Source organism: Mauremys mutica, chromosome 1, assembly GCF_020497125.1.
Source record: "Mauremys mutica isolate MM-2020 ecotype Southern chromosome 1, ASM2049712v1, whole genome shotgun sequence".
Classification (NCBI taxonomy): domain Eukaryota; kingdom Metazoa; phylum Chordata; order Testudines; family Geoemydidae; genus Mauremys; species Mauremys mutica.
In genome coordinates this window covers 265,285,421-265,402,357 of record NC_059072.1, presented here as the reverse complement: position 1 = coordinate 265,402,357, position 116,937 = coordinate 265,285,421, and the positions used below count along the sequence as shown (strand labels likewise).

The 116,937-nt window shown below is 42.7% G+C and overlaps 1 protein-coding gene across 1 annotated transcript; it reads left to right on the top strand.

Annotated features, from left to right (window-relative positions):
• The first annotated feature begins 42,813 nt into the window (after window positions 1-42,813).
• On the top strand, window positions 42,814-107,739 carry TM9SF2 (transmembrane 9 superfamily member 2). The gene is made up of 17 exons (XM_045009051.1): window positions 42,814-43,092; window positions 50,308-50,375; window positions 51,388-51,481; window positions 52,470-52,597; window positions 61,467-61,596; window positions 66,875-66,999; window positions 68,137-68,248; window positions 74,728-74,807; window positions 74,922-75,030; window positions 85,270-85,402; window positions 85,681-85,800; window positions 88,422-88,479; window positions 89,119-89,278; window positions 90,830-90,981; window positions 92,296-92,407; window positions 92,986-93,157; window positions 106,351-107,739. Exons 1-17 carry the CDS (start codon window positions 42,877-42,879, stop codon window positions 106,416-106,418), a joined length of 2,037 nt encoding a protein of 678 aa, XP_044864986.1. The 5' UTR covers window positions 42,814-42,876; the 3' UTR covers window positions 106,419-107,739.
• Window positions 107,740-116,937: the final 9,198 nt, after the last annotated feature.

Genomic DNA, 116,937 nt, shown 5'->3' with positions numbered 1-116,937 from the left:
AGAGCTGGTGGGGAGTGGTGAGGGTGGAGAGCGCTGGAGAGCAGAAACTGAAAATTGGGAGTCATCGTGGCTTGGGGTGGAGGGAGGGGAAGGTAGCAGGTATCTGTCAGGGCTGGAAGTTGCAAGCAAGGAGGTCTTGTTGCTATGGGAGAGAGAGGATGGAATTTAGGTTGCAGGCACCTTCCTGGGCTGGGTCAGTGAGATGGAAGAGAGAGGAGAGAAACAGGAGTGCTTGGGAGCTGGAGGGAAGAAACCACATAGCCAGTACCAGCTGGGGCTGGAGTGCAGCAAGAGGACTAGGGGGAGAAGGAACTCAAGGGAGCCATGAGTAGGGTGAGCTGGAGGCAGGGAAGGAGGCAGGAAGCAGCTACCCCCTGGGAGCAGGGAGGAGGAGGAGAGCAGGTAGCTTCTGTAAACAGGCAGAGGGGAATCAGGTGGTTGCTGGAAGTGGATGAGAGGAGCATGCAGTTACCTCCTCCCAAATCATGTGAGTGCAGGTACTCTTCCTGACATCAAGAGAGCTGCTAAAGTAGGGGGCAAAAATCACATGCTTTGAGAGAGGTGGCAATACTGTGCCATCCTTGTGGCACCCGGCCTTCTTGTGCATATTGCACCTGAGTACCTACCAGACAATGAAAAGTTGGCTCCTTCATCAATGGCTATTACAACTTTGTGCAGTTAGTATGATAACTAACAGCTTCAAGCCCTGATCCAGCGAAAAGCTTACACACCTGCTTAACTCTGAGCATGTGAGTGGTCGCATTAAAGTCAATGAGACTACTGACATGCTCAAAGTTAAGCATGTGCTTAAGTAGTTTGCTGAAACAAATCCATGTTTCTTATGACCGTTACTTTTGCTCGACTTGTTTTTGTTTGGGTGTTATGACAAGCTGCTGTCAACATTCCATTTTGCAGATTCATGTTGACAGTGGGGAGAGGAAGTGGTTTCTTTGATCTGTCTATGATCCTCTGCAGGTCAATTGTGTAATTCTGTAGTGAAGTAGCACAAGATGGGCACTTTATAAATGTAGGGGGAGGGGAAGCCAATGGACCAAAATTAAATGAGCCAAACCAATTTTGTGGAAAAGAATTATTCCATGTTAGCTGAGGATTTGAACCAGGTGTAAATGATTCTGGTGGCTTTTTACTGGGTATTGTGTTACACATCTTCCTCCCGCGGACACACACCCGTGCAAAACCCAGCCATCAGAGAGTTCTGTAATCTCTCTCCAGCATAAGAAAGGGAAGTACTGCCAGAGGTGAGGGGAACCCCTCTCAAGAGGGAGCTCGAGGCTGCTGGTACTATCTGTAGTACTGGGACAGGTGGTCTAGGCCTCCCATAACTAAAGACCCTGCCCCCTCAGCTGGGGGGGAGGAACCACAAAGCCCAGATTACAATTAAGTTCTTGGGACAGCACATGAAAAAACAGGGGCTGGAGTGAGGTCAGAGGTTCAAAATGAGGGAGCCAGAGAGGGGCACCAAGCAGAGAACCCCAGACAGCACCCACTGTTCCTCAAAGCCATCTAAGGAGTCAGTGGATAATGCCCAGAGGAATGGTGCCTGGAGATGTGACTGAACCAGGGAATGGGAATAGACCCCATAGTCGCAGAACACCCCACCCCCTCATCCAGCTTCCTCCTCCTGGTAAGATGGATGGCCTCTCTTGGCCAGAGCTGGAGGAGGTTGATGAGGAGGCCCCTGGACTTTGTGGGGCCATGACTGGGGTGTGCTAGGATCAGGAGGTGTGGGGAAAAGCACAGACGCTCAGTGAGAGGTTCTGGAGGAGCTGGAAGAGTGGATGCAACTTGATACACCCTACGTAGGTAGACGTGTGCCAGGGTCTCCTTGCTGCAAAAGGGACAGCCGTTGGGGGAATTCATGAACCGTGCCAGGTACACACCTGTGCTCACGGCTGCATGGAGGAGCTGCCAACTAACATCCCTTGTGGGCTGTGGAACCAGAGAGGAATACAGGCTGGCCTACTGGGGGTCCTTGCCCTCCTGAGGTGGTAGCTGGTCCCAGCACTTGGTGTCAGGACAGGACACGAGGGTGAGGAAATGGCTGGTATGCAGAACAAGCACGTACAGATGTTGTCTGGGTGTGGTTCAGAGGCGGACCCACTGGATGTCATGCAGCCAGCTCACGTGGTGTGTCAAGGGTAGCCGGGGAAGTTTGTGAGGCAGGGGCCTGCTGACAAGCCCTAGAGGGCCAGGGTTAGGGGTGGGCAGGGAGTACCCTCCCTCAGTACCTGCTTGAGGAAAGCAAGAGAAGCAGGCGGCAGGGCTGCCCTCACCTCCTGAAGCACATAACTGGAGACATGCAGGGTAGGCTGCTGGTGAGCAGGAGCAACAGGTCAGAGATAGCAGCCTGGGAGTTGACTGGAGGGAAAAAAGGCTGAGCAGTTTAGGAGCGTGGACTGAAGAGCTGAGAGATGGGAAGCAGCCTGTTGCTTGCAAGGGAGCCACTGGCAGCCATGGCTGATGGACTGTCAGGAGTAGCCTGCAAACAGGGGGGCTGAATGAGACTACAGGTGCCAGACATGGGACTTGACTCTGGCTGGGGATCTGCAGGGCGGTGCATGATTGCCTGTGGGAGAGGGGTGGCTTGGAGTGTGTGTCACTGGTACTAGGCCTGAGGAGCGCTGTCTTCATACTCCTGTTCTGAAGTAGCCCTACGGGTTGAGTTAGGAACTGTTGGTTCATCATTTAAAGTCATCTTGCCTGGGGTATCTGCAATGTTTCTTTCTGGCAGGGCTAGTAAAGCAATCCTTGTTATTCCGCTGCAATGAGTATTTATGGAAACCCACCAAGGGCTACAGCCTTCAAGGCCTAGTGCTTGAAGCACCTATGCTGCTTGCTGCTGAGTGTGTGGTGCATCCCAAGTGGTACCAGACAGCGAGGGGACTGGTGTAGCACAGCACTCGCAGCGCTGCCTTCCAGTGGAGTCATTTACACAGGCTTGAGACCATCCACCCCCACACACCCCCACCCACACACAAAGGCTTCATAGTATATTAACAATCTTAGCTATTGTGGTACATCCAGTGCTGTTATAAAAATCTGTGGCAGTCACGGGTGCAGGAACTAGGGGTTCTGCCACACCCACTGGCTTGATGTGGTTTCCATTATATACAGGGTTTACAGTTTGGTTCAATGGCTCTCAGCACCCCCACTATAAAAATTGTTCCAGCACCATTTGTGGCAACTGATAAAGACAACTAACAAGTATTAATTACACACTAGATGTTACTTTTAAATTCACATTTTAAATATATAAAATCCCTAACAGTAGATGACATGTTTATTGTACATGTTTTTGAAAAAAAAAATTATTTTTCCATAAACATGTAATCAAAGGAATCTGACCCTTGGACTCTTTGGATTGCATATGTCTGAATGTTGTTAGCCTCCAGCTACTGGAAGTGTCATATTTGATTCATGAGTAAACCATCCAGGGGCCTGATTCACCTGCCACAGAATACCAGTAACTTCCATTACTGTACAGGTACTTACATCCTGAGCCAGGAGACTAGAGATCCAGATCTTGGTCAACTGAGCCCGCTACAACATGTTTTCTTTACTGTAACAGATAACAAAAACATTCACTTCTCATCTGTATTTTATCATTATCTGACATTGTTTTGTGTCTATAAATACAACAAATTGTTTAGTAAGTTGTGTGACCATTTCAGCATAATATTTCATCTCTCAACTTTTGGGCAGCAAAAGTAAAGGTAAAGCTCTTCCCTGATGCCACCAGAGCTCAGCATTTAAACCAATTATTGTGAGTGAAATTATGCAATTGGTTCCACCCTTTTTACAGGACTAAAGCTACAGAAATATAAGTCAAAAACATCTATAACAGCAGGAAAGAAATAAAATCTGTAAAATATGGAATCTCTTCTATGTTTAAATGCAGGATTTTTAACAAGTAGGGGCATATCCCCAATCTTTACAAATACTTACTCTGTGACTGGGCTATTTAATTAAACATGGGGAATAAGTTATTGCTCCGTATGATTAAGGGAGGAAGAACTGAGCCTTTATATTGTAAATTATTTGAGACGGGGGTGGGGGGGCTTATCTCCTCATTGTTCTTTACAGAGCCTAGTATGATTGGTGCTCAACAATTAACAGTCATTAATAGAGCTGTGCAAACAAACAAAACCTAATTCCACTCCCCTGGTTGGAGATTTTGTTACAGATTCAAAACACAAACCAGATTCTCTGAACTTCTCAAGCCTGGGCCAATTTATGAATGAAGCTAGGCTATTTTGTGGTTTGTGGAGGAAAGCCAATAAAACTCTTCTTCTGCCACAGCACCTAGCATCATCAGCTTTTCAAAAAGGCTGAGCACTAAACAGCCTAAGCACATAATGGAGTTACCAGTGTTTCAAAATTGCTTAGTGTTCATCAGTTCTAATTGACAACAATGGGCACTGAGCACTTAACGGAAATCTGGCCACTTCCCTTAAGCCACTTACTATACAAGGAATGAGTTAAAATAAATGAAAGCAATACAGTCATTAAGATATGCACCCGCTTAAAGGGGGTAAGTGTGTGATCATGTTAGTTTTGTTTTACCTTATCACTTCCCCTCCTTACTTTTGTGCCTAAAATTTAGGCTGTAATCTCTTTGGGGCAGGGACCTGATATTTCCTTATTCTGTAAAATGCCTCACATTTTTTGAGTAGTGTACAAATTAAAAAAAAAATAAAGTGACCTTAATAGGTTCAGGCAAGTTTCCACTTTGAATTTCAGGGTTAGGTCAAATGAACTCAAAGCGAAACTGAGAAAAAAATGTGGACTAACCCCCATGAACTTAAACCTCGGACTTTCACACAGCTCTGCTCATTACTAGAACAAAATTATTCATAATACTGCTGTCAGTGTAAAGCTGGAGTAACTCCATTAACTTCAGTGGTAGAACTGAGATCAAAATATGTTTGCAGTGGACTTACTCCACATTTACTGTGGTGGAAATGTGAACAAAATTTGATCTTCACACTTAAACCACATACTCATTTTCTATATATTCATTCTCTTTCTCTCTGGTAATAGTGCAGGAGCTGGTTTTCTGCTTGGTAATATCGAGCAGTCTCTTTCATAGAATCATAGAATCATAGAATGTCAGGGTTGGAAGGGACCTCAGGAGGTCATCTAGTCCAACCCCCTGCTCAAAGCAGGACCAAACCCAACTAAATCATCCCAGCCAGGGCTTTGTCAAGCCTGACCTTAAAAACCTCTAAGGAAGGAGATTCCACCACCTCCCTAGGTAACCCATTCCAGTTCTTCACCACCCTACTAGTGAAAAAGTTTTTCCTAATGTCCATCCTAAACCTCCCCCTCTGCAATTTGAGACCATTACTCCTTGTTCTGTCATCTTCTACCACTGAGAACAGTCTAGATCCATCCTCTTTGGAACCCCCTTTCAGGTAGTTGAAAGCAGCTATCAAATCCCCCCTCATTCTTCTCTTCTGAAGGCTAAACAATCTCAGTTCCCGCAGCCTCTCCTCATAAGTCATGTGCTCCAGCCCCCTAATCATTTTTGTTGCCCTCCGCTGGACTCTCTCCAATTTATCCACATCCTTCTTGTAGCGTGGGGCCCAAAACTGGACACAGTACTCCAAATGAGGCCTCACCAGTGCTGAATAGAGGGGAATGATCACGTCCCTCGATCTGCTGGAAATGCCCCTACTTATACAACCCAAAATGCCATTAGCCTTCTTGGCAACAAGGGCACACTGTTGACTCATATTCAGCTTTTCGTCCACCGTAACCTCTAGGTCCTTTTCTGCAGAACTGCTGCCCAGCCATTCGGTCCCTAGTCTGTAGCAGTGCATGGGATTCTTCCATCCTAAGTACAGGACTCTGCACTTGTCCTTGTTGAACCTCATCATATTTCTTTTGGCCCAATCCTCTAATTTGTCTAGGTCCCTCTGTATCCTATCCCTACCCTCCAGCATATCAACCACTCCTCCCAGTTTAGTGTCATCTGCAAACTTGCTAAGGGTGCAGTCCACACCATCCTCCAGATCGTTAATGAAGATATTGAACAAAACCGGCCCCAGCACCGATCCTTGGGGCACTCCACTTGATACCGGCTGCCAACTAGACATGGAACCATTGATCACTACCCGTTGAGCCCAACCATCTAGCCAGTTTTCTATCCACCTTACCGTCCATTCATCCAGCCCATACTACTTTAACTTGCTGGCAAGAATACTGTGGGAGACTGTATCAAAAGCTTTGCTAAAGTCCAGAAATAGCACATCCACTGCTTTCCCCTCATCCACAGAGCCGGTTATCTCATCATAGAAGGCAATTAGGTTAGTCAGGCATGACTTGCCCTTGGTGAATCCATGCTGACTGTTCCTGATCACTTTCCCCTCCTTTAAGTGGTTCAGAATTGATTCCTTGAGGACCTGTTCCATGATTTTTCCAGGGACTGAGGTGAGACTGACTGGCCTGAGGTTCCCTGGATCTTCCTTCTTCCCTTTTTTAAAGATGGGCACTACATTAGCTTTTTTCCAGTCATCCGGGACCTTCCCCGATTGCCATGATTTTTCAAAGATAATGGCCAATGGCTCTGCAATCTCATCGGCCAATTCCTTTAGCACCCTCAGATGCAGCGCATCCGGCCCCATGGACTTGTGCTCGTCCAGCTTTCCTAAATAGCCCCGAACTACTTCTTTCTCCACAGAGAGCTGGTCACCTCCTCCCCATACCGTGTTGCAGAGTGCAGCTGTCTGGGAGCTGACCTTGTCTGTGAAGACAGAGGCAAAAAAAGCATTGAGTACACTAGCTTTCTCCACATCCTCTGTCACTAGGTTCCCTCCCTCATTCAGCAAGGGGCCCACACTTTCCTTGACTTTCTTCTTGTTGCTAACATACCTGAAAAAACCCTTCTTGTTACTCCTAACATCTCCGGCTAGCTGCAACTCCAAGTGTGATTTAGTCTTCCTAATTTCACTCCTGCATGCCTGAGCAATACTTTTATACTCCTCCCTGGTTATTTGTCCAATCTTCCACTTCTTGTAAGCTGTTTTTTTGTGTTTAAGACGAGCAAGGATTTCGCTGTTAAGCCAAGCTGGTCGCCTGCCATATTTACTTTTCTTCTTACACATCAAGATGGTTTGTTCCTGCAACCTCAATAAGGATTCTTTAAAATACAGCCAGCTTTCCTCGACTCCTTTCCCCGTCATGTTATTCTCCCAGGGGACCTTGCCCATCAGTTCCCTGAGGGAGTCGAAGTCTGCTTTTCTGAAGTCCAGGGTCTCTGTTCTACTGCTCTCCTTTCTTCCTTGTGTCAGGATCCTGAACTCGACCATCTCATGGTCACTGCCTCCCAGGTTCCCATCCACTATTGCTTCCTCTACTATTTCTTCCCTGTTTGTGAGCAGCAGGTCAAGAAGAGCTTTTCCACAAGAACTTCTCTATGAAAGTGTAGAATTAAAGATCATCTCCAAGAAATGTCTGGGAGGCTGGGGGGTGCTTGAAGAGCAATGGGAACAGAAAAGAGTGGACTGGTTTGGGCAGTGTCTGAGAGAGCTGAGGGAATAAGCAGGGCTGCTGAGAAACCAGGGAGCACTCCAGAAAGCCAAAGAACAAGGAGGGTTGGGACAAATGAGCAAGAACTAGTCCATATGATATGAACAGTGGGACGCTGGCAGTGAATCAGTGTGCAGTTAAGGAGTTCTCTACCTGTAAGAAGTCTCTCATGAGGGTCCTTTCCTAATCCTGCATACAAAATTACTACAGAAACTTGGCTGGGTTCTGTAAGTAAATGCTAATATCTGCAGAGCTGGCAAGCAAGACCATAGGTTTGGGATGCATAAATCATTTTCCCTATTATGTGGCCCATTAAGAAGTTGCACTGCTTGCATCACAGCAGAGCATTTAAAGGGCGCGAGTTCTTTTATTTAGCAAATATTTTTTTATCCAGATGCAGTGTTCGGTTGATATTGATATCTTTGTTTTTCATCTAGTTTCTCAGCTCAGTTGACTTGATCAGAGTAGGATAAGGCCAACTGACTGGCCAAGGGCATACAGTTCCCATACTGGGGGAGTGGGTCAGCCTGGATTAGAAGAGCCCAGGGTATGGTAGTCCTCATTCCCTTGTCACTAACTGTTGGGACTGAAATTCACTGCTCAGCAGTTTGCTCTAACAAATCTTTATTAAGGCACAATGCTCAGCAAGTAGTGATCAGTTACTCAAAAGTAAGACACTCATCAGGATGGTCACCACACAGTCACCTCCATCAGCGGACAACACACTGCTTCAGCTTCCCTTAGTTTAGGCTGATCTATTTATAACTTTGTTATCTTTTCTCATTCATATGGATTAGTTTCTCATTTTCATATCACTTCTCCATCTGTCAATAGGTACGTTTTGTGCTCGTTCAAAACAAGTTTAGCTTTATGATTACTTGATCTTTTTGTTTTCCCCACAAACATGATTATTCTGCAATTTCTTACATATGCACAGTTCTATTTAAGTTTAAGCTGATAAACGTTATCAGAACAGATGCTTAAAAAATCACAGCTGGCTTTTATCCAGCCTAAAATATGCCTTGGATCTGAACTCTAACTACGAAACAACACTGCGTCCTCTGGACTCTGCAAATGCTTCCAGCATTAATTTGCAAAAGTATTTGCACATATATTCGTGAGCCTTTTGCTTTCTGAACACATTCTAGCAAACAAACAATCGGTCCGGGAAACCAAAAAATGGGTTGCGAATATCTCTGAAATGAATTCATGTTTTTTATTCATACTTTACTTTTTTGCAGTATTTGCCCAGATATTATCTTGGTTGTTATCGTGGGAAGGTTTTATTTGCTACTTCCGGGTAAACAAAAAAGCTGTTGATGTTTTCAGAAGTGATGCACTTTCTATTAAGTAGTATAAGATGTTGTCAGTCTTGCAAAGATGAAAGCAGTAGCATAGGCTGTAAGTCGAAAGAAATATAGTCCTATTGACAAGCCAGATGCTTTCAGTACATCAGCGTGTTACGTGAATACTCATCCATTTTCAGAATTCACGTGATCTTAAAAATAAAAGTTTACAATTACAATAGATACAATACAATTTCATTCTAGGCTCTCAAGATATTTTGCAATCCTCATGAAGTATTAATTATGTCCATTTTACAGATTTAATGCATGAAGAGATTAAAGCCTAGAATCTTCCTTTCTGACGTGTTGAATAATATTTTATTCAGCAATTAGGTCCCAATTCAGAAGTCCATCTGTATTCATCCCAGTACTTAAATATGTGTTTAAATGCTTTGCTGAACTGGGCCTTTAGTCCTGTTGGTTTCAATAGGACTGCTCATGGAGTGGGTGCTACCTAAAGTGAATAATGGTGGCAGAATCTGGCTGTAAGTGACTTGGTTAAGGTCACGCAGATTCAGTGTCAGAAGTGTGAATAGAACTCAGAAGTCTTGATCTCCAGCCGCCTGTTGTGAGCAGCAGACCACATTTTATCCTGCCTTCCGTGCTTAAAAGTAAGTCTCCCACGGAGACTCAATAAGCAAACCTTGATAATAAACACTGAGTTTGATAGGAATAAACAATTTAGTGCAGCTTTATTGCATTTTATGTCAATTTAATAAGATCTGTTTTTAATCTCCTTCTAAAGACATGTGACTACGTAGATGAAAAGCAGGCTAGAAGAACTAGGAATGAAAAACTTAGCACAACTGGGGGACATACTCCAGTATGGTAAAGGTAGGTGTTTATTAGAGACTGTAAACACCTGAAAATAAACAAGAGGACAAAACAACATGTGGAAAATGTATTTCACATAAAAATAGTATGAGAGGATGAATTGTTACTGACATAAGATTTCTTCTGGCACAAAATGGATACATCAGGCCTCTTTCACACACTGGTTGAAGTATAACAAGGCATGATTTGGGGGAGTATTTTTTCAGCAAGTGTTCATGTAGAGACTGGCTCTGCATGCTTCTCACTTTCAGCTTTGTTTCACTCCTGGCCATGACACTGACAAGCAGTGTGGCAAGATTAAAGAAAGGAGAGGCGAGGGAGAGCGTTTGTATGTTTTCTACCTTTCAAGACTTTAAAGTGAAACCCGGAAACCTTTAGTCTAGGTGTAATGAGAAATATTTTCAAAAAACGCTGAAATTACAAACTGGTCAAAGAAAATGTATGTAATAAAAATGCTAGAAATACCATCATCATATAGAAAGAGCAATGTGCTGGGAACATATCACTAATGAGGTGAGGCAGCTGGCAGGAGAAGTTCCTTCCTTGCAAGACCCATGCTAAGAGAAACAAACAATTCAGGGTGAGCCATTGTTCTCAACCTTTCGGATGATGAGCCCAGTGCAGGTCAGAAGACTTTTTTAGGGATCACCAATGTCTCTATAAAATCTAAACGTCCATTTATTACAGAAAGAAAGAAAGAGGCATTCCACCCCTTTTGCTTGCACAGATACCTTTACAAATGAAAAGTGCTTCAGTCATTAGGGTTTTTTAATATATTGTGCCAGCGAATGTGCAGTCCATGACCTTTTCAATAAGAATGTATGAATGTAAATTTCTCCTTTGGCAATCTATGTTGAAATGAACTTTTAAAAATTGATAATTTTAAATGTATTTATATTTTAATTTTTTTTGACTGAAACAATGCAAGAGATTCTGGGATAGAGACATCCAAGAATCTGGCATATTGGGTTGCAGAAGAAAATATAGGGTGGTTTGTGTCACGAAAGAAAAAAGTGGGTTATCTGGGGGTTGTGGGTAGGGGAAAAACATAGAGAAACCATGAATTAGAGAAACCTTATTAGTAAAACCTGATTCTCTAGTCACCAAATTAAAAAAGAACATTGATAAATTCACTTTTATTTCATGCGTTTTCTCTCATTTATGCCAATGGAAGTTTTGCCATTGACTTCAATGGGAACAGAATCAGGCCCTTTGTCTACTCCAGACCTGTTTGTTTTATGTTTTATATGGAAATATAACTTTTTAAAACACACACTTTTCTCATAAAATGTTAAGAAGTAGAACAGGTAATTACATTCGACTATATTCTAAGCTCCAGAGAAGTAATACAAAGGCTGCTTGGCTGTAGCCAACTCTTATTATTACGTTTTTACTAGTACCATATGCAGCACGACTTCACCTACTTGTTTCATTTAGTGAGCTAGCTTGCTTTTTTTTATTTTTTAAAGGAACATTTAATATATACCTAAAAGACAAAGCTTCAGAGAGTGAGAACCAACCTTGTGGCCCACATGGTCATTGAATCATAGAGGTTAGAGATGGAAAAGATCTATTAGTTCACAGCCTATCCCTTGCAATATAGGATTGCTGCAGTTTTTCACGCTTTGTTCAGTGGTTAGTGCTGCTTAGTGTCATGTGAGAAAGGCATTAAATCAGATTTCCTGTGTTATTCTGAGCAATTCTTATGACCCAACATGGAGTGATTTTGAAGAGGTCAAAAGGCCTCACCCAGCGAACCTTGGCCAAGGGAAATTGGGGGTGAATTTGCTGAGGCCACACGGGCAAAAGCTGAGGAAAGAGGTTTTTCTGACAAAGGTGAAGCTTGGATCTACATGAAGAGAAATTTCATCACCTGAAAAGATATAAATACATATTTGGCACCATCTAGAGATTAAACTAACAAATGCTTCACATAAAGATCAATCCCAATAATTATAACATATGTGTTTGCCTTTCCATTGTCTTCCACAGTGTTTGTAAGCATTCCATGTAATTGATTGAGCGTCTAAGTTACACAGAACTACAAGTGACCCCCAAATTACCTGTATTTGAGTAAACTCAAATAAAGCTGAATATTCTTGCATTTGTGTCTGCATTTTTCATAGGCTTATTGATGGTTTGATGGGCAAATTACAAAGTTAAAATAACCTTAGATGTGGACTTTCTAAGGAATTTTTACTCCAGAAATTTAAATATTGTGGTAAGACTAGATCTTGTATTATTTCAGTTCCATAACTGACCACTTGAAGCATTAAAAGTCCATGAAACAATGTGAATACAAATATTTGAAATAAAACTCCTAGATTTCATGCCTGCTCCTAGGGGAAATGCTACTGCCATAAGGGCCACATTTTTCAAAACAATCTCTAAATGTGTGTTCTCAGTGTTGTGTACATCCATACTGCTGCATTTCACTGAACTTCACTGTAACTTTTAATACCTCTGATTTCCCCAAATGCTCCTGTGCTGTCACCAAGAAGCTGCAGTGGTGAACAGAAACACTCTGAAATAGATTAGATCTTTCCTCTAGGAATCTGAATATATATATATTGGGAAGAGTTAATGGCAGAGTGAAACCCTGTGTTCTCTTGCTTCTTTGATTCATGTTAGAGGCTCAGCTTAACTGAAACACATAGTTTTATGTGCTAATTTCCTTTATAGTGCAACTCTTACTGTATGTGGCTCATTGATGTCGAGGTGTACATGTTACAATAGGCTGATTTGTTTTTCATAGTACAGGTTATATAAGTTTAACAATTACAAAATACTTGCACAATTTAGGTTGTAAACATTTTTATAATGAGTCTGGAGGGTACTTTACATAAAAATAGTGACTTTATCTGGAAAGTTCTTTCCATGTTTATTAGAAATGTGGTTTACTTTACCCAGAGGGGAAAAAACCAAGGAAACATTTGGCCTTAAAGTCTAGGGAAGTAGTTTCTCATGCAGTCAGAGTCCATAAATTTTAAATACATTTAATTTATAAATTGAAAACATAGTACACACCAGATTTTTAAAGATTATTCTTCACAATAGGGAACCCAGCATAGGTGCTCGGATATGTTCTCGCCTGGTTTTTCTATGAGCATAAATCGGATCTCCATAACTTGCTCATGTTCATTCCATGTTCTTGTCTAGATGAAAAAAGAAAAAGAACTATTTAAAAACTTTAAAATCTTTGTTTAGTCTGATGTTTCTTAACTATCAAACCAAATAAGATTTGTTTTTAATCTAGAATTTTGATCTAGAATTTCTAATGGTGAGAAACTTGTCCTTTCTGGGAATATCTGTTCTGGGCTTAAATGCTGAGGTTCTTTCTCTGCAGCACTATTAAGAGCCTGATTCTAATCTCACACCACTATCAACTCAGGACCAGCTGTGTAGAATCCATCTGAGCTCAAGGGAGGTGGGAGGAGAGAAAGCTGTCCTCTTTCCCCTTTGATTCCACCCTCCCCCTCCCCCCCTCCCCCCCGCTGCTGATCCAGTCCTCATGAGCAACTTTGATGGACTAGGGCAGGGATCGGCCACCTTTGGCACATGGCCCACCAGGATAAGCACTCTGGCGGGCTGGGCCGGTTTGTTTACCTGCCGCGTCCGCAAGTTCACCGATTGCAGCTCCCACTGGCCACGGTTTGCCACTCCAAGCCAATGGGAGCAGCGGAAAGTGGCGACCAGCACATCCCTCAGCCCAAGCCGCTTCCTGCTGCCCTCACTGGCCTGGTGCGGCGAACTGTGGCCAGTGGGAGCCACAATTGGCCGAACCTGTGGACAACGCGGCAGGTAAACAAACCGGCCCGGCCTGCCAAAGTGCTTACCCTGGCAAGCCACATGCTAAAGGTTGCTGATCCCTGGGCTAGGGGCTGTACAAGTTTATGAGCTACCAGTGTTCCCAAGGACAACTCCTACAGCTAGGATAGCTGGAGCTCAAAGATGCTCTGTCTGTGTCCCCCTACACCAGGGAGAGCAGGGAGGGGTAACACAGGAGCTGCTAGTCCTATACCACCCGGGGATTCCCCTATGCATGCTAAGACTGCCTTGTGCCAGTACCTTAATGGAGCCAATGCACAGGCCCATTGACTTCTGCAGAGTTACTACTGATTTACGCTGGTATGAGATGAGGGTAATGAATCTGACACCTGAATATTATTTTTCAGAGATGTTTAAAATAGGAATAAGTTTGCACTAAAATAAAGCATCAAGACCTCAAAACAAACACCTGTAATGATGCCTTTGATATTTTACCACTGAGTTTTCAAGTTTCTATGGACCAATCCTCCTGGCTTCTTTTAAAAATAAGGACTCATTACTGAAGTCCTTATTCACGTGAGTCACACAAATAGCTCCTCTGACTTCAGTAGGAGGGATTTCCAAGAACAGGCCCAAAATTAACTCTATAAATGTCATGGTTTTTTTCCCCCGTTATTTTTAAAATTAACAATTTTTACATTTAAAAAATGACGTAAGTGGCACACTAGCTGGTTCAGATGCCCTATCTCACTGACAAATCCCTTTCAAGTCTGAGAAGCAGCACATTCTAAGGAACTGAGCTCAGACCTAGAGCCAGGTAAGCCCAAACCCAGGCTTTCTCACTGCTTGCTGTGTGGCCTTAGGCAAGTGTAAACAAAGACACCAATGCCTGCTAGCCTATGGGGTGTTGTGAAGTTTCGTTAATGTGTGTAAAGAGCTGTCCTGTATTACTTTTATTGATTAAGTAACTGGTTTAAACGTGACCCAGACTGTTGGTGTCTGAGGCCGTGTCTACACTACACGTGCTATAGTGGCTTAGCTATGGTGCTGCTGTTATGCTGCTGTAAACTGACAGCATAGTCACAGCCTACAGTGCTGAAAGGGTTTTTTTTTTTACCTCAAGTGACGCAAGCTAGGTCGACAGAAGCATTCCACACCAAAGGTTAGGTCAACATAGCTACGGTACTCGGGAATGTCACACACCGCTGAGAACCATAGCTATGTCGATCTATGTTTTAAGCATAGACCAGACTTGAGGTTAAGTCTACACTATGGAGATGATGCCGTAGCTATGCTAGCATAACCCCATGGTGTAGATGCCACCTACACTGACAGAAAGGGTTTTCCCATCGTTGTAGGTATATCACCTAACCAAACAACACTAGTTAAGTCTGCGGGAGCATTATTCCATCAACATAGCTATGCCAACCTGTAGCGAGGCGGTGGGATACTCCCACAGCCCCGCTGAGGGACGGACCTCCCCTAACACCAACATGGGCGGAGCCACTGGGTCCTGCACCCGCCCCTCAGAGGTCACGGCGCAGACCCAGAAGTATAAAAGCTCACCCGCAGAGCTCAGTGGAGAACCAGCCGCCGGAGAGACCAGACGTCTGCGACCGAGCTCCCTCTTGGGAGACAGCAGCAGGCCGCAGCCGGCCTGAGCTCGCACCCGGCCAGCCAAGCCTGCCTCGTGCCCGCTGCCCCGAGGAGGACTGGCCGAGCCGCCCCCGTGCCTGCTACCCCGAGGAGGACTGGTCGAGCCTGCCCCGTGCCAGCTACCCCGAGGAGGAGCCGAGCCTGTCCTTCGCCGCGTACCCAGAGGAACCAATGGTGTTCGAGACAGCCGAGGACGCTAGCACGACCCAGGTACCCTGCGAGGGGGAGTGTGGAAGTAGCCAGGGGAGGCAGGTTATATGGGCTCGAGGTGCCTGAGCACCAGGAATATTCAAGGCTGGGGGCTGTGCTCCATCAATATTTGGAGCTGGGTTTCTCCCCTGGCCCTGCCTGGAGCGTGCCCTGCCCCCTGTCCCGGAGCCTCCACCCCCGCTTCCTCCGCCTCGGAGCTTCCCTGCCTGAAAAAAAACAGTCCGTGTCTCTCTCCCTTGCTTGTGCTGCCAGCTGCCTACTGCTGCTTCTGCCTAAGGCTATAGAGAGCAGCGGCCGGCAGACTGTTGGAGCACCTCTGGAGGGGGAGGGGGAGAAGGAGAGAGGAGTGGGGAGGAGGCACGCACGTGCTTGGGAGCCCTCTTGCCCGCCCCCCAGCACCCACCTGGAGGAGACGCCAAGGGGACTTCCGGCCAGGAGATGGACATCTGGAGTGGACCTCACTCACCTGAGCAGCTGCTGGGGATTCGGTGAGGTTTGACTCTGTGATCCACCCCCTCCCCGCCGCAGCCCCCACTCCTGCCCAATGCTGGGCAAGGGGCAGCCCCATCCCCGGTGAGGCTAGGGTGAAGGGCAGCAGGCTGCAGCAGGGGAGGAAGGAAGCCACATGTGATGGCAGTTCCCCCCTCCCACCCATCCACCACAGGGGAGATGGGGGAGGAGGCCTTCCTAGACCTGAGCAGCTGGGGCTTGGGTGAATTTTGTGACAACCTTTCCCCCCTCCCCCCAGCCACCACCCTGCAGTCCCCACTCCTGCCCCACGCTGGGCAAGAGGCAGCCCCATCCCCCATCCCCAGTGATGCTATGGTGAGGGGCAGCAGCAGAGGAGGCCACACATGACGGCAACCCGCCCCCCCCGCACCCCGGTATCCACCATAGGGGAGGCGAGTGGGCTTTCTGGACCTGAGACTGGTCCTAGGAGCATGTGCAGTGACCGTGGTGCAGAATGAGTGTGCTGCTGGGGGGGCTGGGGGAGAGGAGGGGCCCCTCCCCTGGAGCTTGCTGCTGCCAGTGGTGGGGGGAGTCCTTTCTGGCCCTAGCCCTGGGGCAGCCTGTCTGCACCCCAAGTTCCTTATCCCCAGCCATGCCCCACCCCAGAGCCTGCACCCCCAGCACCCCAACCCTGAGCACCCTCCTGCACTGTGAACCTCTCATCCCCAGCCCCATCCCAGAGCCCTCACCTGAGGGGAAAAACATGCAACTTAAATTTGGTGGTCAGTTTGGAGTATCATTGTGTTTAGCACAATACTTGATTATTTTACACCCTTTAAAGTATATAACTAGTCGTATGGGTGTTACAAAGTGGGAATGTTCTTAATGTTTTCTCTGAATACTGTGTGGGTGCCTCCGTTTCCCCTATGCATTTCTCAAGGATCTAGATGGTGGGATAAGGGGGTGTGATTGTTGTAGAGCCCTAAAGGGCCAGTGTGATGCCGTCTGCACAGACAATGGCCGAAACCCTGTATCCAGGCAACTGATGGCCTGGGCCACTCTCCTGCAAGGTGCCAGCTGAAGGTGTTGGAGAACAAAGAGATCATGTGGCCTCCTAATGCCTGGAAAAGAGACAAAGGCCAGAGGAGGGAGTGTCAGTGCCTGTGCAGACTTCCGGGAAGTGTACAGTGTGGAAGGAGATGCTGAGATGCTTTGGAACTACTCATTCAGAGACAGTCAGGACTCTGGGGGAGCCTCCTTTCTCTGAGCATACTGTCTCCAGGGCAAGAAGCTAACACCATCCTGGGTCTGACCTCGGAGCATTCTGCATGCCCTTCCACACTGTGCGCTTTCCGCAGCGAGTCTGCCCAGGCAGGTCCTGGGGCAACCAGAGGTCTCTGCACCCCAACTCTGCAGTCAGTCGTGACTCTCAGCCAGCCAGTAAAACAGAAGGTTTATTAGACAACAGGAACACAGTCTAAAACAGAGCTTGTAGGTACAGAAAACAGGACCTCTCAGTCAGGTCCATCTTAGGGGGTGGGGAGCCCAAACCCAAGTTCTGGGCCTCTCCCCATTTCTCCAGCCAGCTCCAAAGTGACACTCCCTCCTCTGGCCTTTGTGTCTCTTCTGGACAAGGAGGCCACCTGTTCTCTTTGTCCCTAACACCTTCAGTTGGCACGTTGCAGGGGAAACTGAGGCACCCATGCATATTCAGAGAAAACATTAAGAACATTCCCACTTTGTCACAACAGGTGCAACAAAATATAATACCGTATATTGAAGCAGGCAAGTGCTGCTTCTGACTTTCCACTTTTAATTGACCCTTGTAATCTTATGGTGCCAACGCGTTGTAGCTTCATTTTATATCGGCTTACAGGGTGAGAGCGGGGTGCACCACCATTTGGGGCACCACCAAAAATTATACAAACCTGCCGCCTATGGAAGTAGCCCGGGGGCAGCCGACCCCAGTCTGGCTGCAGCACTGCCTGAACCTATGTCAGTGTGTTGCGGCCAGGATCCCCACTGACAGCAGCGAGTCTTTGCCGCTGCTAGGGCCCCAGGCTGGGACGCAGTGGAGAGGGAGGGCCTGCGTCCCCCCCCCCGCCACCCACTCCTTGGGTGACAGGCTCCCCCTTGTCCTTTTCCTGGCCTGGAGAGGCTAAGACAATTAGGCTATAGAACTATTGACTCAGCCCCTGCTTAAGGGCCTGAGTCCCTGACTGTTTGCTTGCTGCCCCGCACTGAGCTAGGGCCTGGGCTGCTTTTGAACTATTGACTCAGCCCCTGCTTAAGATCCTGAGTCCTTGACTGTTTGGTAGCTGCCCCGCCCTGAAGTAGGGCCTGGGCTGCTATTGAACTGCTGATTTAGCCCCTGCCTAAGGGCCTGAGTCTCTGACTGCTGGCTGCCCCGCCCTGACCTAGGGCCTGGGCCGCCATTTGCCTGTTGACTCAGCCCCCGCACCAAGTGCCTGAGCCCCTAACTGAGTGTGCGTTATTCCCCCTGACCGCAGAGCCGACAGACGGCGAGGTAGAGCGAGGCGGTGGGATACCCCACAGACCCGCTGAGGGACGAACCGCGGCAAAGCCGCACTACACAACCTAACCCCCAGCGTAGACACATCTATGTCGGTCAGGGATTCGGATTTTTCACACCCTGACCAACAAAGAGGGGCCTGAAAGTCACTATTATTTACTGGCAGTGTGGCACTCTGAGAAATGAGTTAGGAGTCTAGGACTTGGTCTACACTTAAAATTGAGGTCAACATAGCTATGGCAGTCAGGTGTGAAAAATCCACTGCCATAGCTATGCCATCCTAACTCAGTGTAGATGTAGTTTCCATCAAACTAGCTGCTGCCACTTAGGGAGGTGGTGTTTCTACACTAACAGAAAAACCCCTTCTACCACAGTGTTCTGCATTTATGCAATGGGGTTATGCCAGCATAGCTATGATGCTGTAACTATGCCCCTATAATCCTCGTAGTGTAGAAGCAGCAAAGAATCCTGTGGCACCTTATAGACTAACAGACATCTGTTAGTCTATAAGGTGCCACAGGATTCTTTGCTGCTTCTACAGAACCAGACTAACACGGATACCCCTCTGATATGTAGTGTAGACATGACCTATTTCTTTGAGTTGTGTCCATAAGGTGAAAAGTGGTAGTTTTAAATGACAATGCAGATGAGAGACCAAGTTGAGTGACCATGGAAATCAACCCAAGCTCTTTTTTCAGCTCCTCTTACATATGTGCATATCTACACTTGCAGCTGGGAATCTCCCAGCTCAAGGAGACAGATTGAGCTAGCTCTCATCTTGCTAGTGTGCTAAAAATAAAGTTAGCCATGACAACACAAGTGGTGGGATGAGTTAGCCACTCTGAGTACCTACCCAGTACCTACAGAGACCCCAGGCATGTACTTGGGGTGGCTAGCCTTTCATGCTGCTGTGGCTACACTCTACTTTTAGTATTCAGAATTGTCAGTCCATCCCTTTCATCAGCAGTAATTATACTTCACAGTTTTTTAAATACCAGACAAAAATGGAGCAAAAATACAAAAATGTTTTGCACATTACAAAGTTATACCCGGAAGAGGCTGTCTAGCCTGAGAAATGTTGCTAACTTGCAAAAATTCTGGAACAGATAGCCTTCAGTTTGTTCTTTCCTTATCTCATTGTACCAAATGACATTTCTGTTCATGTGACAGTAAAAGTGGCAAACACGGTTTTCTCTTTCTGGTCTGTTCAGGATAACTTTTACAGATCTAAACCTTATATGAGAGAGTTTTTAAACCACAGGATTATCCTTTTACACATCTTGAGATTTGTCGGACTAGTAGTATTCAATCAAATTAAAGGATCATGTGAGATTTTTTTAAACTACAGCCTCTATTTTCTGCTTCTTCTACCCATCATCATGCATCATACGTAAGCAGAATCCCCAAATTTACTTTATTTTTCAGAATCAGAGTTATCTCCGTTATAAGGGCCATTATCATGTTGCAATATCCCCTCACCACAACTTTCCCAAAGGTTTTCCATAGGGTTTGCAGCATTTTGTGGTGTGTGCCTCCCTTCCCTGTCTTATTTAAATACCCCACCCTCATTCTCCCCCTTTCCAATCACCCTCCCCCGGGCCAATCTTCTCCAAAGGGTCAAATTCTGTTTATTTATAACCTGTACTAGCTGACTTTGTGGGGTTACACCTGGCGTAAATCAGCACACAGTTTAGTCCTATATTTTAAAAGTCTGCAAAGGTTTCCAAGATCACTTTGGTTTGTAATGAATTTCTTTAGTTAAATGAATAATAATTGCTCTAGTTTTCTAATTACTATTTTATATAAAATCATGACATTCAAATTCTATGGGCAGTTTGGAATTCTCAAAAGTGTTTGACCTAACTCTCCCATTTAATTCAATTTACCATTGACATGGCATACATTGAATTCAATGGAAGCAGAATTAGGCCAACACTGAGTGTGTTTGAAAATTCCACCCTATATCACTCTGATTTCAGGAAGAGAAATTTGTTCTTACAGTTTGCATTATGCTTGGTAATGCACTGCACACTGACCAATATATGAAAATACCCATTACTGATGGGCTAAAACCAGTTATTAAATCCAGTTATTTATACAATCTGTTCCCCTAACTTTGAAACTTTGAAGGTTTAGATAAAATGGAACCCACCTTTGAACCATCCTTGCTGTTGATTTTGCTAACTAAAAGTAAACCAATCAAATTTTGCAAAACGCACACCACCCCAATTTTGATTGTCTCTGTTCCTTCAGTAGGGACACATAGGTGTAACTCACCCTTCACTTGGCATTCACTAGACAGTTACTTAAGTAACATGGAGTCAAATATGCAGATGTATCTAATTTTGGTTGGTTTAGTTTCTGGATGCCAAACTTTGGGTGGCTATCACTGAAGTCGATGGGAACTGCGGATCCTTGACATCTCGGAAAATCACACCCACATTTTTTGCAAGTTTGGCACCAAGAAACTGAGGATTTCAAAATTAGTGAATGCTTCTGAAAATGTTGGCTGTAGGAAACTAGTAAAAAGGAATTTCTTATCTGGCAAGTCCATCAGAGGCAAAGACATTGTTATTCCTACTTGGCTGAAAGTGGAGGAAACTGTACTCCCTCTTCTAATTATGACCAGGTATTCATATCTTAATTTTAACATGAAATGCATTTTGGTAGTCCACTGAAACTTAATTTTAGGTGTACAATTCCACGAAAGAAAGGGGGATATATGTTTTGGATTAGACACATAACAGGTATTGTACGGGCACTGGCCGAGCAACCTTCCTGTTTACTGTCCTAACAATGTGCCTCAACAGTAATTTTGGGGCCAATCCCTAGAGTTTATAGAATATGTTAGTTTCCAGGTCACTTTAGTATGGTGCATTGAAATCTGGATTAAAATGATAAACTATTACTTTAAATGCTCAGGGAGTTTTCCTGGTCTTGCTTGCAGGCTAGGGCACTCTGCAGTGAAACATTTAATCTGGGCCTAGCAGAGTGAGTCTGCAGACAGCCAGTTTAGAGTAAGGTGGGGTGCATTGTGTGTTTTAGGGTGTAGCCTGCTTTATCTCTCTCTGTTTGGGGAGCCTTATGGATTATCATTCTGAATTCTAAGAAACAATGTAGTATTACATTGCAACCTTCCAGCAAGAGTATTTTATATATTTTTTTTAATCTAACTTCCCTATTTGTATGCCATGAAACATAACCATTAGTCTCTTAGATAACAAAAGTGCTCACAAATGCTAATTATGATAGTAGGGTTTTGGACACTTGTACACTGGGAAATGACCTGAGACTATTCCATTCATTTTACATAGACTACTAAAGAGTTAACAAATGGCAGATAATTTTGGATTGTTTTAGGGCCTGGAGAAAAGAAACCTTTGCCCTTTGTCTCAGCAAAAAAAAGTCTCCACTTCCCCTGTAAAAAAGGTTTCTTTATTTCAGTCTCATACTGCTGCTATTAATGCTAATAAAAATATAATTATAATATAATATAATTGACATGCCTTGTGCTAAACTATCTCCAGGGTATGGGGAGAGTCAAGCAGGACAAGCAACATTACAGCCATCTTCCCTCCTTCTTGTTCTATGGTGGCGATGGCAGGTTTAAAATTCCCCAGAGACTCCACAGAAATCCTTCAAGTAGAAGCTGCTTAGATGATGCATTAATTCAGCACATCTTGTGGAGATGACTGCTCTCCAGCCAGAGTCACTATTTTTTGGTCTGAACTAAGTTGTATAGCTTGCCTCCTCCACCCTGTAGGAGCAGTTGCTGTAGCTTTTTCACATCATTTCAATTTCCCCTTTGACATATGACTTTGTGCTTTGGGGGCTCTGAACCATCATCTCCACGACAGGAAGCCAGCATGGGCTCTGGGGTGAATTTAGCCCTAAATATACAGCAATGGCAGCTTAATCTCTTTATCTACTTTTTCATCTTCTTGGATGTAATTTAGCAGCAGGCTTCACCCAACACAGCAGCACATAGTTTGCTCTGTCTGTTTTATTTAGAGAGTCATTTCTGTTTTCTTCTCTTCTGCATTTGGCATGTCAGATGCTCAGATGTATTACAGAATTCTAGAGCTGCATGAAGTAATATACAATAGGAAATAGCCCTCTGCTTTAGTCTACTCACATCCAAAACTAAACATAAGTAACTAGGTTAAATATTAATTTGAAGTCAGTCATAGACTTACAGAGATTCTGAATCATCCAACTGAACAAGGATTCATACACCAATAGTGAATGCCATAAAACTACGCTAAGAAGAGTGACATTACCAGTTTGGTATCTGTATGCTGCCTGATTCATCCAACTGGGCACAACTAATATGTATCTATTGAGTGAATGCAAAGTGCTCCTATTCAAAAGGACATGCTTCCCCTAAGCAGGTTTGAATACTATAGCAATGACAACACTTAAAAGCAAAAAAAGACATGTAGCCTTTCAGCTACCACTTCTTTACTTTGTAATCATTGCTTTCAACTGCTTGGGGATTCTCTTTTGAGCCTTTGGAACCTTATCCTGCGAGGTGCTATGCAACCTCAACTCCAAATGAAGTTCTTGTAGACTACATGGGAAACTGGAGTTTCATGTTTGTGGAATGTATGAATTGTTGCTTTAATTTTCAGTGTTAAAATTTTCCTGCAAAATAAATGCAACATATTCCTGCACTCTGACAGTGTTAAATTCCAGTCCCCCATTAAGGTATAATACTGCATCAGAGACTGATGCCTGACATCAGTTAGAGCAATATATAAGGAGAAGGAATACTTACCCTCTATCAAAACCAGCAGAGAGGATGTGGAGTTGTAATGTGGCGGCCGCAATAGCCTAACACTTGTCCCTTTGCCTGTTGTGTGTGTGGGACAAGGACAATAGGATCTGTGTAGCAGCAGATTCTGACACTGCTGCTATCTGATGTGCAGAAAGCCACCACCCAGCTGAGCTCCCCACAAGTTCTATATGCAGCAGAACTACATCAGTTCCACTGCCAAGAGAACTTCAGTGAAACTGAGAAAAGATGTCTCTAAGTGCCTGATTTTGAGTATCATTAATGTGCCCTGCCTCAGTACCTTTGCAGAAAGGCCAGTGGGTCCAGTGTATGGGATGATTTGTACAGATTTGTAATTAGAATACATCCAGCTTACTTCTGCTGTTTGCCAACAGTATCGTATTTCCAGAAAACTGATAACTGATACTTTTCACCACAAGCCACTTCATTCTGTAGTTACCAAATGCCACCATGCAATAAGCTGTGAGGGTTTGATTCCACAGCCTATTGGCAACTATCCTCACGGACTCTTCTGAGCAGCTGTTGAACATGCCAAGGGGAATGTAGGCTCATAACCTCATTTTCTGACCTCAGCCATTCAACGTTCATTATCTGAACTGATCAATGTTCAGGGGTCTCAATCTGATTTTTGTCATGAGTTCATTTCTCATTTAACCACAAAACCATCTAACTTGACAACTCAAAATAAAACCAGACAACTGTAGATTTTTACACAGATGTTTGACTCCTGAAATAATAACCAAAGGGGATAACCCTGTTATGGGCCCTTCTGAAACTGCTGAGATGAAGAGGTATTCAGAAGATGACCCAGTGCATAGAATTTGGGTAATCCCCATCTGTGGTAGATGGGCATTCTGAATTATTTAAAGGAAAAACAAGAACTGAATAGGAAGATGAAGCCAATGCTCTGTCTAGAAGATCTCAAAAACCTCTCAAGCTTGCAAGATGTTGTAGCCAGATGCTCTGCAGTATGTTGTCAGTTGTTCAACGAGCTACTAATGGAACAGAAGGTTTGGCTGTGCTCCTTTTTTAGGGAATGGTGAATTTGCTTGATAGAATGCATACATTTGGCAGGAATTCTCTTCTAAAACTATCAGGACAGTCAAAGATTTCAAGCTATTATGCAGCAAAATGGTAGCACCACCCGAGAACTAAACGGAAGAAATGAGGAAATTTTATAGTTTGTAAAAGTACTTTGACTTTGAGCTTTATTTTGCATTGTTTTCTTTATTGTTCTCAATATACTTATATAAACTTCTTTCTTAGAAACTGAACCTGTAGTGTTTTTACTGCAGCTAGACAGCTGACATCTTTTGTAAGCAGCAAATAAAACCAGTAGGTCATAAAAAAAATCATATGACTTGCCCATTACTAATGGGGTACAACTTCTAATATTGTTGAGGTTTTTTAGTTCTTTATATGTCTTTTATTGCCATATTAACTAAATTAAAATTTGTTTCCCCATGGAGAGACTGGGGTCAGTGACTCCCAAGGTACATGTAAACCAATAAATCAGGAGGCAATTGAAATGGCTTAGCAAAAAAGGAATAGTAATAGTAAATGTCGATCAGAAGAGTTTATAATAATAAAAGGATAAATACTAAAACATTTTCAATTAGCTTAATTCTTTTTTCAGTTTTTTTGGCCGTTGTATTTTTTTAGATATTTTATTACAAGGACGTCTCGAGAATAAATCTCAGGTTGTTCTTTTACATTAGCGTCTGCTGATTTCCTCCATTTTGAAACAGTAAAATTTTCTGTGTTTTTATTTCATGCTGTTTTGTATAACCTCAAAGTCTCTCCTGGTAAAGCCTGTGAGGCTTGTTCTGTTTGTTCTATAAAAACTCCTACAGACTTTGGACTACATCATAACCTCTGTTGTGAAACCTACAACTGGGACTCTGAAGGAAAAATCATCAAGAGAATTCCCTGTGCAAATCCGCACTAATTATTCCATGCGGGAAGACCGCTTTGACCCTTAACAGAATAAGCTGTGGACAGAGCCACCCAGGCAACCTGAGGATTCTGAGGGCCATGGTTATCTATTGGAGTTGCACTACTAGGGATTCCCATGGTGTGGCTGCCCAGGGGAGAGTGGCTGTATTGAAAAATATAATATAACCCATGAATTCTGCCTCAACTTCACAGAACCAGAGGAGGCGGGTTATGATGTTCAGCATAATGTTCATGGAAAACACGACACTTTTTCACTGGGTCTCCAAATCCTGACCCTTCTTTCACAGCAGAAATTTACAGGTTCTTCTCGGGTCAGTTGTAAAGGAAGTGATAGGATTTGGCCCTAATTAAATCACAAAACACACCACAGTAGCCATTAATAGACACACCTGTTGGCAGTATCAGTGGAGAGGCCAAGGACTAAAGGGGCATAGAGTCTGAAATATCCTTTCATACAGAGAAATAGTGGGATTCATTAGTGGGATAATGTGTGGAGGCTTGCATGGCTGTTGTTGGTACAATTATTTGATGGAAAAAGAAGCCTTTAATCACCACGGCTGTCAAGCCAGTTCCTTTCAAAAGCACTATATTCACATAAAGAAAGTTTCTGTGAAAATATCATACAAGTATGATCTTTTCTGTAAATTTTTCTTGGAATATTTTTCTGTGGGTACTCATAAGACTTGTGTATGAGACTGTGTCATAGCATCTCAGGCTTTAGGACCTTCTGTGGCGGCACAAAGTTATCTTGCTATTTACATCACATTGCAGCCATTTCACTGAGATTAAAGGCTGATTGGCTTTATGAAGTAGGAGAAAGAGCTTGAGGAAGGGAACAGAAGAGGTTCTGGGAGTAAACCAGCCAGAAAAAAAAAATTGGGCAATGACCTGGGTTCCCTGTTTGTACATATGGTTCTCCCTTAGAGTTGTTACTTTTTTTATTTCTAAAGCTACAAGGAAATATAAGGAAAGCCCAGAAAATAGAAGAGTTTTCAATACAATCTTTCTGGATGTACTGTGTGGGAACCACACCCATTCAGAAAGACACATTATATAGAACAGGAAGTCAATAAAATCCTCTCTCCTCCTTTACAGCATCCTGTTGTAAAGTAATCTTTATCAAAACACAGTGATTATTTTGTGAAATTGTAAACTTTATTCCTTGCAGTAATATCCTTGGGATTCCAGGTCTTTGACCAGATAATGTATAATACAGAAAACATTCTTTTACCATAGAGTAATATACAGTAACTAGAAATGAGTCGTCCTGGTTGCTCTGAATATTAAGTATTAAATAGATGTCCACTGCAAGACTGGGTATTTCACTACCTAGCCTACTATTGGCTTAATTTAATTTGTGACCATCACAAATGACTCTTGACTGGAATTCAGTTTCTAAACAACCCTAACTGTTGTCCTTAGCAAAAACCTTAGAGGGGAGAAATCAAAGAGAGAGTAATTATTAAGCAGAGGCAGCCTTATCTGCTTAGAGACAGGAAGTCAGGAAACCTGGATTCTACTCCCAACTCTGCAACTAGTTTGCATGTAACTTTCAGTAAATGCTGTACATCTGTCTTTGAAAGGCAAAGCAGCTGAAGCATGTAGGTGAATCTGGATGTAAAGAGCTCCATTCACCACGGGTGTGCCTTCTTGTGGTGAGGTCTGGGAACTAACTTTCATTCCATATGGTACTCTTCTTGTTGGTTGCTCACTCTGTGGTCCCTTTCTCTCTTCACAAGTCTAAGTGCTCCCTGTTGGTGACTCAGCTGTCCAGCCAGGTCACTATACAGTCCCCTCATCCAGAGTATCAAAGTTCCACCAGAGAAGCTGAGGCCCTGGGTTCATTCCCCAGCATCTCTCCTACAGGGGGAGGGATAGCTCAGTGGTTTGAGCATTGGCCTGCTAAACCCAGGGTTGTGAGCTCAATCCTTGAGGGGGCCATTTAGGGAACTGGGGTAAAAATCTGTCTGGGGATTGGTCCTGCTTTGAGCAGGGCACTGGACTAGATGATCTCCTGAGGTCCCTTCCAACCCTGATATTCTATGATTCTAAGCTGTCCAGATGCTACCTCAGAAGATCTTGCTTTCTGCCTCTAGCTCCTGTGCCACTTCCCAGTGGCTGGTGGGGAAACCCAGGCCCACTCACAATTCCAGGTTCCAGCCCAAGGACCCTATGACTAGCAATCCAGCTGAACTCACTCTCTGTTGCAGTTTCCCTGGACTCCTTCCTTCTCTATCTCTCCATTTGCCCCTGGAGCTTCCTCTGCCCTCCATGCCTATTTTAGCCTGTCTCAGTCTCTTGCCAGATCCCAGGGTTTACTCTTCCCCTGAACTTCCTTCTTGTCCCTGACCACCTCCCTTTTTCGCTAGAGAGTGATTGCAGACCCCTTCCCTGTAGCCTCCTCTTTTTTCTTTGTTTTTTTCGCACAGCAGCCACATCATATAAGGCTATGACCAGCACTTTCTTCATTCATTTTAGCCAAGATTATGATGATTATTTATGTAAGCAGAATCAGAATGAGCTCTACCCTGACATCTGGTGGTGAGCTGTGGAAAAGGACTTCAGAGGCTGATCTCATTTGCATGGGCACACCCACTCTGCCTAGCATGATGGACTGCTTGCCCAAATGGTCACTTTGGCTGCTGTGGGATCCCCAGTCTCTTTGTTATTGGGGCAGGAGTAATAAAGTGTTGTTATCCTGGTTATGTGAATCAAGGACAGTAGAACTGTACCTGGCATTTTATGATGGAGGGACTCGCCCTCAACTAAGTAGCACTCGCTAGGCATGGGACATGGGTTCCAAAGCACAATGAATTGAGAAAAGCTAGGGGATATGTATGTATAGTTGCTAGTATAGGCCCTAAACATCACTTTGAGTTCTCTATGATGTGATAATAGCTAATTTTGATTCTATTAGGAGTCTTATTATCTGCTGTAGAGCTGAAATCATTGATTCCTAGGTCTAAGTATTAGACTTACTTTGGACTTATGGTTCTGAGTGTGCCAGCACTGAGGCTCCCCTATTAACAGCTGAAATCACTCAAGAGCTGAGAGCTGTGTTAAGGGAGGGGCCTGAAAACATGTTGGTGAGCAGCTAGCAGGATGGCTGGAGGAGATGAGCGGCTAGCAGGACAGTTGCCGGAGAGGTGTGGCTAGTAGGATGGCTTGCAGAGAGGAGTGGCTGGTGGTGAAGAATGCAGCAAAACCCTCCGGAGAGATGTAGCAATCATCCATTGACCCGAGCAGCGGAGCATATAGTGTGCCCCCATACCTCCCCCCGAATTCCACTTGGACTGGGAGGTAAACTGCAGATGAACTTCTGAATTCTGGGGCTGCACTGACCAAGGACAGAAACTGTGGGAGGGGTGACTGTTGGGTTGCTAGACTTAAGACCCTGAGGGGAAAAGGACACTACCAAATTTACTTGGGGGTGGGTCTTTTGCTCATGGTTTGTGTTATGAATCCTGTTTGTGGTGTTTCCCCACATAATGCTGCATTGTTTTCCTCCTTTATTAAAAGGCTTTTGCTACACTCAGACTCTGTGCTTGCGAGAGGAGAAGTATTGTCTCTTAGAGGTGCCTGGGGGGGTGGTATTTAATTATCCCAGGTCATTGGGTGGGGGATCAAGCCGGTTTTGCATTGTGTTATTGGAAAGGAACTCCTAGATACTGAACCCAGCCCTTGTTGCTGCTAACTCTGATGGGCAGAAGAGTTACATTTATTATTATTATTATTTATTATTAAATATCCTTTCATGTAGTCTAGTATTCTTAAGGAAATGTAGCAAGGATCTTTTTGCACTATTCCATTTTCCTGACATTCTCACAAGTCCTTTTAGGGAAAAATCTTTGATTCCAAGCCAACTCAATTTTTCAAATATAAACGTTCTTTTCCATAGAATATTGCCCACAATGCCATGGAACATGATCAACAGTTTCTTTGTTGGAGGACAATGGAGAAGTTAAGAAACCCAGAGGGAACTAGCAGAAAGACAACAAGAGGCCCAGCTGAGTTCCCAACAACAGCAGGAGGTTCTTTCGCTGCAACAACTCCAGAAACACCCATCTCAAGCCTGGCTGGGAGCCCAGTAACCATGACAGCACCCAACTAAGCATGACCGTCCTAGACATCAAAAAGGAAAGGGTGGGATGGGCCTGCCAAGGGGTGGCAGCTTGTGGGTGAGCCTAGAACTGCAACAGTGGCTTGCCAGGCTAAAGGAACAGCAGCAGTGCCTGTTACAGATCCTGCAGGAAAGAAGCAGCAGCAATGGTTACAGGTACTGGATAGATAAGAGGGTTTCATTGGGCTGAAGGACTGAGGCCTGGCCAAGGAGATGTTATGATTGTGGACAGATGGGACATTAAGTAGGGCTTGCCTCCTGGGTGAACCAGGGGGAAAAGACAGAGTTGCTAGGGCAAACTACAGGAAGAGCCACAGAAACTCCTCCAGGGCCTAAGAGGTAGGAGGCCCAGTTGATGATATGCTATGCTTGTGGGCAATTTGGACATATTAGAAGGACTTGTCCCTATGTAAACCATGGTGGCAAGAGTGACACAGGGCACAAGAGATATTGCATGGGCCCTGAGGGATACTCTCTCCATTGTCAAAGCAAGGGCAGCACTGTTATGTTTTGCTTGTGGGGTGACAGGGCATTTAAAACAACATTGAAATGAGTGGCAATAAGAGGGAGATCCCAGGATCAGGCAAGTCTGGGATAGACAAAGGAGGGACAGTGGAGATGTGCAAGGCCAGAGAGCATGACTACATGTTGGGGTGGTCAAGGGCCTGCTTTGGCCCATAGTTCTGAGGAGAGAGTTTCTCAATCCTCATGCAGGAGGGACTAAGACAGCGACCCAGGACCAGTGGGGACCAGGTCCAACTGGGAAGGATGTAAGGATGCCGGAGTAAGGATGGAAAAGAGGGACCAAGAGAGAGAACATGATTTTCCCCAAGGCTTGAGGGACCAGCTTAGGAAATGCCAACAGGAGTTGGACGATGTAAACACCTCACTGCGGAAAATCATCAGCCAACTTGTCCAGGTGGAACAAGAGTTGGCCTAGGAAGAATTGGCCAAGGCCCAGAGAGGGAAAACTCAGTGGACTACAGCAGGGACCCAGACAGAGTCCCAGGTGCAGCAGGGTATTGTGGGAACCCAGGCTGGACTACCTATTGAACAAGGTAGAAGACAAGACCTCTCCAACAGAGAGAGGCCCAAGAAGGGAGCTTGGGTAGGCAACAGGACCCCAGTATGGGGAAAGAGGTAGTGTGGGCCTATTTTATGGCCCCCTTCCTATGGGTTGACGAGCTGAGGAGAGTCACTAGAGTCAGCAGAAAGCGAATTGAAGTTCCAGAAAAGATAACTGGCCACAGATCTCCAGTTCACTGAGAAGGAAAACAACACTTACTCCTCATAGTTTATGAACTTGAGACTGAAGCAGAGGCTCTGTATGCAGGGACGGACAAGCCTAGGCATTCAGAGACCCCAAAGTCCAGGAGACTGAGATGAGGTGAAGAGATTGTTAAAAGCTCTCCAGGCAAGAGAGGCCTGAGCGAGAAGACCCTGATCAAAGCAGGACAGAAACTGGAAAAGCTCTCCAGGTAAGAGAGGCCCGGGAGAGAAACCTTGACAGAGACTGAATAGCTCACCAGGCAGAGAGGCCTGGGGGAGAAGACCCTAACTAAGAAGGGCAAAAGACTAGATAGGAGGGGACATAACTGTCAATAGAACCCCCACCCCCAATCCTTTCTGTGGGGGGAGGTATTGTGATGGGGTGTACCAGGCCCCCCTGCTGAAGGCCTCATGGTCCTACCACATTCCACCCCAGGAAAAGAAGCTGCTTTCCCTGCCTAGAAAGGCTGCAGGGAAGCAGCCAATTGGAGGACAGCAAGCTCAGATAAAAGAAACTGCAGGGCCTGAGCAGATCAGTTGCTAGCTAACACCAGAAGGGTGAGAAAGGACTGGATGTCTGTGAGACTCTCCAGGTGAGGAGATCTGGAAGAGACCCTGCTCATGCAGGGAACAGACAGAGAATCCTGAGGTAAGGGTGAAGAGGAAGTGGCCCAGGGAATAGTAGAAGCAGCAGCAACTACTGCAGGAAGCAGCCTGTGGCTCCTATTTATAGGGACCCTAGGTCAGGACCCAAAGTAGTGGGCGGGTCCAGGTCTTCCCCGGCCACTAGCAGGGTGTCCTAAGGCCCGAGAAGGAGATTAGACTTGCTTTAGAGGCCTAAGTGAAGGGCAGGACTTAGTCTCAAGAGAGAAAACCCTGGGAGGCACTGCTCTCTACCAGGAAAGACATGGACTTGAAGTTAGCCCAGAAGGGTCTGAGGACTGAGCCCAGATGCAGGACTAAAGACTTTTAAAAGGGCACAGGGAAAGGACCTGTTGGACTTTTTACCCCGGAAGGGATTTGCTCATTCACGTTTTAACTGTGTGTGACTTGGCTGGAGGGCTGAGCCACCGAACACCCATGATGAGGGCAACAGCCGATGGGGCACTACAAAGAGAGAGAGAGAGAGAGAGTGTGCAGGGTCACATCCACCTGACAGGAGGAGCTCACAAGAGGTAAGTGTCCCCCATCACAGGGACCATTCAAAGCAGAGTGGCCCATTAACACCTCTGCAGTCATCAGACAAAAAGAGGGTATTAGTGGGTATAGATTGTTGTAATAAGCCATAAATCCAGTGTCTCTGTTCAGTTCATGATTTTTAGTGTCTAGAAGAGTTATGAATTTAAGCTCCCAGGCTCATCTTTTGAAAGTGTTGTGCAGGTTTCCTTTGAAGATGAGGACTGATAGGTCAGACATAGAGTGATTACTTTGAAAAGCGTTCACCCACAGATGATGATATGATTTTCTCTTATCATTTTCCTGTGACGGTTCATTTGAGAGCATAGTGATTATCTGGTTTCACTCACATAGCTGTTGTTAGGGGCATTTCGTGCCTTGGATGAGGTACACCACATGTGATTGGCATGTGTAAGATCCATGGATCTTGAAAGGATGCATCTTTAAAGGTGTGCTGTGGGGGGTATTGATCATTGTACCAGTGAAGATATGTCTGCAGGTTTTGCATCTGTTCTGGTAGGGTCTGATGTCATTTTGAGGTGGTATGTACTTGTCTATGGGGAACTTGCTTCTGATAATGAGCTTGTAGAGGTAGGGGGGATGTTTGAAGGCCAGAAATGAGGGTTCGGGAAAGATTTCTTTCAGGATGGGTTCCCCATCAGGTATGAGTTGTAGTTGTTTGATGATATCCTGTGTGGGTTCCAGTGCAGGGTGGTAAGTGACAAGGAGGGTGCGTGGCCACAGAGCAGTCTACTTCCTTATTGAAGCACGTTCTCTTGGGGTATTTGGGTGGCCCATTCCACGATGTGATCTACTTCTCTGGTGATCCAGATATTGGTTCAATAAAACGTATTACCTCACCCACCTTGGATTTCTAGTCCATATAGCACAGTCATCTGTGAAAAGGGAAATACCTATTCCCATCTGCACACTTTCTGGGAGGTCAGTTACAAGGCCGGCTCTAGGTTTTTGCCACCCGAAGCAAAAAATTTGCCACCCCAAGCTCCGAGAGCACAACTGCCCAAGTAAAAAAAACCAACCAACCAACCAAAACAACGGGTGGCTGGAATGCTGCCCAAGCAAAAAAAAAAAGAAGAATGGCCGGAATGCCACACATGGAATTGTGCCGCCCCAAGCATGTGCTTGCTTTGCTGGTGCCTAGAGCCGGTCCTGGTCAGTTCAGTAGTGTAGCTGGCGGGATTCAGCGGAAGCAGCCACTTCCCCTCAGGCCGGCAGGTGCGGAAGGGCCGGCGCTGCCAGCCATACAGCCAGAGGAGCCGTGGGGCAGCAGGCCAGCGCGGAAACTGCGCCTGCTGGCTGGTGCAGGCACAGCTGAGCGCTGGGACAGGAGCCGGGGACAGGTGGCAGCGCAGGAGGGAAGGTGAGCGGGGATGGGGGGGGTCCGGTCTGGGGGCGTGGCCAGAGGGGGAGCCAAAGGGGCGTGGCCAGAGGGGGAGACAAGGATGGGGCACCTTTTTAATGTTTTTTGCTCCCCCTACACTGAAAACCTGGCTACGCCACTGGGTCAGTTAGCATAATGGAAAACAAAGTAGGGCTGATAATACTCCCTTGTGGAGTTCATCTGTAAGCTTATAGGCTTTTGGACAAAGCTATTCCCACTTTGACTTGTATATTTCTGTCACTTCAAAAGTCCATTGTCCACAGAAACATTCTGCCATTTTATTCCAATTTTGGCTAGTTTTTATAGGAGGCCTTCCATCCATAGTATGTTGTGATTTTTTTCAATGTACAGGAAGGTTATCATAAAGTTCTTAGTCCTTATGCTTTTTTGTACCTCCATTTCTAGTCTCACTATATGATCAACTCTTATCTTCTTTCTCTGAAAACTCTTTGTACCTCAAAATATAATTTTTCTCTAAGTATTCCACTATTCCTATATTTTTTAAATTTTTTTTCCCCATGATTTTCTCCACACATGATGTGAGGGCTACAGCCCTATCAGCATTAGGCCTTTTATGTATCAATTAGGAAACCAGGCAAGGAATCACCAATGCTTGCTTCCATTCTATTGGCAATAGTCAACAGAACCTTTAGACTCCCTCCTGACAAGAGTTGAAGCATTTCATTAATTATATTATCTTTATCTGGAGATGTATTTTTCCTCTTTCTAATGGCTGCAGTAAGCTCCTGCATATGAAACTTTTTGTTTAACATATCATCATATTCTCTCTAGCCATTTAATAGTTTTTTTCTCAATAAACCTTTTGGGTTTTTTTCCCTCACAAAACTCATTGCTTTGATTCATATCACTACTGACCTTTTGGAATTCTTTTGCTAAAATGTCTGCCTTTTCTAAGTTGGAGAGCTCAATTCATTGTTTACAATAAGACTCAGTATACATTTACTTTTACTATGAATTCCATTCATTCTTTGAATTTGCTTATATTTTTCTGAAAACTTTGAATTTTTGGAGAAATTTCAGTGGGAAATTGAACAACTTTCTTTTTTGTCTTTTTGATAATTCTTTGTGCCACCACCTTATGTCCTTTGTAATTCATTAAGTTTGTACAATTCATTAGTGTGTTTTGATGGCTTGTATGTCTTATTTCTTTCCTTGATTACTAGGTTGCAATCCTCATTCCACCAGGAAACCTGATATCTAAGTTGGGGGCAACTTGATGTTTTGTAGCTGACCAGAGTGGCTGCTCCTGTAATTCCTTTTACTATGTTGTTATAGAATGCTCCTAGATTGTTACTTGTACAATTACTACATAAATATTCATAACATTTAATTCTGAAAAGGCCCCGTAATATGGTCCTTGGTGGGCTGGGTGGTCTAGTGGTTAGCGCACACCCATAGTGGGGGGGGTTGGGGGAGGGGGCAGTAGTAGGGAAGCCCAAGCCTGCCCACTCCACTGGGCTTTGATCCAGAGCCCTAGGAAGGTCAATAGCATTTGGTGTCTGAGGGAAGTGCGGAGGGGGAGGGGGGCTGAGTTACTCTCTAGGTCACTTCCTACTGTTTCTTTCCTCCCTTAGCTTCTGGCCCCAGATAAGGTAAAAAGAAACCAAACTGTCAGACCCAACCGGGCTCAGTAATTAGTTTGTTCCCTCAGGGAGACTTCTCCAGTGCCTTTGTCAAGAGCCTTCCAGATAGGTCTGTCTTCCATCCCAGCTTTCCCCCTTCTGAGCTGGGTTGCTCCCTTTTTAACCTTGTCTCCAGCTGGAGCATTCTCTACAGGGCTGGAGAGGCAGGGCTACCTCGACCCAGTACTGTCCTTTAACCCCTTCTGGCCCAGTGTGAGGTTTGTATACCCCATCAAACCCTGAGCTGTGGTGTCCTGGGGTTAGTTGGTGTCCCCAGCATCCTGTGGAAAGAAGTTCTTATTTTCCGTACCTGCAGATGCACCACCCGGAAGCTATATGGCTGTAGCTGTGACCATGAAAGCTTATGCCCAAATAAATGTGTTTGTCTCTAAGGTGCCACAACGATTCCTCATTGTTTTTGCTGATACAGGCTATCCCTCTGAAATCTGTATCTCAAAGTAGCACCCTGGAACCACTGATATGATTATGATATGTTTTGTACGAAGTATGCCTTATGAGGTATCATTTGAGAAGTCATGATCTATTATAATTCAACAGGCTAGTAATGTTTATGTTACCATTGTATGTAAAGTTATGAAGTTTTGCTCTGTGTGTGTTACTGAAATACATTGTGAATCTGGGAGATGCCCATAGCTGGCCTTTTGGTGGCACCAAAGGAGCAACTAACACCCCCAAGACAATTTTACATTAGGACTAGCCAGACATGGGTTGATGGTCCATTATGGAGAATCGATTCTCCTGGTGGGCCCCTCCTAAAGCACTTAGACAATGGAGGCCCAGTGTCTCAGCAGGTCACATAGAACGAGTGACCCATAACTCAATGTTTGAGACAGTACTTTCCATGCACATGGATTGGGTGGGGGAGGAGGGTATAAACTAGAGTCTGACCATCAGCCCAGGGCCTCTCTCCTCCCACATCTACTCTGAAGGTGACAAGAGCGTGGGGAAGACGCAGACTTTGAACTGGGGAGATTGGTCCCAGGCCGAGCAGAGAATTCAGCCTGTGTATAAGAATTCTGAGCTGCTTTTATAATGCCTAGTGGGATGAGAAACTGCTTGAGTCAAATCTTGCTTTGACTGAAAGCTTAGAATTTAGACCTCAGTTTTATTTTTTATTTCTCATGTAGGTCTCATGTCCTTTATGCCTACACTTATAGGTAATAATTGGAGATTTACCAATCTCCTAGAACTGGAAGGGACCTTGAAAGGTCATTGAGTCCAGCCCCCTGCCTTTACTAGCAGGACCAATTTTTGCCCCAGATCCCTATAAGTGGCCTCCTCAAGGATTGAACTCACAACCCTGGGTTTAGCAGGCCAATGCTCAAACCACTGAGCTATCTCTCCCCCCTTATAATCACTTAAACTCTATATTTCTATAGTTAATAAACTCGTTTTAATGTTTTATCCTTAGCAGTGAGTTTGTCTAAAGTGCTTGGGAAATGTGCTCAGATTACAAGGCTGGTGCATGTCCACTAGCCTTTGAAGTGGCAAATTAATTAATGAGCTTGCATTGTTCAAGAGAAGATTTTGAGCAGTGTACGATGGTGTACATCAGGGGTTTAAGGCTGGGGGGATTTGCTGGTGTCTCCCTCCGTATAGTTCATGAGGGGCTTAGAGAGCACTCATGCAATTTAGTTGTGTGTTGTTGGTAGAGTGACCACAGCACCTGGAGGGATTTACTGCTTGTCACTAGCATGGCATTGTAAGACACAGCTCAGGGAGGAGTGTTAAGGGGGCACAGGAGTCCCACAGTTCCATGCTGTACCCCAGGGATCCGTCACAATCACCTGGAAGCTAATGACTGTAGTGAGAGATACCACTGCATAATGTGTGGGCTATGGTCCTTCATTGAGTTCAGCCAGGAGAGTGGTGCCTGGTCAGTTATTAGGCGGAAGAGCTGCCCACACAAGTAATATTGTAAGTTATCAACAGCCCATTTTACCCTTCTCAATGACCAAGTAGGCTACCTCTTGTGGGAACAACTTTCTGCTAAGATGGAGAGCAGCATATTCTTCTCCTCTGAATTCCTGAGATAACACTGCCGTGAGTCTGACATCAGAGGCATCTGTTTGGAGAATAAAGCACTTCAAGAAGTCTGGCTAGGATAGAGCTGGTTCCTGGGTCAACTGGTCTTGAAGTGCCCTAAATGCCTCATCACAGCTATTGGTCCACCACACTCTTTTGGGGCTGTCAAATGGGCAGTGATGGTGGCAAAGTTTGGGATGAATCACTGATAGTACCCCACTAATTCCCAACACTGCCAGACTTGCCTCTTGTTGGAAGGGATCAGGGCCGCCCAGAGGGGGGGGGCAATTTGCCCCAGGCCCTGCAGGGGCCCCCACGAGAGTTTTTTGGGGCCCCTGGAGCGGGGTCCTTCACTCACTCCGGGGGCCCAGGAAAACTCTCGCGGGCCCCGGACCCCCGGAGCTTCTTCCACTCCCGGTCTTTGCCGGCGGGGGGTTCTTACCGCCGAAGCGGGACCCGCTGCCGAAGTGCAGCCGGGTCTTCGGCGGTAATTCAGCGGCGGGGGGCCCTTCCGTTCCGGGACCCGCCGCCGAAGTGCCCTGAAGACCCCGCCGCCAAATTATCACCCAAGACCCGGCTGTACTTCGGTGGCGGGTCCCGCTTCAGCGGTAATTCAGCAGCGGGAGGCCCCCACCACGGGTCTTCGGGGCACTTCGGCGGCAGGTCCCGGAGTGGAAGGACCCCCCGCCGCTGAATTACTGCCGAAGTGGGGGCCCCCTACTGCCAAAGACCCCAGGCTCCCGGAATCCTCTGGGTGGCCCTGGAAGGGATGGGGCAGCCCACTAGGGCATGGACTTTGTCCACCAAAGGTTGTAACTGTCCCCATCCCCCAGCATGCCCTACACAGATGATGTGACATTATCTGATTAAAATTTGACTATATAGATCATTGTTGCAACCACTGTTATATATTTGCAGCAAATCTTGTACAAAGGTTGTCAAGTGAGATGTCTATGGAAAGGGCATGGTTTCAAACTGGTATAACCCCCACAGTGTGGGGAAGGCAGTTTTTTCTTTAAATTAGGTGCCCAGGGGATTTGCCAGTATCCCTTCATCAAATCGAGGATGGATATATACTTAGCATCCCCCAGTTTTTCCAGTAGTTTGTCAACCCTAGACATGGTGTAAAAGTTGAATTTTTAAATGGTATTCATTTTCCAGAAGTCAATACAGAACTGTATTGACGCCTCCATGGATGTGCAGAACTTAAATCCTTCTCTTATAAACATACAGACCCCCACCCATTCTCGATGCCTCCGGAGTACATTATAGCCTGGTAGACTGAAAACAGTTCACTTATGCCATGCTTCTTGCACACATTACATCAGGCTTTTTCGCCATTTCAAAGATGGCTTTCTTAAATTCCTGTCCATGCATTATTAAACTATGCGCATTCCAGTAAAGGATCATTAAGACCATGTTATTTAAGGGGTATTATTGCTTTCATTTAAAATTGCGTGAATGTGGTCTATCTTTAGATATATTTCTGCTGCTTTTGCTACAATTTTAATCATTTCATTTTTTCCCCGTCTGCAAGGTGCAGTTACTTTTGTAATGAACGCTATGAGTTTCTTTTCAAGTAATACAGCATTTCCCATTCTTCTCAGTCTCCTTCTTGACCACAAATGTGTTCTGCTGGCCTGAACATCATTTCTTTTACTTGAGTATTTTTCTTTTTCCTGCAGTGGATATCTTATGGTAGCTTCCACATATGATACATTTTGAATAATGTTAATTTTTTTAATTTAATTTCTGTAGCTTGTTCTGCTACTGCACATTCTTTATGAGCTGCAATGTGCTTTCCCCCGCAATTTCTGTATTTAGGTTCTGTTCCTTCTCTACACAGTTCTCGATTTTTTTTCCCTCCACATTTTCTGCCCCTCACTGTTCCTTTACGAATGACTACCGCATGTCCAAACCTTTGACAAGTATAGCACTTCACAGGAGGAGAATATATGGTTTCTACCAGAAAGACTGGTACCTCATTTGGAACCTATCCAGTAGTGTCCCACCTTTAAGTATTATGCATACAGCCATAGATTGCTGGTTTTCTCCTCCTCACCTACTAAGTAGATGTTTAACAAACAATACTTTATTTTCCCTTGTATTCTTTTTTGATCTCCTCCTCAGACAATTCTAGTAGCACTCCCTACATAGCCCTTTTTGCTTCTGTCTGGAATTTAGACAGTTGACAAGCAAGTTTCATTTTCCTGAAGGATACAATTTTAGCACGTATTTTTCAGCTTGTTCCTTATGTGTACATTCAATGAATAGATCTCCATCTTGCATTCTTTTAACTCTTTGTATGTCACCAATCTTGCTTTAATCCAGTCTGCCATTTTTAGGGCGTTAACATCTCCTATTTTCACATCTTCTGTCACTGATTTGACAATTTATAAAATGCTGACTTTTTTTTTTAATTTTCTTTGTATTCCTTCTTCAAATCATCACATATCAAGTCTTTTTTTTTCTTTTTCCTGATCTGAGGCCATTCCTCAGCCCCTGCTTCTTCTCCTTGATAGTCCAAGCCAACTTTCTCTTTCCCCCAGTATCTCCACTGGCATTTTGCATTCAGTCTTGTTTCTACTGGGGGCTAGTTGCAGCCAGCCCAGCCACCAACAGCTATGTCCAGGCTCCACCTGCCAGCCGCAACACCAACATCTCTGACCAGCCACCACAATGGCTTCCAGCTCAGTCCAGTCAATTCAGCCAGTCCCCTCAGTCCAAACAACCCAAGTGCCAGTCAGTATTCTTTTCAGCCAACCTCAGACCAGTTTTGCCTCCTACCGTTCTCACTTCCTAGCTTTATAATCCGTGTCAAGCTGTCTGGATTGGCTCAGGAGCATGAGGACCAACCTCAGGGCAGACTGTTAAAAAAGCAGGGCACACCTCAGATTGGTTGTGCATCTATACTTAGATTTCACCAACCAGTAATCAAGTGTGAACTTCTCACACACTACAACAGCCTAAACATGAAGTCAAAGACAGTCCCTTTGGGTAAACTTGCCTTTGTGATAGATGGTCCCTTACCCCAAAGATCACAATGTTCAAGTCACTCCCAATCTCAAAGGACCGGTCATTTACCCTGTGTTAATTGCACCTTAGATCTTACACCAAGGACAATGCTTGTAGCCAATTGGATAATATTTTAGTTAGCTTATTTCTTAATGAACTATATATTTACTAGGTTATAGCAGGTAAACATACATGCACAAATGAATTACAGCCTGAGGCTTCAAAAGGTGATAGTAGCTCCTGTGACATGCAAGTTGTGTGGGTCCTTTAGGGCTAACGGATGCTATGCATCTGGGGAATCCCTTGCTTATGCTTAGAAATCATTACCACTCAGACTCCAAGCAACATAAAGAGATACAGTTCCTTTGTGCCAAGGATTTTTATTCTCTTTCCTCAGAGTTCAAGCTGATGGGACAAGTCCACCTGTACATCTCCCCTTCATGGCGGTGGAGGAAGCAATCAACAAAGTCTTTTATCCTGTGATACTCCACAATGTCTTGTCTGGTGTCTATGGGCCTTCTTTGTCTGGGCAGATGACACCTCTTATGGAAAACCAGTATTTCACTCTTGGTAATGCTTCTCTCCTGGCTATAGAGCTTTACAGTTTCAGAGAAAACACTTATAATATCTATATCCCATGGTAAGAAGTAATATTTAAGTGAGATTAATTCATTCAGCAATTTACAAGCATTTCATAAAGTCTAAACACATTTTTATAAATCCAATACCTATTTTAACAATACTAATGCAAAGGTAAACCAGACTGGTTTCCAGCTATACATTTGTCAGTATTCAGTGAGCTGGTACCTAATCTTCCAGTGTCACAATTCTATCCTAGCTCCTCTAGCCACCTGGGATTCTTCTAATATTGGGCCTCATCAATTCCTGGCTCCCCTCCAGGTGCAGCATATAAGGTTAGTTGCCCCTTTTGGTCCACATTAATCTGCTCAGGGCTTGTGGAGGGTGAACACTGCATAACACTATGGCAATATGTTATGGTAGTTTCCTGCAAAATCTTTGGAAGATCTGACTTAAATTTATGTATGATTGTAGGCCAGGGATTGTGTGTAATTCCCATGGGGGAGTGACCACAGTTCCTCCTGGAACACCTTCAGAGAAGTACCACCACCTGCAGAAACTCTGATTCAAACTAGGTTCCCCAGAGACCAACAGATAAAGAAAGGACTTTTAGATTAAAAAAAAATCTGAGTTTAAACTGGGTCAGGGTCTTCTTTCTAATCCAGCAAATGCACAGGACCTTCTGTCCAAGGGGACAATCCTTATGGAAGGCCTAGAAGGATTGATACCTGCCAGAGCTCAAGGTTGGAGTTGGGGTGATCTCAGGTAAGATTTTTTGGATGTGTAGGTTCTTTCACTTTAAGAATAAATGTATTGCTCAGAAAGGGCTGTGTGGTAACTTACAACTGCACAATTATGTTTATAGCCTCTGAGGAGAAAGCAAAGTACAGTTACAGGTGTGTTTAGGGTTGCTGGAGAACTACAGTGTAGGCAGAGAACTGTGCAGCCTGGAAAAACCCTGGGTAGGAGGAAAAGAAAAACAGGTCTCAATCCTCAACCAAGAAAGGTGATGGTTGAGGAGCTGACAGCCTAAATATGTGCCTAGCTGGACCACAAAGGTGAAACACAGGTGCAGTTGCTCTGAACTGTGATGCTGTGTTCCTATGATGTATTACCTCACTATAAAGTTAATAAACTCTCATCTTCTCTTATTTTTCAATTCATTTGTTAAAGTACTGTTAGGAGCAGCAAATTAGAAGTCCAAGTTGGATGCCATAGGTAGCCATTTTAAAAATGATGCAGAGCTTTACTGACTCATTGCTAGACAAAAGCCATGATTGTTAAAATTGTTTGTTATTACCATGTTTGTTTTTGTGAAAAAAAATTGAGCTACAGTCTCACTTTTAAAGCAGGAAATTATATATATATATATATATATATATATATATATATATAAAACCCTGGACTTGTACTCTTGCATGAGAAATCCTGGGCCTAAAAGACAATGACCTATTTTTGTGAGGGATCCAAGCTAATCATTTGGTCAAATGTTTATCAGGACCAGCACTGCAGAACCAAACAGCAGGACTTACTACTTGCTCACATGCTGAAGAAGCTTAATTAAAATATCTAACTATTGCCAATGAAGATGAGATATTTCAATAGCTCAGACAAAATTACTCTTCAAAAGACAGGTTTTGTGATTTAAAATCTCAAACTGGCCTGGAAGAATAAAATTAAAATGGGCTCAGTGAAAGTGCCCAGTAGGGGCAGTTTGTGTTAAACTGGCTTTAGGGATATGCTGTCTCATGACATCCCAATATTAGGGGCTTATCTATGCAGCTGCACCCCTCCCCCTGAAAAGTGTCCTGACTGTTCACACTTGCTATCTGGCCACCCCAGTCGCTGCCTGTTGTTAATGCGCCACCAGCAGAATGCAGAGCAGGGGCTGGCAACCTTTCAGAAGTGGTGTGCTGAGTCTTCATTTATTCACTCTGATTTAAGGGTTCATGTGCCAGTAATGCATTTTAATGTTTTTAGAAGGTCTCTTTCTAGAAGTCTGTAATGTATAACTAAACTAGTGTTGTATGTAAAGTAAACACGATTTTAAAAACATTTAAGAAGCTTCATTTAACATTGAATTAAAATGCAGAGCTCCCCCCCCCCCGGGACCGGTGGCCAGGACCCGGGCAGCGTGAGGGCCACCACGCCTGCGGCACGCGAGCCATAGGTTGCCTACCCCTGAGGTACAGCCAGGAACATACAATTTCCCTACTCCAGCCTCTCACAGGGAAACAGCTGCAAGCTCGGGCAGCCGAACCACTAACAAGCCGGGCAGGGCTACAACAAGCAACGCCGAGCCGCCCGGCCTCCCCCGCCCTTCCAGGGTGTGATCCGCGCTCGCCCTCCCCCCAGGGCCGGCTAATCTTGTTTCTATAGTAACTGGGCCAGGAGGGGGTGTGACCCGGAAGTGGTCCCTCGGGCCCCCACCCTACCCTCGCGGAGGGAGGTGCCGTGAGGTCAGCGCAGGGTGACGTGTCTGAGCCGGAGAACCGGAAGTCGCGGCTGCGGAGGGAGCGGAGCTGCGATGCCGTTGAGAGACCCGGTACAGGCCGCCAGGCGCCCCCTCCCCGCCCGGGCGCCGCGGCGTGTCCCCGCGGCCATGGGCCTCCCGCGGCGGCGGCTGCTGCTGCTGCCTGTGGCGCTGCTGGCGGCCTGCGCGCCCCGCGGCGGAGCCTTCTACCTGCCGGGCCTGGCGCCCGTCAACTTCTGCGAGGAGGGGCGGGCGTCGGACGAGTGCAAGGTGAGCCCGGGCCTGGGTCGCGCCTCCGCCTGAGGGCAGGTCCGGCCTGTCTGCGCCCCACGTTGGGCAGCGGGGGTCGCTCCCCTGGCCTTGCCCCCCTGCCTAGCGGGGCGAGGATCCTGCGGGAAACCTGCCCGGGCCCCGTCCGTGTTTGGGGTGGGGCTAGGGTTGCCACCCCTCCAGGCTTGTCCGGGAGTCTCCAGGATTAGAGATCAGGTACTTCTCCTCCTTAAGAGGGACCTTGATGAAGTGTCAGGCTGGTGCCTGGATATGTGCTGAGGGGGCTACTGCCAGGCCCTTGGTGCCTCAGTGTCAGCCACATATGGGGTGGCAGCGCAGGTGGCATCTAACTTAGAGCTGGACTCCTTGGTAATGGCCCCTTCTTGGAAAGTGTTAATTATTACCTTGCAGTTAAACTAAACAGTACAGTCTTTGAGATCTCCCCTCATTTCACTGCAGCTCCAGTGCTAGTGGACTGGCTGTGTACTATGAGCTTTCTGAATGATTGATCCTGGCTACCCTGATGCTCCTGTTGTCAAAGCTCTGCTGGGGTGCGAGATTTCCCCAAAAAAGTTCCTGTGCTCCATGTCTTCTGTAGAATGTTTTTCTCCCTTTAATGTGCTGTCTCTGTTTCACTATTATTTCTTAGACACTAATGTTGTGCTTGGCGCTCCGCAACATTGCCTTTAGGGTTGCTCTGGAGTTTGCACGAATACATCCAACCAAAACAAGCGACCCTACCTAAGTATCAGGGGGGTAGCCGTGTTAGTCTGGATCTGTAAAAGCAGCAAAGAGTCTTGTGGCACCTTATAGACTAACAGACGTTTTGGAGCATGAGCTTTCGTGGGTCATCTGACGAAGTGGGTATTCACCCACGAAAGCTCATGCTCCAAAACGTCTGTTAGTCTATAAGGTGCCACAAGACTCTTCGCTGCTTTTACAGACCCTACCTAAGAAGCTTACAGTCAGGTGCAATGGGAGACAGCATTTTTACTGGCATGGATTAGTGGTTGGGCGTTGCAGTATTTGTGAAATAATAAGCATACATATGCAGTGATGCAGTGCAAAAGATGTACCTGTCAACACCTTGATCACTTTGATTGCATTGAATGAGCTGCAGAATTTAATTTTTTAACTGAAACCATTTTATAGCTGCTATGAGTTCAGTGAAGGATGATTTTGATGGGGGAGTATGTGAACAACTTATTTTTCCCTTTTAGCTGTATAAAGGTTGATGTATTTCATATATATATAAAATGTGTGTGTATATGTATTTAAAGATTTTTAACTGTCAAATATTAACACCACAATGGGGCTGTGATGGAAATGGTAGTACCATGATAAGAGTGAACAGATGGACTACTACTTTAGTGCGTTATTCAGGAATATATTTTCAGTTCTGCCTGGTAGTTACTAATTTATAAGGGAGTTATGGAACACTTTTTTTTTTAAAACCATTTTGTTTTTCTTGATTTATTTTCTCCAGCTGTCCTACAGACTTGCAACAAAAATTAATGGCATGCTGTATTATTATTCATTGAGTTCTTTTATGCATTCCCTTCTAAACTAAACCTTAACAGAAGTTAGTAAATTAAAGTGATTTTTTTTTTTACTGGAACTTTCTAAAATACATATACCTGCTTTGTCTCTTCAGCTCCAGCTTCATACTAACATATGTTATCAGTGATCCCCTTTTTGTAAAATTTTTGTTTAATCTATGTTCAACTGTAGTGGGGAGATCTATCTTTATTACAAATTTATGCTGATATCATGAGTTGAAATTACACTGGTCTGTGTTTTGAGATTATAATAAGCAGACTGAGGAACAAGTATAGGCCTAACATAGTTTTAAAGTCCTGTATCTTACAAAATTTCAGAGTTGGAAACTACTGTTTCTTACTAGCTGGGGTCTTGGCTTTCTTATGGTATAAAGCACTAGTCCATGGCCTACAAAGTAGTAAGACTGTTATTTACAACTGCAATTCTGATGAGCATCTTTTACATCAAAAATGTACATTTATTTGATCCAGTAGCTGCTGAGAGTCAGTGGGTCAGGGCGCAAACACATCCTAGCTGAAGTATCCTTGACATACCAAAATCGAATATAAAATTAAATTCAAATGGACTGAATAATTATCACAGAGGTGTAGTAATTTTATATTGTTGATATGCTGTAAAATACAAGCCATTAATAACCAGTTCATAAGGTCTAACAGGTACTTCAGTATGTATCTTTTGTAGCATATCTGTAGTTGTCAAAATATGGTAGGTCCTCTAAATATGTTGTAAAGCAGGACTGTGCCATGAAGAGTTTACCATCTAAGACCCCAAGCCTCTAAATAACTCTAGGCGGACCCCTTTGTCGTAATGTGGAGCCCTTTCCAGGAGGCTCCATGCAATTCAGGGGTCTGAGCACATAGAGTGATTTAGAAGATTGGGGTCAAAATCACTATTAAATATTACCAGTCCAAACATAACCGACTTACCTATCAGAAAGATGAAATATTGCATAGTTGATCTAAATAACCAACATGCACCCTAAGGATTTGGGGAGAGAATTCATGGCCCCAAAAGATTTCTTTGCTTCCCCGCAGAAAAATGACTTTCTGACAGGGAAGCAAAGGGAAGCTGCAAGAGCAGTCATGTACCACTCCCTTGCAGTGCAGGTACATCATAAATGGCACTGGGAGCAGCTGGCGGAGAGGTAAATCACCGCGGGGCTGGAGGCACACCAGCCAGTGGCTCCGACCCTGAGCTGGGATCAGCTGCTCGTCCTGTCCGGGCTGGAAGTAGGAGAGAATGGGATTTCCTCTTCCCCTGCAAGGAGTGGCTGAGGCTGTGTCAGACCCACCCTCAGACACCTTCCCCAGCTGCAGGAAGCTCAACATCCTCCCCTACTTCCTGCCCCCATTGAGCCTCAGTTGTGGGGGGAGGGGTCACTTTATGGGGAGCTGCTTCCCCATCACCCAACCCCAAGGCATCTGGACCTCCCATACCCAGACACTTCTGCCAAGCCTCACTGAGTACATCCAGCATCCCCCGGCCCTCCTTACCTGAACCTCAACCCCTGCCTCTGGACCCCCACCCCTGCACCAAGACCACCCTCCATTGAGCTCCCTGCACTCAAACCACCACCCCCTGCCCCATCCTGAGCCCATTCACCTAGACCTCCATGCCACTGACCCCCAACTAGCTTCCTCCATACCTCCACCCCACCAAGCCCCACATCCAGACCCCTCCGCTGTGCCCCAACCACCTTCACCTGGAAGCCCCTGCAGATCCCATTGGCCCTGCACCTGGAACCCCACAATGAGCCTCTGTGCATCCAGCTCCCTCCACACCAAGATCCCCAACTGAGCTGCCTGCACCCAGATTGTCCCACACAGAATCCTCTCATCTCACATTGCACACTGAGCCCCTCCTCACTTGGATCCTGCATGGTTGAACCTGCCTGCCCCACACCTGGTGCAGAGGGGCAGGGCCACAGGGTGTTTCTGGGGCAAGCCCAGGCCTTGTGCTGTGTCAAGGTCAGGTGCAGCCTCCCAGCTGAGTCCGTGTCCAGGGGGTGACAGGGCTGCAGGATGATCTCCCACCTTAGTGAAGCTAGTGGCCTGTGCTCACCACTGCCATTCTGGAGCCTCTGCATTTATTTATTGACAAATAAAAACTTGCAGAATTTTAAAATATTGTTCGCAGAAGTTTTCATATTTTTTTGGTGCAGAATGCCCTCAGAAGTAATTCTCCAGATGTGCTGCATTTGCAACACTATACTTGAAATTGCTAATAATTTTACTATAGATCTCTGTTAATACCCTACAGTAAAATTATAACATCTTTCATTTAGTTTTATATCTGTTTACCACACATTTTCCATTTGTTTATTCCCTTCATTCCATATTTATAAAAAAATTACACTGAAAACAGGTTACGGTTGCAAAGTTAGCGACTAGCAAGTGCCAGAATTAAGGCCGTCTCTAACTTCAATTCTGCACCATGTATGTTTACTTTATGATGCAGTCTTCAGTTACAGAATTGTTGCTGTTTTTTTTCCCTCACAGGGCTCCTGCTTCATTTAGTGAATTGATAGCTATTCAATATTTCTTTATTTTCCTCATTCAATGCCTGGTTCTAGGCCTAGTTTAATGCAAACCCTGCACTGAATACAAAATTATGAGTTTCCTCTAGAATGTTGATCTGGTGCTCTCACCACACTCTGCTTCACAAACAGTAATACATTTATCTTCCTGTGAGATTTGATTGGAGTAGTCCCATCGTCAAAAGTGTCTACTAATTTTGGGTGCCCAGCATGAGACACCTAGGGCATGGTTTTTCAGAGTACTTAGCATTTTTATAGCACTGCATATATTCAAGGCATAGCTCCAGTCGATTTCAGTTGCAGTTATGAGTGCTCAGCACTTGTGCATATCTAATGCTTGGTATCTCAAGGTGGGTATGCAGAAAATGAAGACCACGGAATTTTGGTTTGTGAGTTGTTCAACATCACACAGGACCTCTGCTTGTTGCAGGAATAGAATCCAGTTCTTCCTTAACCAGGAGGCCATCCTTTCACTTACTGTATTCCCCTGCCTCATTCACTACACATCTTCCAACTTCTGCAGCAAGTGAGGCTGACGTCCTACAAACAGCCTAATTGACTATCCAACTGTTCATTCCCAGAGTGTCATCTAATCTGTACACTGAATGAGGCAGGGATACAGGCTGGATGGGTATGTGATTATGTAATAAGAATGTATCATAATTCATGCAAGGAAGTGGCATTAAGGATGCACAGACAACCTTAATTTTGGCACTTCCTAACTTTTTTGAGTTCTTGACTTTGCAACCTCAATATTCTTTTAACATAGTCTGTCTACATTGCCCGTCAATTCAGATTACAGGGTGTGAATAGCAGCGTGCCAAGTGCTGTGCTGTAATTCTCCTGAGCGGACGCTGCTAGTGCAAACATAAAGGTCCCTTGTTCACACTAATGTAATTGTATTTGAAGAGGCAAAGTTTACATGGAGGATTTACATCTCAGCACTTTGGTATGTGCCCCTGTAATCTGAACTGTAGAACAGTGTAGGCATACCTATAGTTTCTTGTTTATGTGAATTTCCTAATTTAAAAAACAAAACAAAACTCAAAAAAAGAAATTCTGTCTTGTGAATACGCCACTTGGGTCATCGGCAGGTTTCAGGTGTTCAGATCCACAGCATAGATCTCTAACTTCTAGCATTAGTAGGCTGCTATCATCTATGTGGATGAGCACTAGAGAGATGTGACCCACTTTGCCTGTAAACCTCACAGCTATTTGCTGACAGCAAAGAAATATTGAGACTCAAGTCTCCTGGGTTCAATTCTAGATTCTGTAGGGGGGAGTTTGATCTAGTGGCCACCCACCTTTCTGCTTCTACTCCTGTCTCCCCTCCCAGCTTCTGCCCATGCTCTCCCTCTATCTTTCTTCCCAGGCTTAAATTCTTGCCCCTTTGCATTCCAGTGTGGCTGCTTTCTCCTCATCTTCAATGCCTGGGTGCCAGCTGGGAGAGCATTCAGAGCATAGGGTAGAGCACGGATGGACAAACTATGGCCCGTGGGCCGGCTCCAGCCTGCCAGCCATCTTAATCCGGCCCTCGAGCTCTCGCTGGGGAGTGGGGTCTGGGGCTTGACCCGCTCCAACACTCGGATTGGGGGCTGCTCCGTGCAGCTCCCAGAAGCAGCGGCATGTTCCCAGTCTGGCTCCTACATGTAGGGGCAGCCAGGGGGCTCTGCACGCTGCCGCCCCCTCCCCCAAGCACCTCTCCTGCATCTCCCATTGGCCAGGAACCACGGCAATGGGAGCTGCAGGGGCGGCGCCTGTGGATGGGGCAGTTTGCAGCAGAGGTGCCTTGCTGCGCCTCCATGTAGGACTCAAAAGGGGGACATGCAGCTGCTTCCAGGACCCGCTTGAGGTAAGCACTGCCTGGAGCCTGCAGCCCTTAGGCTCCCCCCAGCCCTGATCCCCCTTCTGCCTTTGGTCCCAGCCTGGAGCACCCTCCTGCACCCCAAATCCCTCACCCCCAGCTGGAGCCCTCACCCCCCTCTCGCACTCCACCCTCCTCTGCCGGAGCCCCCTCCTGCACCCTGAACTCCTCATTTCGGGCCCCACCCTAGAGTCCATACCTCCAACCAGAACCCTCACCCCCTCCCACACCCCAACTCCAATTTCATGAGCATTCATGGCCCGCCATACAATTTCTATACCCAGATGTGGCCCTCGGGCCAAAAAGTTTGCCCACCCCTGGGGTAGAGTCTCTTTGGCATATGTGAAGTCTGCTCTGTGTGTAGGAGCTGTGAGGGGATAGAGCATACTCAATACAAATGGAATCTTCAGAGAATTTAGCTGCTACGTTCTAATAAATCTTTACTGAGTGTGTGTGTGATCTGTGATTCTCACTCGCCATCCCTCAGCGGCTTCTAGCTTGGCCAAACTTGGGGGAGTTTTTATGGGAATGGCAAAAGGTGCAACCCTCCTACCAAATTTGATGTTCCTGCTGCAAGCAGCTTTTCAGTGAAACTTTTATAAGAATTTCTTTAACATGGGCAAAACAATGTACTACTTTTGTGCCACATTCTTGGAAATGTCCGGTGTTAAGTTGAAACTTTAAACAAACAGGAAAAACAAAGCCCCAATCTCTGCTTCTTGTAGACACCTGGAATGGAAAATTTTAGCTCAAATGGTTAGTTTAGCAAAGTTTTATAAGTACGTGAAAACAGGGTCTTATAATGGAAAGTGTTGGGCAGCCTTAGCTATGGGTAGTGCTTCAAGTTCAGTCTATAATCATGCATGTTCTTTTAAGGGTTTATTCAGCAAAAGTTGTCTTTATGTTCGCTAATTTTACTTCTTCCTGTATGTTGAATGTAATTTGTTATTGAGATTGGCTTAACTAAGCAGTTAAATCAACGTGTACTTGTCATTCTAATTCAGAGGTACCATTCTTGATCATGATTTTCTGCTCCTTTGAACTTTGTGTAGTCACAGCTGTGCAGAGTGGATATGAAATGCTGTCTTTCTGTGATATTGGAGTGTTTTACATCCACTTTGGGCAGGTGTAATTAAATGCAAGGTGCAAGGCAACTTTTTTTGTAACTTTGATAGTGGTCATTAAACTCAACCCCAAGTCATACCCAGTGACATAATTTAGTGTAACTTTGCTAATTGTCTCTTAACTTTTTCAGTCTGTGATAGAGCTGTTTGTGAACAGGCTTGACTCTGTGGAATCTGTTCTTCCCTATGAATATACTGCGTAAGTGTACTAAACTTTGTTATGTGTAACTTCATTTGCCAGCTCTTGCAAAAGGCAGTCTCTGAATGGTTTTCTGAAAACGCTGTGAATAGAGATGTAATTTCTAGCATTTCTCCAGTGCATAGAAACCATTTATTCTGTTGGACAGGTTCCATTTGACTATTTTGTAACCTAAACTATATTTGTGAATACCATTTAGAAAAGAATTTTTACTTTCTAGTGCTAGTAGTCATTCTGTAGATCAAAGCACTGCTGCTGTCTTGATTAGCCTGCAGCCAGATGAGTTTAAATTGTAGTTACAAATGATATGGGATGGGGATAGCCACAATTATTTTAACAAAGTATTAACTTTAAACACTTCCCTGCTATGTATCTTACTAGTACAGGATGGAAAATGTGTGCAAAATGTGTTAATGCCATCACTTCAAAGAATGCAGCAGAGATTATTATCGAAGGGGTTAAGTGTTAGTTATCTTTGTATTTTAATGGATGCAAGTATGGTGCATTGTGATTCAGCCATGGCAATTCTGGGAATTTCCTAGCTAAATCTAGTGGTCAATAAAAGCATAATAACTTCAATTTTAATTGGTTACCATGTGACAAAGAGTCCTCCATATATATTTTCAAGTAGCAGTGCAGTGTTGTCCTTTCTTAAAGCAGTTATAGATTTCTAAATGTGTAGATTTCATTAATTCCTGGCTAAAATCCTAACGTGTACACTGACCTTCCAGTGCATTTAAGGAAATGTATTATTAAAGTATCTGTGTTTTAATTGAAATTGAATTCTGAAATATTTGAAAAAGGCATTTTTAAAATCGCAGGTGTTGATTTTACTCCTAGAGTCACTCAGATTTTGGTAAGAAATCACTGAATTCTGACCCCCCCGCCCAATATTAAATAAAAAAATTTGCAGGTGTTTGCCTTAGATTTGGCTGGCTGGGAAAATTAGTCTTTTTTTGTACTATGTTTACATTTCAATCCTTGATTAAAGCTTACGTGTTTTCTAATTTAGGTTCGATTTTTGCCAAGCAGCAGGTGAAAAACGTCCATCTGAAAATCTTGGTCAAGTATTGTTTGGAGAGAGAATAGAACCATCACCATATAAGGTTTGTGCTCTGCTAAAGGGTTTTCTGCAAGATAAAACAGAAATGTGAAAGAAGGTATAACATGTCTAGGGGTGTAGATAAAATTGTATATGTGGGGATCTGTGTGTGACACAACTCCGTAGCTGTGGTATTCATTCCTTGTGCTCCTGAATCTGTATAATGAAATTTTTTAGCCCTTATGGTTGTAGAGAGAATCTTGAAAACTTGAATCAAGTGTAAACTGAAGAGATGCTCTCTTCCTGTATTTTCAGAGAGCCTGAAACAATAGCTCTGAGGGATGTGACGATTCTGTTAATCTCTGGCAGGATCTTGTGGATGCCACTTTTGTTGAGCTGCAGAATTTGCCAAATATCTGAGAAATCCCGAGTTCAGGCTTTTTTAAGAATTTGTCATTTTATTGAAAGGTCTCCTTTTCCTGCTGGGACCTGCCTGCATCTGACTCTTGCTCTCCAGCTTTCCTCAAAGGAGGCATTGCTCCATGGAGCTAGGCATTTGGGGGTCAGGAACCCAGAGCAGGAGTCCTGCTTGCAGCTGTAGAGTGGATAAACTATCTGTGTAGGTTCTGACCTACCTGATCCAACATTGCCCCTGCTCAGATCCATGGAACATTAAATAAAAAGTCTACAATCATTGATGAAAACAGTCAACGAATCATACATCAATGTATATTTTTCAGTATTGAGGGTGTGTGTCTGTCTCTGCAAGGAAGGTAGGAATAGAAAATATTATTGCAAGGAAGTCCAGGGATTCTTACGTAGAGTACACAAAACCCTGATTATATTATATTATATTTTTAAAATAGTATGTGACGAACACATAGACATACAAAATACCAGGATGTTAGGGTTGTCTGCTTGTGGGTTAACCACATAATTTATAATACATTAAGGTTTTTATGGGATACATATTGTTTAGTATACTTTTAGTATAGAATGATACAGATTCTTTTAAAAGACTATTCAACTCAAATCCTGTCTTTTTTTCTTAGTTTACATTTAAGAAGGAAGAGAAATGTAAATCTGTTTGCACAAAAGTATATGACACAAAAAACCCAGAGGATAAGCAAAAACTGGACTTTTTGAAAAAAAGCATGTTGTTGAACTATCAACATCATTGGTAAGTTAATTTTTTTTAAGATACTAAATTAACCAATTTAATATTTGTATTAATGACTATTATAAAATGATGGTACAAATTCAGCACTTCATGTTAACTGGTGGAAATCGTAATTCTTCTGGTCTGTTCTCATGCGGGGGTGGAGTGGGGAATTAATGTCATGTTACTTCTACATACTGCTACTTCTACTTTTATTGAAACATGCCACACTCATAAGTAGAATAGCTCAGCTGTAAAGCTTATGGTTCTCACTGTACTTTGTCTGAAATCTTCATGCTAAAACAGCATGATTGTTAGATATGATTACAGGGGAGTCGTATCTTACGCGGGGTTAGGTTCTAAAGTCAGGGTGTAAGGCAAAAATCGCGTATAGTCAAAATTGCCCTTAAAAATCCCTTAAATTGCCCATAAAGTTCAGTATACTGTACATGTTTTTTGTATACAACTCTGTACAGTAATATGTATAATATATACAGCAATGTGCAGCATATAATAGAGTACATATGCAAAATATAATTTTACAGTATTTTTAATTACATGAGAGAGACGGCAGACTGGAAGAATAAAAAAGGAAAACAGTAAACCTAACCACTCACCATTCGTCCTGGATATTCTTGCTAGTCTACGACGATGATGATAATGGTGATACGATGACTATGACAATTGTGATGCGACGACGATGAATGATGACGCTGATTAGTACAGCGTCCGTATGATGAACGATGAGATGATGGAGATGGGTGCTGTACACACTCCGATGATTAGTCTTCCTCTTCCTCTGATAACACTATTGGTGGGGGGGTGTTGTCAGGGCTTGATGTTGATCCAGGAGATGGAGGTGACGGAGAGCTTGGGTGACAGAGAGCAGGTCGTAGACAAAGTGATTGGCTCTGGTTCAGTTCCAGAAGTTGATTGCGTAGGCTCGTCTGCTGCTGCTTGGTTTTTTCTTGAAAAACATGGTGATTGGCAACTGTTGCTGTTGTCTCTTGAGCTGCTCAAACATTTCTTGATATGGTCTCAAGTCGTCAGTAAATTCACACGTCGTATTGAGGCTTCATTCCATAGAGGGATTGTATTCAGAAGTTAAACCATTCAAGTGTTTCGCTGCTTGGAACACTTCAGCAAATTTATGAGGATTCCAGCTTGCTGGCTCTTCCTGTTCGTCATCGTCATCTTTGTTTTCTGTAGACTATTTTCTCAGTTCCTCTAACTCTTCGTTAGTCAGTGTTTCTCTATGGCCCTCAATTAATTCTTCAGTTTCTTCCTCAAGGATGTCGACTAAGCCATTACCACCCACTTGCCTGGCCTCCTGAACAATGCCTTTCACTTCTTTGTCAATGGTCGGGAAGCCCTTAAAATCATTCACACATTCTTTCCTAGGTTTTGCCAACATGCATTGACTGTTTCAGGCTTGATTGCATCCATTGCCTGTTTAATATAAGTGATGTAATCGGCAGTGTTGAAGAACTTCCAACACTCCATCACATTAAGATTGGGATCCGCATCCATAGCGCTATGTATCCATGAGAACGTAAGCCTCGTGTACGTGGCCTTGAAACAGTGAATCATGCCTTGGTCAAGAGGTTGGAGGATGGAGGTGGTATTGGGGGGGAGAAAGACATCAGCGTTGTTACGCGGAAACTGGAGTTCCTCAGAGTGGCCAGGAGTATTGTCTACGATCAGCAACGCTTTAAAGTCAAGTCCATTCTCTTCGAGGTACCACTTGACCTCTGGAATGAAACACTAATTTCATGAATTAAACAATCCAGAAATAATGCTGCTGTCACCCAAGCCTTTTTATTTGATTGCCAGAACACAGGCAGGAGATTTTTGTTCTTTCCTTTTAGGGCACGGGGATTTGCAGCCCTGTAAAGCAAGCCGGCTTTATTAAATGCCCAGTCGCATTGCCACAAAACAATACAGTCACATGGTCTTTAGCTGCTTTGAAGCCAGGGTCTTGTCTTTTTGATTTCGAAGTGTAAGTGCGTTTGGGTATTTTTTCCAGAAGAGCCCAGTCTCATCAACATTAAAAACTTTTGTTCCGGAAGATAGCCCTTTTCTTCTATGATTTTCTAATTATTCGGAGTAGGCTTTTGATGCAGCTTCACCAAAAGTCTGCACGTTTTTGAGGTTGAAGCGGTTCCTAAAACAGTTAAGCCAACCTTGGCTGGCTTTGAATTCCTTCTCATCAGAAGGCTGTCCGTCTTTGGCAGGAGGTTTGAACAGCGCTAGAGACTAAGAGCCTTTTCTTGCAACGTGTTGCCATCGATAGGCACACATTTACGGTTCATGTCTTCCAGCCATAAGTTTAATGCCTTTTCAGTCTTCATGAAAGTCTTAGCATGCACCTGGCTCATCACCTTAGCAGTTATTGGAGCACTTGATGCCACGGCTTGACAAATTTCTCTCTCTTTAATCTTGATGGCACGGATGCTAGATTTGTTGTGGCCATATTTACGTGCCATGTTGGAGACCGACATACCATCTCTCAATAAGTCCAACACAGCCAGTTTTTCCTTGGTTGAGCACCAGATGAAGTAGTTGGCTTGCGTTTAGGGGCCATGTTGTACGAAAAATACATATCTTTAAACACTAGAATCATGCTCAGCGCAGCGAGATGCTCACACTATGAGAGGCAGGCGGGGACTGAGGGAACAGCAGATTCATGTCTCCCATCTCACGCTCACTCCGGGGCATACGCTCATTGAGTGGAATGGTGGGCAGAATTGCCCGCACTTCTGTATTTCAATTATTTTTCTTTTTTTTTTTTTTGCGCTGAGCGCGTTTAGTTGAATTCACGTAAGTTAAATGCGTGTATGATGCGACTCCACTGTATTGCTTTAAACCTGTAGTACTGTATGCTACTCTATGTAGAGGTCATGTTTACTCTTTCTTGAGAAGGCCCTCCACGGTCTTCCTATGGCTCCCCTTTTGTCCTGGTTGGGAATACTTGAGCTGGAATCCATGTGTTCTGGAAGGAGTGGATTCTGCTGAGGGGATGAACAGGCGGAAAATATAATTTGAAAACTTTTAATGCAGAGGGTCTCAAACTGTGGTCTGTGGAGCTATATTCAGGTGGTCCGCGGATAGTTCCCTCTAAAGTGAGCGCCTGGGCGACTGCACACGAGACAATGAAGGGCCACCCACCTAATTAGAGGAGCTACGCAGGCGTGGCTCCACTAATTAGGTGCCTGGCCCCTGGAGAAGATGCACATGTAAGGTGAGGTGTTGACCTTGGGGTAATAGGGGGCAGGTGGGAGGAGGTAGTGGGGTGAGAAGAGGGGGTGGAGGGAATTTGAGATATGCAGGGCTGCAGCGGCCAGAGAAAGAGGCGACTTTCCCCAGCTCCAGGGTTGCAGCTGCCGGGGAGAGACAGCCCTCCTTCCTAGCCTCAGCTTTGTGGCTGCTGTGGTTGGGGAGAGACCCTCCTCTTTCCCAGCCCCAGCTTTGGGGATGCTGCAGGGATAGAGGGTACAGCCATCACATTAGAAAGGTAAGATTATTGATATTAAAATGAGTTTTGTGCTTTTATTTGTAGAACAAAAAACGTTTTAACTTTTTTTATATAGCACTTTTAGCCAAAGCACTTTACAATAGTTAGCTAATGGTACAAACAACATTTGAAAAGATCATTAAGTGGTTTGCTGAGACCCTTAACAATTTTTAAGTGGTCCACAAAAAAAAAAGTTTGAGAACCACTGCTTTAATGACAGGAAACATGTACAGCCATTAAAAGTTAAGTGACAAACAGTCAATGATACAGATTTATCTTTATATTCTATATCTTGGAGGAGGAAGGGGGATCTCTGACTTGGGACAATCACATGGTCTATGTAGCCAGTTGTTTCACCCTTCAGTTCCCTCTGTTTATCTATTTTTTCTCATTGTGTGTATTTCCACAGGCTCTTAAATGATAGGACCAAGATCCTAATGAAGGCCTCTTGGTGCAACTGTAATAATAATGAAACCCTATGCATTGCAGCTATCAAAACCCTTTTTTTTCTTTAGGAAAAAGTACACTATAAAAGTAGTGCATGAACCTAATGGTTAAGGCTACAGTTTAGTTACAGAGGTCGCGGAAGTCATGGAATCCATTACTTCCAGCAACCTCCATGATTTCAACGATGGGGAGGTGCAGGGTTCCCTGCAGGGGTGGGAGCTGTGGGGGGCCGTCAGAGGTGGTGGGGGAACCCCTGCACAGCTGCCCCACCTCAGGTGGTGTGGGGATCCGCAGATCCCCATTTTGTCCCGAATATTTTTAGTAAAAGTCACGGACAGGTCATGGCTTCTGTGCATTTTTCTTTTTTGTCTGACCTGTCTGTGATTTTTACTAAAAATATCAGACACACAATCTTAGCCTTGCTAATGATTACATACTGCTTACCTGGGTTCAACAGTGCCTCCCAGACTCAGAAATCCTTGTCTTGAGGAGCTTACAACTTACATGGACATATTAACAAAAGGGCAGATAGTGTCAAGAGTAAATGTTACAGCTGTGATAGTAAGCATGTTTCTTGTTTCTTTATTACCGTATCTTAAGGCTGAATCCAACTCATAATGAAGTGAACCAGAGTCTTTCATATGTGTCCATGGGAACTGGGTAGGGCCCCTGTAGGGATGGAATAGGACTTACACAAGTTAGCTTTTAGGCAATATTTGAAAAAAAAAAAAATAGGTCAGAACATGGTGGACCAACTCAAGGATGGGGTGCCACATGCTAGTGCAAATGAACTAGGAAGCATACGTAAACTGTGAAAGACAAATTAATGTTATGAAGACATTAAGGCTAGGACTATAACAATGTTTAAAAGGGGACTGGATAAATTCATGGTGGCTAAGTCCATAAATGGCTATTAGCTAGGATGGGTAAGAATGGTGTCCCTAGCCTCTGTTCGTCAGAGGATGGAGATGGATGGCAGGAGAGAGATCACTTGATCATTGCCTGTTAGGTTCACTCCCTCTGGGGCACCTGGCATTGGCCACTGTCGGTAGACAGATACTGGGCTAGATGGACCTTTGGTCTGACCCGGTATGGCCGTTCTTAAGACTGAAATTTTACATTTTTAAAGTAAGAGTACCAAGTAAAATTTGAGAGGGGGTTTAATGTGACTTCTAATGTCTCCTTCTAAATCTGAGTGTAAAATAAATTATTTATTTGGTGTATAATATTTGCAGACTGGATCTTGCTTTCAAAACTTTATAAGTCTGAATTATGTTGATCTGGCACAATCAAAGATGCAACCTGAACAAGTGCATTTTGTGTGTCTAAATGAGAGTTCATTTTCTATGGCTGTCATTCTGGCACTTTCTGAAACATTAAATTAACTTGTTGCTAAAACATTTTCAAGTGTTGTCGTCATAAGAATGAAGAGCTGCTAAGTGTAATTGCAGACTTTCCTTTTTTCAACTTCAGAGTTTGTTAGCATAATTAGCTACTCATTGTTCATGGAATCTGAAGTAGGATTGTTTAACAAACTATTTTTCAAGTTTGAATGCAATGGAATGCTTCCCCCTCAGATTAAATATTTGAGTAAATGAACTGTATTCTTCAACTGTAGTGCTGATATCACCAGCATGTTTGATGGTACAAATAACTTGATAGAATTATTTTTAGCCCAAACAAGATGCAGCTTCACTGTTCAGTAAATTTTTTCCTTTATAATATTGTGCTCTTTTTAATTCTCAGTTTAGTCTATTGCATGCTATGAATTAATCTGCGGGCCTAGTTAAACCCTCTGTCACTGTCTTAGAATTGCAGGGAAATCCACCTGGATATCTCTCATGGTAAAGCAAGTTGCCCACAACTCCAACTCCTCAGAAATGGTATTTTGTTTGAAATAATTATCAGTTTGTTTCAGTATTGCTACTTCTGACACATCAGTCTTTGGGCCCTCATCTTTATTACCAGAAGAAAGCTAGACTACATCATCTGCAGGAAAAACTGATGTTTCACTTATCCTAGCCCTGTCATGTGAGGGGAGGAACAAACTAAAGCAAAATCTGATTTCTAGTATTCTGGGTTGTGAAGATAACCTAACCTGCCAAATGTGAACAAAGTGTAGGAAGATGCAGTATTGTCTTCTGAGGTCTGTAAATGGACAGCTTTTAATCATCTGCCACTCATAACTGCCCAGCAACAACATGGTGAAATGAATGGGACTCTGGTCAGTTTCACAGCTGATATTCAGAGCCTTGTGGGAATCTGCAGAAACTGTCCACAATCCTGCCAAGTACATGTTGTTGCTGTCCCTCCGTCCCTTCCCCCCCGCCCCCAGTCCTGGCTTCCTACCTACTGCTGGAGGTTATTCTCCAAGCTACTAATGGTCTTGCAGGGGGGATGCTGGCTAGTAAGAGTCCCCTCTTGCTTCTGCTCTGTGTCAACAACAACGTGGAGCTGAGGGCTAGATCAGAGAGAAGAGGCTGGGAAGAAGAACCTGCTTGGTCTGCTCTTAGGAATGGAGGACTGTGTAGCAGTAAAGAAGAACCTGCTAAGTGATACAGCGAGAGAATTAAATTGATTTATTAAGGTGTGGTTTTGGGGAGGGCATGGTGATGAAGGAATTTTTCTCTAGGACTCTTAGGTTTAGTTGTTGGATGAGTAGGTGTTGGTGACCCTTCCTTTTTCCCCCCTCATACCCTGATTACCTTCCTTCTCAGGTTGGGGCAACCTGTTTCTGGTGCCTTGGGAGCAGCAAATTGAACCTCCTGATACAAGTCCATGGGTGAATTAAACCTCAAGTTCTTTTTTCTACCCAAAACAGTTTAATGTCACTAATACTACTACACCTTAATGTCCGTGTAATGCAAAGAAAATATATGGAAGATACTAAAGCAAATACCTGTCCTATTGCCTTTCCTGGGCTTCCTGGAGAACTGGTCCACGCAATCTTTCTTCCATAACTTTTGTTCTACTGGGTATCCTGGGACACTGTTTGTTAGCATTGCTGACCCACTAACAATAAGACACTTAATGGTAAAGGTGATTCAATAACTCAGTGCATTTTGTACCAATATGTAGCATTAAAACACAACAGGAAGTTTTATTTGTCCAATGATGCAAACAAAGTGACTGCAGCCTTGTGTCTTCAACCACTTAAGACATATTAATGGATCAGTAAAACATATCCTGGGGTGTTTTAATGCTGTTCTAATTACGTCTATTGAATTTTTTAAAATTCTTTTAAATGATTTTCTTTTTGGACATATCCTTCCACTATGGAAAAAAACTTCATAGTGGAAAGAGGGGTAGTGGTAGACAACTTCTTTTTTTTCTTTTCTTAAATGTATATTTTAGTTGTTGACATTTTTCGTTTCCATTTATGTTAGCACTCCTGCCGTATCCTGCTGTCTTGTCATCTTCTCCTGCAGCTCCTCACAGGGGGCTGGGCTGCTTTCAAGATTTATCTATTAAGCCTAAATTGGAAACTTACTGTGCTCTTGATTTTTAGCCTTTTTAACAATAAAAGAATCTTGTGAAGAGCTGCTGGAGAAGCAGCAGCTGAGCTGTGGAGGGAGGTGTGAAAGCAGCTGCTTTTCACCTAACTATAGTAGCTCTCAACTTTTTACCCCATGTAAACTCACTAGTTAAAATAGTTCGTACCATCAGGGAAGCGCAGCTGAGCATGATGGTCAGGAATGCACTTCAGTAAGGAAAAACACTGCCTACTCTGAGCTGCCATACTTTTTCCCATTTAACTCTAACAGGACTTCCTCATTTGTGGCAAGTTTTTTTTACTAGAAAAGCTGAAGTGAGATTTCATCTGAAACACTCAATTCAGCTTTCTTTAGAAAGTAAAAGTTAAAATGTGCCCTATTGTAGACAGTGAGGAGCGGGGGAAAGATCCATGGGGAACAGAGTTAAGGTTGTGCATCATGTACTGTGGTTTGTATCTGAGGTGGAGAAGAGTGTATGTGTTGTAAGGTGACTTAATTTTTCACTCTTCTTTTGTGCGTGGAGGGGTTATCAGGTGTGTAACTGCTTCACTGCAAAGTTCTTTTGTGTACTACCTTCGTGGTGCGTGTTAACGAGTAAGCACGATTGAAGAGGTCAGGCAAGGTAGAAGTGAAGCTGCTGCTACTTTTGCCCTTAGAAGCCTTCTTTGTATTTTTCTGTCAGATTTCATCTTACAGACTTCATTGGAGGATGTTTTTATCAGATGGAGATGACTTCTGTGCATGCAGGAGGCTTCAACCGTAACTGATGTTTTATACACCAACAGTTATGATGAATACTAGCTAAAACTAACACACTTATTTTTTCCCAGAAACTTGCGTATTGCACCTGATCTACTCGGGATACACCTGTCTACCAAATTTTGTGGTGAAAGGCAACTAATGTCCTTGGCAATACAGCCAAATTTCATGAAGGTCCAATTTCATATGACATATTAATTTTACAAAGAGAAATAAACTAAATTACACAGAAAATTCAAAGGGCATAAAACTAATGCTGTGTGAAATTTCACAGCAGTAGGCTTTCTATTTCTAGAGAAACTGAAAGTTCCCCCTTTTTTAGGATCTGCTTTACCTGTACAGCTGCCACCAGGCATCTCCATTATCTGGAAATTGAGTTAACAGTCATTGGTACAATCCCAGCAATTAAAATCTTAAAGGAATTTTATTGCTACTTTCATACTCATAGAATTGCCAGGAGGAACACACAATAGTCACGTTAAACTTTTTTGCAAGGAATACCAAATCCTTCAGAATTCTAGGAATTTAAAGTAGCGTTGAAGATGCAATCTGTGTTCCGTGACTTGTTTTTTTTGCTCAAAATGCAAAGAATTACTGTGGGTTAAATTGATTTAGGACTTCTATTTTTATATTACTATTTGCTCTGTCTCTAATTCTATTAGTGTTTTGTTTATAGGATTGTGGACAACATGCCTGTAACTTGGTGCTATGATGTTGACAACAACCAGAAGTTTTGCAATCCTGGATTTCCTATTGGCTGTTTTACTACAGAAAAAGGTCATCCAAAGGATGCCTGTGTCATTAATGTAAGTTTAAAGAATTTTTTACTAATGTGTCAATTTCTGTATTGAGTGATTATCCATATTCATGTTCACCATTAATGGTGAATGTGCATCCCACGTGCTCAAGTTCTGAATCTTTTGGCTAGCGGGGTCCATATGGGGTGTATGAGCCCTCAGAGTCCTTGTGCTCTGTGCAAAGGATGTAAAAGGACAGAGCAGCTCAACTGCTGCACATATTTTCTCACTGCCTCTTGTTTTAGAGAGAGTGGCTTGTTGTCTGTGCTTTGACTGCTAACAATCTCTTGTTCTTACTACTACTTTTAACTAGTTGGCATTTCCTTTAAAACTTCTGATTTGCCCAAATTAGACTACAGGCTCCAGGGTGGCCTCCACTTTTGTCCTCCAGATTGAAATATTGTCCCTTGTGTGAGGAAGCAGTGCTCGTGAATGGTCACTTCAAATGACAAGACTGCCTGGGGAAGTCTCACATTTTGGAAAAATGTGACCTCTGCAGGTCTCACTTCCAGAACCCAAAAAGATAGTGACTGCAGATATTCCTCATGAACCAATCCATGAAATCAGCATCTGACCCAGCTTCTCTGTATCCCCCTGAACATGGCCCCAAAAGGTGCGAGCACTGGTTCAGTGACTCATAGAGCCTCTTCTTCAATCCTGGCAGTGAGATGGACCAAACCCATCAAGAGACCATCATCTGAGAAGGTACAGGGAGTGAGGGGTTGTAGTGGTAGATCCTCTACCACTAAAAATCTCACCTCCAGCACCACTTTTCCTCTGAGATATCACAGCCTTGTGTAGTTCCTGCCACAGCTCACTACCTCGCTACTGTGCCTCCTCAGTCAGGAACTTGACACCTTCAACTTCCTGCTCCACAGCATTGATGTCATGGAAAGCTATCCAGGCACCACAGCCTCTGGTACCACAGGCTGTGGCACTGTCCAAGTCTGGTGCTTGAATTGTCACCATTGCTTACTGAGGTTTTGTCACTGTTTTTGCTATCCATGTCACAACACTGTCTGGCACCGATGACATTCAAGGCACTGATGGACTTAAGCAGCTGCAGGTTTTCCGGGAGCTTTGATAGTCACCTCCATTTCCCTAGCTGTAGTGGAACTTTCCTTTAGCATGGCACTACTTCCGTAATCTTGCTGGTTACGCCAACATCTAATACACAACCTAATGCAAAGTCTAAAGCTCCTTTAATTCAGCCTCATCAGTAGCATCAAATAATAGCGGGGACTCGGAGCACCATCATACATACTCCCCAGAACATTTGCACCACCTGCTTCAACCTCATGAGACCGAGCCTCATTCTGAAACAGTTATTTGGATGTTTGCCAGACAGGATACAGACTTTCCTGACTTTATGGCCATCAGGACCATATTTATCCATGCAGATGTGAACCATGCTCCACTCAAAGTAGAGTAAATTACCAGGATAAATCTCACCATCTTAGAGTACCTCTCCTGATGGCCTCAGCTACCCAGGCTGTCCCCAAACCTCCACAATAGTACAGGGATAAACCAGAAGATGTTTCACCTCTGTCGAGACTTTTTCTAGGGCCTGTGGCACTCTCATCATCCTCTCCTGAGGAGGTAGTCATCCTATTGTCCCCTAGTTGGACAACTTTAGAGGTTTCCAAGAGCTCCTCAGAAGAGTTGTAGAGGCCCTACAGGTTCGAGTGGACGAGGTCCAGAAATAGACCCACAAATTGGTGGATGTCTTACAATTCACCTCACCAACTACCAGGCCTTAATGGCCAGTTACGACTTTCAGATTGACAAAAACTCACCTTTCACCAACAGTCTCCTACCTCTTATTTCCAAGGACTGATTAATGGCATAAACTGGCTTCCAGCCTGCACCAGATGTGGCAGACTGTCTGTCTGTATTTTGATGGTCATAAGGCAATCACTGTGGCTACAGAGTTCAGGCTTCCTTCAAAGTACATTCGATGGTAGAGGCCGTGCCCTTTGAGGGGTGGTAGTTATAGCTCAAAAATGGATGAGGCCCTTTGCACACTGAAGGACTCCAGCACAACTGTTCTATACCTTGGGATCTACATGATACATTTCCTTTTAGGGGCTATCAGTAGTCATATGACCCACATAGGTCAAGTCCATCACTGTTTTTCTGTGAAAGCCCCACTGAGCTTTGGAGAAAAGAGGCAACGCTTCCGCAACTGGAGACAGTCCACCTCTCTTGCCCACTCTTCTCAATTTTCATCAGTCCAGTAACACTCTTCTAATGGTACTCTGAGGCAGTTCAGACTGACTCCTGTGACTTCATACCTAACAATCTGTTCCATTTGGAAACTGTTTAACTGTTTTCAGGCATTCATGAGCCTCTATCACCATGGGCCAGTTGGTCATAAACATCATAACTTCAAGATATTCCATCCAGTTTCACACAGTGCCTGCACCCAACTGACTTTTCCCATCCTCTTCTGGGACCCTTCTCATGAGAATCAACTATGTCAAGCAATCCTCATTTCTTTTTTTCCGAGCAATAAAGAGAGTCCCTGCTCTGTATCATGGTAACCGGTTTTAGAGCAAGTACAGTAGGACTCCATTTATCTGACTTTCCCTCAACCGGCTCTTCATGTTTACCGAATAGCTGGGACTCCAGGCCCAGAAGTAGGCAATCTTTCCTGTGGCTGCTAGATAGCACTGCAGCATCGCATTTTTCCATTCTCCAGTTTATCAGGAGGTTTGATTATCTGATCTGGCCCTGGTCCTAATTAGACTGTAAAATGGAGTTTTACTGTACTTCCATATCCCTAAAAAGAAATGAGGTTGGTTGATCCATCCTGAAACTGAGGAAACTGAATATTCATATGACATTGAAGTTCAAGATGGTCACCCTCACATTAATTCCCTTTCTGAATTCAAGAGACTGGATTACATCTCTGGCCTTCAAGATGCATACTTCCACATATATTGATGGTTCCACCCTGCAGGAAGTACCTTAGGTTCATGGTAGGCCACGACCATTACCCTGAAGAGTAGAGCCCAGTACTGGTATCAGCTGCACTGAGGATATTCACTAACGTGCATGTAGTAGTGGTAGAACGCTTAAGGAAATCTTGGTGTGTACCCTTACATGGAAAATTAACTGGAGGAAATATTGTCCACTCTTAAAATCTGTTCATCACATGCTTGGTCTGTTCCCTAAGCCTCAAAGTCACTAGACAGAAATCCAACTTGACTTCTGTCCATAGACTCAAATTGATTGGAATGATTCTGGACTCCACCAAGTCTATGGCTTATCTTCCTTAGGATAGTTTTAAGAATGCTATAGCTCTTATTATGCAGTTGGAGTCAAGTCCAAGCATCACAGTAAGGACTTTTTCTTGCTCTGCAAGGACGTGAGCCTTCATGTACCTTTATCATGCTTCATGCCAGACTACACCTTCAGTGCGTACAAGGCTGGCGTACACCCTGATTTAAGCATCATGTGGACGTGCCCCTCGAGATGCCTCCATTAGTACTGTTACCTCTGAAGTGGTGGAAGGACTCTGCAGACACCTAAAGCGATGTGCAAAAGGAACTCCTCTGCTGTATAAAACTATAGTGACAGATGCCTTGCTCTTGGAGTGGGAAGCTCACATGGAGGGTCTTCAGGTGCAAAGCCTTTAAACAACATGAGAAGCATGGAGGCATATCAGTCTCCCAGAATGCAGAGCTGTGTGCAAATAGCCTGACCAGACATCCTGATTTTATCGGGACTGTCCCGATATTTGCTTGTTTGTCCCGACCGGTGTTTGTGTTTTGTGTTTTTCCGCCGCTGGCTTTTTTTTTTTCCCCTCCCTTGCCATTGGGTTCTCTTCGGGGGTCTCACGCTTTCATGGAACTGTAAAAACCCTCTGCTCCGTCCCATCCATCCAGTTTAGTGATGTCATACTTAACTAAATATTGAGAGACTCTCAATGGCTGATAAATTACACTTCTCTATAGCTGGGTAGCAGCAAGTCCTAAAGAGAATTTTAAGGACAATCAGTTTCAGCTTTTGCTTCAGTATAATTAACTTATTAATTTTTCATTTCACTTCATCTATTAAAGAAATTCTTATAAATAAGGCTTTTTACTTCATAGCCAGCCCACTTCTTGAATGAAATAAAAATGTTATTCTTTAAAGATGCCATATTGCCTGGATTTTAAAATTCTGCAGTGTAGACATCGCCTAAACCCCTGGTAAATGGTCTCCGAATGAGTTTGGCCTGACACTGTCTCTCAAAGGGCCAAAAAACTTTGACAGCTAGGGGAGTCTCAGTCTCTTGCCTGGGGAGTCCCAATCTCTTGCCTAGAGAGTGGAGATCCAATAGTAGAAATCCAGTCATGGAAATGTTCAGAGAAGCAGAACTACAGGAGAATATAAGTATCACTTTCTGACTTGCATTCTTTTCCAGTAGCACACAAATAGCTATGATATCAGTACAGTGGTATTACTGCATCAGTCAAACAGGAGGAGAAATGGTGTGGCTGGATAAGAGAGTTAAAACACAAATGTTTTCAGAATACTACAGAGGAAATAGAGCTGTTTAAATTTTTATGTATTAACACACCACTTCTTGCCAATCTTTGCAGTTGACACATATGGACAGCAGTAAAACCTGATATTAACTAAATAAGTTTTTTACCCTATTGAAATACAACTGGCAGTTTGAGGCAGCTGTATACAGTCATATGACCTCTGAGAGCAAACAGCTCTTTTAAAGAGACATTTTGAAACCAACTGAAAATGGACCAGTCAAGGTTTCTCTCTAACAGTTGAACCAGGCATATCATTCAGTTCCATCATAATCTCTGGGAGGGATGCACAACTGATATTGAGTTGAAGTGGTGTTTGTGAAGCATTTGTTTAAAAATAGTTTGGTTTTGTGTGCTAAATTGCTGTCACAGGAGTTTGTCTATCTAGTTTATTTGCTCCTATATAAAACCTCTTTGTAAAATTGGTCCACTTGGAAGTCCCCAATAGTCCAATATTTTTTTCTTCAGTTAAGATTCATTTGAGAGTGGTGATCTGGATACTTCGTGTAAAGTTCGCATACTCTTGAAGTGCCTCCATTAAAAGGGTAATGCAGGAAAAAGTGTTTGCTTGTGCATTCCCAGAACCCTCAATACACCTTGTAAGAGAATTTGGGGGCTTTTAACTTCAGCAGTATATCCCTTTAAAAAAACAGTGAATACAAGTCTGTCTGAAATTCAGTTTTGAGCTTCTGTTTTCTAAATTGTAGAATAATCTTATATCTTTGGTTTCTTTAATCTTGTATTTTGGTCCACAGGCAGAGTTTCGTGAAGAAGATACCTTTTACATATTCAACCATGTAGATATTAAGATATTCTACCATGTTGTAGAAAAGGAGGCGGTAGGAGCAAGACTCGTAGCTGCTAAACTTGAACCAAAAAGGTGAGTGCATTTAAAATGGATTTTTAAAATTACTTGTTAAACAAATGCTTTAGGGCCTATAACAAGAACTAAGTCAGTGCTCTAGTGCAGTTTGTGTTTAAAACTGGGCTTGTTAAACTTGGAAATCCATAGCAACCTGAGTATCAACCACAGGAAACTTATTCCACATCATGGACCTGTCATAGGTGCAGGGCATATATATATATGAAGTTCAAATTGGTTTTCCTGGTAACCAAGGTGACCTGCCCTCGTGTGTTCTAACGCAGTAGGTCATTCTACTGATGAGGAACTTTAATCTGCTATTTCTGCCTCCAGCGCATTGAAAACATCTCATGGTAGTGGTATACTCCCAGTGTGGGATTCTCCATTTGCCAGTTGGCAGGGGGTGGAGCGAAGTTGCATTTTATTGTATGATTGAACACATTACCCCTGCTCTGGACACTGGTGAATCAGTATAGTTCAACTTTTGACATCTTAAGTGTTAGTCTAATACAGTGGTGCCTCCTTGCCACCTCTACACTGGTTTAATTTTCCTGTTTTCTACAAACAGCAGTATGAAGAAACATGTATTTCAATTCTATGACCCTCCCACAACTTAGTGTTCTCTTCTCCTTCTTCCCCTGGTTGATTTTTGTTGCTTTCCTTTTCCATGTTAATATAATGGAGCTTGCTGCCTTGCAGATTAAATACTTATATATAATATTTTGTTCTGGGCCACCTAACTGTTTTGACAGCAAAGTTAGGAAGTCCTATCTTGTACAACATAACTTTTCTTTCTATTTTCTATTCAGAAAAATAGAATGTTGTGTAAACCTTAACCTCCGTGTGAAAGAGTAAAGAAATGATAGCATGTAATCTTCAAACTTTTGAGTCAGTTTAGCAAAACAGTTTTTAGGTAGTAAAAAGTACTTCGCTTGTGTATGTATATACTCGTTCCTTGCAACTGCTGTAACTTATTTATTGTTAAAGTTTTGGTTTAAAATCTGATTTGAAAGAAGAATCCTAAATGAAGTTGATAATTGAAGGTCTTTAAAATTACAAAATATGTAACATTAAATTAATGTTCTTGTAAGATTGATGATTGGATAAATTTATAAGATATTATGTAAATATCTGTATATATTTTTCTTCCCACAGCTTCAAACATACACATATAGATAACCCTGACTGCTCAGGACCACCCATGGGTATAAGTAACAAGGCTAATGGGGAGATCAAAATTGCTTACACGTACTCAGTTAGCTTTCAGGTGAGTGTTTTTCTGTTTTGGAGGCCTCACTCTATCAGATTGCTTACGTTGATATTTTAGGAGTTCTAAAAGAGGAGTGGCTAAAATTACTCCAAAATATTATCAGGCTCTTTTCAAAAGAATGGTTCAAAAATAAAACTCCTTTCAGATTAGGATCTTGTGGTCTTTCACTGAGATTTTCATAGCTGACTAGGGGATTTAGCTACCCAACTCCCATTAATTTAAATGGGGATTGAGAACTAAATTCCCTAGTTGGCTTTGAAAAACTCTCATCTTTCATGTCTGCTTAGCTTCACTGTGCAGAAACGTAATCTGCCAAAGACTAAATAAGACCAGTCATGCATTTTCAACAAAGAACTAAAAGTGTGGCAGATATGTCAGGGCAGATGGTTCTCTTCTCCAGCTAGCTTTTAGGGCAGGTCTACACTACAGGGTTAAGTCGACCTAAGTTATGCAACTCCAGCAACGTGAATAGTGTAGCTGGAGTCGATGTAGCTACAGTTGACTTACTGCAGTGACTACACCACGCTGGGTTGACGGGAGAGCTATTGGCGGTCGATTTTAGCAGTTCTTCACTAGACCCGCTAAATTGACCCCCGGTGGATTGATTGCCACAGCATCAATCCACGGTAAGTGTAGACAAGCCCTTAGTTTTCTTTCCTCCCAGGCCTTCTCCCACATGTTTAACTGCAAAGAATCAGGCAACTATTTTATGTTACCTCTGCGCTCCTTTGAGAGCACAAGCACAGCCACAGGAATGCCCTTGATGGGGACAGGGTGATGGCACAAGATATGGCTCTCAATGTAACCTATTGAAGGAAGGTTCCGCAAAGTATTGGAATGTTAAGGATTTCTAAGGTCCCTCTTACTGTGGTGTGTAAGAGCTAATAAAATAGAGAGAGATTGCGGGGAAGACTAGAGATCATCCTTATCTTCACATATTAATCATCTTAAGTAGGCATTTGTCAAGTTTCATTTTTCTAGCCTTAAATGCCTCTGTTTGGAGTCTGCCCAAATGCACACACCTTTATGCATTGAAATGGGCAACTATCACTATGTCATGCTGTGGATATCTAGTTTAGAATCTTAGAAAAATAAGAGGAAACTTTTTTTTTAATTTTTGTATTTTCAGCTATTTATTTTTTTAAAAAACTAGTTATACCAAATTTTTCCTAAGAGCAACATAATACCTTGGTATATTATACCACTGCCTGATTGAACAAATGTGCTTAAACAAATCTGAGTTCCTTTAAAATTTACACAGCTTGTTGCAGGGTTTAGTTCAAATATGGTGAAATGAAGCTGTATATGGAAGTGAGTCCTTGTTCTTTAAAATTTAGTTGAAACGTGGTTTCTGTACCCATTACACATACCATTTTCCACGAGCTTCATGGAGATACATATATAATTAATATATATTAATAATATTCTAATAATAAAGTAGAAATACATGCTCTCTTAAATGGCCAGGTTGGAAATGAAACCCACAAGAACTTTGAAGATGAGGATGAACACTTGGTTTGTCAGAGTACAATATAAACAAATGTATTGGATCACTCTCACCATATATGTAAACATTCTGATGTTCACTTGGTACAGGCTATAAATCAGTAGTTCTCAAACTTTTGTACTAGTGACCCCTTTCACATAGCAAGCCTCTGAGTGCGACCCCCTTATAAATTAAACACTTTAAAAAATATATTTAGCACCATTATAAATGCTGAATACAAACCGGGGTTTGGGGTGGAGGCTGACAGCTCGTGACCCCCCGTAATAACCTCGTAACCCCCTGAGGGGTCTCGACCCCCAGTTTGAGAACCCCTGCTATAAATGGACATTCAAATTGAACTTGTAGTAAATTTTATGCTTATTTTAAAAAAGCTGAAAAACACATTTTCTGCTCTGTTCCTAAGAGTTTTAAACATTTTGGCCAGGAATGCTTGATCAGGGCTGCAACTTAACGTATAGAATTGTCAATGAGGCATTCTCAGACTTTTGCCGTTAGTATGGCTTCCCTGGTTTTTTGTATGTGTGTTTTGTTTTGTTTTTTAAACAAAGGGGTTTTTTTTAGTGTCAAGAGGCACATGTTTTGCACTCGTTACAAATGGATAGTTTTAAGTTTTGTAGGATTAGTCCATAATGCTGTTTTTGAAATGGCTCAGGTCACTGTTGAAAAGCTAACTGAGAGTCTAATTACTTTGAAATTTGTATTTGAGACAGGTAGATTTACCTGGTGTATTTTAAATATGTGCCATGTGTTAAATAAGACTGGTCCAAAAACCAATCCCTGAGGAACTCCACTACTAACCTGCTTCTAGCCTGACAGGTCACCTTTCAGCATGACCAGTTATAGTATAACCATTTCCTTATCCACCTTTCAATTAATCCCCATCTTCTCCAGTTAAACTAAAATTTCCCATGTGGAACTGTATCAGATGCTAACTGAAATCCAGGTAGATTAGATCTACTGCATTTCCTTTGTCTAAAAAAATCAATTATCTTCTCATAGTAGGGAGATCAGGTTGGTCTGGCACAATCCACCTTTTGTAAAACCATGTTGTACTTTATCCCAATTACCATTCACTTCTATGTCCTTAACTACTGTCTCTTTCAAAATTTGTTCTAAGACCTTGCATGCAGTTGAGGTCAAACTAACTGGCCTGTAGTTTCCTGGGTCACATTTTTCCCTTTCTTAAAAATAGGAACTATATTAGCAATTCTCCATTCATGGGGTATGACCCCCAAGTGTATAGATTCATTAAAAATCCTTGCTAGGGTTTGCAATTTCATGTGCCAGTTCCTTTAATATTCTTGATGGAGATTATCCAAGCCCCCTGAGTTAGTCCCATTAAGATGTTTGAGCTTGACTTCCACTTCAGATGTGGTAATTTCTACATCCATATCCTCATTTCCATTAGCCACTACCTCTAAGATCTTCATTAATCTTACTGAAAACTGAGGCAAAATATTTGTTTAGGTATTGGGCCATGATTAGATTATCTTTAATCATAGAATATCAGGGTTGGAAGGGACCTCAGGAGGTCATCTAGTCCAACCCCCTGCTCAAAGCAGGACCAATTCCCAACTAAAACATCCCAGCCAGGGCTTTGTCAAGCCTGACTTTAAAAACCTCTAAGGATGGAGATTCCATGACCTCCTTAGGTAACCAATGCCAGTGCTTCACCACTCTCTGAGTGAAAAAGTTTTTCCTAATAGCCAACCTAAACCTCCCCCACTGCAACTCCTTGTTCTATCATCAGGTACCACTGAGAACAGTCTAGATCCATCCTCTTTGGAACCCCCTTTCAGGTAGTTGAAAGCAGCTATCAAATCCCCCCCCCCCCATTCTTCTCTTCTGCAGACTAAACAATCCCAGTTCCCTCAGCCTCTCCTCATAAGTCATGTGATCCAGCCCACTAATCATTTTTGTTGCCCTCCGCTGGACTCCTTCCAATTTTTCCACGTCCTTCTTGTAGTGTGGGGCCCAAAACTGGACGCAGTACTCCAGATGAGGCCTCACCAATGTCAAATAGAGGGGAATGATCACACCCCTCAATCTGCTGGCAGTGCCTCTGCTTATACATCCCAAAATGCCGTTAGCCTTCTTGGCAACAAGGGCACACTGTTGACTCATATCCTTAGGTCCTTTTCTGCAGAACTGCTTCCTAGCCATTCGGTCTCTAGTCTGTAACAGTACATGGGATTCTTCCGTCCTAAGTGCAGGACTCTGCACTTGTCCTTGCTGAACCTCATCAGGTTTCTTTTGGCCCAGTCCTCTAATTTGTCTAGGTCCCTCTGTATCCTATCCCTACCCTCTAGCGTATCTACCACTCCTCCCAGTTTAGTGTCAGCATGTGTCAGTTTTATCAATTTTGCAACAAAAAACTTCAAAAACAGACTCCAAAGAGAGACTGCTGAACTCAAATTAATATGCAAATTAGATACTATTAACTTCCACCCTCTCCTCAGTGGTTAGCAGTCCCACTTCTTGTTTTCTTTTTATTTATATGGCTATAGAACCTTTTACTATTGGTTTTAATTTCCTTTGCAGGGTCCAACTCTGCTTGGCTTTTGATCATCATAATCTCACCTTCGTTCTCCCTCTCTAGGACCAGGCAGAATCCCACTGAAGATCACTTGAGCATCCATTTCCTTAAGTGTTTTCCCCAGCTTGGCATAGTCTCGCTTGATACGTTCCAGTGAGAATTTAGCTGTATCACTTGTTCTCACATGAAGGACAATCAGTGGATTCTTTCCTGCTCCCATTAGGATCCTCTTCAGCCTCAGGTCCACATCCTGTATCTTAGCTCCTAGCAGACAGCACACCCTTCTGTTCTCCGGATCAGCTCTGGTGACAGGCTTGTCTGTTCTTAGGGAGTCTCCAATCACGTAGACCTGCCTTTTCCTGGTGATGGTGTGATTCTCCAGCCTTCCTCCTGTTCTTTCTGGCTGCAAGTTCTCTTGTCTTTTATTCTCCCTTGCAAGCTTCTGCGAGTCGTCCTGCATCCTCCTAGGGCTCTGAGCTCTGGGTATTTCCATTGACTCTTCCCCTCTTCTTATAGAATTAGCCACTTGTGATAGGTTCTCCCCGCCCCCCCCAGCTCTGGGGTAACACCTGGGGCTGGGATACCACTGAACCTGCTTGACCCACCAGCCTGGGCTCCCTTTCACCCTGTAAAGCTGTGGCAAGCAAATGGGAAGGCTCAGCTAAGGATTTGCCCAATACTCAAGTGCGCACATCCCTCTAGAGAATAAATCCAAAATTATACCATCTTGCACTGCACAGAGAACTACATAGCGCAAGCTCATGAAATTCGCCACCTCCCTCAGTGAGGGGAATATACACAGCTTTCTGCCCCAAGTTAGAATTTCCACACACACTAGTTTAAGACAAAACAAAAGCAGGTTTATTAACTACAAAAGAGATATTTTTTAAGTGATTATAAGGGATAGCAAACAGATCAAAGATTACACAGGAAATAAAACAAAACACAATCTAAAATTAATATTCTAAAGGAATTGGTTACAAGTAGCAAATTTGCACCCTACATGATGTTTTAGGCAGATTGCAGAGACTTGCTTGCAGCTTAAAACGCCAGATACTCCTTTCACAGACCAGACACCACCTAGCCTGGGCTCAGTCTCTTTGTTCCTCAAGTGTTTCCAGAAACCTTCTCTCTTGGACAGGGAGTTAGCGAAGAACGAACCACGGTGATGTCACTTCACTGCCTTAAATAATTCTTCCATATGGCAGCACTCCTTTGTATCCCAGTTTGGTCCTCACCCCCGGTCAGTGGAAAAATAGTAGTATTATCATGGAGTCCAGTGCCAGGTGAATTGGTTACATGACCCTGCAGCCATAACTCAAAGGCTGTTTATATCATCCCCAGGAAGACTTCTCAGTGAGTGATTAGTATCTTCAAAGGCCTATTGTTTTCACTAATGGCTCTTCCTAGCCAGACATCTAGACTGATTGCATTCTGCCTAGTGGGTGTTCTCCAGTTGTAAACAAATTTGTAATAGATGCCTAGACAATATTCCTAACTTCAAATACGAAAATGATACATGCATACAAATAGGATAATCATATTCAGTAAATCATAACTTTTCCAATGATATCAGATGCCGTATTTTGTATAAAATACATCATAGTTATGCTATAATCATAACAATATCTCTGAAAAATATGGGGGCATAATACCACAACGCTCTTCTCTTCTTTGTCTTCCCACTTTCTGTTACTGCCTGCTGTGCCCCTTCTTCATTCTCCAACTCAGAACACCTGTTCCTGAGCTCTATTTCTCCTTCACTTTGCATGGTTCTCATAGTCACATGCCTGCACTAGCCACTTACCTTACCCAGCAGTCTCCCCTCAGAGTTCTTCAGTTCAGCTTGCATCTGCAAGTCTTGACTTTTTTTTCCTTCAGCCTTCTTCCTCACCTCGAATCCCCTTTGGAACTCAACCATAGTTTCCACCTGCATCTTTGAAACTCAGATTTTCTCTTCCACCAGCTCTGTCAGGGGGCACTTCATACAAATGAAGCTTTTTTCAGGTACCCGCTCTAGGATCATGTACATCCCGCAGCTTCCACATCTGGTCATCTTCATTTTCTCTTCCATTGCTTGGGTCACAACCACTGCTGCCTCTGTGTCTGTCATAGCCTTCCCATTTAAAGTCCTCTGAGGGGTTAAAAAAGAAAACCCAAACAAAACCCAAATAACAAAACCTTGAATAGGAAAACAGGTGACTTTGTACTCTGAGCTATAAATTGAAGGTTTTATTAGTTATGGCTTGTTAGATAATTTATATAGCAACCTATGTTTTATATAGTTCTTTTCAAAAAGTGAAACTCTTGTGAAAAAAGATCCTCTGAGGACCTTATGGTGCCAGAACATTCAATCTAAAAATGTTCAGATGAAGTTTGTTAGGAAACAAATTTGTTTTCTGTGTACAAACTTACATAATGTTTCATTTTCAGGAAGAAGAAAAGATAAAATGGGCATCCAGATGGGATTATATTTTGGAATCCATGCCACACACCCATATTCAGTGGTTTAGGTGAGACGAAAGCTTTAGCCTTCAAATGTTACACACTAGACTTTTTTTTTTTTTTTTTTTTGGAGCAATAGATGTTGGTTTTTTGACAGAGGATTTTTTTTTTCCTTTATGTAGCATCATGAATTCCTTGGTGATTGTCCTTTTCCTATCTGGGATGGTAGCTATGATCATGTTAAGGACACTACATAAAGACATTGCAAGATATAATCAGATGGATTCCACTGTAAGTCTGGCCTTTCTAAAAATCACTATTCTGTGGCGGGGGGTAGGATATACATTTGTACAGCTTAAATTTCTTCTATTGAATGGGTAACTGCTGTGTTAATACCTGTCATTCTTGAATTCACATGTTAGCTAGTGTTCTTCTAGGTTTCATGTGTGTATATAAGACTTTAAATAACACAGGATCAGTCGTCTTGAGCAGTGTTTCTCAAACTGGGGTTGCCGCTTTTGTAGGGAAAGTCCCTGGCGGGCTGGGCCGGCTTGTTTACCTCCCTATCCGCAGGTCCAGCCGATCGCGGCTCCCACTGGCTGCGGTTTGCTGCTCCAGGCCAATGGGAGCCGCTGGAAGCGGCGCAGGCCGAGGGCTGGACCTGCGGAATGGGCAGGTAAACCAGCCCAGCCCGCCAGTGGCTTTCCCTACACAAGCAGCCACCCCAGTTTGAGAAACACTGTTCTTGAGGAATCATTTGCTGTTATAGCATTTGAGATTGGGGTTGGAACTTTCATCTACAAGATTGTATCTTGGAGCAGTGGAAGTTAGGCCCTTCTCTGAGAGACTGCAACTTGTTTGAGCCATGTTGCCTTCCTTGTAAATCTTATTTCTTCTTTGAGTGCTATTCCCTATGTATATTTCACACATGGGTATGCCTGCACGATATGTGCCTGAGTCTGGAAGTTTTTTCAAGCAGTATCCGTTGACCCACACATGCACAGTATCTTTCCTCGTGTTCCTGACCGAAAGTATAAGGGACAATGACAACACCACTCCAGTTCCCTCTTACTGCCACATGACCTGAGTTGGAACCCTGTCCTCCTTCACTCTTCTTACTATAAATGAGTGCTTGTAGATATTGTGAATAGTTATCCTGCAGTTTAGAATTCTTAGTGTACATAGTATAATATAGTGTAGAAATTCCCCTCTTATGCCCCCCAATCTGAGGGAACTGCTTTTTCACTGGGTGCACACATCTTGGTGAAGTGGGGTACACATCTCTGTGAAGTGCAGCATCTGTAAGTCCTTCCTGCCAAGAAGCTAGAGCTCAGGCTGAGGAAGCACCTGATAGAAGAGGCTCTGCGGCCCCAGTCTGATCCTGGCCAGGGAGATACCCCTCCTCCCTCCCTCCCTCCATACAGTGGCATCAGCAGTGCAATTTTTTAATACAAGCCATGGAGCGGAGCCATCAGCACTGAAGCCCAAGGACTCAGGTTACAGGGCTCCCCATGAGATACTGTACAAGAGATACTCTCGTAGGCATAAGGGCAGATCTCCACAGCACCAGATTGGGTGAGATGTGGCATATGGATCCAACAGAACTGGTGCCAAAGGTCTCCTGGCTGGAGAGTAAGGCAAAGGAGAAAAGGGATCCCATGCTATCAGGACACAAACAGGCTAACTCCATCCACTAGCGTGGGCCCGGGTGTACCATCAGTACTGCCTTGAGTATATGGAGACTGGCCAGCTCCAACGGTCACACCAGATCCTTCTAGTGTCTTGATAGGAACCCTGCAGACTGTGGCCATATGGAGACTTTTCTGGCACCAGAAGAGGTCTTTCTCCCTTTCCTGCAGTCTCTGCTTCTGTAGGTCCCAATGGTTCTCCAGGAGGTTCCTACCCTGGAAGGCGAACTACTGTAGCAGGAGAAGCCCCTTGCCTATCCATCAGGCAGGGGCCCTTCGGTACCGACATTACCACTGTTTCCAATGGCATAATCATCATACTTGGAGGAGTCAGAGGAAATAACCCCACTGATGTCTACGGTACAGTACAGGAGCCCAGACAGCTGCAGCAACCCTGTCTGCCTGGCTGTGGCCCACCCTCTCCCCCTCAGTGATGCCTGTTATTGCTACCTATGGGGACCACTGTACCCAATGGATCCCTCTTCTGGCCATACTGGTCCCCTAGGACCATTATAACAGGTGCCTGGCATCATTACAAGAGTCCTACTGCTCTTCCTCTTCTTGCCAGCCGGTTCCATTGGTGTACAAGGAGGAAGCTGTTGAGCTGGTAACACTGGTTCCAGGCAGAGCTGCCTCATTGCTGGATAATGCTGTCATTCTGTTGCCACCCTGTCAGCCAGATGAACACTGACAATCTCAAGATCTACTCCAATGGGTGCCTGGTGACTTGCAAATTCCATTGGAGGAGGTTCAATACCATCTCCAGCACATCTTACAGCCACAGGGACCATACAGGGTGGCCCTTCCCATCAATGAGGCCATACTAGAACTGACCAGAATGGTTTGGCGCACACCCGCATTGTATGCCCCCACCCTGAAGCGAGCCGAGGGACTCTATTTTGTGCTGGCCAAAGGAGCTGATTTTTGTCTTCACGCACCCTGCTCCTAATACACTGGTGCAGGCAGCTGTAGAGAGAGCTCAGCAATACCTGCAGAAGTCCACCACATCAGATAAAGGATTGAAGAGGCTGGATCTCCTCCTGGACAGGAAGGTCTCCTCTGCAGGCCTTTGTATAACCAGCTACCAGGTATTTAACTTTAATACCTACATCAGACGGGTGGAGTTTAAGACAAACTCCCTGGGGAAGATCAGGCCCAGTTCCAGTCTTTGGATGAGGGGAGGCTGGTGGCAAAGGTGGCTCTCCAGGTTGCAATGGATACTGCAGTGATACTGCATCCCAGTCCTTGGCCACAAGGCAAGTCATGCTCAGAGATTCTTGGTTCCAGTCATTGGGCTTCCCAAGAGAGGTCCAAAATACTATTTAGGACATCCCTTTCAATAAGGCTAATCTGTTCAATGACAGAATAGATGAGTCTCTAATTCCCTAAAGGATTCGAGATCCACCCTGAGGTTCTTGGGGATCTACACTCCAGCTCAGGGCCGTCCTTAGGATTTATGGGGCCTGTGCAGTATTAAACTGGTGCCCCTATATCCGATGGCAGCCTAGCCTCGCATGTGTATTTTAGATAAGGGTGGTCTTTTGAAGGATTTATCTAAAAATCTGTCTGAAGATCCAAGCATTTAAGGCTAAAGATGAATATTCAGATTGTGCATCTAAAAATCTGCGCAAGGTTTTTTGAGGTGATTTTATAATCTTCAGCAACACACTAATGAAATATTTTTAAAGCAAATTTTAAACTAAGGTCCTGTAGACTAGCATGTTCTGAGTAAATATTACAGTAATGCTCAACTGTTTTTGTCAGTAAATTCAGAAACGGACGTTGCTGACCTGGGGGTTAGCAAATGCCTGTTTTAAATGGCTTCATTACCACTTGAGTGGCTCTTTAACAGCTTCAGTGTTGTGCTAATAGGTCTGGCAGTCTGGAAGCCTTTTTCATTTTTAAGTTCTAGATCCCCTCCAGAGGAAGACTCGCCAAGCTACAGCAGCCAGCTGTGATAGAAGCCTGCAGGAAGGGTCAGAACACAGATAGGAAGAGGTGGGAGGGTGGACACTAAGACCCAGGGGTGCCCCAAATTTTCGGGTGCCCTACACAGTTGCGTATGCCTAAGAACGGCCCTGCTCCAGCCCCCCAGGAGAAAACAACTTAAAAAAAACAGTTCTTCAGACCATGGCCATCTTCCTCCTATCCCTCCTACTACCAAAATCCACTGGAACTTCCTTGCTAGTGACCAAGATCCCAGAGAGCCTGTTTCTCAGCTCCAACCACTACCACATCTTCCATGCACTCTCAGCCACAGGCCAAAAGCCACTTTTGATGTATAGTCTGAGACCTAGGCACCACCACCAATGCCACCTACTTTGCCACACAAAGATGCCATACATCTTTGGTGACTGCTTCACCACCTTTGCTCACAGTTGGAGCAGGATCACCATGGACAGTTGGATTCTGGAGATTATCCATCACAGATACTCCATAGAGTTTCTTTCCTCCTCACAGTCCTTCCTCCCCTCCCCCAGGAACCCCTTGTGACAGTTTGGATCACAGAAACCCCCTTGGGAGCTGCCACCCGATGTGCTGAGACTACCTCTGAGCCTGTTTTCCCTGCCATCTTGGGACTTCAGTGCCCTGCCTGGTTTGAGCCAGACACGCTAGCCTGCTACAAACACAGACCCAGGTCTGAACTGTGTCCCCCAAAAGCTGCAGGCTTAGCTGAAAACAGTGTAAGAAGTGCTCCTGTCTCCAGCACTCAGATAACCAACTCCCAGTGGGGTCCAAACCCCAAATAAATCCGTTTTATCCGTAAACTCATAAATTGTTCACCCTTTATAACAGCTGTTCCCGCCCCCCCCCACCCCACCCCTCCCGTATTAATACATACTCTAGGTTAATTAGTAAGTAAAAAGTGATTTTATTAAATACAAAAACTAGGATTTAAGTGGTTCCCAGTAATAACAGACCGAACAAAGGGAATTACCAAGCAAAATAAAATAAAACACGCAAGTCTAAGCCTAATACAGTAAGAAAACTGAATACAGATGAAATCTCACCCTCAGATGTTCTAGTAAGTTTATTTATAGACTACCCTCCTTCTAGTCTAGGTCCAGCAATCACTCACACCCGTATAGTTACGTCCTTTGTTCTAGTTTCTTTCAGGTATCCTTTGGGGGTGGAGCAGCTACTTCTCGAGCCAGCTGAAGACCAAATGGAGGGGTCTCCCAGGACTTCATATAGTTTCTCTCCTGTGGGTGCAAACTCCTCCCTCCCCCTGTGTAGAATCCCAGCTACAAGATGGAGTCTTGGAGTCATATGGACAAGTCACATGTCCATGCATGACTTAGTTCTCTACAGGGGCGTTCCCAGGAAAGCTCAGATGTGGATTAGCATCTATCAATGTCCATTGTTAACCAAGTTCTCCCAATTACTTGAATAACCCCTTCACCCTATGTGGACCAAATCTGCCTTAGGTGCTTTCTACAGCAAACATTTTAAAAACAAGCATAGAGCCAACGCTCATAACTTCAGATATAAAAATGATACATGCATATGAATAGGATGAATACATGCAGAAGAACATAACCTTTGCAAAGAGATCTTATATGGCATATCTAGCATAAAATATATTAGTTATATCATATTTACACTCATAAGCATATTTCTATAAAGCATTATGGGGTGCAACATCACACCCCCTCCAACCGATTGAGTCTTCAACAAGAAGCAGGCTCCCGACTCCTCAGAGGTGTGATAGAGTCCTGCCTCAGTACCAGGGAAGAGGGTTCTAATCCCCATATTTCCTCATCTCCAAAAAGGGCGGAGGGGAGAGGCCTATCTTGAACCTTCGACAGCTCAATATTTTCATTAGGAAGCTGAAATTCAGGATAATTACATATCCATATTCTCCTCCCTTCAGAAGGGAGTGTGGTATGCATCTTTTATATCTAGAACTGCAGATTTTCCCTATAGACTTTCAACCATCACGAGGAAGTTCCTATCGTTCAGAATTGGACAGCAGCACTACCTGTTTCGCGGCCTCCCCTTTGGTCTTGCGACAGCACCACGGACTGTCATAAAGCTGTTTGCGATAATAGTGACCCAGATGTGACATCAGGGACATATTGGTGTTCCCATACTGGACGACCGGCTTCTGGTAGGACAATCCCAACAAGAATTTGCCTTCACAATAGTTTCTTCAGTGCCTCCTTTGCCTACTTAGATATTTGTATAAATGAAGAAAAGTTCATTTTGTCACCCACACAGACAACTACATTTCGTTGGAGCAAGGCTGGACTCTGTCATGGCACGAGCTTTCCTTCCAGTGGACAGATGTTATACAATGGGCAGCCTGATCGCTCACATTACCCGCAAGCTCCTCACTGTGGTGCGTCAATTCCTTTCCCTCTGGGGCCATATGGCTGCATGCACCTATGTGTCATCTTTTGCCAAGCTCCACCTGCAGTGCCTACAGTTCAGGCTCCACTCGACTTACAGGCCGACCAGTGACTTCATCGACTCCAGATTCACCATTCCCTCGAGTTCTCACTTCTCTTGCTTGGTAATCAAACTTGACCAAGGTCATGGTGAGGACCCCCTTCAGACCTCCCATACCGAGGGCCACTTTAGTGCCAGACAGTTGCCCCCCTTACAGTATGGGGTTCCCACTTCGACTGCCACACAGCCCAAGATACATGGACACCACGGGAAGCCAGGCTGCACATAAAAGTCCTGGAGCTCAGAGCAGTCCACCTAGCCCACACGGCTTTCCTTCCTCTCGTATGCTCCCTCCACATGCAAATCCTATCGGACAATATCACTATGGTGGTATATATAAACAAGGAAGAGTGATATCTCATCTTCTCTGCTTGAAGGAAGTTAGATTGTGGAACTGGTATATCAGAAATTTGGTTACCATATAGACCTCATACCTCCCAGGTGCTCAGAACTCAGGACAGACTAAGCAGAAGTCTGCATAGACCACAAATGGGAAATACACAACACAACATCTTTGTGCAGTGGTGTACTGTCCTATGGGATCTTTGTGTCCCTGACAAACAAAGTTTCCCATGTGCTGCTCCAGGGGGCCATAGGCAGCGACTCTTAGGGCATATTTTCCTGCTTCCCTGGATGACCAACCTCTGTTATGCCTTCTCCCCCCCCTCATTTCCCTCATACCTCTAATTCTCAGGAAGATTTGCCAAGACAGAGCCTCCATCATCCTTTTAGCACCCTATTAGCCCAGACAGTGCTGGTTCTCTGATCTCCTAAGGCTGTCTGCGTGCCTACCCATCAGCATCCGCCCATTCCCCGATTTTCTAACACAAGACCACAGGAGGCTCAGGCACCCCAACCTGATCTCACTCTGCCTCATGGTCTGGTATTTGGATGGGTGTTGGACATAGAACACTCCTGCTCTGCCTAGGTCCAGGAGATCTTTAACCACAGCAGGAAGGAGTCAACTGGAACATGGTACCAGGATAAATGGTGCCACTTCTCCGTTTGGGTGCACTGCCACCACCATTCCCTTGCCACTGTGGGCGTTCCAGTTATTCTCGAATATCTCCTTGCGTTAAAAACATTGGGTTTAGCTCTGAGCTCTCTTTGTGTACCCCTAGTAGCACCCTTACCTGGTGGAGGAACACTCATTTTCATGCACCCAATGACAGTTTGCGTTATAAAGGGACCTTCCCACCAGTCATGAAAGCCATGCCCCACTGGGATCTTCACCTCATCCTGTCAACTTTCGCAGACCTGCCCTTCCAACATATGGCACCATGTGCCATGACCTACCTCTGTGGTGTTCTTAGTAGATATCACTGTGGCCAGAAGGGTCAGTGAGCTTGCGGCCATGATGGCAGGCCCTCCTTACACAGTATTACAGAAGGAGATGGTCTCCTTCCAGCTACACCCCAAATTCCTCCTCAAGATTGGTTGATATGGAATTCAGACAATCAGCTCACTTGCCTATATTTTTTTTCCTGAAATCTCATGCCTCTCCTGAGTACAAGAAATTGCACCCCCTTGACATCAGACATGCCCCGACATTCTACCTGTAGCAAATCAAGCCCATTAGAAAGTCTCCAGGAGTCTTTGTCATCATAGCTGAAAGATTGAGGGGCCAAGCCATATTCTCATGGAGAGTTTCTAAGTGGGTTTCGGACTCAGGCGCATGATCTGCATGTGTACCCACCCAGATAAGGACCACACATCTCACGGGAGCTTCTTGTGAGTAACCTCAAGTAACCTCCTCTTGTAGGTAGGTGTAGGAGGACTCTTACCTTTTTAATTATAAATTTTTCTCTTCATGTTGCTGTGCACAACTTTCAAAGATCATATTTCCAGTCCAAATAATTCAGTAACTCTATGGAAAACCATTAATTGGTAAAAACATTACTATGAAGAATATTTACTACCAAAAAAGTACTGAAGACTGTGACTTTGCGGATGACAGCGCCCTGATTTCAAGCTCTCAGATGGACCTCCAAGAGAAGACTGATAGAGTAGGTAGAGCAGCAAGGTGCGTAGGACTTAATATCCATGCCGGTAAGAGCAAAATAATGAAAGTAAAAACAGCCAGCTCAACGAAGACAGTGTTATGTGACGTAGAATTGGAGGAGGTGAACGACTTCAAATATCTTGGTAGTTACATATCGGCTGATGGCAATATTCAGAAGGAGATATCTACCAGAATCGGTCTTGCAGCAAATGCATGCTATAGACTTCAGAATATTTGGAGGTCAACCATCTTGCAAATGAAAGCCAAGGTAGAGATCTACAGGTCGAACGTCCGCTCTGTGTTGCTCTATGCGGCGGAAACATGGAGGACCAACAAGAAGATAGAAAGTCGGCTTCGGGGCTTTGAAGGAAGGTGTCTTAGGCGAATTCTTAACATACATTGGCCGCAGCGTATCACCAATGTTGAAGTGAGCCGATTAACGGGCATCAACAATATAGTGGATGAAGCCAAACAACGAAGATGGAGGTGGCTGGGGCATGTGTTGAGAATGGATGCTGACAGACACCCTCGTATTGCCCTACGATGGACACCTCAAGGAAGAAGGAGGAGAGGTAGACCATTGGGGACGTGGCGAAGGACCATTGAAGAGGAAATGAAAGGTATGGGAATGAAGTGGGATGAAATCTGCTGTCTCGCTCAAGAACAAAATGAATGGAGGAGAGTGGTTGGCGCCTTATGCTCCACAGGGAGTGAAGAAGAAGAAGAAAGTACAGAAATTAAATCTCTTTTGAGATGCTTATATTTAAGATTAATTTACCTCATTTGCCCTTGTTTTTAGGAATTTGCCTATTAAAAACATTGAGATTCATTTTTAATCAAGGAGACGTTTTTCCCAACTTTGAAAGAAAAAAACACAAGATGCAACCCTTAAAATAGACAGCAAGATTTAAAACTTTTAATTCTCCAGTCATCGAGGGCCAGAGTCTAATATTAAATATGACACTAGTGCATGTCTTCAAAAGCATGATGACACTTTATCAGATTGAAATCTAAATTATATACCAGTTTGTTACCTTGGCAATAGAATTTTTTAAACAGACTAATAACCTTTCTGTAATTTCAGATACGATAGCCAGCTCACTGAACTCATTTCAGTTGAGATGGATCAACCTTGACTCCTTCCACCCTCATTAATGAATAAAATAACTGAACTATTTAAAAAGGAGAGGTCCTAGAAAATAAACTTTAGTAAAGCATAAATATTTAGAAAATCTTGCCCTCTTGTGTCCTTGTCTGTTTTTGCTGAAACTGAAGTTTCTTGGTTTTACATGATTTTGCCAGATTTCTAACTTTTTTTTTCAATATTGCTGCTGAAAATCTGGCTGAGACATTCCACTGTTGTAAATTATGTAAAGTGTTGTCTCATTGGGGTTTAACATACTTGAAGTTTATATGCAGAATTGCTGCCTCTTATTACAATATTGCAAGTTTAGGGGAACTGTATTTCAAAGCCTCTCATGATTTGGACCAAACTTGTAAAATTTGCCTTTTTCAAAATGGCTGATCATTTTCCATTACTCATAAGGGCTGGAGAAACAATGGGTCTTCAGTCCACGTTGCAGCAAGGATGCCTCTGGTATTGATGGCTGCTGTCTACCATTATTTCCAGTGGAACTGATGCTAGACTGCCTTCAGCAAAGATGGCTGCTTTTCTGCTCTATTTTGGAAATTGGTATTGGGGAATGTAGTGGAACACAGTGTAAAAATTGTAGGTAGGGGAAGGAAGTGGTAATAATGGGAGCAAGTGAATGCAGAGTGAAGAATAAAAGCTGAAACCTGCAGGGAGAATGTGAATGGGGATGGAGACTAGGGCCCCAGTCCTGCAGTTTGGCTACAATCAGTTGGTATGTGTGAATGCAGTTGTGAGATTGGGGCCTCAGCGAAGCAGGAAGGAGACACAATATTGATGTGTGGGTTTGGAAATAGGGTAGAATGTCATCTGTCCCCAACCCAGTGATAGGAAAAGTTTCCTTCCAAGTAACTAAGAGGAAGGAGAACATTTTTTTTAATGTTGAGTTTTGAACCTGAAATGATGCATACAGTTTAGTTGGGGATGAATGATTTCCACCTAAATAGTCAAATCAAAGGGCAGATGGAAAAACTATATAATCTTTTTTCATCTTTCTTTTTTAGGTTGCACTTGACTTTTTGAGGGGGGTCTGACCTATGATTTTTGAATGCCTGCACATGTTAATACTGTATTTGTTGTTTTTTGTGTTAGTAAATTTGTACTGGTTAGTGCTATGTATTAGTGGCTTATGTTTCTTAGGTATCAAATATGCTTTAGACAACTAAATATCGTTTTTTTCCAAATAGTATTTTTGAAAGGAGATTTAATGCATTAAACTGGCTATATTTCCTTTTCAGGAAGATGCCCAGGAGGAATTTGGCTGGAAACTGGTTCATGGAGACATATTCCGGCCCCCAAGAAAAGGAATGCTACTCTCTGTTTTTCTCGGCTCTGGCACACAGATCTTAATTATGACTTTTGTTACTCTGTGTAAGTGGTGTGGAGCTGGGGGAAAAGTAAATTTTCAAAAGAAAAATAACCTTAACTTCTAATTGCATAAAACTAAATGGAGATGAAAGAAACATTTCTAGATAACATTTAAACTGGAATTGGAAAAATATCTGTATTTCCTGGTTGGTGTATACAGTTGATATGTTTCAGAGTAGCACTAAGCTGTATAAAGTTACAGGAGATAAATTATACATTAGCTGTAGAAAACTCAGATATAATTTTAAGAATCTTCTAAAATTGTGCATCTGTGCTTGTAGTTTTTGCTTGCCTGGGATTTTTGTCGCCTGCTAACCGAGGAGCATTGATGACCTGTGCCGTGGTCTTGTGGGTGCTGCTTGGAACTCCAGCAGGTTACGTTGCTGCCAGATTCTACAAATGTAAGTAAAAGTTATTTAAGATGACAGGTCTTAAGTTCATTAGTCTAAATTATCACAGTAGTGGCTTTTTTCCCCCTGTTGTTTGGTATCTGTTTCCCCTCAGGACAAAACAAAAAACAGAACAGGTACATGGTTAGATTGTTCAGTGTTTTGAAGCCTGAGAGTAAGCTGCTTAAAAATATTCTCAAAACAGGTATCCTATGAGTCTTTTCATAACGTGAATTAATTCCATATAGGAAGGAACACATTACGTTTCAGTTAATACTCAGGTAGTGATTTCTGACAGTTTCATAATTTCATTGTTTTCCTACATTACAGAATTACTGTAATTGCTTTAATTTTTGGCGGGGCGGGGGGGGGTGATATGTATTTAAAAATACAGAGTTTAGCTTTTACCCCTTTTCAGTTAATACCTGCCCTCTTCATCAGGGTGTTGCTTTAGTCAGGGAAATAGATGTCATAGACTCTTTGCTGACTCTGGAGATCTTCCCTCTGGTGTTTTGGTGCTTTATGATGATGAGCTGGCCCTCTATCTCTCAACTGGCCCTGACTGGCCCATTCAAAGTGCTGAAGGAAAGTACATGGTTCTTCCTCTGCCTCAAGGGAGACTTGCTGCAGGGCCAAGAATGCCATTCCATCCAAAGCTTTTCCTTACCTGCCTTATTTAGTTTAAGATATGACTTGCTTATGGCTGACTGGTGCTGAGTCTCTACAGGCACACTTTGGATATTAACACTGGTTTTAGGAAGGCATTTCCCCTGTTAGAGAATGGCCTTGAACTTCTTTCATCTTCCAGAAACTCTTTTGGAGTTTGTATTGTGGAAATAGGGTTTCTCTTGTCTCATTTTGTTACAGTTTATAGGGTGGGTGTTTACTAGTGGTGATGGTTAAATAGTCATTAACTAATCCCATTCCTGACTACAGGGTTGCAAGTTGGTTTGAAAGGGACCTGCAGAGACCGTGGGGCTGGTGCTTCATAGTTGAAAACAAATTGAGGAATCTTTTGTCCAAGTCCTGATTCCCTCTTCAAGAGAAGTTATTTGAGGGGTTATGGCATCAAACCTAATACCATGTACCTAGGGAGGTAGACGGTTAATGGTAGTATCCCCTAATGGGTTTAGTGGTGATGAGAGTAACTTGTCAGCCAGTATTTGGATACTCTACTGGACTAGCAAACTGCCAGGTGACTATTTGCTAATTCCAATTTATTCTATCTGCAATTCTCATCAAATGATGCGATCAGCAGTGTTTCACATGAACTAAAAGCTGTACATTTATTACAGTATTTGTGTGTGCATATATATTGCTGTAAATATGCAGAAATATAAAGCTATATACAGTTTAAAAATATTATGAACGAAACATTAATTTAAACAATTTATTAGAAGACATGAGCCCAAGCTGAGACTAGTTAGAGTTAATAGACACTACCAATTGCTACCAAGATGCTAAATAAGAATGGAAACTTAATTAGCCCAATCTAATCGTAATGATACATGACTCTTGAAATAAAAAAAATTATTATGACAGAGCTCAGATGAAATTGCCAGCTTTGCTGAATTCAGGCAAGACGTTTGTCCTACTGACTCATATGACTAGAATTCTTATCAATTTGGCACACCTTTAAAAGTCCTTCTAAACGAAGCTGATTTAGTATTTGAATATCACTCTTTTCTTAATATTTCTAGGATTCGTAGGGAGCACTGATGTTGGCTCTTTAATCATTATTGGTAAACTCTATCTAAAATTTTAAACTGATCATTCATTTTTTAAAAGATTACTAGCTATAAATTTTGTTTGCATCAGTATGGTTGCGAATATGTAAAAATATCTTGTGGCACCTTGTAGACTACCAGACATATTGGAGCATAAGCTTTCATGGGGGAATACTCACTTCGTCATCACTACATGCATTTGACGAAGTGAGTATTCACCCATAAAAGCTTATGCTCCAGTATGTCTGTTAGTCTGTAAAGTGCCACAGGACTCTTTGTCGCTTTTTACAGATCCAGACTAATGCATCTACCCCTCTGATACCTAAAAATATCTTGAATCTTAACTTATACTGCTAGTTTATTCTAATCAAACCTTCATCTGAATGTTAAATAAGCTAGTGTAAGCCTTGAGTGATCAAAAAGTTTAATTCTCTAAGATTATTTGAGTATGCCCTAAATCAAGTTCCTTTTTTAATGCACTAAGTTAAATACACTGTGGATGACTAAGCACCTAATTCTGCTTACCTTACTTATGCAAGTGTTTCTACTTCACATGGAGTTTGGCCCTTATCCTTAATGCATTTAGCTTTGTAGGGAGGAGGGGGAAAATGTGTATATATAATAAAATAACAGTGTTGACACCTTTATTTATTTTCCTTTTCATGATTGTAGTATTAAATGTTTCTTTTGATAGGAAGGTGTGTAATTGAGGAGCAAAGGAATAAAGCAAAATCATTTTTCCATAACTAAATATTTTAGTTCAATGCTTTGATCTTAATTTACTAGTGTTCAAATAGTGTTCTGCTGGCCTGCCTAAGTATAACTGTTAAATAATATACTATTAAAATAAACTGTAATCTGTGCACTTAATGCACATTTTGATAGCTATCAAATATTTTAATACAGCTTTTGGTGGTGAGAAATGGAAAACAAATGTCCTGCTGACATCATTCCTTTGTCCTGGGTAAGTGAAATCTCTAAATGACTATTCATACTTGTTACATTTCTGACATAGCTAATTTTTAAAGCTTCAGTTATACCTATAAACCTACTACATCTTCTTTTCATTCTAGAAGCCATGTGAACAGCAAGGTGCATTTGACAAAGACAAATGTGCTAATTGCATACACTATCTTTTTCTGTAAATTTTGTTTACTCTCACCATGTGAAAAGGTTGATTATGTAGTAGTAGCATGACGGTAGTAAGTTTTTTGACCAGGCACACTTTTTTTCATGTATTTGTTTTACTCTCTAGGCTGTTTCTCAGACCACACTGTAGTAGGTCTTATATGGTGTCATATACTGTACAACCTTTGTGTTAAATTTTTCTGCTTAATCACAGCAAGCAGTCTTCCCCTGAAGTGCAGTTGTGACAGGCATATATTTGAAACTGCTTAGTTGGAATGTCAGCTCCTGCTGGAGTTGAATCCCACTAGGCTAAGAAAGAAAGACTAGCTTGACCTCTTCATTTGATATTTTCTGTGTCAGTTGGTCTTAATGCATATTACACTAAGATATTAATACAGTAATATAGTTTCAGTAATGTTAATATAAATATTGGGCATTCCTGTTTCTTTTTTTAAGCATGTTGTATATTTTTCAGAATTGTATTTGCGGATTTCTTTATCATGAACCTCATTCTTTGGGGAGAAGGATCTTCAGCAGCTATTCCCTTTGGAACTTTGGTTGCTATTTTGGCACTTTGGTTTTGCATATCTGTGCCACTGACATTTATTGGTGCCTACTTTGGTTTTAAGAAAAATGTAAGTGATTATGTGGGTGTAAACTGCATGTACTGTGGCTATTGAATTGGCCGGATAGAAAACATGATCCACCTCCAGCCCAGCTCAGTTCCATTAGCATTCAACTGATCTTGGGATTCCACTGACAGTTTCTCAAGTCCCTTTAGAGATTTGATAATGAATAGGTCTCTTTTAGTTTACTGTTAGGTCTTAGTGTTACTTACTCTGATCAGTGGATTTGACTCCTGAGGCTTCTTTAGATTAAGCAGTGGTTTGGAGCATTCTGGTTGTTGATGGACCTCTCTTTAATTCCTAGTGAGTTTTGTTGATTGAATCAGATATGAGGGTAACCACTTACTGGATTCCTTAATTATTCCTTCCTTGGTTTTTTTCCATGGTTCTTATTTCCATTTCAGAATCTCTGAGGAAGGGATGAGTCCTATGGTGGAATCTTTTGGTATTCCACTTCCCTAAGTGAGACACTCTGGAAGGCCATTTCTCATGTGGCAAAGATAGATTTCTTAAAAAGGAAGACTTCATGGGCCATAGAGTGTAATCATTCGTGTTCCCTTTATTTTTATGTGGACTTATGCAAAAATAAAAAATGGACTCCTATCCAAAGCTGTTGGTGCCCTTGATGAGTTAATTACAAGAACAAAAATTATATTAAATACCACTCACCCACCCTGCAAAACTGCCCTCCCCCTACGCAGACCTAATTCCTACAGGCCTTATTCTCAACAGATCACACTACCATATTCTCCTTGCAGCATGCCCTGAAAATTGACTGAACAGGGCTATTTTAGATTGGGAAGAACAGTTTATTCCGAAGCTAAGAGTTCCTCCCTCAAATCAAGGGGGTTCTCTTTCAGTGCCTGAGCTGATTAAAAACTGGCAGTATGACGCAAGGAGAGTAGCAAGAGATCAGTTGCTACATCTTGATTAACAGTAATCTTTCAAGAAATCTATTACCTATTTTTTAGGGCTGTCGATTAATTGCAGTTAACTCACGCGATTAACTCTAAATTAATCAAGTATAAAAAAACTAATCGTGATTAATCACTGTTAAACAATAGACTACCAATTAAAATGTATTAAATATTTTCGGATGTTTTCTACATTTTCAAATATGTCAGTTACAACACAGAATACAAAGTGTACAGTGCTCACATTATATTTTTATTACAAATATTTGCAGTGTAAAAATGAGATTTCTTTTGGCGTATTTACAGTGCAAATATTTGTAATAAAAAATAAAGTGAGCACTGTATTGTGTTGTAATTAAAATCAATGTATGAAAATGTAGAAAACATCCAAAAATATTTAAATAAATGGTATTCTATTGTTGTTTAGCAGCGTGATTAATCGCTATTAATTTTTTTTAATCTCTTGACAACCCTACTATTTTTGTTTGCTCTGAGGCTGTTGGCAATTGGGCTGCTAGAAACAATGACAGCGTGGTACTAGGTGGCCACCAGTTTGTTAATAAAATTTAAGTAGATTTTTGCTACTGCTAGTGTCAAATGTATTTAATTGTTATGTATTTAGGAATCTTTTTTCTTCTCTTTAAAGGCTATTGAACACCCAGTTCGTACCAATCAGATTCCTCGTCAGATTCCTGAACAATCATTCTACACAAAACCATTACCTGGCATTATCATGGGAGGGATTTTGCCCTTTGGGTGCATCTTTATACAACTTTTCTTCATTCTAAATAGTATTTGGTAAGTTAACTTATTTGAACACCCACAACATATAAACCTTAATTTTTCTCTTTGAACCTTTTCTTCTCTAGAGAGCTTGACCCTGCCTGTAGTGTTTTCTAAAGTATTGATCATTTCACAAGAAATGAAAATGTTTGTCATTTAATATTCTGCCACTCAGAAAGCACTCCATGCTATTTTATTTTTGCCTATGTGTGTAGAGAAATAACTTTCATTCTTACCAGCATACAGCTGACCTGCACTATTCAAATCATGAAGTTTTATGCACTACACCAGGGGTTCTCAAACTGGGGGTTGGGACCCGTCAAGGGGTTGTGAGGTTATTATATGGGGGGGTCACAAGCTGTCAGTCTGCACCCCAAACCGTGCTTTGCATCCAGAATTTATAATGGTGTTTAAATATATGGGAAAAGTGTTTATAATTTATAAGGGGTGTCACACTCAGAGGCTTGCTATGTGAAAGGGGTCACCAGTACAAAAGTTTGAGAACCACTGCACTACACCTATTACTTCATACAGAAGTGCCTCTGAAACTGACGTTATGGTAGATGTTTGAAAGAAGTGAACAGTATATTACATTGGATTTATTAATTTAGTCTTTATGGAACAGTATTATTGCTTCAGGAAAACAGATTTTTTCCTTTCCCCAAATCTTCATATAGGCATTACGGAGTAATTCCTTTAACCATTCAAAATAACCCACTAAATACTCATCCAGCATCAGTGAATTCAGAGGTGTACTCTGAGCATGCTAACAAACTGCTCTTGTATGAGAAATCTGCCCTCTTTCTGGCACAATCTAGTTATCCAATCTCTCTAAGCTGTTTCTGAACTCAGAAGTAGGTGCTAATACACAAATCTAAAGTATTGACACTTTTTCTGTTTTACCACTCTGCCACTTTCTGTTTGAAATGTGGAGTGAAATCCTGGCCCTACTGAAGTCCGTGGGAGCTTTGATATTCAGTGGACTTCAGTGGAGCCAGGATTTCACTGGTGATGTGTCCGGTTCAGTTTCTCTCTCTTCATAAACCTCCAAATCTGAGAGAAGTTTTAGGTTTTGAGCTTTTGCTTGCCATTTTAGAGTAGTGCTGCTGAATCATGCATTCCCAGTTTGAAAAACCAAAGGATGAGTTAACTTCCACTTGTGTCCGCACCAATGACACTCCACCCTTGTGATAAGGAGAAAATATTGTTTAAGCTTCAGGCTATACTAAAAATGAACATCTTGCGCTAGTGCTGCTTTTTCATATTGAGAGATGCCATTTTCCTCCAAAATACATTTTATCTTATTTTAATCCTCTGTTTTGATTGTAGGTCCCATCAGATGTATTATATGTTTGGCTTCCTATTTCTTGTGTTCATTATTTTGGTTATTACATGTTCTGAGGCCACTATACTGCTTTGCTATTTCCATCTGTGTGCAGAGGTAAGAAATATTCTTCACTATTATACAATATCCAGGACACTTTCACAAAATCCAACTTCTATAACTGGAAATATTATCATTCCAGAATTTAACACTACTAGGATAACTAAGATCCTATTAAGATCAGCTTAAAATGTGATTGGACACTTACTGCTCCTTTCTGATAAGAGTTCTCATTACAAATTATTTTTTTGAATGAGTTTGTACCCAGATTCAGTACAAGTGAGATGTAGCTTATCTTCAGTTATCCATCTCACTATTTTCGGTAGAAGTCAGTTGACTAGACAGAAGCCTTTGCTTTGTCAAAAGTGTTTCCTTTTTGGTGCATGTGCTTGACCGGCACAAGTTGATGTTTACATGTACCCTTTAAAATCTGGCTTTTGTTACTTGGGCTTGTAGATTTTTGACTTTCTGATTCATACTATGAATTGTGATTAGGTGATCCAAAGTAATAACATTTTATCTTTAACTTTTTAATTTTAAATACCCAGTAGGAAAAGTTAACTTGTAATTTTGCATCTAGTAATTGGTCAAGTTCAGATTTCAGGAAATATTACTTAGTTTTTCTTTTCTTCTAGGATTATCACTGGCAGTGGCGTTCCTTCCTTACCAGTGGTTTTACTGCAGTTTATTTTCTGATATATGCAATACACTATTTCTTTTCTAAACTGCAAATCACAGGGACAGCAAGCACCATTTTGTACTTTGGTTACACCATGATAATGGTTTTGATCTTCTTTCTTTTCACAGGTAAGTATATTGAAACCTTGGTTCTTGATATTGCTAGCTCTAATTTTAGTTGAGTGTGCAGTGGAACACTAAAAATATTATAAATAGAAATATCTGAATCTTTATGTGAAACCATAGCTGAACGTTAAACCCTTGATTTCAGGTCAGCTATTATTATGCTAATATATTTTGCTATAAACTGTGTCGGAAATCTCAGCCTCTGACTTCAAAGGATTAAAATTAGTAACTGAAGAATCATAGTTATACCTAGTACAATACACTAACAAATATTTGTATTTACCTAATACTGCTATTGGTAAATCCTGCTGTTGAAATTAGGCTGCATTTAAGCACATGCCTGAAATTGTCTTCCAAACATTCAGTGTTAGCTATAGTTGTGCGAATTGTTTAGTGTGATATTACATCCCACTTACAGAATGATGTGTACATATTTAACAGGGTTTAAATGGAAGGACATAAGCTGGAAGCTATTAAAGGGTCCATGATCACATGAGTTCTAAAACATGCCTTTATGCAGAGGATAATTGTGAGACATGGAACTATCAAATGTAGTCAAAAACTGTGATTGTGGGCTTAAATTCCAGCAAGGGTGGTTTAGGTTGTACATTAGGAAAAACTTCCTAACTGTCAGGTTAGTTAAGCACTGGAATAAATTGCCTGGGGATGTTGTGGAATCTCTGTCATTGGAGATTTTTAAGAACAGGTTAGACAACACCTTTCAGAGATGATCTGGATAATACTTAGTCCTGCCTTGAGTGCAGGGGACTGGATTAGAAGACCTCTCGAGGTTCCTTCCAGTCTTGTGATTCTACGATACAAGCATATTTTAAAAAGTTAAACAGGGAGGAGGGATGCATTGCAAGGTATAAATGTTACACGTGTCAGCAGCTGGTCCTAGATTGAGCTGCAGAGCAGCATTTTTATCCTGAAATGTTACTGGACTACAGGGGATGGTATGTTCTAGAAATAAAGGTAATATAATGGTGTAGTGGGTTTTGGTTTTTGAAGTGTGATGTTCTTGCAAAATTTGAAGTTTTAAGTATTGAATATCCTGCGGATAGTTCTGTTGCCTGAGTGTTACCTTATTTCTTGGAGATGTGGGCTTTTCAGAGCAGTGTTACGATGAAGTCATATTAATAACTCCCTTGTAAGACTATGTCAATTATAAGTTTCCAAAATTGACCTTTTTACCTATTAGGCTTCAGTAAGAACTAAAAACAAGGGTGTGGGTATTTTTTATTTATTTATTTATTCATTCATTTGTTTTACAAAGGTGGAGTTTAATCTTTGTGTTAACTTCCATGAGGTCTGATGCTCATTGAAATGGATCTTTCTGTGTGTGTGTCTGTCTGTCTTGTTGCAAAGGTACCCTTCAAAATCTAAACTGACCACTAGACTTGAAGTTACCATGGTTATTTAAAGGTGGTGCTTTTAGGAAAAAGCTGTCAGCTGCCAGAGCTCTTACCTAAATATCTTGTTACTGGGATCTTTCATCTCCTTTCCCAGTTACTGAGGACAAATAATGGAATGTTTCCTCCCTATGTACTCATTCACTCCCCTCAGATCCCTGCTTTCTCTGTCCATTAGTTTCTGACACAGTACTACCTCTGGTTCCTGAGCTCCTGCTGCTTTCTACCTCTATTGCTCTGGGAATGAAGTCCAGTAGCAAGGTGTGGTGGCAGAAAGCTTCCTCTATCTTCTTGCACACTGAAAAGCGGGCCTTTACTGAGACATGCTGCCCAGACATGGGGGTGGCTCTTTGGCACCCCCCACTTCCGTACTGATAGGTACCACCACTGCCTGCTCCCAGAAAGCTTAAAAACTCTGAGCACCAGGCCAGCAGCATTTGTAACTGAATCCTCATGAACTTCGCAGTCTATAATGGTGGCATTTCTAAGCCCTGGTCTATACTACAAACTTACGTTGGTATAACTGTCACTCAGGGGTGTGGAAAATCTACACTCCTAGGCAACGTAGTTATACCGACCTCACCGCTGGGGTAGACAATGCTATTTCAGTGGGAGTGCTTCTCCTGTCAGCATAGCTACCACTTCTTGGGGAGGTAGAGTACGTACACTGATGGGAGACGCTCTTCCATTGTTGTAGGTAGTGTCTTCACTAAGTGCTACAGCAGTGTAAGTGTAGACATACCCTAAGGCTTGAAATGTGGAGGCCTTTTCAAGGTTACAAGCACCAGAAGTTGTGTTGGAGAGGCTTGTCATGGCCTGTGACGTGGGTCTGCTTTTGGTGGATACAAGTTTATAGCCCAAGGGCTTCACAGAAATTAAAGTCCCGGCCATCAGACCTTTTAACTTTTTTAACAAAACTTTCACTAAAGTTGTGAGCAAAGTCATTTCAGCTGTATTTGACTTAAGTATTATTATTTATTTATTTGGGGGGGGAATGTTTTTTGCATTTTCAAAAGAAAACTCCTAGGGAAAACAAGAACCAAAGTTTGAGAATATTGTCCTTTTAAAATAGTAACAGAATATTAGTTACAAAAAATTAAAAACCTTCTTCTATTAACTGTACATTACCTGCATTTGTAACCTGATACTCCCTGCCACCTGTAAATTAAATACCTTTGCCTAATCCATATGTATTTCTGTAAGTCACAATTTACTACTTCCCTATTCATATTCTGTATACTAATAGGTTAATCAGTCCCAACATACAGGCTAGCAGTTCTGCTCTCCTTTGGTCTAGAAGCAGGATGGTAGAATATACATGAGAGTAGAGACAAACAGCATCTCAGTCTGAAATAGAGAACTCTGGGCTTGGTTATATTAGAAAAATTACATTGCTCTAACTAGATCAGTTTTAAATAGATTTAATTACATTGATTTAAAATCCTAGTGTAGACGCATTTACACCTGATTAAGCCTTCCTTAGATACATTGATTTTAAATTGAGTTAGTTGCATTAATTACCATATACACTCGTTCACTAGCCCGTTCGTTTATAAGCCGACCCACCCCAAGATGATTAGGTAAAAATAGCAAAAACTGTATAACCCTTTCATAAGCCGACCCTATATTTTAGGGGTTGGCAAACTTTGGCTCCTGGCCCATCAGGGTAAGCCGCTGGCAGGTTGGGACATTTTGTTTACCTGGAGTGTCTGCAGGCATGGAGTGGCGCCACTTCCCGCAGCACCCATTGGCTGGGAACGGCGAACCGTGGCCACAGGGACCTGAGAGGCTCCATGCCTGCAGACAATCCAGGTAAACAAAACGACAATGTATTAGATATTCAATTCAATGATTCCATAGAGTTTAAAATCATCAAATTTTGGTGTAGACCCGTTTATAAGCCATTGATTAGTCACTTTTTTACAAAAAATATTTGGCTTATGACGAGTATATACGGTAACTCTTTTTTAGTACAAACCAGACCTCTGTCTTCCTTGACGATATTGTAATATTGGCCAGAAACCAAAGTGTATCAGCCTCACTGATGGTCTAAAGAAGTTTTTTAACCAGTCCATTCTAGTCATGCTGGCTATAAACCTCAGAATACTGCATACAGTCAGGTAGGGACTTTACTTCAGCTCTCTTCTCCATGGAGGGAAGAGGATTTAGTGTGGTAGGTCCAGCATGACAGCCTCTTCGCACCTCAGGCAACATGCATCTGCCAGCTTCCACTTGCCCTCCTTCCCTCAGGTCAGTTAACATGTCATAAACTGTAATCTGAGGGCATTGATATATCCAGTGCATCTCCTGTTCCCTTGCCCACTCAGCCTGGGTCATGAATGTTGCACCAGCAGCTGACTATCAGCAATCAGCTGTGCACTGTCTGATGATAATTATGGGCTCAGGATAGAAGTTACAAGTATCTTACCCTTTATCTGCCATGACACTGTCCCCACTAGCCCTTTGTACCTGGTACTGGGCTCAGGGGTATGCAAAGTATATTAGACAACTAAAATATACTTCTGGAGTTCATGTGCTTAGTTTTATGTGGTACTTGGTCAGTGTCTCAAACTTCAAGTTCTGTGAGGATACAGGCAGGATTAAAGTTGGTATTGAAACTTTAACTGAACATTTCCTGTTTACAGGAAAGTATTTAGCTTTTCTGAAACTATATAATCCTCGACTGTTGTAAAAGGACATCAAACAAGTCAGCCATATTTCTCAATTCACTCTTTTGGTCTCAAAATAATGTCCCTACTATAATAGATTACAGTTTGCTGTTTCTTCCAAAAATCAGATGCACTCTAAAATCTATGGAGTTACTGAAATATTTTAGGGATAAGTGTTTATGTAAAGAGGGAGAGTTAAGGGATATGTTCCTCTCAGAACTCTTAAATGAAACAGCTATTTACCAAAATCTGCTCCTAAAGGCAAGTTGCTTCCTGTGCCAAGATGATATACAAGCCAAAAAGAAAAAATTGTAATTGTTGTATCAAAACTGTTCTGCTGCTGCTTACTCATCTGTTAAAAATTGTCAGTATCAGGAAGGGTTTTGACGGTGCCCTGCTGCTATGTCAGTGTAACACATGCTTCAGGCACTTGCTTCCATACTGCATTCCAGGTCATTGATCAAACTCAGCAGGCAGGATACTGGGAGCTACATGACAAATCTTGGTGATTCACAGCTGGGCCCACAACTACGTATCATAGTAAATGAGTCAGTTAAACATCACTAGTTTAGCAAGCGTGAAAAAAATTACCATGATATCTTTCATGATTCTTCACAGGATTTTACAGCATATGAGTTATTGCTGAATTTCCATCATGCTCCTTGTCAAAACTTAAATCAAAACATGTTGTCTTAAATAGTTAGTTGGCCCTTACACAAGTTAAAGCTACAATAATACTAGGTATACTAAGGCAAAATCAGCTATCTGAATGGCTTTTGTCCTGGCCTAATTTTTCTGGGAAACAAAGGTTCTCATAACAGATGCAATGAAAGCCATCTATGTCAACCATTTTTCTGATTTTTAGTTGTAGTTTGAAGGAATAATGTTAAGGTGGTCAGTGTAACTTCATCAGCATAGCTTTTGTGCCCAACAGTATATTTTTGGTATATCTATCACACCTCTCTGAAAAAGGATGGGCAGAACTATTCTCAATTTCAAATGAAAGAGCTGTCTCCAAGAAATCAAGGAAGTAATCTTTGTCTTTAAACTTCAGTTCAAATGTGTTTTGAGAATTAAACCTCTTTGACTGTATGATTAAACTATCTTTAAAAAACTATATTTGTTAAAGCATGGTGCATGAAAATATTTTTACCATAGCAACTTTGGCAAATACTGAAATTATATAAACTTGTAACTTGCTTAAACAGGACTATACCTGTGACTTTTGGGTGCCTTTTTAGTCTTCAGTGTCTCTGAACATTTTAAACATTATAACCGTAACAGAACAGCAGTTAAACTTAAATTCTGAACTATAGTATCGAAAAATCCAAGCCTCCTTTTTGAACTACAGACGTTAAACAATGAGCTATGAAATCCTTAAGTGCATTCAAGAAGTAGGTGTCAGTTAAGTTTTTCGTAAATAATCTTTATTTATATTAGATCAGTAGTGTAAAAATCCATCCTACTTGATGTTCGTGTCCTGCATGGCATATTTAAATTCTGCATAATCTAAGCTGCTGCTTCAAGTGGAATGCCCAGAGGGATACTACTTCAGGCACACATGCACCCTGTGTCTTTTGACTGGAGATTTTTGGTAGCAGTGCCCATTCGGACCACACATGAGTCCTACACATCCTCGTGCCCCCTACAGAGGCTATATAGGGCTCTTTGGGTGAACCACCCTCAATTCCTTTTCAACAGCCTTCAGCCAGAGATGGAATTTCATGTGTGCCTGTTGTCTCTTTTTAGAGTTAAAATAGTATATAGGGTTAGTTCTTTTCTACTTTATAGTTGTTGGAACAGTTGTTCCTGTCTCTTCTCTTCCCCCCCCCCCCCCCCAATTTAGAGGTCTAAAATTGTTTCTTAGATCTGGGATGCCAGGCTCCTTGGGTTTTAAAAGGTGTCTCCAATGTCAATAAGCCATTCCCGTCAGCAATGGGCATTCTCCACAAATATGTTGCTTGTGAGACTTGCATATTCCCAGCAAGTACAAGATTTACACTTTGTTTAAGGGAAGATTCCTTAAAAACAGGGGAATTAAGTATGCACTACTGATGACAGAGCAAGCCTTATGACCAGATTTTAGATCTGGGTACAGAGAACCCCCTCTCCAAGAGACCCTCTGCTTCTGTTAGTGCCCCTTCTATGATGAGATCACAGTCACAAAGAGATTCCAAGGTGAAAGCAGTGTCAAGATCCTAATCTTCAACACTCTCCATGGGTGAAGTACCTTTAACGGTGCCAGTGGTACTTAGAGCTTCTCACTCAAAGATGGAGGGGAACAAGAGGACCAGAGCAGAGTTCCTCAAAGAAGATTCAGTACAGGAGACCTCAGGCCCCAAGAGGAGTGCTATTGAGGCGCCGATTACTTTGGGTATCATAAAGCAATCTAAGACTTTATCTAAGTCCCATACCTTGGTGGTAAAGGGTGTGGTACCAAAGACCACTACTGTCACCATCAAGGGAGTGGCCTCATTGGAATTTGTGGTACCCTTGGTACTGGCACCACTGCCTCAAACAGCAGCATCAGGAGCAACCTTGAGGCCCATGCCAAGTTCTTTTATGCTCCCAGTACTGCAGGAGTTCCCGTTTCTTAAAGACCTCATGAAACTGAAGGAGTCTAAGTCTGTCCTTCCTTGCAACCTCCAGACACCTCTCCTTACCAAGATCTGCTGGATCACTGACTGCTCATGTTGTGGTGAGACCCACCGCTTCTCCAACTTTTACCATTCAGGAAGAAGGGTTGTCACCTTCTGTGCAATACATAAAGGAGCATTTGTACTCAGTGCTTTCAGTTCAAGGTGCTCTAGTTTATTCCAGGAGACATGATTCTCCTCTGCAGACGCAAGAAAGGCAAGATTACAAGACCTCTGCCTCTTAAAACTTGGGATGACCAACAATTGCTACCTCTCTCCCATGGCTTATTGTCCTCCTCCTTTGCCTTATTGGGATCCATGGGCAATGTATTACTAGCAGTTTTGAGGGTACCCAGTGGAATCTCATAAAGAACATAAGACCTCATTCCCTGGTACCAGCCATTCCTCCCCTCCACTCTGAATCAGCAGAGGCAAGTAATGCCACTGCCGTAGTCATTAGCTGATGACTTTTGGCAATTCCAGGACCTGATGAGGCAAGTTGTGGACACACTTAAAAATTCCTCTGGAAGAAGTCCAGGATTCCTATCATAAATCCCTTGAGGTATTCATAGAATCATAGGACTGGAAGAGACCTTGAGAGGTCTTCTAGTCTAGTCTCCTGCACTCAAGGCCAGACTAAATATTATCTAGATCATCCCTGACAGGTATTTGTCTAATCCAGGGGTAGGCAACCTATGGCACGGGTGCCAAAGGCAGCATGCAAGCTGATTTTTCAATGGCACTCACACTGCCCGGGTCCTGGCCACCGATCTGAGGGGCTCTGCATTTTAATTTAATTTTAAATGAAGCTTCTTAAACATTTTAAAAACCTTATTTACTTTACATACAACAATAGTTTAGTTATATATTATAGACGTATAGAAAGAGACCTTCTAAAAGCGTTAAAATGTATGGCTGGCACGCAAAACCTTAAATCGGAGTGAATAAATGAAGACTCGGCACACCACTTCCGAAAGGTTGCCGACCCCTGGTCTAATCTGTTCTTTATATTGCATACCTCCACTTCAGCATGGGTGGCACTGATGATTAAAGAAGCTCTTCTTGAGCTAGCAAAGACCAGCTGGCCAACTCCAGCAATTGCAATCTGTACATGCAAGCAAGCTGATTTAAAAAAAAAAAACCCACAACAAAAACCCCTACATTCTGGCCAAGGATTCCAAAACTTTATTTTCACAGCCGGCACCAAATTCTTTGGTTGTGGACACAGTTAATGAAAGGGGGAGAGAGCATATTCAAAAAGCTACCTCATATAACAAGGACAGGAAGTGTCTGGATCTTTTCGGTCATAAAAACTAGTCTTCGTGGACATTACCTTTCAGGGTAGCAAATCACCAGGTGCTGGTATCAAAATATGACTACCTGAACTATGAGAACTTTAATGCTTTTCTTGACCCTTTATCCCAGAAACATCAGTTTAATACCATAATAAAGGAGGGTCATCTCTTGATGAAGACTTCTTTGCGGGCTTCACCTAATGTTACTGATGTTGCAATCAGGTCTGTTTCCACCACAGCAGGGATGAGACAAGCTTCCTGACTTCAGTTGTATGGTTTCCCGTGGGAAGTACAGTCAGTCATTAAGAACTTGCCATTTAATGGCCACAAGCTCTTTGCATGCTCCACAGACAATGTTTTATACCCTAAAGTACGCTAGGGCTACATTTAGATCTTACACACCTGCAAAGAAAAGAGAAGTTAGCAAGTCTCAGTCACTGCAAAGATGCTATCCTGCTCAATTTTCCACCTTCTATAGGCCATCTGAACTACTGGATAATGTCAACATTTTCTAAAAAGAAACCAGTGACTACTTCAACTGCGTCATCCCAGCCGTCAACGTCTTCCAAATGCTAGTTCAAGTCATACCCTTGGAGCACCTGTAGGGACACATGTATTGAAGAACCAGAGTTACTGTACAGGATGAGTAACCTTTTTGATGGTTTGGTCGAGAATCTAAACCAGGGTTTCTCAGTTGCACTATACTACCCCTCTTCCTCAATTTGTACACGGCCTCTCTCTGTTCCAGTAGGCATGGGAGGCTATAACATTGGACAAAAGGGTATTGGAGGCCATTACTTCTGGTTATGTGATCCAGTTTACCTCCTTCCTGCCCACCCCCCCTTCCTTGTCCTCCTTCAGGGACTCCTGTCATGATCAATTCCCGAGACAGGAGATCACATCACTCTTAAGTCTAGGTGTCATAGAACTAGTTCCACTTCAACACAGAGGAAAAGCGTTTTATTCATGGTATTTTCTGATACCCAAGAAAAAGGGGGAAGGAGGCCAATTCTAGATCTCAGACAGCTGAACAAGCATGTCAGATATCTGAAATTCCAGGTGGCATTCCTAGCAGGTCTAATTTCCCTCTCTGGAGTCCAGGGACTGATTTGATCACCAAAGGTGCTACTTCCATGGAGCAATTTATTGTGCTCTCAAAAAGATTTTTGTTTCACATTTGATCACAATCAAGACCAGTATTGGGTTCTACATTTTGGTCTTTCTTCCCCCCCCCAAGGGTTTTCTCAAAAATCATAGCAGTTGTAACTGCCCACCTCTGTCATCTAGAAATAAATCTTTCCATATTTCAGTGACTGGCACCTCAAGGATCAGTCTTATTGGGAGGTGCTGTCAGCAGTTCAGACAACTTATTCCATAGTTTAGTCCTTCAAATAAATCTCAAGAAATTGGCTTTGACCCCTGCACAGTGAATAATTTTTATAGGAGTGTTTTCTGGATTCAGTGACTGGCAGGGCTTATCTCCCTCCTGTCAGGTTCCTCGCTCTAAAGAACCTTATCCAGAGAATGCACCTCAGTCCTCAAGTTCCTTGCAGACATGTTCTTGCTGGATGTATCTGCAGCTTCTGGGACATAGGGTAGCTTGTGTTTTTTGTAACACAAAACATCAGGTTACATATTTGATGTCAATAATTTACATACCCAACACAGTCTGAACAAGCCGGTGTTTGTACCCAGCCGGGTCTGACAGTCACTGGTAGAAGGTTTGTGAAGGAATCCCATTCATCAAGAATCCTCCTAAGATCATGATAATGTTGAATTCTTCCCTCTTGAAATGGGGAGCACAATTAGGTCCTCACGCAGCCCAAGGGAAGAACACTTGCACATCAGTCTGCTGGAGTTAAAAGTTATCAGAAATGCTTGCCTCCACATTCTTCCCCTAATCAAAACCAAGTCAATCAAGATCATGACAGACAACATACCTTGTATATATTATATCAGGGAGGAGCCCATTCCCCCTCACTCTGCATCAGTGATAGAGCTCTGGATTAATGCATAGGTCATTTTGATTTCTTACCTCCTGGGTGTAAAACACCATGGCAGACGTTTTTCGATAAATTACAAATAGGAGTTGGACTCTGGAATCCTGGACAAAAAATTTTTAGCTTGGGGGTTTCCTGAGGTCTATCCTTTCACCACTGCAACCAGCAAAAAGTGCAGAAAATCGTCGTCTAGGAGGAGGACTCAGTCCTAGGCGATGCCTTTTTCATTACATGGACAAAGGGTCTTTTTATGTATATCCACCAACTCCATTACTTTCAAAGGTTTTAAACAAGATCAAGCAAGACCAAGCCAGGGTCATTTTGACTGCACCAACTTGGCCAAGACAAGTTTGGTTTCCTTAGATCATCAAACTCGCCTCTCTCCCTCTGTGGCAGCTCCCAAACAATTCTCAACTGTTGTCTCAGAATGTGGATTGAACACTTCACCCCAATCTGAATGTTCTGCAACTCCAATCATGGCTCCTCAATGTTTCTTGGGACTAGAAGCATCCTGTTGATTTGGGAGTACAACATGTGGTGTTAAATAGCAGGAAGGCATTTACAAGACACACTTACCTCCAGAAATGGAGACGATTTCATCTTTGGTGTAATCACCATCTTTCACCTGTCCAGTTCTCTTTCCATAGCCTTGGATTACCTGTTGGAATTGAAAACATCAGGTCTTTCGCTGAGTTCCATCAAGTTTCACTTAGTGTCAATAACAGCTTTCTACTTGCCAGTAGAAAGTTTCTCCGTGTTCGCACATCTGACCATGATGAAGTTCCTGAATGGTCTTATGAACCTTTTTCCGCCAATTAGAGCTCCTGCTCCACTTAGGGTCTCAACCTTATTCTTAACAGTCTCATGAGAGAGACTTTTGAGCCTTTTGAAGATGGTCTTTTTGGTGGCTTTCATTTCTGCACAAAGGGTTGGGAAGATTGGGGCTCTGATGGCATGCTCTGTATTTACTGTGTGCTCCAAAGAAAATGTATCATTATGATCCTATCCAAAAATTTTACCCAACATTTCTTCTGAGTTACATGTTAACTGGAAGGTAAATAGTCTGGTTTTCTTTTCGTAGCTGCATCAGTCAAAAAAGGAAGCTACCTTCCATAAACTAGATGTTAAGAGGGCATTGGCTTTTTACTTGGACAGAGCCAGAGCATTCAGGAAGTCCCCTAGACTTTTTGTCCTTTATTCTGGATAGGTCTAGGGCAGGGATGGGCAAACTTTTTGGCCCAAGGGCCACATCTGAGAATAGAAATTGTATGGTGGGCCATGAATTCTCACAAAATGGAGGTTGGGGTGTGGGATCTGTGGTGGGGCCAGAAATGAGGGGTGCAAGGGGGGGCTCCAGGCTGGGGTGAAATGTGGGGGGCAGTGGCACTGGAGATGAGGAGTTTGGGGCGTAGGAGGGTGCTCCGGGCTGGGACTGAGGGGTTTGGAGAGTGGGAGGGGCATCAGGGATGGGACAGGTGGTTGGGGTGTGGGCTCTGCGGTGGGGCTGGAGCTGAGGGGTTTGGGGTGCAGGAGGGTGCTCTGGGCTAGGTCTGAGGGGTTTGGAGGGTGGGAGGGGGGATCAGAGCTGCTGCAGGGGGTTGGGGCGCAAGGGGAGGCTTATCCTGGTGGCCCGGGAGCCAAAGTTTGCTGACCCCTGAATTATAGGGTTGGCTTATGAACAGGCCATAAAATGTTTCTATTTTTACTTAATCTTGGGGGGGGGGGATCTTATAAATTAACTGGCTTATGATCGAGTATATATGGTAGTTAAAATTTGGGTCCTGCTTAGTTTTCCCTAACTAATCATTTTAAACTGAAGTGCTACAAAACAGTGTTTTTCTCCTTAGCTCATTACAAAACAATTCTTTAACCATAATCAGGCCCCACCTCCTTAGCTGATTTAAATTTTGAAAAATTAATTATTTAACAGACAAACAATAAAGAATCAGGCAGAGACAATAGACAAGTAGGGACCACAAAGGCAAAACAATATAGATTTCACAATCACAAGTGTTAAGTGGTTTCTTGCCAGACAGAATATTAACAAAGTTTTCTTTAAACATCTTAACATCTGTTACTTTATCTGGTGATGGTAGGTTCTGTTAGGACAGGCTCGCCTTCTTAACAGCCTGATAGGACATCGTTTTGGTACAATAGATGGAATGTGAGGATGTGACTCTGCAACTTAGTACATGGCTGCTGTTTCTCACTCTGGCTGCTGCTTTTACTGCAGAAAGAGGCCTCAGACCTTACAACTCACGTTGTGTAGTAACAAGTTCTTTGAGATGTGTCCCTCTGTAGGGGATCTGCTACCTGCCCTCCTTCCTCTCTGCTTAGGAGTCTCCTACTATGGGACTTAGTGGTAGGGAAGGAACTGAGGGCCATTCGCCCATGCAGCCCTATGAAGCCTGAGTGTGGGGCACAAGGGTGTGTCAGCTGAACGGCCACTGCTACCGAAAATCTGTGATCAAAGGCTTTGGTGCATGTGCACCTGAAGTGGAGCACCCACAGGGACGCACATCTCAAAATCCAGTTATTGCACAAGGTAAATAACCTCTCCTTTCATTTAAAAAAAATCTTTCTAGCATTTGATTGCCAAATTTGGAAAGGATTTTTAATGTGTATGTAAATCAATGCAGTACTGTCTTCATAAGTTTGCATGTGGTAATTGAAGTGTCTACTGAACAGTGTAATGTCATACCTAGCTGATCACTTGAGCAGATGCAGTAGGGAAGGGTGCAGTTGTGAACCCAATAGGGAAATGAAAGACTTGGGGTGGGGATGGGGGGAGAGAAAAGAGAAACGAAGAACAGAAATAGCTCTGGTCTTAAAGGTGAGTATTTTCTTCCACTGGGTGATGCTGACCATAATGAAGCATTAATAAATAAAAATTCGATTAAAGTTCAGTTACTATATAAATACCATATTCTATCTTTATGCAAACTTTCCATTGACACTGGTAGGCGATCAGCTGTGGAGGGTAATATGAAGTCCTAAACTTATATCCTGGTCTACAGAAAAATTTAATTTGGTCCTACACAGAGTGTGAGTTTCTAATTTCTGTGTTAGACCCTATACTAGTTGTGCTAATGTGCAACTCTTTGCTTTGAAAGAAGAATTCTGTCTATGTGTACACTTCCATGTTTGTGAATCTGCTCTTTGAAAAACTCTTTTTTTTTTATAGGGACAATTGGATTCTTTGCATGCTTTTGGTTTGTGACCAAAATTTACAGCGTGGTGAAAGTTGACTGATGGAAGAAACCCCAGTGTGTGAAAGTTGGCACAGAAGGGATTTGATCTTCATTAACATAATTTAAAGACCTGTTCTTGGTGATGAATTTAAGCTTTATCAGAAGTATTGACATCTTGTTCCCTGGGAATGATACTGAATACACATCCTCCTCAAAACACTTTTTCCACAAAAGCGTTTGTATTGTGATTTAACAATCTGTTTTCATTCAAATCTTCTTAATGAAGACCAGAGTTAAATATTGTATGCATTTGTAAATATAACTATACTGTAATAAAAACATTAAATTCTAATGGCAGAATAGAAGTGGCTGTATTACGCAACTTAATGATCCTGCTGAATAAAATACAATTGTAAATAGGATTTTCTAGGCTTGGTAGGAGGGATGAATTATTTTTCTTTTGAAGGAAATGAGAACTTTTTATCATGCTAACTTTAAGGATGTCTCCAAGGTGGGTTGCTGTTTTGGATGTGTTTTTTATTTTGTACTAGTGATATGTCCATAAATATTCCAATTTCTGTGACTTCATTGGTTTCAGTGTTATTGGCCTTTTAAACTATGTGCCTCTGAGTCTTTGAATTTATAAATTCATAACCTTGTTGTAAAAATATCTTCAATGGGTAATTACATATTAGAAATTTATGAAGTTATGTAAATACAGATATATTGACAAGGGAGGTTTTAAAATTATGTGGAGTCTTTTATTGCATTTTACTATATTTGATTAATGTATATTGACACTCCTTTTGATCTGGGAAAAAATCAGTTGTCCTAAATGACTAATGCTTAAAATGTGATAGTGGTGTGTGAGAATGAAATTAGACAATTACACATATGCACTGCAGGATTAATCCAGCCCTTAACCAAGCTACTTTTTCTGAGACTAAATCATATGTGGAGAAGATCTTAATATATGCGCAGCATTCACTGCTGATCTTCTTTTAACTGATCTTAATGATGCATATTCCATAAAGCACCTGTGGCTAGATTTATTTAAGCAAAAAAACCAAAAAACCCACTGTTTTTGCCTCGTGTTCTGAGAAACGAATCAGTTCCAGGTGACTGACTAGAATGACTTATTCCACAGTAAATTTTAACAAATTTGAAATGTTCTTGTTCAGTAATTTAGATTCATAACTGTTCATCTATCCGCAAGGACAGCATGTTTCCCACAGTCTGATAAAATATTATTAAACTGCATGTACTAGTTGTCAGTCATAAATTAAATTTCTTTTGTCTGATTTTTCTAATGGTATGCTTTTCTAAAAGACCTTAACCTAATGATGCTCGAATACTGAATCAATAAAAATATTGTTGGTTAAGGTATCTTGTCATTATTAAGATCTCCAAGCTATGTAAAGTACTTAAGATAAAGCAATTTTCCAAGTTTTGTGTTCAGAAACAGAAAAATAAGTTTGGATAACTTTTGTATGCTTGGTTTATCTGGTTAGAGCTTAATTCTGAACTCTTACGTATTCAGACCCCCAAAATCTTCATTTATAAAACTGGATATATTTGCAAAGTGACAAGTGTGCATACCTATCACATCTACAAAACTCAAACATTTTTATTCAGTGAAATTGGACTCTGCCCACAACAAACATCAGTATTTACTTAAAAGTATAAATACTTGGCTTGTCACAACATAATCCTAACTCTGATCCTTGGATTGTTTATGTATTTTGTTACTTTGATTTAGGGATACTTTTAAATGGATAACTTAAAAGCATTAATGGGAAAAAAAATTCTAAAATATTTAAAATTAGAGCCCATCGGAAATTTGCCAGTTTTCCATTAAAAATGCCAGTTCATCAAAAGCAGTATGCTTCTGTGGAACCCAGGTCAGTTTCACCCTGCTATTTGCACCATACAGCAGCAAAACTGTCAAATCACATCAATTTCAGTCTGGGCTGATTTACACTAGGTGCTACATCAGCACAGCTGCACTGATGCAGCTGTGCTGCTGTAGCGCGTTGATGAAGACGCGCTATGCCGACAGAGCATCTCCTACCGACATAGTGCGATGTAGACACCATTTCAAGTTGATGTAAGTTATGTCGCTCGGGGAGGGGGGGTGGCTTTTTCACACTCCTGAGAGAGAGAAGTTATGTCGACTTAAGCAGTAGTGTAGATGAGCCCTGAGTAGCTGCGGGGGATCCTACAAAGCATATCTTACTTTGGAAACGACGGCATGTTTGGTTGTTTGCTTTTTAAAATGAAAATCTCATGGAATTTTCAGTTCCAGGGAAATGTCAGAAATATTGTTTGGTCTGAATTAGAATGAAATAAACTGTGAAATGTTAAAATTTGCTGCAGAATGGAAACTCCAAGTTTTGACCAGCACTACTTATGATTTTTTTTTCCTTGAGAATTTCAGTTTAATGGAAGTGAGATGTTACAGTGAAGTAATCTTGACAGGATGTAGGCAGACACTGTATTTGAGGCTGATCGCTATAATTTTTTCAGAATAGTATAGTTTCCAAATAACAGCCTCTTAAACCTTTTACTACTCCTGCCCTTAAAAGTCCATTGTATGAGCTAATGTCTCTGTGTTGGATGCTACAATCAGTGCCTTACAATGTGCAATATGTGTTTTAAAATTGAGACTGCCTGTAAAATCAGTTTCAGACTTTGAAACCTTGAGATTTTAGTGAGCTGATAAGTCCCCCCAAAATGAAATGCATCACAAGTTTTTTTTAAAAAGCCATTTTAGGGCTGTATAACCTCAAGACTTAACTTATTCCAAAGTTCAAAACAAATTCTACCTTTCAATGTGATTTATTCAGTCTAAATATCTGAAAGCCTGACTCTATGTTTTGGAGTTACAGGGCATCACAATCGCTCTACTCTAGTGAATATACCATGTCTCCCTAATATACTTGGAAGAACTAGGCCTAGAACCCTTGTCCACTGCTCAAATATATTTGGTTCTGCACGTGAGACAAAGGGAGATTTAGTTCACTGTTATGGAAGTGTTTCTGTTGGGGTGGCTGATCGCAGGTTAGAAAAAACAATGTGCTCATACACCTGCACTGAGTGAAATAAACAGCAAAAAAACCTTACTCTTTATAGCACTTGGAAGTTACGGGGCCAGTGCTACTCCATTGAAATTAGGGGGAACAGTCTGTGGTTCTAACCTATCTACAACAACAAAAATTCAAATTTGCTTAATGCCAGGCTATCTTGGAATATATTTAAATGAATGGAAAGGTTGAAGGAGTAGGAACAAGCTGTTGAGCTATCACAAAACAAAGCAATGTTGGACAAAACTCAGTTTCAAATCTTTGTCAAATTGTAGTGACTTGGGCACAAACTGATTGCTTTCAGAGTTCAAAGTAGAATTTTGTATTGCTTCAAGCTTCACAATCTTCAAGCCAAACCCCTTTTACAAGCCAGTTATAGGGATGGCTAAAATAGAGCTCCATAATGGAAACTTTGTTCTACTCTGAATTATACAGAGGCTACCTCTACATAGAGGTAGTTTCTCTGTACAGTTTTCAGGTGCATGTTTTGCTTGGTATTTTGGTACTATATGTCCAGCTACATCTAAGCAGCCACAGGTATCTTATTAAGAAACCCCCCATCTCCCACAGTTCTGAACATCTGGGCTGCTTTAGAGTCCAGCCCCCTGCCTTCACTATCAGGACCAAGTACTCTCAAACCTTTCTATGCAGCTTCACAGAGGTTGATCAGTGGTTTGGATCTGCATGTTCTGGCCAGATTCTCGGCCTGCATGGCAGCAGACAGTGGTGGGATCCACAGAAAGAGTCGTGGTGCTGTAATCTGAACTGTTTCTGCACAGCTTTTGGGCAGTGAGGAGCAGTTTTCTCTCTCTCCAATGTTCCTCCTCCTCCCAGGGTCAGTTAACCCCTCAGGTGTGTAACCCTCCCTTTGACTCCACTGCAGCATCTCGCTGTGGGCCCCTCTGTTCCTTGCAGACATAGCAGAGCAGCCAAGAAGGCACAGGGTTAAATCCTCCCTACGTGAAAGGTAGCCTTCCTAGGCTTTCCAGATGGTGAGTTGTCCCTAGCCTGCACCCACCTTCTATGCCTAATTCTGGTAAGGTACGGAAGCTGTGTCAGACAGGCAGCTGGGGTCCCCAACCCCCCAAAGCAGCTGTGACTCCAACGGGGGAAATGGATCAGGAACCCCAGTACTCTACTCATTTCTGCCCTTTCCACTACTGAGGAAGGTGGACCAGAAAATAAGATGAGTAATTCTTATAACTCCTCAGTGGCCAAGGAGGCCTTGGACCTGTTGGAGCAGAAACTGGAATTCCCCACTCCAGCTTCCATGGAGACTGGACATCCTCTCACAAGGTCCTCTTCTTAATCCAGATGCAAAATGGATTCAACTAACATGTATTATTCATGCACACTATACCCTTTTTGGATACTTGCAGAAAAGGGTGGTAAAAGGGGTATTGCTGCACACACATCTCCCCTGGTAAATCTCACTTAAACACTACCCTTCCCTACAATCCATCTCTCATTTCCTTTCTCGTCTCTCAACATTCTGCTGTCTTCCTTATGCCATACCCTGTGCGACTGTCTATTCCCTGCTCGTCGTCTGCTTACCACCACCTCTGGAATTCATTATCATCACCACCTCATTTGGTCTCTTATACGAGGGTTTTAGATGGAGTTCACAAGAAACTTTTCTTGTGGACAGATTGTTCTATAGTTGTCCACTATAGGCTTTCTTTCATTTTAATCGGAATCACCAGGAACTGACCCCTGTTGCAGAGAGTGTGGTGGTCAAATCATGTGGAAATCAGACATGCCACAAAATCCCAGAATACTACAAATTAAACTTGTCGGGTTGAATTTCAGTTCATCCTTCCAACTCTATGATATTCCAGCACTTTTTAAAAATGTGCAGCGTAGATTCTGTCTTATCCTTAACAAGTGCTCTAGCATCGCCAGTGGGCAAGAGCGCTTCCCAGTTAGTGTAAGGCACTGGAGCAGGGTTAAACTGTTTCCTAATTACCAGAACTTTCTGTTAATGTAGATTTTTACCTTGAACATATTTACTTTATACACTAAATTATTACTTATTACAGACACTAAATTTCTGAAAATATTTTTAACCAAAAATCTCTAACTACCATAACTAGAAACTAATTTGTAACATGATGGCTGAACTATCACTTGTGCTGGGTGTGGGGATACAGCTATACAAGAGCCTGTTTGTATGAAATATAACTTTCACTCTTACGGTGTTGCTTTAGTACAGATTATGTGTTCTGCTAACCTGGTCTACGTGCACATCTTCCATTTTTTAAGTTCACAAATAAAAGGGTGGGTTCAGAGGTGGACTTGCACAGTGTTCTGAAGCGTTTGCAGCCCTGGGCTGGGTGACTGAATGAATGCAGCACATACACTGCTGCCGGGCTTCTGGCCTCACTTTGCAATAGGAAATCAAAGTCACCTGAGATTTACTACAAGTTTGCTGCATTTATTTTTTTTTTTAAACCTCAAGAACAAAGGGCTCATATGTTTACTTTGAATTTCCTACTTATTGCAGGGCATTTTTAGGCAATCCTGTTATCTTTTTCATTATTAAATTAATTAAAATATTACTTGTGATGCTTTTCTATCTGTATTTCTCTCTGAAGTCCGTCCTATCATATTTATTGTGATTTGTCAAAACACACCTATTTAAATTCTGGGCACTTGCATAGTATCTATAAGAATACATAAGTCAGCATAAATGTGATTGTCAGGGTGGAGTGAGGAAGTGGCCTTGGTGAGCTCCTACTTTCCCCTTCCTTAATTACCAGAGAGTGTGTTTATGTTTGTGGTGTGCTTGCTTCTTGACTGAAGTATATAGTGCAATCTGTTTGTTTGGGGGACCACGTGCTGAGCCTAGCGGCCTGCTAGGCAAGGCTGAGAGCTTCTCAACAAGGCTTTGATCGCTAAGCCCTTTAGCACCCTTAACCACAGGGTGGGGCTACTAAGGGATAACAGGGGTTTAAAAATGTGATATGGAGACTTCAGAAGCTTAAAGCATCATAGAAAGTCTGATAGAGTGGTAGGTATGCCACATTTACTCCTCTAAGACTTCTTGAACTGTCTCTTTTTTCATTTATCCTTACGTTACGTCAAAGCACGTATTTTACAGAGTGTAGGGATTTGAAGCTAGCAGTGGCTGTGCTCAAAATGCTAGTGCCATAGGACTAAATTAAATTTTAAAACCATAGGGTTAAAAAAATGAAGAAAGGTTAAAAACTAAGTTTTACAAGCTTTTAGTTTAGGATTAAGTAAAAACAGGAGTATTTCTTGAAAGTCCATCTTAGAAAGCTGGGAGCAGGGAGTACTAGTCAAAGTTCATAAGCTTTATTCCAAAATTTTCGTTCAAGTTTCAAAGACCTGATTGTCTGATTCTTAGAACACAACATCCTTCAGAGCTTAGCTGCAAGGCTTTCAAATATATTTCCACAATCCCTACAGACCTACAACTTAAGTTTAAAAATATTAATGTTTCCATTTTCAAAACCACTATCTGGTGTTACAGATAGTGTGACAAGTTGATGTCACAAGTTGTGCCCATGTGCATCATGATTTCATAAGCTTCTTTAACAGGGCTGGCAGGGAAGGGCAGTTTGCCCCAGATCCCTCATTTGCGAGGGTGCCTTAAATTGAGTGACATTGTGACCTGGAATGCAGGGTTGCAGCATTACTCAGGTTTGGCCTGGCCATCCCTGTATCATAGTGGAAGGAGCAGCTGGGCCAAATTTGAGTGAATGGTGGTGTGACCTGGCATATGGGATCATAATGCCTGGAGCACCCATGGGACAGGAGTCACGGCTGCGGGGGTTAGTGCGGGTGGGCTGTCTTTCCAATTCCTCTCCCCCTTCTCAGCCTCCCCTCAGTAGTAATATTTTTGAAAGAGTAGACCTCAATTTCACATTTTGTCCTGGGCCCTCAAAAGCCTCTGTGCAGCCCTGTTTAGAAATCACAACATCAGATGTACAGCGTTAAAAAGAGGTGGGAAGTAGATCTTCAAACTTGCATACCTCAGAGCTTAATGAAATGAGGTATCGTCCAACAGGAGAGAAATTTCTAATGTTTTAGCTTTCAAAGACTTAATTTTATTTACTTTACATAGAACTATCTAGACCGCAGTTAGTCTTTCCAGTATAAAAGTATGTCATATGGGAACCAGGGTGGACAGTGGTTTTCAACAATAAGTCTGCATGGAACAGGAGTTGAAAACAGCTTAAGTGTTAGTGTAAGACAGAACACAACTGGTTTCAATGTCATTTATAGCATGACTGAACTTTGGTTCTGACAAGTTCCTTCTTGAAAAAAATGACTTGATTCCATTCAATCTATATCAAGCATTCTAAAATGTTATTGCAGATGACTGGGTTCTCTTCACACTAGCACTTAAATTGTTTTTATTAATGGTTCAACAAGAGTCAATTTCAAAATAGAGGCAGGGCTTTAGAAACAATTATTGGGTGACTGACTTAAACAAAACCAAGTGCCACATCTATCCCTTTTATATGAATGCAGTTCCCTGCCCCCCCTCCATCTCATAAACAGCTTCTGGCTGCAGATTTGGTCCTTCATAGAAGAGATTTTGAAGATCCCAGATGACTGTACAGCAGCCTGGTAATCCTCTAATCATCTGTTCTCTGAACCAGTATGGAGATGTCACTGAAAAGGCTTGTTGACAACCTTCTGTCTATAGCATTAAAGATAATTCTGGCAAAACTGTGAATATCTTAGTCAGTTGGACTTTACACATGGCTGACATGTCTTGGTGACAAATTCAAAAAGACTGTTGACAGAAAAAAAAATTGCATGGAAAAATACTTCTATTTTCCAGTGTGCTTTGAGTTAAACTGACTAAATCAGGTTACTGACTAAATCTTTGTAACCTCTGTTGAATCTATTTCCAATTTTGTTTGTGTTTTTTAGAACAATGTCTTATTTTAAAGAGTTAGATACACAATTGTACTTTCCATACTGATTGCTATGCTGTATGATTGCTATTTTCGTTTATGTGTTGAACTATTATTTCTTGTATAACTGTATATTCATAAATATTGTAAGAAATAATACAGATTTAATTAAAGTTTTCACAAACACAGTGATAGGCTTTGATTTGACAGGAAACAAAATGGAAAATGAAATGATCAAATACATTAGTAAGTGTCTTACAAGTTGTTATATCAGCCTCAACCAATCCTTGCTAGAATAGTTAAAATGTGTTTAGTATTGTAAAATGAATACTAAGCCCAACTACACTGTTTTGTTACATATGGAACATAATCTGATCCGGAAGAGCTGCTTAATCCACTATTTTAATACTAGTCAGTAGATTAAGAGATCTATACTCCATAGTGACACAATATATTGAGTTAAAGATCTAGAGGGGAACATTTATATGATCTATTGTAATAGCAAAAGGAAACATCATCATGTTGTAGTGTCAACAGTCTGAAGATTACCTGCAGGGTTTCAATGCATGCTACAATTAATCAAGCCTTAATGAACACCCTTACATTTAAACGCACTGTAACATTTACTGAAAGGGAGGGATCGGAAATAAAAGGGGAGGGCAGACAAATACAAAGTAACATTTCAACAAAATGTGCTGTTAAAGACCTAGAATGAATTAAGTGTAAAGGTGTTAAAATAATGTTTGTGACACAAGCTAAAAAAGCCAAAGTATTCCAAACGGAAACCCTCTCACCCAAAATGGTATTTGCAGTTTTGCAAGCTAACGTTGTTATAAAAACATCATCAAACTTCAGAACATGGGGGTCTCAAGCGACTCCCTCTCCCCCCCCAACCCACCCTCTCTTGTCCTCCACAACTACTTCAAAGAGGTCTTAATCTGTTTAATAGAAAATAAATTTTAAAAAATCAGCTGAATACAGGATCAATTCACTGACCCGGAAAATTATAAACCAAACCAAGAAACATCAATTTCTCTGGCAGACATAAACCAGATCTCTGCTCTTCTTGGCTGGAGAGAGACCAACCAACCCCACCACTAACAGAATCAATCAACATTTCTTTTATGTGAACCTGCCAGTGTCAGGTCCTGAAAATAGCTAGCCAGCCTTGAAAACAACACTCAATGCAGGAAATCTCAACAACTACTGTCCTGTCCCAAGCCCTCTCTTGTTAGGTAGATCACTTAGAAAGTAGTGACAAAGGATCTAAAGTGACAAATAACATATTCTGACATATTGCACCATTTGCTATTAGGATTTAAACTGGATCATGGTACAGGGACATCCAGAGTAGCACTAATGGACAACTTCCTCATGGAAACAGATAGTGATCAAATCTCAGTGATCATAATAGATCTAACTGCAGCTTTCAACATAACTGAAAGTCATGGGGTCAGAAGAAAAGTACTGTCATATATTACAAATTGGCTAAGAGACAATTGTATTCATATTTGTATTTAATTTCTTTAAATGTACGTGAAAGTACAAAAGGGAGCCATCCCAGGCGCCAGGTGCCCCTGTGTCATATATAGTTAAGGGTTAAGTTTCCACCTGTAAAGGGTTAACACATGGTACCTGGTGAACACCTGACCTGAGGACCAATCAGGGAAGAGAATTTAAAATTCCTAGGAGGGAACTTTTTCTCTCTGTTTGTGTGTGTGTTGTTCTTAGCCGTTTGGAGTTACAAGGGTCCAGATGTATTAATCAAGTCTTCTGCAAGTTTCCAACTTTCTGAACTAATTTCTTCTAGTCAAGATAGTGAGTATTAGAAAGGTACTTTGTGTCCTCATCTAATAATCCTATGTTTGCAATTCTGTGTGGTTGTTATTGATTATTCTTAATTCTGCCTGTATTGTTTGTACTGAGAAGGAGAGAGGATTCTCTCCAGAACTTAGCAAGGTTATACCCTATGAGTGTCCAGCTTGGACTCATAGAGATTCTGTATCTTCTTGTTTTTCTTTTAATAAATTCTTTCTATAAAGATTTGATTAAATCCCTTCTACTGTGGATACAGGGGGAGGGGGCTAAGAAACTCTCTCTCGGTGGTGAGACAAGCTTATCTCCGGGCAGAGAGGGGAGGGGGGAGGTTTCTCCCTCTGTGAGTTGATCTGTGTTTCCCCAGGGAACGTCTTTGGGAAGAGGAGGGGGGAAAACAGGGGTGTCCCGGCCCACGTATTCGACCGGGTGGTGGCAGCAAAAAGGGGACCTACCCTAGGATTTTAGGGTGGGGGGATACATGCTGGTCCTCAACTTGAAACCCCCCAGTTTCAAGTGAGGGTAAAACCAAGACACCCTGTTATAAATAATAAAAAACAAAGTATTAAATTAAACAGGGAACAGAACACAAATTCCCATCCCCACATTTTACTAGCCCCATTAAAACTAATCTGACCATGCAGATAGATGCACCTTGCAGCATTCCATGAAGGTAAGCAAAGCAGGGCTATTTTGGGCCCGTGGGAGATGGAGGGTGAGGAGTGTTGTCAGATGCTACAGGTGTGGTGCTCTGTTCAATGTTGATATCAATCGGCTGCGTGCGTGTGCTCCC

What these genes read in the sequence shown, in the direction of transcription:
- TM9SF2 (XM_045009051.1), top strand. Translation starts at nt 42,877, where the DNA reads ATGCCGTTGAGAGACCCGGTACAGGCCGCCAGGCGCCCCCTCCCCGCC. An exon ending in TTCATTCTAAATAGTATTTG is followed by an intron (nt 90,982 to 92,295) that starts GTAAGTTAACTT and finishes TTTTGATTGTAG; the next exon opens with GTCCCATCAGATGTATTATA. An exon ending in GATCTTCTTTCTTTTCACAG is followed by an intron (nt 93,158 to 106,350) that starts GTAAGTATATTG and finishes TTTTTTTTATAG; the next exon opens with GGACAATTGGATTCTTTGCA.